A 113,938-nucleotide genomic window follows, 5' to 3' on the forward strand; every position below is an offset into this window, starting at 1 on the left:
CTCAGGAGTTACAGCAAGTTTTTTAGTGATCAGATGGATGGTGGTTTTATCTGTGACTGCTCCAGTCTGCATGCCAAACTATCCGTGGGCAAGATACTGAACCCCACGCTGCTCTCCGAAGTCTTCATTCGAGTTAGAGAGAATTTAGACATAGAAAAAAAGGTGCATTGGTGAATGAAGCATGTTGTATAAAGTGCTGTGGGTGCTTAAGAATCGTAGAAAAGGACCTATTTGGTGATAAAATTAACAAAGGTATCAGTTTTTGTTATTTTAGGCCTATAATTGCCACAAAACATGACATTGTAATAATGAAAATGAAGAGCTAAAGTATTTATAGTTAAACAGGCTGCTTTGCCTTCATCATCAGGTTCAAAGACCTTTTGTGGCTCCGTAGAGATTCGATCAAAAACCGAACCGCCCAGTTAGTTGCTTTTAATTTGATTATACGCTGCTATTGCATAACACTTCCAATGGTACAACAGATGGTAATTATTGCAAATAGTCAGTGTGCTTTCTCTTTATAGTGCAGCATTTTACACAGCATGCATGTGCATCTCCTTTTCAGACACAAAAACCTCTTCTGGAGGGAGATGTCGAAACAAAGGAATGCTGTATCATTCCAGGTGAATGAAAAAGCCCTCGGTCTCTGACCCGTGACCCCCCCTTCATTCAAACACTCCACTCTCTTATCTCTTTTTCTTATCAGCTGCACTGCCAGAGCTCATGCAGCTGTGTAAGAATGCGTGTGTATATTTCTTCTACACACGCGTAGATTTATTTGACCAGTGAGGGCAAGCAGGGTCATTCGGTCCACTTGTGTGTGTGCATTATGAGGTCTGATGTCTGCAGAGCACCAGAGTGTATACACTGAGTAAAGCTCTGTTTACTCTCTTTCATAGATCCTCCATTAGAGCTCACTCTGATCATCCACCAAGTGCTTCATCATGAGGGCAGACTGGCTAAAACGTGCGTTATTTAGACAGGATGCGGTCTTACTTAAACAGCTTGTTCTCAAATATTTTGTGTTCATTCATCCAAAGAATATTACAGTTTTATGACTGCACATACTTTGAATGACGGGTTGCATTCGGAAGCAGATAAATGTTACGTTTCGAATATGCCCCACCTTAAACAAAACGGCAAATCATTTATGTAAAAAATCCCAAATCACATGCAAAGTCTCTCTCTGGAAAAGCCTTGTTGATTAAAGGGAAAATTCATCTCCAAATCATTGTTGTTGTTGTTTTGGGTTTTTCTGTTATATTACTTTGGTGTGAGTCACTCTGTTTTGGAGAAATCAGCTACAGACGCATTAACCCCTCTCTTGAATATAAAAGAACTAAATGGCACTTTTTTTTTATGGAGATCAAAACTGTAAAAACTATACCAGCTGTGTTTATCGATCTGCAGAACAAAGCATACATCCACCTGTTACAAAAAGTAGGCGACAGCTCGGCAGGACATAAGCATTAATGGTGTCCCACACTCAGCTGAGATGTAATATCAGCTAGCTGCACTCTTTTGGTGGACATGGACAGTAGAAAGAAAATAATTCCTACAAAAAATCATTCTATGTTACGGGATTTTTTTAATCACCTAGGTCATTGATGTGGACACAACAATCTGCCCAGCACACTAAAATGTGCCATTTAGCTCCATTAATTTAGCTCTATTATATCAAAGACAGACATTTCTACAGCCTGCTTTTTCAAAACGGGGCAACTCACATCAAAACAACAATCTGGATGGATAAAACGCACTCCGGGATGGAGGTGGAAAATGGGTAAATCTGATTTTGGTTGTACTGTTCCTTTAAGTTTTTGAGTGAGAGAGGGAAGAGGGGGTGTAGATAGAAGCTAGTGGCTAAGTGGATGTGATTCTTTTTTTCTCTGCCCAAACAAAGCACTGTGCGGTGTGGGTGGCAGAGTTAAGGGGCTTTCACCTCAAACCTGACTCATTCCTGCTATTTATCCAACACTAAATCCAATCCTACCTACTAATGTGGTGCAGTGATTATGTGTCACTTTGTGCCTATGATAACAAAGGTAGCAAAAATAAAACTTTGGTAGGGATGACGGCCGTTTTTTTAACCATCGCTGCCCTTTAAACTGTTGTGGCCAAACTTACAGTAATGCAAACCACGACGCCAAACCAGCAAACACTGGGGGATATTTCGTGTGGATAGGTCTGTTTACCTTTGGGCAGAAAAACTCCTCACTCTGTGAGGTAACATAAATGTTTTTTTTATGTGTTTACGTATCAAAATTGTGCCCTCTTAAAGAGGTTATTGTTCTTTAGATTTCATAAGAGACCCAGGGAAAGAGAAACAAATGTGAGTTGAATCTGTGTTTGCACATTCTTTGCAGATGTGTGCGTGCATCTGATTTTACACAGTTGCATCAGGGAACAATTGTTAAGAAATGTGGTCATAAAACATCCCACCCTTTATAAATTGTACTTTCTGTCATGACTGCACTTCCCTTTAACTTCAGTTACAAGTTCAAGTATACAGGTTGGCAATTATCGAACTGGCTTGACACAGACTTAGAAAACACAGTGACATTTTATTCCTTCAGTAACGAACACTGGCAATGTCCTCTTGCATGATATACAACAGTCATCTGTAAAATACAAGGTTTCAGATCTTCACATTTGTTTCTATCATTTCATATCTTCCCTTGTGCTGCCTCTTTCAGCTGTGGTTCAGTTCATCGTTACCTTTTGCTTTTAAAAGTGTCAGTTTAACATTTTGGGAAATACACATGCTTTTTAATTAAAAAAATAAAAATAAACGTGTCAGCAGTCAGTCAGCTTAGCTTAGTGTATTATCACAGCTAAACCTGTTGCATGCGTATTTCAGGGAGTTCCTTTCTCAAGGCGCAAAATATAGGGAGGAGAATATTTCAATCAAGCATCCAAACTATTTTAGTAATGTTTACGACATGTCAGTAGCTGCTAATTGCGCAGCTATTTAATTCTGAAAAAAATCAGGTCTTATTTTTTGCGCTTGATATAGAAATGAACTTAGTGCTCCAGTGTTTAGAAAACAGCGTGTTTTTTGTAAATCAATAAAATAACCACACCTTGGCCTGTTTAGTAAATCTGTCCCCAAAAACCACAAACAGTATAAACGTTGCTAACTGTGGTGTCCCCCGTCAGTTTCTGAAGTCCTGTTTTAAGGCCTCACATTTCTGTCATTGTTGGAAATGGTTTAAAAAGACAAGGATGTACTGTGAGAGGCGGGTCTTACTGTGAAATCATAAGCTCATTGGCTAATGACTTATGACTGACAACTTGTTAATCAATGAGCATAGAATGGGATTCATACAACAGATAACCCTGAAAAACACTATTACCAAGATTTACAAAACACATAAAATTTTATTTCAATATGATCGAAAACAAGCAGCTGAGCCGATAAAGTCAGCAGGAAAGTGTTAACCCTAACGGTCAAGCCTTTTTCTCCAACTGTTTTTGCAACCACAGCTATCACCATCCTATGGTCTTAGAGAGAAAGCATCTTTTTTTTTTAACTCTGCAATATAACAGAACTCATTTTTTTCAAGCAGAGTTGTCACACTTTGCTGACTATTAGAAAAACTGCAGGTTAAAGGAACTTAAGCTCTGACTTCACTTCCATGTTTTATATACAGTCTTTGAGGAAGAGCTGGTCTGACTCGGTCATGGGTTAGGGGTTAATTTAATCTGTACAAAAAGTGAGACCTTTGTAAGACACTAAACTATTTTGTTTCCATTTGACCTGTTATGTACATTTTTGTATGTATTAAAGATGAGGAGACTCAAAGGTGTTAGGCTGTAATTGTTGTTAAATTAAGCTATGTTAAATTTCACTTCGTTTTATATTTTCTTTTATGTAATATACGAGTCTGGTATCAACCTTTACTCATCACTCAGCAAGAAATGTGGAATTAGCCTTACAAACCTTTGTGCTATGCTTAAGGAGAGGGTCAGAAAAAGTCAGAGCTGGGATATCCTGTTGTGACTTTATTAGCCGATATATCAAAGTGAAACTACATTCCACTGCCTGTTAACCTGCAAGCCTCCTCCAGTCTTCCCCATCTCCCTGAACAGTCAGTTGAAGTGGTAATAATCTATTCCTTCCTTCAGCTGCAAAGAATTTAGATTTTCCTCCAGGTTGCCTCCAGTCATGTCCTACGAATGAAAAGATGCCACGAGAGAAAGAACATTAACAGAAAACATCATGGCAGGCCACAGTTTCTACAACACAACTGATGTAACAAACAACATCATTTTCTTTCAAGGCTGAAATCAGCCATCAGGGTTTGTGGACTTCAGAATTCTTTTAACTTGGTATTTCTTACTTAAAGCAGCAACAAGCAAGAAGGAAAAGGAAATAAATAGTGAGAAAACAACCTTTTCCTGCAGCTTTGTCTTTAAACTGGGGGGGGGGGGGGGGGCTGTTACCTTTGATTGCATGTGAAAGTAAGGTTAACAGACTAACTATGCAAGAAAAGAATGACATGCTCGATGTGCATTTTGAAGCTGATACAGTAGAAATGTTTCTGAAATGCTGATATTAGCACATTTATTGCACTTATCAGACCATCTTTGACACTCTGGTCTTGATAGATTTGCCCCCTTTTTTTTTCTTTTGTTTTCCAGTGCAGGCAGCTGTTGCTAATGTTGGAATATCAAATTTTCCTGCAGGATTTTCTGCCACTCAATCAGGCATTCCTTTATATGAAGGAATGCCTGATTTGAACAACAGTTTTTTGGAACATCCCGTCTCTTGTGAATACCAAACTCTCCTATCAAGGGCCAAATTTTCAAAAGCCTGAACAGATCCAAGAGGAGTTGCAGAAGTCTTGTTTTTGAGGCTACTTGAATTACAAAATGCTAAAAGGTCATTATGGAATTTGACCAATGATAGAAAAACATGATAGACTCCCTCGGCTTTAAGCGAAAAGAAATACAACAATAAATGTTTGACTAAACTAAAGGAATTTAGGTTGAACCAGAGTCTTTGAGAAAAGTTGAAATCAATATATTTGCTGATAATAAATATTTGACACCTGGGTGTAAACCCAGTGTGATTGAGTCCAGGTGTTTATGTGGATGTCATAGAGAACAAGAGAGAGCATGATTGGGTCCAGGTCTCCATCTCCTCCGACTCTGATTACTTCTCCCAATTCCCATAATTGAGCAATTAGTAGACCCCTGAGGTGGGGTGGGGTGGGGGTCACCATAGATTTGAATCTGAATTCGGCTGTGTGATAAATAGATATTACGTGATTTAACTGCCACAATGGATGTGTATGTCATTACATACTGAAAACCAATGAATAAAAAAACTGCCATTGTTCTAGGTAAAGCCTATGTGTACTGCCACGATCTGGAGCATAAAATGCAAACCATGATATGTGTTATATGCAAACACAATAGTGGCAAAAACATGTAATGTTTGTACAAGCATCGTGTGATCAAAGATCAGGCTGCTGTCTCTACCCATTTCCTGACAGCCTCTCCTGTGTTTGTGTGTGTTATGTCGTGCAGTGGGCACACGCCCTTCATCATTATGTTGTTAACATAGATTACAGACCTGAGGAACAGATGGTCAGAAACAGCAAACATACAACACACAAACATGCTTTTTGCTCACCAGTTTGACACAGATGATGAAAGGAGCGGAGGCGTTTTTGTAATGCAGGACTTGAATCTTTGGCTTAGGCCTTTCCTAGAAAGATACGGGAACACGAGAGAGGTTTATAAAAAAAGATTAATCACTGGAATAAAGCCATCTTGGAGACCTGTTTAATGTAACAAATATGATCTCACCTCGGACTCCTCATATGTATAGAAGCCTTTCTGGATCTTGTTCTCATCCACATCACAGAAAGCCTTGACCTAAAATAACAGAATGACACTAATTTCAAACACGCATTTCACAACTTTTTTCATTATCTGTATCTACTGAGACACAGGAAGCAGGTTGATTTGGCTGGTTATTTCCATCTGAAGGCAACATACTTTCTTCTGATTGGCTGGGCTAAGCGATCGGTACAGCTTTCGGCCTTGTTTACCAGCGTTCCATATGGTGAAGCTCTCCCATTGGCTGAGAACTCTCTCCTGCAGGAAGTCTACTCGCAGCTTCCAAATAGTCTCTCTGTGAACAGAGTGGCCAAAGAAGTCTAAATTAATCAGACGGTCACTGGTACAACTCCGAGATTCTTTTTATTTAGTGTGGGGAAAGAAGCAGTTGAATCTAAGCAGCAGGTTGAACACTTTCAAGGAAGCTGAAGGTCTTGGGAGAAGCTCCCTTCTGAACCCATTTAACAGTTGCTGGGGTTTTTTTGTTTGTTTTTTAGAGATTTCTCTCTGGAAGTCCCACTCTGACCACTTGTACTTGCGATTTCACACTGGGGCTAAAAGAGCACCTACTGAGTCAAAATGAGCATACCTTCACGTTATGAGTCACTACTAGTGACATGAGCTGGCTCTTAGGCTATGAGCTAAGGGCCAAACAACAGCTTTCAGTAAAAGACTCTACGAGTATGTTTGCTGTGTATTTGACTTTCCTAGATTCGATTAATCTCCCACAAAAAAAACAAAGACTTCTACTGTAACTCCTTAAAGTGGCTGAGGAAGAATATTTACCATTGGTGAACTGTAACATGTGCTGTAGTCAAAATACATCAAAACCACTTTTTTCCCTCTTCTCTTATCACCTACCCTTCTCGCCAGATCTGAATCCCTTCATCCACTTCCCCAAAATTTAGATTTAAGTTGAGCAGTTGTCATTTACACTGACTGCAAAAGGTCTGGGATTAGAGGAGGAGCAAGTGTAAGGGTACAAAACAGAGCTTCCAGTGACCGATCGAAAAAAAGCAGTTGATGAAATGTTGGTCAGTTTGTTTACAACCAATCTGATTGAGACAGCCTAACTTAGTTGTGCTCTATTGTAAATTATCAGTGAATACAAATGAAAGCTAAAACTACAAATTTAAACCATCCTTTCGGTGTCATACCTCTACAAAGCGGCAAGTACTACATTTATTAAGTTGTGATCTGTTGCTTTAAGTAGATGGAAAATTTTATGTATGTAAATTAGTTGGACTTCCTGTAACCTCTGCACAACTGTGTACAGGGTTCTCTCTCTCTCTCACACACACACACAACCTCAAGATTAAATCTGTCTATGTTTACAAGCTTAACCCCCTTCTACTCACATTTTAAAACAAAGGCACTAATAATGAGAAATCAAGCAAACATTCTCAGAAAGTACTTCACTCTCATCTCTTGATGTGAACTTCTTACTTTTTTAAGCACTGGGCCTCATATGGCAAGCAAACCCGGTTCCACCATCGTCGTGGAGCTCGGGTGGTCTCCAGATTCCTTGGTTATTATGCCTTCTCTATACAGGCTTTAATTCTAAGGCAGGGCAGCAATATGGTAGAGATTAACTACACACAAACCTTTTCATCTCATTTACAAACACTGCATTTCTGTGTAAGTAAGCCTCTCAACTCAGTTACTGTTTGGCAGTATCTTTTAAAAGACTTCACACCTCACATTTAGCACATCTACAATTACATGCATGAGCAAGATAGACGTAAATAGACAAAAATAAGATAATGGTTTCATTTCACTAAAGAGAGGAAGTAAGTAGGCAGTACATGGGAAGGGGTTATAAGAAGTAGGGGAGAGTGGAAGGCAGTCTAGCTTGAAATAGATCTCCAAAAATAGATGATAGATGAAGACAGAGGAGGATGATTGGTGAAGGAGTGCGTCAACACGGGCAGATATACGAGCACTGGTTAGACGCAAGGGAGAAAGGAAGGAAAGAGGGAAGGAAGGTGGGATAACAGGAAAGAAGGGATGAAAGGTTAGGCAGTGTGAGTGGAGAGAAGGCAGGAAAGACCTTTTTCTTTGGTGTGTTTTAGATTTAGAGACAGACCCACACACCTGCAGAGACTGCATGCTGATGCAGTACAGGCAACAGCAGGAATGCACACGTGCTCACACACACGCGTGCACGCGCACACACACAACGCTACGCAATATGTCAAACATTTCTTTACACAACACGATCCGATTCCCTCCCAGCACCACTGGACAGACACTGAGCATTCCACAGAGAGAAGAAAACGCATAGAAATTCCTGATTCATACGCTGGGAAAGTGATTGAAATTCCACAAACTCAAGCTTACTAAAACATGTGTCTGTGTATGTGTGTGAGTATATCTGTGTGTGAGCTCTGAGAAAATCTGGGATGCCAGTGGGCAGCTGTGAGTAGGTGGAGGATCAACACCATGTCCAAGTATGTGTGTGTGAATGCAGCTGAAGAGGAATGATGGTTGGACTGACTCAGTTACGGAGTGAGTGGCTGCTTTCTCATGATAACGATATACCAGCAGGCACTGGTCAACCCGGAACAGACCCCCACCATGACGAAGACTCTGGTAAAAAAAGAGAAGATCCTCTGGGACTCCCTGGAGACAGAGAAGAAGAATTACGGTATGATATGACATATGCCCAAACACAGAGAGCTGCAGCTAGGCCTTACCTCCACTAATCCGAGTCACTGAACTGAACCTCCTGAATATTTGGTGCTTTTTAAACTGAATTGTCTGACAAATAAGACGACTTGGTATGCGGCTAAATAAAGACCATCTGAGAACTCTGTGCTTGAGCTTTGGGGAGTAAAATTGTTGTATTAGTCTGTTCATCTATGTCTGTGCATCCCAACCATACAGCGTATGGATTCAGTTTGCTAGTCCATGTTGGAAGTGCTAGCTGATAACTTGCCACACTACCTTCTAGTCTAAATCTTGTAAATTCTGATTCCAAAAATCCAATATAGCAACATTTAAATGCTAACATTAAGGATTCTTTTCTTATTTTAACAACAGTTCACAAATAAGGACTAGACCAGCTGTTGGATGTTTGGGAGATTAACGTGTTGCACTCTTATCTGATATAAGACTCCAGCTGGTTAAAAGTCCTGGGTGTTGTCTGTCCTGTTTGTAGTTTCATGATTTTTTAGCAACACTTACTTTTAAAGCCTTTCGTAAACCCTGTCCTAACCTTTTGTGTTGTTGTGCTCACTTTTTCATGGAACAGTAAAATGACATGATATATTTTCAGTGTTCTATAATGGATAAAATATGGATTTACGGGATTTGCAAATCATTCCCTTCTGTTTTTATTAGCATTTTCCACAGCGTCCCAGCTTTCTTGGATTTGGGCTTATATATCAGATATCAAATGTATTTTTAGTGAGAACATTTAACAATTATTTTTTTAGCAGTGTGCTAGATGTGAGAAAGGAAAACGTCAGGCAAGGTTTCAGTTGGATTTTCACAGAATTTCCTAGTTTTCATGTGTGAAAACAGCTGATATGAGTAGGAGTGAGAAATCGAATGCTTTAAAGGATGTTCTTATCAGCTGCTTGAACAGTGTCTGAAAACTCCTCCGTTTCCACACCTTTCCATCTGGGTAATTCTTTCTGACATTCACAACCAATTCATACATACAAAGAAGTGACTGGTCAGGTGTATAGAGGTGACGATCACTATTATTTCTGACATTTGGTGAGTCGACAAGAGCAACAAAGTGGGTTTGTGAACACCTCAGGCTACGTCCACACGTAACCGGGGTATTTTTGAAAACGCAGATTTTTCTATGCGTTTGCACCTTTCGTCCACACGTAAATGGTGTTTTTGGTCACTGAAAACGGAGATTTTAAAAACTCCGGCCAGGGTGGATATTTTTGAAAACTCAGTTTTTGCATTTACGTGTGGACGAGAAAAATGGAGAAAACGCAGCGTCAAAGGTGTGCACATTTTTTGACGTCACACTGTGCGCCATGTTATTGTTTCGGTGAAATGAATTTCTACAATACTGTTACTGTTACTTGTACTCTCTGCAGTGTTTAAATGCTTACATATACACACACAGTTACTGTCCCTCCACACATACGACTCGGTTCTGCTTCTATGCCCCAGCTTTGTTTACTTTTTCCCACCGAGGCTTCTAGACTTCTGATTGGCCAACATTTCTGCACGGTTAGGAATATATCGCCACCTGTTGCTTTGGCATGTTCCTAGCAGCGTTTTCCTTCATTTCTGCCTTTACGTGTGGACGGGATTATTTTTTAAAACGAAAACGGAAAATCTCCATTTTCAAAAATACCCGTGTACGTGTGGACGTAGCCTCAGAGAGTCAGTTTGAGCAATAGGAATGCTTACCTTGCCTCCCTCATCAAACGGCCCAACTTTCTGATACCATTCCCGTGAGCAGAACCATGTTGGCATGACAACACTGGGCCCATGGGAGGTGTACACCTGAAACCGACAAACTGTTAGAATTTCATAAATTTTCAGTTTGTGGCAGATTTGTAGGAGTATATTCTGGTCAATAACCTAATAAATAGATAATATACAGTGTCATATTAGCTACACACCGTTAGGGATGGGTATCGAAAACCGGTTCTTGTTGAGAACCGGTTCCCACTGTTTCAATTCCTTGGAATCATTTGCCATTTTTGCAAATGATTCCCTTATCGATTCCAGTCGCCCCGAATGACGTCACCACGTTGCGGAGCGTCATTTACCTGGCAGGAAACATGGCGGCTCAAACGCTAAAAAGTTTGGTTTTACTTGCGAAGTAGATATTTCATTTAAGGGAGGAAACACTACGAATATGCAAAAGCATTTGCTCACAAAACACGCGATAACCTTAAATGAATGTCGTGTTTTTAATTCCGCTCCGGACTCGTGAATCTCAACCCAGCAGCAGCGGTAACGTTTGCACGTCCTCTCCCGTTAATACGGCAGGTAAATAATCAACTAACAGTGCATATTATGTTAGCGCGATCTGCCTTATTACAAAACCTGCCATTACTGTGCATTTAGGTGACCATGATGAGAGAGACAGAGTCTGGCTGGCTCAGATGCTGGCAGTTCTTGCTACAGTCTACCGGTAGCGTCTCCTTTCAGGCCAGGATAGACGAATGTCACCGAGCAGTGACTAAGTTTGTGGTAAAAGGCTTGCACCCATTTGCCACAGCAGATGCCCCCGATTTTCGGTAAGTGAATGTGTTTAATTGTAGGCAGGGACATTACTGGATATTCTTGTGTAATTGCTACAGAAGAATATTTATTTTATTATTTTACATTCACAATTTTTTTTCCTGGGGACCCTGTGACACCCCATTGAAGAGCCGTAGGTTGGATCTGTTAAGATCTCACTGTTGGGTTTGTAAGGCCATGTTACTCCTAAATTTCTATCTTGTTCAAAGAGAAGATATAAAACAAAGATCTAAGCTAATTGACCTTAGTGTTCTCCTTTAAAAAAAAAAAAAAATCGATAAGAGAATCGATAAAGAATCGAATCGTTAAACAGAATCGAAAATGGAATCGGAATCGTGAAAATCTTATCAATACCCATCCCTACACACCGTCCCACTTAAATTAATTGTTTGTGTTGCTGTGCTTTGAGATTCATTTGAAAAAGGTTTCATGCACATTTTTATTCAAGAATTAATGTATCTAACGCATCTGTTTTTACACGTTTTTACCTTTAGCTCACAGGGTGCCAGGAAAAGCACAGGCAACGTCAACACATTTAAAAAAAAGTTTTTTCTTGTGCCACTTTCAGTAAATAAAGATTATTAATTACCATGTTTTTATTTTGTTATACTATTTCTGTTATTTCACATTGTGTGAACTTTACTGGATGGATTTTGAAGCTACTGGCTCTGAAATATTTCGCAATAGTATTTAAGCAACAAGCTGCACTCCGGAGAAGTTTAGTTCTATTCCTGAAAACAAAATGGGTTAGAGTGCAGCCACATGTGCTTTCTTAAAGCAGTGTGTGTGCTTCCTGAAGTGTGCAGGGGAAGGATACACATTTCCATCCTCTCGCATATGATTCTTTGACTAATGAGTTTGTTTTGGCTTCTCCTCGTTTCTCTGACCGCAAAACTCTTTCAATACATCAGGATCGGATTATGTCCACTATATTTCTTTCTCTTTTTACAGATGCAGTCCCCCAACTCATTTGTTACACCAGCACCCAGCCCCCTCTCAGTTCCCCACCCCTGCTTGTTCCTCATCTCTGTGTGTATTTTGTAACAGTAATATTTTTGCATATTGAATCTAAAGGTCATTTCAGGTGGTCCTACTTCCCTCTCCCACTACATCACTCTGTCTTACACACTGTGTGCATATGCATTTGTTATTGTGTGATTGTTCATGGTTGAAGTGGAAATACTACTGCGTAACAGAAATGCATCACAGATGAAAATAATTGTGCAAAACATCTGGATTCAGGCAGTTGAACAGCTGGACAGAATCTAGAGCGTATGAGTGTGTGTGCATGTGTGTGTGTCCGCCTACGTGCATCTCTTTGCCTTTCTGTAGTAATATTGCAACATTTTGCAGATGTAAGCTGTGGCCAAAAGCATGAATAAGAGACCAAGTTCTGGGAAAGACTGAGAGCATTAGGGTGAACGTGAATAATCAGAGGGGTAGAGAACATTTTAGACAACCATATCTAATGCCCTACAGATGAATGTTAGAGTAAAAGAAGCAGTGCTCAATGTAAATTTTAAAGTTTAATTCGATTAAGTCCAGTTTCTTTGTCAAGAAAGTAAAAGCAAAGGCAGATAGAGTCAAGAAAGAGAAGGGGAAGGAAAAGGAGCGGCTTTTAAGCCTGCAGAATCAATGTATGATCTCATTCTCATGCTCCATGAAACTTAATATCATATAAATATCCTGGAATGTCTGCTAAGGAGTTATGCAGACCTTGTGTGTGTGTGTGTGTGTGTGTGTGTGTGTGTGTGTGTGTGTGTGTGTGTGTGTGTGTGTGTTAGGGAGAGTGAGCCAGTCCAGGTTGTCTTGTATCCTTAGTGACAGCGTGTTTTGTTAAGTCAGAAACAGCAGACTTCCATCTTTTCAAAAACAGACATATTTCCAGGGGTTTTACTTTTATATCACTGTTTTTTTCATTACTTCGTGAATAATGTAACTTTTTAAAAACACACTGGGTAAAGTATTCAAATGCAAAGTTTTATGTAAATATTTTCACGTGATCACATCGTCAAAGTAATTCTAAAAAAATGTTCCAATACTTATAGTGTGAATAAGTATTGGAATTTGCCTATTTAGAGCGCTTGTATGGCAAACACAAGTGGACACAACTCTCAAATCGTGCCCACTATATTTGATTATGAGTACAAGCATAAAGTCATAAATTACAGCAAAAACGTGGCCAAGCTGGTCAAGTGACCAAATGCTTTCATGGCTTTGAGTGATTAGCAAGGTTCATGATTAGTTCATAGTTCCTCCTGCCAGGGCCAACAGCTTGTGCATCTGTTATGCATCTGTCAGGGTGTATTCACTGGTTACCTTATGGCTTCCCATCTATGACAGAAATCATAATTTCATTAATGTAGTCAGCACTTAGGTCAAGAATGTTTAACACTATTACCTTTTATGTCTTTATGGAGCCCTTTACCAATGAATTTGGAACTTATATGTTACAGTTCATCATAGGGCAATTAGAAAAAGACTGAACAAACATGGCTTATTTGGCTTATATCCCTCTAAAAAGAGCACGGTAGAAAAGTCCACAATACTAATAGAATAATGGAGATTTTGTCCATAATGCACAGTGTCAGATTTGATGAAAACCTAATATAGTATATCTGCACAAACATCTCATACCTACTGACATGCACCCTGGTGGAGGGATGATGACCTGGGCTTGTTTTGCAACCACAGGGCACGGGCACCTTGAGTAGACCATAAACTCTTTGTATACCAAAGTATTCTAGAGCTAAATGTAAGACTATCCATCCAACAGCTAAAGCTTGGCCCAAACTGGGTCACGCAACAGGACAATGATCCCAAACACAGCAGCCAAGAAGAAGCAACGTGCTGCAATGGCGCAGTCAAAGTCCCAACCTCAGCTTGATTGAAATGCTGTGGCAAGACCTCAAGAGAGCCGTGCATAAGCAAATGCCCACAAACCTCAATGAACTGAAGCAACGCTGTAATGGCAAGTGGACCAAAACTCCTCCACAATGATGTGAGAAAACGATGAAGTCATACAGAAACCAATTACTTCAAGATATTGCTTAAAAAGGTGGCTCTACAAGCTACTGAATTACAGGGTTTATATATATAAAGAGTCCTTTGGCATGACTGCAGATGCCACAATGTATGAAATATAACAAGGAGCACAGAAACAGTTTGAAGCTTGTAGGTTTATAGTAGTGTAGTGAGTAGTGAGCTACCTGTTTTCTTAGTTTTTCTTATTTTTTTAAATGATGTACTCAATTTTTCAGACAGCTTTACAGTATAATAAAACTAAAGTGCTTGTGTATGATGATTTGGATGATTTGGTAGCTGCACAAGGCTTTCTACACAAAGCTCAAAACCAGCTTCCATTACAGGCTGCCCTCAGCAGACAGCTGGCACTGGGGTCTGTTTCCTCTGCTGGGATTGTGATAGACAGAGAGGTCAGGAGTGATGCAGCATCCTCTCTCCACTCCACAAACACATTTCCGTGGAAACTGTGTACAGCAGGTATGTATCCTGTTTCAAATTGACCTAGTAGCTGCCTGTCACGTGACCTCACACATTCACATATGCATGCGAAAACACATTAGTCGGCAATCAAAACATGCTCCGCTAAGCTGCATTCATTTACCTGTGTGATGAGCTGGTCCTGACTGAGTGTGTTGATCCAGCGAGTGTAACGCTCTGTAGATCCTTCTGGTACCCGCTGGACTCTGCAGCCAATCAGCTATCATGGAAACACACATACACAACTTTGTGAGTAAAATAAAAATTTTCACTCCAAAAACCACCCAAAACATTTTCAGTCATTTTAGACAAAATTCTGTATCAGAGAGCTTCTGTGTGTGTTTGTTTTTTTTGTAAATCGAGCTGCACAAACTTCCAATGATTTGAGTAATTATCCTTCAGACTGAAGGCTGAGTTTCAAATATTAACTTGATTTTGAAGTTTAATAGAATTGTTTAACATATTTTTTTTATTTCAGATAATAAAAAAACTAAGATATTATTGGCAGAATAACTAATAATTCATCTAAAAGTTCTAATACATTTCACCCAAATATTGCAAACTACTGCTTCATATCGTGTTTCCTATGAGACATATTCAAGCAAAAAAAGGAAAGAAAGAATTACATCAGAATCAGAGGTCGTCTTACATAAAGAGAGAGGTTATAGAAAACTGAAAAACAAAATACGGGTCCCATTTTTTCACCTAAAACTATAAAAAAATTACAGTTGGAACAGAACCAGGCAGGCTGTTTATGGAGGACAGCAAGCCTGCTGTCTCTATGCTGTCGCCCTTATTTTCCACACACACATGACCTATAACCCCTGACCTGCCAGGTCAAAGAAAGCATCAACACCGGATACTCACTCTGCTCTACATGCCAACTGTACAGCAGCACGCGCACACATGCACGTGCTCACTCTCACAAACAATATCTTTTTTGTGGTTGTTGTTTTCATTTTAACACTGACAGTCAGAGGGAAAGGTAGAGAGGAGGAGGAAGAGAAGTGAAAAGAAAAGACAGGGAAGGAAGTGATTAAGCAAACGCTTAAGAGAGAACTTACAGAGTTTTTGTGCAAGACGGACGCGTCATACTGCAGACGAATTCTTTGGGGCAACATAATGTCATCCTAAAGTTAAGAAAATAATTATTTTAAATGTCTATGCCAATAACATGTGACAACAAATGCACAATACACACAATTCTTTTTCATTTGCACTTAATGAACTATATTAGAGCTTGGTCAAAATGGTTTAGGTTGGATTTTCTATTGTTAGTTTTGACAATTTTAGCATTTTAACATAAACAACAATTTTTTAATAATCTTGGAGGGGACTGTCTAACTGCAGTGATAGATAGAAAATAGGCAAAAAACTTGATGTGCACAGAATAAGAGTTTGTCTTCATAGCGTGGTTGAGATAAAGGCTGTATTTAAAGTTTAAGAGGGTAAAATATATCAGTATATCAGCATTACCAGAAAAAGAGTCACAAGAATAAACAGAACTAGTTGACTGCTTTCAGATAAACCAATCTTATAGGCACTGGGTGTTTTCTGTGAAAAGTTAGCAGAAAACAGCCAAGTTGATATGATGCAACTCCGAAAGATAAGAGCAAATATAGCCAGAGGCGATCAGAGGTTGGATGATTGTCAGATGTTTGTAGCTTTCATTTTTGGCTGTGTCAGATGAGTGTCAGATGAGTGTTTCAGATAAGCAGCTACAAAGCACTGTGTCAAAAACAGAGCTATTCTAATCCAACTTAAACTTCTCTTTCATGTTTGGAGCTCATTTAGCCCATCAGTTGGTAACTTGACTGCTGAGATCTGACTTTGCATGTATTTTCTAGATAACTGAACACCCTGATATGATTTCATTATTTTGGACACACTATTGTATGTGTTATGAAAGATATGAAGCACACTCGGTCACACCCACCGCATCCTGAAAGCACAAGTATTGCCCACGACTCTGACATATGGCCTTATTCTTTGCATATCCCACTGAAAGACAAAAGAACATTTCATGCTTATTTTTTCTTACGGTTTTAAATATGTCTTTGTGAGACAGTTAAATGTGTGCTTGGATTCTTAATGAACCGTCAAACCAGACAACATGAAAAAGCGCTGCCGGTGTGTAAGCGCTTAAGTAAAGGCTCATTTATTACATTTCTGCTAGCTTGAGGGCTTTCAAATGTACTGCAAATTGTAGTGCATTGAAATGTGTTGCACTACGTTACAATGCGCATTCTACAAATAAGTAAGAGACATGAACTTAACACATCCATCTGAAATCAGTATAAATTGCTGCAGAGTACCAGTTCCTGTTTCAGTCACGGAAAAAAAAGTCTCTTAAAGGTTGCACTGTATTTCTGCAGTTCTCCTTAATTAAGCATTCACAAGAGTAAGTCCAACACTGGAAGATTTTAAGGACCAGATCTTAAACGGCCCCTGATAAGCTGTTGCACCAATGGAAACTGACTTATTGTCTGAACTGCTTGTTTTAATACAGTGGGCTGTATACAGACCTCGCTACTAACTGTGTAACGCTTCTGACAGTCACCAAACAAAGTAAAAGTACTTCAAAGCCTGTTGGACACAATTTCAATGAAACGTTTTGTTCAACCCAGTAACCCTCATGAAATGCTGAATGTGCAGATTCAGTGCAGCTGATCCCACTACTGATCAGCTGGGCCCAGAGTATAAAGACTGTTAGAAATGGCTCATTAACTGCCAGTAGGCCAATTTGGCAGCATTCAAGCTGCCTTCTTGTTAATGAGCTCAGTAGCTTTCACTGTTCTTTGGAGATTGTGCTTGGTTGAACTTTTGCGTTTGTTTTTGGTTGTTTCAGCATAAGGGCTGCTGCATGGCTGGTCTTTATGTCAACCATGTTCATATAAACTGATTTTACATGTAAATAAATCCCCATTCTTTCACATACTTTCCATTTCCCCCCAGAAACTTGTCAGTACTCACCTCAGACATAGTTTATTCTGGGGAAGGTAACAATGGCTTTCATTTGATATCATTAGCTGCCACAAATGGTGATAGGAACAACTGGGAAGATGTTACGGGAATTATGAGCATCCACTAGCCTTAAGGCCTTCACGTTCAACTACAAAATAAAGGTCACATAATTTGATTGGGAGCGTGGACTGACTGCTGATCATATCCCAAAAGTTACTGACCTCCTTTAGGTTGTTCAGAGTTGTGACCAGAGATCACCACTGAGATGCCCTTTGCCTCTAGCCTCTCCCTCCAACCTTCCACCACTTTTTTCGAGTCATCCTAAAAGACACGCACATGCATAAGAGTTAAGTGATGTCTCAAACTATGAGACAATGTATTCTTTCACTTGTGTAAATATGCCTACAAAACCTACGGTGCTTGCGTCATCAAACACCGACAGCTCCATGGATCCAGTGAAATCTTGGACCAATATGGCCTGCAGACATTCATCCAGCCAGCATGATGCATTATACACTGGCATGACAATACTCTGAGCAAAGAAGACACAAATAGAAAGTTTACACTCAGTTCAACTGCTGCTTTGGCAACCGCAAAAACAACAATCAAGCAGGATGGTATAAACTGGAAGTGCAGGAGGGAAGTGATCTTGAAAATGAGTAAAATTGCAACTGTAGCACTTCTTTAATCAAAAGGGCATGGAAATAACAAAAGTCAAACTCCTATATAGTAAGTAAGTTGAAATTGCCAGTGTCTATATGTACAATGTTTCCAGTATATTAGGCACAACTTGGTTCAGACCAATCAAGCAGCTGTCTAATATTATACTGAACCTGTTACAGCTGCCAAAATAACTGACACATCTAAGGTATAGACTTGGGACATGTGGGGGTATTCAGTGGTACTTGGTGCTGATAATTTGGCAGTGGGTCCTGGATTTCTGGGGTAGGATCTCCATCAATCTGGCTTGTTTTACAGACTTCATGTCAATCCTTCATGGGGTAAGAAACTGGGCAAGTAATTTAGGGACTTTTTCATTTTCAATGGAACAGTTTTGTTTTGCTTTTTCCATCTTGTCATTAGGTGCCCTGTGCTGAATTGGAGGCAGTTGATGTTGGGGAGTGCTTGGTTTGCAACAACATTTGTGTGGGTGTCAAAGTGAGAGTCACATAAATACCAGCACTCAATGTTTCCGAGTGCATTACACATATGTGGTTATTTTATTCATCTGTCCATCCACTGTTTAAATACTGTGGCTGACTGGTGTAGCCCAACAGATGCCACTTTCATTATTAGGATCTGTAATGGTTTCCCTAAAATAACTATAGCGAATATTTACGTTTCAAGACCTGTATCTCTAGAAGTCAAGCCTGTTACTCTATTAGTTTGCTCTTAACAAATTAAAACCGCAAGTAAATGCCACACCACCGAAATAGAGACGAGGATAAGCCTGTATGCTCAGTAAACAAACTATTTAGGGTGGTAATACTGGCCATATCACTTTTTATAACTTTTACTCTCCTTAATGTCAATATCAACATTAAATTGAGTCATCATCACCCACCACATCCACAGTGCTCTTCTCCACCTCCCGCTCTTTGCCTCCTGTCAGTGTTTCCGTGGTGCGTAGCCGCTTAGGCGGGTTCATGTCGACCTCTGACTCCCTGACCTGCTGCTCCGTGTCCTCGCTACTTCTCATGGGGCCAATATAAAAAGTAGCCAAGCGACCGCTAGCTCGAGGGTATCGAATATAAGCTATAAGAAATGGTTGCAAATGTGTGTACATGTACAGAAAGGCAGGCAGACACGCGAAATCCACGTGGATTAAAGCAAAGCCATTTTAGGACACTTCTCAACATGAAGTGGACCCATTTCTACTACAAACATCACCTATAAGGTCTCCTGTGAATTTTAACAGCGGACATCATGATAATTTATCCTAAAGATGTAGCTCAAACCCACAGTGTTGCTAGCAGTTTAATAACTTCCGCAAATAATGACTTCCGGACGCTCATTGGCTCATGCAAAACACGGACAGACACCGGATTCGCTGCGATTCACTGTCAATCATCTATAGCGGTGACGTAGATAAAGCGTATGTGCTGCTGTTTGTTTGAAGATACCGCGTTTCTACCAGGACCCAATCCTTTAAATCGACTAATAATACATACATTATCAGGTAATTAAAATGACTTTAAATGTTTATAAAACAAATTTCATCATCGTTTTCATTTAAAGCACAACCATGCCTCATGCTTGATTTGTTCTTGGCACAATAAAAGACTAAGTCATACACTCTGCTAATGTCACCGATGCGTTGTTTGTAGTATCTTAGTATCTTAAAATTTTATTTTCAAGTAAATGGAAAAAGATTTATCCCAAAACTCACTAAAGTAAACAGCTGGGTGTGTCGTTCTGGCTTCTTTGTGTTGTTTGGTCAGACTCAGCACTGATGACATACAACTGTGCAGCTCTTAGCTCTCATGTTGAATAGGGACCAGATCAGTGTGTTTTTCATGTTAATGTTGGCAGCCATAGCATGGGATGTTTGTCTTGGTGAGCAGACAGAAAAACAGGATGGGCCATTGTTTTATATCATAGTTTTTATTTTCAAAAGTAACAGAATTACAGGGATTGTCTGTGTGTGTAGGAATTAGTGATGCTGAAGTCATGATATCTAAACTCTGTTACACATTAGCTTCACTTCCACTGTATAGATTGCTAAATCCCCTTGTTATTCTCAAAATAATCCTCATTTGTTCTTTTTGTGCACTGATAAAACCATTCATGAGCAATAAAAAGAGAAAAGCCTAGAGGAACCAAGCTGCTTAACTTGTATATTATCCACTTTATGAAGACATAAACTGCCTTCCTCTTCTGGTTAATGTCCTGAGATAATTTTTAATGAAGTTCTGAATTTTATTGCACACACACGGTCCTCCTTAATCAGGGCATTGCATGGACAGGATGTCGTTTAAAAAACTGTTTTAAGTGAATACACACTGTGTTTATGTGCACGTGCTGAGACTAATTGTTCCCATGTTACTGTAACATCTCAGTCAGGCTTAGCTTAATCTATAACTCTGAATGATCCTTTAATTGGACAGCTGCCTCACTGCAGGCCAGGAACAACAGCTAGTGTCATCAGATGAGGTCCAAACCAGGAATTATTTTTTTTAATGTATGATAAGTGGAATTTAGATAACATTTAGACTCAATGCACAGATTCATTGGCCCACACCTGCGACAATGACCGTTTGCTCTTATGGATGTGTGCCTGCATGTGTAATCAGTCTCTTATTTCTCTCTGCAAATGGCAGTCTTATTTATCTTCACTAGACTGTTGCGCTGGAGGTTTTGAAGCAAGGCAGATATTAATTTCTGACTGATAGAGATAGATAGTCGTAGTGAGCCATGCAAGATTAACTAAAACACAAATAGAGGTTCAAGCAGAGGTTATGTACTGGCTGGAAGTGAAGTTTATCTATTTCCTTGCAATGCAGGCCCACAAGGTCTCTAAGAACCTAATCGGTACTTTTGCATTAGAACACAGTCTTCACTCACACTTGCAACTGTTCCCACAATCACTCACTGCTGCCTGTTTACCCCCACCCTTGCCTTCGCCAAATCAACACCACATGGCAATGTTGTATATCAAATGTGCACACCAGTTGATTTACTGTATCAGAAGGTTGAGACTGCAGCTGTTTAGATCTGTGATCAGACTCCACTTGATTTTATTTGGACAGAAATGCCAGACATTAAAGAGAAAGGGAAGTGTGCGAGTGTTTCTGGGTGTACAGGCATGATTGAATTTTCTCGATTCATTTAGTTCCACCTTTGGAAACCCAGATATTTGACCTTTTGAGAGTTTGCAAGAAAGCCCTTTTAGTTGTTTTAATTGATCTTGTACAGGAGCCATGCAGATAGGAAGCTGACAAATACCATTATGAATGGGTAATAAATGGAAAATATCTAATGATAGCAGAACCTTAAAATGGAAATATAACTTTCCCTCTCATTTCATAACACCCCTCAGATTTTTCTCAGAGCAAAGGCAGTCCAAAGACCTGTCTGTGAAACTAAAAGTCTAATTTTCAGGGTTCTGATGTCTTGTTTTAAAAATGTTAACAAACTACAGTGTGAGGAATCGAATTTCTTTACAGTTTCTTCTTGATGCATGTGTATATTAAATTGTACATATGAAAAGATCTTTGCAAACATCATCTGAAAGCCAGATGATTAATAGAGTTAATAAGTTCCTTACATAAATTTATGTGCAACAAGTAAGATGTTTGGTTGGATTAAAAGCTTGTTTGCACATGGCTAGAGATCAGCTGCTATGGTGCAACAATCAACACGGTGATTACCGTGAAATGTTTGAACTGCTTCTTGGAACTTCAAGTGTGCTGACTACCAGACAAGTAACCCTATCTGTCTTATATCCCAGGGGTGATGTTGCCCAGACTGCATTGCTGCAAAACATGCAGGGCATTAAAACCGTCTTACACAGCACTGCCATCTAGTGGTCATAGTTCAAAAAAGGGGTTATACAACAAAAAAAAGACAATACTTTAGAAATTATAATGCAAACACCATCAATTTATTGGTATAATACTTAATAATACAGCATTATCATTCTGTTAAATACATATGTACTAAGCCTGTGTGTATCTATAGGCAGGCATTTCACATTCAAGTCCAGGTTCAGTGCAGTAATGACCAAACATCTCTGATTCATCTCAGATTCTCTTGTTCCTAACACTGACATGAACACGGAGCTGAGGAGAAGAGGAGCTACAGCTCAATAAATTGTTCTATAATCTGTAATAACTTCATTTAGATCTGTTCCGTCACGTCTCCTTTCTTCCTTGTATACATTCGCATCCTCCCATCGTTTTTTAATCAGAAAAAAATAAAATCACCTATTCTCCTGTTTATTTTTAAAGTCAAATACTTTTCTATTTAGTGAGGTTGAATCGCATTGAAAGAGGGGCAGTCTCCCTGAGGTCCTCCTAATTCAGGGTGGCCAATTCATTTTCCCAAAGGGTCACATGAGTAACTGGGACTGTTGTGAAGGGCTGCGCCCCATAAGCGTATACAGAGTTGACATTACTTCCCAGCAGAACTGAGTTTGGCTTATCGGTACAGTCCTCCAAACAGTCTCAGTTTCTCATGTGGCCTGTGGGGAAAATTAGTTGTACACCCCTCCCCTAACTGGTGCTAGCATGCACTGGTTAAGAATGCATGGTGGGTAAGATGTAGAGACAGGCACGGGGGGTGGGGGTTAAATAAGTGATCACTTTAGTGCCAGATTGTACAATTGAACTTAGGCTAGGCTAGTTTTGAATCCATCAGGATCATGTTGAGGCTTCTTATCTTGAAAGATAAATAACCAAGCTAACTTAGGATCAGATGCTATTGAGATTGCAAGGTAGCAAGGCAATGCAAAATATATATTATAATGTAAAGGTGGGAAGGAATTGATTAGTTCTTGTCTATGCTTTCTTAAATCTTACAGTACCACACTTTTGGACTTTCTCAAGTGACAGAAAGCTCTTGAAAAAATAGGATCTATTTGAAGAGCTCATCTCAGGTGCTCAGGAGAGTAGCGTAGTTTGGAATCCTGGGTGGGGAAGGCATTCATGCTTTTGTCGGTGAAGCAGCAGTGGTAAGGATCCTGGTGAAGCTTCGTAGACAATCAAAGAGTGTGGCTTCATCCCAGGCTTTTAAAGGAAAAGTTCAGGATTGAAAAGATACTTGGAGTTGTCTCTTTTGATGGGGAAAAGGCATTAGAGGGACTGTTGAGATACACCCTGTTAGTTTGGTGCAGTGTACATGTTTGTGTCTGTGCACCCTAAAGTGCGCCTGAGTGCATGTATAGGTGTGTGTGTGCGTGAGCGAGCTTTTCTTCAAGAGTTCAGGTTAAGTAGCAGCTGTTGTGTCCTTACACAGACACAAATACATCCCATCCGAGTCCACTTCAAGTGTGCACAATGACATCAGACCAGGACCCAGTTCAGGCTCGCTTAAACTAGTCTCATTGCAGTTAGCATAGATTAACCCAAAAAGAGTCAGTTCTGTCTCCCTCTGCAGACCAGAGCTTGCAAGATGTTAGAGTCTCAGAGGAAAGGGTTGTGACTGTGTGTTTGTGACTGAGTGCGGGGTGCTGGTCGTGGAGAAAGGGGAAGCAGGGGCTGCGGGAGGTTAGAGGGAAGGTCCAGGAGTCCAGCAGGAGGTTGTGTGAAAGAAGAGGGGAGGATGGGAGGCTGGTGGAGCAGTGGAAGGGGCAGCGACGGGCTGTAGGACAGCATGTGGGGGGGCAGTGGGGACGTGGAGGACGGTCGCATTTGGTTGAGGGTGAGGCGAGGCTGGTCGCAGTGAAAAGGGTTGTTAGGAGATGGTGCGCTCAGACCTGTGAAGACAGAATTATGCCACTGAAAAACATAAAAATAACAATATCACAGTAATATTTCTGTATGTGAATTTAAAGTTGTGTTTTACCTGAGAGGAAAGGGTTATTGTGCGTCTTTGTAGGGGGGTTGGGGGGTATCAGAGTGTCTAAATTCACCAGCGAGGCCCCCGTAGGTCCCAGAAAAGCCTCTGGAGTTCGACACACACGTGTAGCCGGGGCACTGAGCGGGGGTGCTAGCCGTGACAGGTCAAATATCTCCGGGCTGGCTGAATCTCGTCCGTTTACCTGGGGTTTCACTGGTGGCTCCGTTCCAAATGGGTCCTGCTTGGAGTCTAGACCAGAAAATGGGTCAGACTCTGGTTTTGTCCCAAACAACTCTGCATCTATACAAGGCAGAAAAAAGGATTTTAAAATTAGATTTTGATGAACGATAATATAACATAATGTTAAATGTTGTACAAATGAAAAAAACAACAACAAAACAAAACGAAGAGTTTCAGTGAGATTTAAACTTTCAGAGCTACAAAATTGTCACGAGAAGTTCTAAACCCGTCTCTTGTAGGTAATAAACTACAAGAGCAGAAAAAAGTGCCATGGCATTACTTTGAATGGTACCCCCCCAGTGACAAGCCATAGTACCTCTAAAAGTACAAAATATCACAGGTATCACAGGTATAACAAAGATCATGTTGTATGATGTTATTGTTACTACAACCACCAGTGGTACACCATATAAGTTGCTTCTGTCAGGTCTTACAGTAAAGCCCACAGTTCTCTCTTTTATGTACAATAGTACCTGTGGGACTTGCAGGTTGAGGTGAGGACACTGCGGGAATCTCCTGTTTAGGTTTCTCTTCTTCATGTGCAGCGAATGGATCCGTCCCATCAGCATCTGCATGGAAAAATGAGAATCGATGAAAACAGAAGAAGTGCTTATGTTTTTGGATTAAAACAATCAATATATATATGTGTGTGTGTGTGCGTGTGTGTACTAGGTTTACATATCTTTGTGGGGACCAAAACTTGGAATTTTACTATACTTGTGGGGACCAACAGCCCTTATGGGGACAAAAAACCGTCCCCACGAGTTTGAAGGCATTTGTGAGAGTGAAAATGTGGTTTTAGTGTCAGGGTTACAATTAGGTTATGGTTAGGGTAAGCGGCTAGGGAAAGCATTATGTCAATTAGATGTCCCCACAAAGATATGAAAACACGACTGTGTGTGTGTGTGTGTCCTAATGAAAGCACCTCCATCTGTTGGGCTGTCCCACGCATGATTGACAGGACTGCAGGAAGCAGGCGCTGCTTCCCATGGGTCTGTGCGTGAGTTAGTACAAGGAGCCCAAGGATTGGATGTGTTGTTGGAGGAGGGAGGGGCTGTCCAGGGGCTACCAATCACAGGAGTGCTTGAGTGGACTGCTGTTAGGGAGAGAAAAGATTCACTTTGAAGCTGCTGTTTTGAATGCACTCTTGCATCACACTGATGTTTGTGTGATGCGTCTGTGATGATCCACCTACCTACAGAGTCCCACGGGTCAGAAGAGACGTTACTGGTGGGCTTAGCAGAGTTCCAAGGGTCACTAGGTGGCAGAGGGGGCTCAGATGAGGATCCAAATATGTCCACTAGATCCAACATGGCAGACTACAAGGAAAGGAAAACATCTCAGGATCAAACATTGTCTTATTTGTTTCCAGGTTTGTGTAACTTAATGAGAAACATTCAAAGCACCCAATCCTACTGAGGACAGCCGGAGAACTCACAGAGTCAGTGTGACTGTAAAATCCACTGACAACTGTATTAACACTAATGATTTCACTTTGTATTTAAATGAAGTTAAATGAATTGTCTGAGTAAAAATGTGTTATGTGAATATCTGAGAGTCAAACTGAGTAAGAAACTATTGTACACTGAAAGTACAGAAATGTGCACTTGCTGGTGTTCCAGTTAAGAGTTATTGATCTGTTGCAATTTTCAGCTCTACTGAAATATAATGTTTTTTCTGGGAAGAGAAATCTATTCAGTGTTCCAAAAAAAGACAAACACAGATCTGCTTTTTGGTATTAACTCATGAAAAGAAAAGATCTATGGTATTCACAGAACAATGGCGACTTTCTAAAGTCAGACTGAATCTGCTGCTCTGTTTATTCCCTTACCAATAAAGAGCTTACTGTAGCTCACTTGAAAATGTTTCTTTGCAGTTAAGTTTCACTGCTGCTGCTGCTGAAAACACACATTTACAATTGCTATGATAATTTCTGGCGCCCTTCTGAGTTACACAGTCCATTGCTCTATTACTGTAGAGTATAATTTATTAATAAGATCCACCACAGCATCTGCATCTTGCATCTGGTGTTTGTGGCTTTATGTATGTTGTAATGAGCGTACATTATATAATGAAATGAAAATTGCTTGAGGTCATTCAGAAACGGTGTCATCGTTTCATAAATTTCTCAGGTTGTTCTGTTTAGAGACCACTCTGCAGCGCAGCAGTTGCAGAAGAGAATCCTACAGGACAGTAAACAGGAAGATATCTACCTACAGAGAAATTTCTATTTCTACTCACAGAAAAGCATCAAATGAAGCTTCTATGTTATCTTTCAGACCCAACCCAGGTGGTAAAACTATATCATATTGGGCTGAACCTGCATTGTAATGCCATGTTAAGTGGAAATGTGAGTTAGAACATGGAAACAAACACCTACTTTGTTTTTAATTTAAAAAACTGAAATGGCATAAAAAACACATCACTGCCATTTCACACAAATATGACGACATATGATCTACTGCTTGAACTATGATTCCTGACTTTGTAATTCAGTCAAGCTTATTTTCTCACTGCTCTTAGTTTTGATTTACCAGTTTTCAGTTTTAATTATTTCAAATATGTTCATATCAGCTTGTTGCATGTGAAAATTGAAAGGTAGCAGACAGAAATGTCAGGTTTATGTGTTTAAATTTCTGCTCCACACAAAGAAGTGAATTACGTGAATCTGTTCAATAGAGCTCAATATTCAACATAATCGGTCACAAAGTGCAGACAGGGCCCCAGTGCAATCACACTGAAAACAGGCTTAAGAGAAAACTTATGTAAGTTTTAATTTTTTTAAGGAGGTAGTTAAAACAAACTGTCTTTTCTAATAAATCTTAAGATTTTGTCAGTGAAAGAGCCATTTAGAGGTTTTTTCCCCTTTTCCCTCTATTTTTCATGTTTTATCTGGCTTTATGTGATGGCATAGCAATGATTTCGACATTACACGACCAGTTACAAGGCTTGGGAACCTTTACATAAGACTGCAGCTGACTCTGATTGGCTTGTTGACAGGCCAATGAGTAAAGGAGCTGATGTGCTACAAGATAAGAAGTATGCTTTCAGGGAAATGTCATGCTGAGCTCAAGGTTAGACACGACAGAGTCATTATCATTCAGCAAGCACCTCTTTCTCTTCTCTCAGCTTTCTATTGTCTCTCTCTCAACACTCGATCATTAGGCTGTTTTGTTGTTTATTTTATTTTATTTTTAGGCTTGTTGTCCATCCCTGCCTCGTAGTCTGCAGCCTATATTCAACTTCTTTCTCCAAATGCCTGCCAGCAACCACCTACAAATGCATCCGCCCACCTTTTCATACAAATTCACACTCATGTTCCATGCGTGTACCCACACACATGGCATCCATCGCATGCACACACATTTTTGAACTCACCTCGTGCGTCTCTGACTGGCTCTCTCTCCGGCTCTCATCCAGGGCCTTCTGTAACAGTGACTCGTCTCCTTGGCGACAGCGCTGCTCCTGCAGGGGCGGTATTGTGACATCATCAGCATTACCATCGTGGCAATGAGTGCAGACCTGCACACAAAAACTGGCATTGGTTAAACACTTTTCTGCTGCTTGGCCCAGCAGACCGAACGCGGCACTGGTGGCTGTTTTGCACTGTTGAAATATTTAGTTTACAAAGAGCAGAAGCTGGGTAAGCACAAAGCAGAGAGAAAATCTTCCAAAATTACACATGAGAGTTGAAGCAGTACTTGTATGACAAATCGTATGAGAAATCTGCACAACGGAGTTCCTGATAAGGCGACGGGTGGTAAAAGCTGGAGAAAAGGAAGTAAAGGGTTAGTGAGATCGCCATTATTCAGGACTGTAACTGCCAAAAATCCAAAATAAAGAAACGCACGAATGAATGAATGACTCAAAATACACTAAATGTGCGAAAACAGTGTTAAAAATAAATGCAAGCGTTAATTAATTTATAAAATGCAACTTAATTGCATTTCTGTTTAAATTTGCTTCCATATTTATTTACATCACAGTAATGCGTCCTAACTCTATTTTCCCTTTAAATTTCCCATTTATTAATTTCATTCCCCGCATCTTGTCAAGTCAATTACGTTCCACTTAATTTTCTGTGTTTTATTTTTGGATAATGTGCTTCTTCTTTATTCTCCAAATGAGGGAGCTGTCATGTAAAATGTAAAGTTTGTGCCTGTTGGTTCACTGGCACCAGGTGCACAGCACAAATGACAGCCTCTAGTCAAAGAGACTGGAGGTGCTTAGCTAATGTAGCTGAAAATCATGCTCTCAGTTTGTACCTTTAATGGCCAAGAAAATGTATACATTAGAACAAAGACGAATAACTAAAAAAAATGCAAACGACAAAAGAAATATCAAATTAATGTTACATTTTAAAAATACCAGGAAAATCTCAGTAAAAGCATATCAGCCATGTCATCAAATACACAAAAAGACACACAATATTTAATAATTGCTTACTTTAAGCTCTGAGGTGTGTTTCTGTGTGTACCTGCACATGCTCCGTTAGGCTAAGGCTTTGAGCAGTCTGTAGTTCTGTGTCTCCATCTGTCTCTATGGTAACAGGGGAAGGAAGGGCTAGCTGAAGGTGGGCGAATGTTCAAAATGTTTGCAACATTTTCATTTTCATTACTGGAATCATCAAGAGGCACTGAATACAGAGGACTTATTTGTGTGTATATGTGGACAGGAGCTACACCTGAGGACATCCACATTATCATACCGTGCGTGTGTGTGTATGTGTATTGTTGTGTGTTGTTTTACCTTCTGACTCTCCTCCCTGCTCATGGCTAAAGCCAGCTGGAGCTGTAACTCCTCCTCCCCGCTGGTCTGAGGTCGAGCCTGCTCCAGGTCTGAAGCGGCTCGAGGAGACGAGGACGAGGCTGCGGAGGGATTTTGGGAGAATGGAATAAGACCGAGTTAGGAGAAATGATTGATGTGGGGATGAACGAGCAGTTCCAGAAAGACATGAAGCACACAAAGTATGGGGCTCATTTGAATATTTTCAGGCCTACGCTGCAGTATTGATAATCCATGTGGTTGTCCAAAGTGCTGGGTGACAGCGCAAAAAACATTTAATTAGGGATGCGGCAATGATCCTGAATTTAAATGTGTATTTTTAAGTCTTGATTTATTTATTCACAACTTGCTATCATACAATAGAAGGCGGTCAGTGTTCCAGATAAGTTTACTCACAATACTCACAGTTAAAGGAAGACGGAGAGCCTCTGGAGCGACTGAATTCCTCCCCGTATAGCACAGCCATGCTGGGCTGACTTGTGCGTCTGCCTGGGTGATACGCTGGGGGTATACCTCCATAAACACCTCCACCCCCTCCACTGCCTCCACCAGCCATTCGCTCCTTGGTCTTAAGGGCTTGACTCCTCTCCTGGCGCAGCCGCTCCTCGTCCCGAAGGAGGCATACCAGTTGGCGTGCTTTTTCCCTTACGTTGGCCCCCTGGTCTCTGCCATCACGATCCACATACTGAAAGTCGCGCAGAGTCTGAACCACACACAAAAGACATCACAGTGAGTTTTTTTTTTTAAGTATAAAATTTAGCTAGCTGAACAGACGCAGGGTTGTGGTTAACATGATGTGATCAATAAACAATAATCAATCAGCTCTTTTTGTTGCACTCCAATACCTGAATAGTGAACGCATTCTCACGGCACTGCTGGGCCACCCTTTCTGATCCTGTCTTCAGCAAGTAATCCAACAGTGTCAGGGCCTGGAGTCAAATCACGATTAGCACATTTATTCCCAAATATTTTTGTAGTCAACATATTGTGCACATTACAACTGACATTTTCATCCAGAAGAACAAAATTTAAAGATGCATGACTGTTATTCAGTGGAGCTAGTGAGTGTCGGTGGATTGCCAACAAGTAGAGAGAAGCTACAGTTTACAAAGTCAGATTAAGCACGAGACTCAACACTCATGTCTTTTCATGAAATCACCTTGTAGACATGTCTCCAGTTCTTGCCGCTGTCATTGAGGCGCTTCCACACCATACCCATGACCTCTGCAAACGCCACCACATTGAAGGTTAAGTCAGCAATCTCTGACATGAGAGACGAGGATGGCCCCCATGGATCGTTTGAGGTGGCCTCGCGAACCTGCACGTTGGCAGCACAGGAATAACATCCATTTATGTTTTACGTCTGAGAGATCTCAAGTGCTTATCTGTATGTTGGTCAGCAGTGAAAGAAGCACAGACTTTTTGTTTTTAATCTAATATGACTAATAAACAGTGACACTCGAAGAAGCACATTTAACACAATACCTTGATCTCTGCTTCTGAATAGTTGTGTACAATATTCTTCACCTGCCTGCGCAGGGCTGAGGTTGTCATGGTGACAGATGATGGGGAAATATGGAGGGAGAGAAGGCGATAAACAAACGGTCAACGGTTTAAGAATGGGGGAGAAGAGGGAAATGTGGATGGGAGGAGGGGAAGAGTGGGGAGGTAGCTATGCCAGTGAAGGCTCCTCTTTTCTGTCGGGAGTTGTAAGATGCCCCTGTAAGAAAGAAATGAAGATGATATATAAAAAGTATGAACGGTATGACTTTTATGAAGTACTTTTATGTCTTTCTCGATCTGCCCTGGTTGATGCAGAAACATAATGCAGCCCTCGTCTTGGGCTTGTACACATCCAATCATCAAATCTCAAATATGTTATGTTATTTTAGCTGCCTTTCCACATATGCAAGCTGCTTTGCAACCCGCCAAGCTCCTCCCTTGATGCTCTCTCTAATTTACGTAATGCTCTGTTTGTTGTCACTGATGCCTGCTGTATTGTGTGTATAGTGGCGCTACCCACTCTCCTGGTGGTGTGCTTCTCTCCACACCTTCAGTGGACCTTTCATGATGATAGATGATGACTTTGAGTGATTTCCAGACCAGATCCAGTTTTATATGTTGCACACAGTGGCTGGACATTTGTAAAGCTAGTGGAGCAGTTGCTGCTATTGTTGCATTTGTGTGCTGTTTCCACTGTACTTCCATAGTCATTGATTTCACTGTTTCATATGTGCTGACTCAATCAGAAATCACCAATAATGTATCAAGAAAACCATCAACAGACTGACACTGCCCTCTAACTTGACCATCACCACTAAATCAACAAGCTAACTTAAAAGCAATTTCTTTGTTGTCTGCGTCAATTAGAGAACAGTGAAATGACAATGTAAACAATGACTGACAGAGCGGTTTCTAGTTTGTGCCCCGTTATGGAGAAGTAGGTCATACTAAAACTCAGGCACTCAGGTGTTTGATGAAGCTACTTGGTAGCTTATATTATTCAGGCCACCGTGCACGGTCTGTGTGCGCGTAGACACACACTTGCAACCCAATTTTCTCTTCCAAATTCGTATTTCACAAAGGACATGGGGGAATTGATCATTAAGGGTTCCTGTGATACATTTCCCTCTGCCAGCGACTATAAGCTTCCACTGACACAGAACGTAATTAACCTACTAAACCAAAGCTGAGCTAGGGTGACCCCCCTAAATTAAATCTCTTTTAATCTGTCTTCAACTCACTAAATTGTCAGATGACAGAAAATATACTTAAAAAAAAATCCCTCTCATGACAAGGTAAACCTTTGAGTTTCTTAGTGTTTGAATACATTGGCCAGATGTGGCAATCAAATATGTATCCTTTGTCTTTGTACCATAAAGAAACGTGCTGATCAAAGATCCATAACTGGCGGATCGAGACGAAAACTCTCCACAATACAGACGAGTGTCCTTCCCAGTTCAGTGCTGGTAAGAAGATCGCCAGAGGGTTGTCAGCAAACTTCACATATGATCACCTATTTCTGTGTTTATGATAATTATCTTAAGAATATAAGTCAGAAAAAAAACCCGCAACCTGCCTTTACCTGTGTGTGTTTTTTTTCTATTTAAATGAGTTGTCATAACAGTATGGATTGTAATACATTTCTGTCAGTGACAACTGTTGACATACATTCGTACATTACACATTTTCTTTAGAAATAATTATTAGAAAACACTACATACATTTTTATTCCTATGTAGTTGATACCCAATTATATGTATCTCTGAGGCCAGATGACTAAACTACAATAGTTAAATTAAAGGCACGTCTGAAATACATCACAATAATTTTCTTCTTTTAAATTCAAGGTTCAGACTTTAAAGGGTTGAAACCTTTATAGTCTTGAAAAATCAGAGCCCATCATATTTTAAAGACCTCATAGTATCATGTTATCCCAATGCTTTCAGACTGTAGGCTACTTGTAGTTCCTACAGTTTCTAAAAGTAGGATAGGAGGCAGAGCCTTCAGGTTTCAGGCCTCTCTCTGTTTTTAAGACTAGAATTAAAACTTTGATTAGGGGCGATCGTGGCTCAAGAGTTGGGAGTTCGCCTTGTAATCGGAAGGTTGGCGGTTCGAGCTTGGACAGTCTCGGTCGTTGTGTCCTTGGGCAAGACACTTCACCCGTTGCCTACTGGTGGTGGTCAGAGGGCCCGGTGTCCAGCAGCCTCGCCTCTGTCAGTGCACCCCAGGGTGGCTGTTGCTACAATGTAGCTTGCCATCACCAGTGTGTGAATGTGTGTGTGAATGGGTGGATGACTGGTTGTGTAAAGCTCTTTGGGGTCCTTAGGGACTAGTGAAGCGCTATACAAATACAGGCCATTTACCATTTTGGACCAAGATTATAGCTAGGGCTTGATCAGGTGAAAGGAACCATGTTAAAGGTTTTGACTGCCGTAGGACTTCAGTGGATGCACTGAGCTCTTTTTCTACACTCACCACTTTTATTATGTTTACATACCACTGAGGCATGTCATTAAATGTTTGTCTCTACTCACATTTATTCTGTATTTTGTTCTGTCTCACTATGCTCACTTTTACTTTTTTCTTTGCCGTCATCCTCCTACCGGTCACAGCAGAGGACTGCCCCTGTCTGAGCCTGGTTCTGCTGAAAAGGGACTTTTTCCTTCCCACTGTTGCAAACTGCTTGCTCATAGGAGGTCATCTGATTATTGGGGTTTTCTCCTGAATACAGCGGGGTCTTCACCTTACAATATAAAGTGTCTTATAAAAGCAGCCAAAAAAAACACAGAACACATAGCCAGATGTGTGTGCCTCCAAGTTTATTATCCCCCTTGTGGCAAATATTTAATGACTAATATTCAGGCTTCATAATTTTGTAATTTATTTAGAATATTATGTAAATTATTCTATCTATGACTGCAATCTCATCAACCCTGTTAATTGTGCTGCTATCTATATTTTGGCCTGGTAACTCTCATAAAAGAGATTATAGATCTAACCGAAATGCATTTTCTGACATAAAAGTTACATAAAAACTTACCAGAAACATATTACCATAAACACTGGTAATAAGCAATTCAGAAAAACAATTCACATTAATTTAAAAATACTCCTTTATACATTTAAGGCTATTAATTCTCTTTCCCTACCATACCTTTCTGATTTGGTACAGATCTGCATCCCATCCCGGTGCCTCAGATCCTTCTCTTCTCTTTTCCTTTCTGTTCCTTGTTCTCGTCTTATTACCACGGGGGGCAGGGCTTTTAGTCGCTCTGCCCCTCGACTTTGGAATTCCCTACCCTCTGACCTCTGAAACATCACTTCAATCCCTCTTTTTAAGTCCACCCTCAAAACCCACCTGTTCAAGATAGCATACTCTATATAACTTCTCCATGCTCTTAAACTTTCTTTTATTATTGTGTTTATTTCCTGTTTTTATGCCTGTCTTATTTGCTCTGTACAGTGTCCTTGGGTGTTTTGAAAGGCAATTTTAAATAAAATGTATTATTTATTATTTATTATTATTATTAACAATTGTCAGACTATAATGTAATATATACTAGACAAAGCACACAATTTTTCTTCTAATACTATGATGGAAAACTATTTTTTATAACAGATTGCTGAGCAATGCAATAACAAGGTGTTATATAAGTAAAACACTGTTTAAATAAATATATACACAGCTGGACGTTTTATTATTTGATTCTGAGGTAATGATAGTGAGCAATAGCACATGAGGATAATGATGTAGTGGTTAACACATTTGCTTGGCACGCCAAAGATATTTGGATTGCTTCCAAGTGAAGACACAAATCCCCTTTGGGGTTGTGACAGTAAGGGTATCCAGAGCAAAACTGTATAACTCTGCCAAATCAAAGCTTTTATATCTTCTGAGATAGGTTAGTTATTAATTAATTTATGCTATAGTTATGTTATGAAACAAAAGAGTTTCCTTAAAGCCATAAAGCCGTCGCCCTTCTTGCAATTAGACTTTTAGGGACTTCTATTTTAATACCCACATATAATATAATTTCCTATATCCTTTACATATAAATATTTGGTCTGTTAGGGTATATTAAAATGAACACCAAACAACATATATAGATATTGAAACATTTTTTAATAATAGTTGGGTGGTATTAAATATTTTTAATATTTCTAGTATCTCTTTCTGTATCATTTTGGAGGTTAAAAATATTTCAAAAATAGGGTGACACATAATTTGAAAATAAAACAAGATTATATAATTTAGATTATGTCTTCCCTAAGTAGAAATGTACTTCGATCCAACATATTCTTATATTTAATAATTCTATTAAATAAAAAAAAAATATTACATAGTAAGTTGGAACTCCCAGTACAAGGACTGATGTGGACACTGACCTACTGGGCAGCTGGACATGCACCTGTAAGTACCATTCAGTAATCCATCCACAAATCTGCTGTGTTTAATTTGAACTTTTGCTGTAGCACAGCAGTACACAAAGACTGAAACAAGTCACAGGACGCCTTTTTCTGCTGAAAAGCCAACATCAGCAGAAGCACAGAGGACATGAGATGCACACAGCAGGGACACAGAGAGCAAAACTCTGAGAGGATGATGAGTCTGAGAGGGACGTGCAAGAGGAAGAGAGGGAGTGAGTGAGAACGAAGGGCACAAAGAAGAAAGTGATGCTCAGCAACTTTACCAGTATCATCTTTCTGCACAATCATCTTCAGCTCAGATCCACAAACACACATATGCACCAACAAGCACAGGTTATTGCAGTCTGGTGCTTTCTACTTACATGAGATGTTTTAGACCACAGTTCTTTAAATCAACTTATCTGGAGATTTGAGAACAGAAACTTCACATTGTAGAAGTAATATTATATCTCTGTGTGTATTCTCAGAGCATGTAAGTAGAAGGAATCCTGGACAAAAGGATGAGCCGAGTGAGAGGAGCTTTCATGAGTCTAACAAATACATTTACCCATTTCTAACTATGCTATAACATACACCATTTGATTTATATATGAATCCCAATTTTCAAAGAGCAGGGGGTTTGTATAGTTTAGTATTTCCCAGATAAGTCTGTACAGCTCACTTCTAATGCACATATCTGATTAAGTCTCAGCACAGGGACAATCTATGAATAACAGCACTTTGGAGGTTTGGTCCATTATTAGATCCATATCCATACAGTATACACGATATCCAAATGACTCATCTGCAGGTACAACTCAAACAAAAGTTCCCTGAGCCTCTCCCTTAAGCCTCTTAAATTGGAACCAGTACCCAGAGTATTCACTTGATTACATCATAAAGTGAATTTGTGATGTTCAGCTCCTGGAGGCGAGAGCTGCATGTATCAGCGATTTTTAAAATGTCAATTAAAATGAACAATTATCTCGTGGAGAAAGAAAATCAAGTTAGGATGATTAACTTTGACCATCTGACGCGTCAAATTGCTCAGACACGAACGTCACTCCGTCGACCACGTCTGTAGATGCGCATGCGTGCTGTTGAAACAGGTGAAAACGTCTGTGTTTTTCTGGCTGAATATTAGAGTCCAAGGTTTGGGAATAAACGGCGAAAACTCCTTAAAGCAAGGCTGAGATTGGAGGTCAGATTAAGCATGATCGCGTGGATTAGGGATAAAGACAGCTTCAGATTTATGTAAGCGGAAACGGGCATCATTTCCCCCAGAAAAGTCCCGAGCACTGCAATCAACATTTTTTTTCAGGGGGCAAAGGAGAGGGGCCCGTGGTTGGTCTGCATGATGCCCCCCCCACCCACACACACACACTCAAACACACACACTCTCAAACACACCCCCTCTTGCGGTGGAAACCCTGTGCGGGCTGCCATGTGAGGCAGCTTCCTGAGGAAAGCCAACTGCTGCTGGAGTTGTCTTCCATCAGAAACGCAACATTATATATAGCATTACATATAGCATCAATTTTTGGACTCACTTAAGAGGAAAGTAATTTTCCAAGAACCTCGGGAAACTATATCCCTCTCCATCATCACCCCTACAGCATGCAGCTTACCATGCCCACTGCTCATCTCTCGCCTTGCCCACTGAGCATCCTCGCCTCTCCGCTTTTCTCCTCTCCCAAGTCCTCAGCGTCGATAATATTCCCCCGAAATAAAACTGACTGAGCAGGGCAACCACAATTATCCTCCAGCGGTGCGCGTTTTGAGGAATCTTTGAAAGGGGGTGTCTGAACGGGGGGCCTGCCCTAGATGACGCGAGCCGCTCGGCCTGACAGTCAGTGGTAAAATCCGCATAGGACAAGGATAAGCCACAGCACACGGCTCTCTCACAGTCTCTCTCACTTCAGGCAGCACCGTCCACACACTCATACGGCACCGGCAAGGCCAGGGACGCATAGCACACACAGCGGTCACGTGGGTGAGCGTAAAAAAAGAGGCGGGGACGGGGGCGCCTCGTTTGCATACTCAGTGGTACGGTTACCTTACTATCATCCACTGATGGGAGTTACAAAGAGTGAATGAGGCAGGTAAATACATACAATACATACATAAAAATACTTCAAATTCACTGTGTCAGAGGAATAAAGTGTATTAATTCCACAACAAAATATAGCATACATCCTCTATAACAGGTTTTTTATATATGTTTGCAAATATTCTCCAGAATGCTGTGAGTCCCCTCTCACTTCTTATTAATAATGTGTGTCTTTCACATCTTCCATATTAAGCTCATCCACCAGGTCACACAGGTTGTCCACTAGATCCTCCATCAGAGCATAAACCTGTCAGATAGGTAGAGACACATATTTGGTATGAGGAAGACCAAACAGATTAAAGCAATAGCATAAATTCTAACTACATTTCCTGGGTATGACTCAAGAGTGCTTAAAAATGCAGACTCACACAATTTTTAATCACACAACAGTTTAGTCTTTTCAGCAGACTCTACCTATCGAAATCCCCACTATTAAGAAACACAGGCAGTTTGTAATGCCGTCTAAAACTCCCAAAGTGTTCCAGATATATGATGATGTTATCATGGTAATTTTCTCAAACTATGGAAACTCTTGTCAAGTACTGAATTTAAACATCAGTGTGGAGTATTTGAAGTCAACTAAATTACATGCCTTGCTGTGCAGAAGCCTCGTGTAAACAGGCATCATCTTCACTACATTTGTTTGTTTAGGAGGCGGTTGAAGGATGCTCTCTGACTCATTTTCTTGGTTTTCCAAAGTTCCCTTTATCTTTGTTGTTTTTCCCTGATGCCCTTTTCCTGTTTCCTTTTCTCTTTCCCCCTTCTTGTCCTGCGGAAAGATAGAATTAAAATTAATAAGCGAAAGATATCAGTATTGCTTACAGAGAAATAATATTGTTAGCAAATAATTTAAGAATTTAAAAATTGTTTCTGTAATGTTTCTGGACATAAACTTACGAGGAATTTTCCTATCTAAGCATCATAATATATCTAGGCAGCTATCAAAATAATTCTTTACACGCAAGGCACAAGGCTTAAAACCAGCACTGCATGGGCATGTTCTTCAAGGAAGCACTGTGTTAAAAGCAAATACAATTCTATTGTGAAAATCTCTGCATGGGTTTGGGGACATCAAACTATTGCCAGTGAATACTCTTCATCCCGTTTCTACATCCACAAACATACATGTGGCACACAATTAAAAAATACAATCCACTATATATTGGGATGTTCATGCAGGCTCCACTTATGCTGAACCGAAAATGCATATTTTATACAGGCGTCTTTGTCAGGGAAAGTGCTGCAAGGCAAAACCAGACAGTAGAAGAGTCTGGATGAAACAAGAAGCACCAATGGGAAAACACTTGACAAACACAGTGACTTATCTATTTTGTTTCTGAATGCTGCAGTAAAAACGGCCACGTCCTACTTTTATGAATTGTACATATATATTAAAAAGTGACATAATAAAAGACTACATTTTCATATATATATGTTTAAGTCAAATTGCTGAATTTCAGAATCTGACATGTTGTCTTTGAAGTACTTTTAACAGAGGATTTAAACGGCTCGAGAGTCACTGCGTTCTGTTTTGCAGACCTGTGGAAATGAGGCCATGCAATGAGTTGAAACGGCTTGTCCAGTTCAGAACGACCACCTATTTCATGTCATGTTGTACACTGGATGCCCTGTCCTTTTTGAGTTAATGTATAGCTGCCACAGATGGCTTGGACTCACACCCTGGGCACACAGTTGGTGAGCAGGTGCACATTTTCACACAGTGTTCTGTTACCATGGTACCCTGCGAGTAATACGCTGCACCTTACCTATGACTCAACCGTCATACAGAGCAGAAAATCACTCAGCAAAATATGTAGTCACACAGACAAAGCCGTGCTTCTAATCTAATACTTTATTACTCAAGCTCATAATTTGTGAATAGGACTGGTTATAATGAGGTAGGATGCATTGTGGATAGATGCAAAAACAACAACAACAAAAAAAAAAAACTATCAAATGCATTAGAATTAGTACTGAATAAAATTTTTGCTGAATATATTAACCAATTTGCCAAAGCACGAATGGCCAGTACCATGTTTTGCTTATCCATTATAATAATCTCTCTAGGAAGCAAAACACTAAATAGAGCCATTTCACATTCTGTATTACTAGTTTTTTAGTGGTAAGACAGAATGTGGATGGAGACAAAATGAATGTACCATAAAGATGCTTCCAGCAGGCAACTATAGAAATGGTTAAAATGTTTTCCTTACTTAAAATAAAGCACTGTAAACCAAATACACATACTATGACACATATAAAAAGTATTTTTTAGGAAATTACCCTATAGAACAGAAAACTGCAGGTGTCTGTATTACTGACAACAAGCAGTCAGTAGTAACAACAAAACAGGCATCTGTTGAATGACTGATGAATGAATGAAGAGCTGACAGCTTGCCTGAAGTGGTGAAGGTGACTCATGTGTGTATCAGCTCAAGTAATGTGTCATATCCTACAAAATGACACTTTATTCATGATCACAAACAAAAACCTTTGAATAAAGGTTCAGCCACACACACGCACACACACACACACGCACTCCTGCACGATACCTCTCACTTTTGCATTCTCCTGCTGAAATACAATTTTTTCTCACCTCTACTTTTTTGTTAGTTGTTGGCATCTTGTCTTTTTTTTAAAATTTCCTTTAGTTTCCTCAATAGCAGCTTCACTGACCTTTATATCACTCTTGATATAAAAGTTAGTGAAATCTATGCTTAATGGCACACTAGTATGCAAAACAAAAATAAATATATACATATACATGTCTGTGGTCCTGCCAAAGTACTTGTATTTCCCCAGCATCAGTGATTATAAGTTTATCCTCTTTATCAGTCCATGCTTCTTTCTCTGGAAGGCCCAGCAGGTTCTGCAGCCACATGGCCTCAGCAGTCATTCTGTCCAGCAGTTTTCTCCACAGCTGCCGCCTGCAGGGGGCACCACACACCAACATAAGCTGAAGGGTTGTTGCACAGAGGCAGAGTATAGAACATTGGTATGTGTACAACAGAGAAACACATTAAGAAACTAGTCCTACATTACTACTCAGAAGTTAATGAATTCACCCTAAGGAGCCAGCTGTTAGGGGATGATTCAGTCCAGAAGGTTCAGAAAGCTGCAAATACAGAGAGTTGAGTTGGGCCAGGCCTTCTTCTCTTGTGAGGGAGTCCTGGGATGACTCTTCATCAGGTAGAGACAACACAGCCTTAAATATGTGGTAAGAAAAACAAACACACTAATATGATGTCTTTTATCATCAACACCATATGAAATCGCACCTATATATATTATAAAAAGACTAAATTTACTGCTTTTCGTTGTAGTGTCAGGTTTCATGTCACTACTAGATAATGTGTATACCTGTCGGAGAGTATCAACAGAGTAGTCCCAGGTGCTTCCTTGATCCAGTTTTTGCCACAGTGCCTTCAGGCCCTCCACTGGCACATCCCGGTACTGCAACTAAAACCACAGAACGTGTTCACCAGTCTGAAGCAGTTTATGTGAGGTGTATGCGCCTGTGCACACAAAAGAAATTACTGCCACAAAACCTGAAGGTTATCACCATCAACAGTCACCCTTAAAAATGATGGCTGTCATCATTTTTATTTATTCTTATGGCAAAGGAAAGAGATCAATATAAAACATGGCCATGTGAAAGGCCCTAAGAAGAACAATCACCATCTGGTAATAACTGACATGACTTAATGAGAAAAGTCTTCTAATATTTCAAATTAGAATAATCTTTAAAAGTAAACATTTTTATCCAAATGACTGCTTACAGCTTAGTGTCTGTTATTAAACATAATGTCCCATGTCCATTGAGAATTATTTTAGGAGGCCATCATGCTCTATATTTACTGGAAAGTCTAATCAGCCTCCTAATTAGCCCAGTTAAAGCTTGGTTTCTATTGTAGTGCTCGGGGAAGACAAACCATATTGCATAGTACAGAGGCAACAGTGGATGGTTCTATATATTAGTGGTTATGATATATTATTAGTTAATGACCTGCCATAAATAATGCAATTACTTGGTGCTGAATGAATAGGGACAAAGACAGAATATAGGATGAGGAGGGGAAGTCATAACAAGCTAATCATACTGTTGCACACACAGTGAATTTTCAAATAGAAGAACACATTAGCGGGTCAGCTCACACTGAATCAGGTGGCGTGACTAAGATTGAGACTGAACAATACGAACAAAAACACTCTAAAAGAAAAATGTGTCATGCATTAGTGCTACATGAAACTGGGCCACCCTGCTGCACAATGAGCAATGTTTTTCACACTATGTATCAAAAAAAGGAAAGAGTTAAAAATGTCAAAGTCATCTACTCTCTATGGCCTATGCTGAGGTCCTAATATTGATTTGAACCAAAAAAAATTATAATTAAAAAAAGTTTAACTGAGATACACTAAAAATATAGCTTCTTTCTGTGCTTATGTTCCACCTTTGGGTTTCTGCTCAGAAACAGTTGCTCTGTAGTGATGTAGAGCTCTGCAGGTGAGCTTGGTCTTTCTGGACTGTGGACCTGGTAGAGCACCTCATAGACAATCGACCGGCAGATCTTTTCCTGAACTACCTTTTCCAGTTTTGTCTGTTTGTCCACAAACAAACACAGAAAAAAGAGAAAAGATTATTTGTGTTAAGAGAAATACCAGTGCTATCTCTTTACTTGTGTTTTTATCTCACTTTTGTGGACTCAGCTGAATAGTAAAACTACCTCTATGAAAAGCCTCTCATCTGCAGTTCTGTCTTGGTACAGAGATATTCCCCTTAAGACAACTTGCATGGAGGCTCCTTGCAGCAGCACAGGATGGGTGCTGAGCTGCCAAATTTCTGTTTTGATGACTGGCTTCTCTGACTTAAATAGAAACTCCACTCGCTGGGTCTCACCTGGAAGAATGACACCTACAGGGAACAGAAAGCAACAGAGAAAACAGAAAGCTCGGTTGAGTGATGGTTCAATAGACAAGCGGTGTATGACGTACAAATGTTGGCGGCAGGTGTTCGGATCATGTTTGTGTGGTTACCAGAGGAGGCATTAAAGTAGAAGTGCACTTTCTGTGTTTGCAAACCCAGATTAGGAAAATTGTATGGCTTGGGAAGCTGCTGCCAGCTGTAGAAGATGACAGTGCTGCCCTCATTATGTAGGTCCAGGTGGGATGTGACTATTTCTCCAGTCAGGGCTTCAAAGAATATTGTAGCACTAATTCCTACTTCTCCCTGATAAGTGAGCATTGGAGAAAGAAAAGCAATTAAGTGTTAAATGTCAAAGGTATCAAACAGAATATGTCATTACATTGCGTGTTTTTATATACCTGTGCATGTGTTATTTGTGTGCTGAAGATACAATCAGATTTGTGCCAAAGTCGGCTGCAGCCCATGCATTATCATACAAACTGCATTATTAATTAAACATGGTTTTTAAAAGTCAAAACTCATGTAACAACCCATATAAAAAAGTGGTTATTAAGGGACAATTGTCAACAAAACTGCTGTTTTTCTCATTAAAGTCTAACTGTATAGGGAGGACTACAAGACCCTTAATGCAAGTACTCTACATAAACTGTTTCCATCCTATCAGTATTTGGAGAAGCAAGAAAAGTGGCTTGTTCTGTTGAATTTATCAATATAATGTACAGACTTTTCAGAAAAAACTGAATAGGCACCTGTTCCTCTCTCTCGCTCTCTCTAAGGTAAGGAATTTATTCTGTACCTGCTTTGAGAGAGAGTTTCCAGTCCAGGTAGCAACCTGACCACAGAATCTCAAGGTAGGCACATCTAAGTGAACATCTTCATGCTGTGCCAGTGGATCACTGTAGGAGACAATCACAAAGCAGAATAACTAAGACATTTAATGTAAGTCAGTTATTGCTAAAAAATATTTTGTTTGAGGACAACTTAATTCCAGACCAGCATTATGTGCATATACACTTGATATTCAGTCCCACCATTAGCCATTAAAAGGTGAAGATATTTCCTCCTTACATTGTTTGGCTATACTGTAAAATTATTTTTAGACAGAGCAAAAAAGAATTACACTTTGACAAAATAGGAAGTGTAGCAGATGTTATAAACACTGTAATTTTGTAAAAGACGCTGGCAGAGATTAAAAAAAGAAAAGAATGGTTGGATCAGAAGCGAGACGCAAAAAAAGCTCTTCTGTTCACATAATGAAAGGAGGTATGGGGGAGCTATTTAATGCAGCAATAATTACATAATTATAAAATACTGATCAATCATAAAGACCTCATAAAATTTAGTATACTAAATTATTTAGAGGGCAGTTTTTTTAAATTATACAATTTACTTCTTAATATTTGTGAACTCGTAAATATAAAATAGAGATGATACAAAATACAACCTTTGTGAAACACTGTTTTATGTTCAGTTCTGTCTTGCCTTAATAGTCACCTCACTTCACATTATGAAGACTGACTAAAAACTGTGTGGATACATAGGCTGATGTATGTATTAGCTATGCATACTCTCACAACAGATTCTTATTTCATAAACACTTTACTTCATTTTTGTGCATATCTGTGCACGATATGTCACCTGGTCCTAGGTTCTAGTGAGTGGAGAGCTGTGTATTTACAGCCAAGGATCTAAACAACATGACCTTTTTTTTTTGTCCAGCTAGCAAACAGGAAATTGCATCACAACCAAAAACTGAAAACAATATACAACATAATTACATATTACTGACAACTGTTCGGTGTAAATGTAGTCTGGCTGACACCAACTGAGTTGGGTTTCTTAATAACTTCAAATAATGTGATGCACCTTCACCGACACAGCCCTGACCTTTAGTGGGCAGCTTATGAAAGGATATACTCTCAGTCCTTGAGTCGTTCCCCGTGTAAACTATAGGGGTCATTCCCTAAGAAGCCACACGCATACTCTTCTTCTCAATCATGAAATGTAGCTTTGCAGCAAAACAAATCTGACAACATACAGTATTGAAAAGCCAATTACACAATGTGTGTTTTTAATACATGTTATGTAACTTCAACACACTCTGGACAAATGAGTCATGTTACAATACTGTATTATTGCTTTTCTGCAACACTGTGACAATAACAATACCCAGGCTGATACCAACCATGGTTCTAATGAAGGTTCTAATAATGAAGTGGTTCCATTATTTACATCAAGGCTTAACACTTCATTTAACAGTGACTCAATTACATTTTAGACACAATGAACTCTTAGTGCTCTGCACATAGGGATAGCATTTTTGCCTAATTTTGATATTAACAGTAGAAAAATCTGGCCTTTGTTTTCTAAGTATGGAAAACATTTAATTAATCATCAAGCAGCAAAAAGCAGGTATTTCTTACAGGTTCTGCTTGCTCTCCATCTCTTCTTCTTCATTCTCTAATAAAGGACTGTAGGATGGTTTGCCAGAGCCAATCACTACCAGTTCACTGATGTCCTGTAATAGACAGATAGACAACAGAGTGGTACTTTGGAAGGTAGGGGTTAATTATGTACGATAACTAACGTTCTGGTTCTTGTTACTGACACCCTAAGTTCGTTTCACTCCAACAGATATGGCCAATTATGTCCTGTCAGGCAGAAAGGTGACAGTCAGGTGGTGACAAACCCTTCAGCTTTAGAATATCAGATTTTGTGGAGCACAATGTCCGTTGTCATTGACCATACTGAAGGATATATAATTATTTTGCTATTGGTCTGCTACTTTCTGACCCACACAGAAAGGGCAGAGGACAAACAAAAATTGCTAATGTATTGTTTTCCTCCTGGTTAATTTTTTTCCATAGGCTTGGCGTTTCTTTCACTCTCTTACCCACATCTCGATTTTTTTTCATGCTTTCAGAACAAGCAGTTTCTGTTTGCCACAAGGTACTCCAGACCCTAAATCACCTGAGCATCACATTAGCCACCAGCCTGACAGAACACAGTGCAACCATTTTCTCTAATTTTATCGTTGCACAATTGGTGTGCGTGCGAAAGATGGGGGAGGACAATAAAACATAGGGGGAATGTACCAGCTGAGACCACCAATAAATAAATAAATAATTAAAAAGATGTCATTTGAATAAACCTTCCAATATTCAGCACCTGCTACTTTAAGCTAATAAGATTAAATGGGAACTGGCTGTGAAGAGAAGCACATTTTTATTTAGGTGTTTACCCCAGAACCTCCAGCCTGCACTGATGAAATAATTATAATGCAGAGAGAGAGGTAAGGCATGTTCAGTCCCTTTTCTTGGGTTCTGTTAGTTCACAGGTCTCAATAGTTCTACCCTATGACACGACACGCTTCAGATTTCATAATCGTACCTTTTCTGTGTTTGCATATATGTCAACAACTGTTAGGGTTTATGGAAGGGCCACCCAGCTTAATTAATCTTATTACACGAGTGCACTGAATATGTACTTATATAAAATGTTTCACTGTATATTTGCAATATGTGGACAGTTTTTGCGTGTAGGTGTGCTTATGCCCTCAAAGCTGCAGGCTTATGTGGATTTGAGTGGATGTATGAGTACATGTGCTTGTCAGCCTCGTCCACATACTGCAGTTTGTTCCTTGTTCAGAAAACAAGGACAGTGTGCCCGATGCTGGATGATCACAAGCTGTTTGTGAAGATAGAGACTGATTATGATGAGCTAGCAGCACCTGTAGCTTGAGACAGAGTGTCCTGAGGGAGTGAGCAGCTTTTCTGAGGATAGAGTTGTCCAATAATGAAGCTTTCTTACAAAAAAACAAAAAACAAAATGCAATGATAAACTGTACTATGCATATCAAATTAGTTTCCTACACAGCGCATAGTGATATTACTGTCCAAGTCCAACTTTTCAGCTTTTTCTTGCACAGTGTTTACTGTGACTTGGATTGTGGTTTAGATTTTAGATATAATCAGAAGTTTTCAGGAGTGGGTTCTACAACATCGGTATTGGTGCACAATATTATACTGGAAAATATGTTGGAGGCAACTAAAGGTGCTGCACAAGATCCTATATACTACATATACTATACACTATGCTACTATCATAAAGGAACTGTTTGATTTAATAAAGAAAGCTATAAGATGATGACAGAGTGATTTGTCATAAAACATTTTAATGTGGAAATGTGGTATATCTAATTAAGACTACTGGAATTTCGAGGAAATATTTATAGAGAAAAGAGTTCAACAACCAGTCAGGTTGTGTTTGTAGAGTAACTAGTCCTAAATCCACCTAAAGTGAATGAGATAGTTGCTGCCTTCAGGAGAACCAGGAAAATGACTTCTCCCCACACTATATAAATGGTGAGGGGGTAGAAAGGTTCAGTGACATCAAATGCCTGGGTCACAACATCACAAAAGATTTGGCGGGGACCATTAACACCTCCCTTCTAGCAAAGAAAGCTCAGCATAGGCTTTTCTTATCGAGAAAGCTTAAAAAGCAGAACTCCCATCTCATATATTAGTGAATTTCTACAGGTACACAACAGAGAGCACTCTGCACTACTGTGTCGCAGTGTGGTACAGCAGCTGCACTGCAGAGACAGCACTGCTGCACTGTTAGCAACATTATCAAAGACTCAGTGCACCCTGGACACAGATTGTCCTCCTCCCATCTGGTAAAAGATACAGGATCATCAGAACATACACTAAATGAGCGAGGAACAGCTTTTTCCCCATAGCTGGGGAAGTCCTCTTCCACCCTATCCTATGGAGTGTTTTGTCTTATTGGTTAAAAGATTTAATTGATATTTTTCATTACTGGTTTGTTTATGTCCATGTCCTGTAAAACCTCCTTAATTAGCTGGCGCTGATGCTGCAGGTACGTGCTCTGGCTCCAAGTTCGTGAAGCTGGCCGTAGAGTCTCAGCACAAATGATTCCTGGAACAAAAAAATGAATTTCAGTTTTACAGACTGAATTTGCTCATGCGTAGGAGTTTCCTGCTCTCCCAACTGAACGATCATTCTGCATTTACATGCTTGTTTTGTTTGTTTGTATGCGACCACTTAACAAACATTTTATGATGTGAGGGCTTTCTTTCTCTTATCCCAATCGTAATTATTACAAGAAAACTGTCCTTTCATAAATCCTTTTTTGACTTGGGAAAATGTAATTTCATGCGAATAAACAATGAGAAAAACTGCATCAAAACAGGGGCTTAGGGATAAAAATTGGAATATAGCATAGGTGTCTGTGATTACCTGATTCCTGGCATATCCTCTGTGGTTGTCCCATCTGTGTGATAGGTTTTTGTCTGCCCCACTCGGTCTGAGTCAGAGTGGCTGTAATACCGCTCATTTCATCTCCATAACGCTGTGGGAGACTCCAAAACTCACTGCCCACACGATAACCCTAGAGAAGTTAAAGAACAGCTTTAGAGATTTTAGTCACTGGAGAACTACCAAAAAAAACAAAACAAAAAAACAAACAAACCCAACAATCTGATGGATGACTAAAGACAGAGTAGACCGGCAAAAGCAAATATGTGTCATACATATCCTGAGTGGATGAGTGGCATGACTCGGTTTAGAAATTCCCTCTGCTCCTGAGTTTCTCTATAATGGTTGGCTTGATTCATCAGGAGTTTTTCGACTGGCCTATGGAGCAAATCTTGACACCATTGAAAGAGAGACAAGACATTAATGCAGACTTAGGAAATTTGCATTTGCTTCTAATGAGAGATTTGTGGGTAAAGGCTCTAATAATGATGCACAGTTTATCTCTTTTCGGTGCAGGCTGTTGTAGTCTCTAATCAGCTCACCTGATAAGACGTCCTGCTGTTGTCTCCGATGTCTCACATGTTTGTCCCAATTCTGTAAGGCATTACCCTGGATGTTTCTTTGGCTTGAAAGAGTTTCTGTTTCTACAGCATCTGAGGGACTCCTTTCTTTGGCCTCACATAGAGGATTTCCTAGGGAATTTGGTATTCGCTTCACCAACTTGTTGGCAATGGGAAAGGTTAGTAACACAGTGAAGTCAAAGAATTACAGTTGTATTTGTTCATCTACAGAAACTGGAACATTTAAAAAATACCTCTGTCTCCCCTTTAGCCTCTAGATAACTTCTGTAATCCTCTAAGCTACCCAGGATGGTGTGTGGAAGAATCATCCCATGCTCATCAAACCGAACCCCCATTGATCCTGAGTGGAAAGGACAGGGACAAAAAAAGAAAAGTTGCATATCACAAACAGGATATATTTAGTTTCATCTAATATCCAACATAATAATCTATTTGTCCATGAGAGCAAAAGAAAACAACTGACCTCTGAAGTCGAGAAGCTGGCAGTCAGAATCCAAATTCTCTTGCTTCCTAGCTCTCACTTCATCATTTGCTGATGTTTTACTTACATGTGCCATAAGCTCTTGTTTCTGATGGCTCTTTGGTATCTTCAGCATACAAAGCTGTAGTCATAATATAGCAAGTTAAACATTTAAGTGGCATCAAGGAGAATTTAGATTAAAACAAAAGTTTCGCTAATGAGCTGTTAATACTGTCTATATTGATGAAGTAAATTTACTTTATTGAGCTTCTGTGGATACATGGTAAGAGCCCCGTTGCAGCTTCTTAGTCCCTGAGAAGAGGACATTAAAAACGAGGTGTTATGACACTGTGTTTTCTGGCTAATTTAACAGGCAAATTAAAATGTGCCATGTTTTATTGTGATTCCACAATTGAAGGCTTTAAAATGTAAAAACCGATTGTACTTCACTGTACATAAAGTCCAATGCTCACATGTACACATGCTGATACAAAGAGTGCCTTGGAACACTGACATGGTTATGCAATACTGCTAATTTGTCCTTATCCAACAGTTCCTTATTATAGTTTCCATGGCCACAACAATAATTAGTTTCTGGCTTTTGTAAGTGTTTTCTTCCTTTTTTTCAATTCTTCTGATCACAGGTTCAATACAGTTTTCAAACTGCTTTTGATGAGAACCAAAAGATGGCCTTGTCCTTTGAGGAAAGAATCTGCTGCAGTGCTTTTACACATGTTTGGAAACCAAAAGTTACTGATGCTGACACATATTCTGACTGAGATTTTGTGTTTTTATCTCTCTAATTTAAAGCTTTACGTGACTTTATATTGCTCCTTTGTATTTCAAATGCATATCTTGAGCTCTCAATAGTCTAGATCCGATTAAAATCAAGTACACAAATATAAGACATAATAAAGAAATACTATGGTTTATGTTTATCCTTGCCTTTGTTTATCTGTATTATTTTTACAAAAGTAAAAAGTCTACGTATTTCCTCCGCCACAGTACAGAAAGGTACATGTAGCTATACATATGATAAACTATCCACAATCACCAGTGAAACCACTGACAGGTGGAGAAGTCAAACAGCGACACAAATTTAGCTTGACATAATAGAAAAGAGGAAGAAGCAGACAGAGGTGAATATTGATACAGAGGGGTTGGAGGTCACCCGAATAACTTCAAGTTCTTAACTCTTTCTTCGGTAACTTACCGCAGCTCATTTCCCCTTTTATACAGTAGCGCTAGAGAGGCAATGTAGCATTAGCAAAGCTAAAGCTCCAGTTTGGTGTACAGTAACCATGGCAACAGACGCCCTAACTTACGTTGCGCAACGAGTCACCACACAGACACGAGAAAGCAAACTATTAGAGTTATATTTAATATTAGTGGAGGGAATAAAAGTTTTTTTCCCTTTATCTTACTATATTATTTACTGATCTATTCAGATTTTTTTTTAATGTTTAACCTACGTATTGTTTTTAATTTCCTCTACACCTTTTATTGTATCCCCATTCCTTATTTTATTTAACTATATTTTGTGTTTTAATTAATTAAAATATTAATTGATTTAATTAAAAAATTTAATTAATTAAAATCAAATCACTGCACTGCTCTATTAGCAGCAAACAACACAAATTAGCTGCTAATTAACTCTTGTCATATTGCTGCTGCACTTTCTTTTCTTTTCTTTTCTTTTCTTTTCTTTTCTTTTCTTTTCTTTTCTTTTCTTTCTCTTTGGTAGTCTCCCATATCATGTAGAAAAGACTAATGCATTAAGTAGGTCGAGTTTTCTCTGCTTGGTTGCACATCCTATTTCATCTTCTTCTTTCTAAACAAGGTGTTCTCTTGGAGAACACAACGAGCGTTCCTGTCAATCAGCATGACGTCATCAAACCACGGGGCTGTGATATCTATATAAAGACAAGTGACATCAGCCGCCCAACCAAACACACGCTTGAGCAGCTCCATAAAACGGCAGATCGTTGATTCTATCTAGCTGCAACAGCGCGGAGTCAGCGTCCGGAACCATCCTAAAAAGATGGAAATGGGTAGCATCTCTACCGGCACATCACCCACCTCCGTCACAGTTTCCCACCAGATCAAACGCTCTACAAGAGAAAACCCTCAGTTTCGTGGTAATATGGAAGGGCAGTGCGCTGGTTCATCAAAAGTTTTACTGGCTTACAAAAACGCATCGCAGCACTTGAATTCGTCTGGTATCAAAGCGGGCTTGGGCATACTTAAAGTCGCTACCTCCCAATGGAAACAGGAAAAAAAGACGCTTTCAGGAGCAGCAGTAAGGCAAATGTCCGCTGCCAACAACAGCCACCCTTGCAAGAGATCCCCACTTGATCAGCTGGCAGCTCTGGTTCTCCATGGTCAAACCCGGCATCGCCAGATTAGTCAGGGGCACCCACAAGATCCTCTTTACTTAACCAAGCCACAGAACTCTAAGCGCATCGTAGTTCTTGGTGCTCCACGGGTCGGAAAGACCTCAATCCTAAGAAGATACATGATAGACGGATTTGTGGAGGAGTACAAGCCCACCTCCGAGGATTTCCTAAGGAAACTGTTTCGCATCCGTGGGGAAAGCTACCAAATTGACATCCTGGATGCATCCCGGGAACGGGACTTCCCAGCCAAGCGGCGGCTGTCTATCCTCACTGGTACGTATTTTCTCGGTTATAGTCTCTGTTCTGCTAAAAATAAACAATTAAAAAAAATGTCTGTATGTGTTTGTTGAATAAGAATAAAGATTTTGGATGTGAAACTGTATGCGCAATGTGTAAAACTCTGTCTAAAAAAAAACTTGTGTTTTGTTTTTCTTCTATAGGGGACATTTTTCTTCTAGTATTCAGTTTAGATGATCGGAGCTCTTTCGAAGAGGTGTGCGCACTGCGAAAGGAAATTCTGGCTGCTAAATCCAAGCTCATCAGATCCACTGTGCCAGAGCATTGCGCACAGCCACAGGTTCCTCTGGTGGTCTGCGCCAACAAGGTGGATCTCCAGGAATCCGAGAGAGAAATAACTAAGGCAGAGATTCTCCAAGCCCTCGGGGATGACTGCGCCTATTTTGAAACGTCTGCAAAGGAGAGCACTAATCTCGAACAAGTATTCGAGACTTTGGCAAAGCGAGGTGGGCTTCCGACCGAAACTGGCCCGTCGCAACACCGCAAAGTCTCTCTCCGCTCATATCAGGCAATGCGGAGCGGCCGTGTAGCGGGGAGGGGGAAGCAGGTCTCTGATAGAGATGTTCCCTGCGGCACACTGTACCCACTGGCCCGGCGACCGAGTTTTACCACTGACCTTCGTCAGGTTATTGGACCACATACGACAAGGAAGCCCGGCAAAGGACTGGAGAAATGTTATATTCAGTGAGAGACACACAAACTATGAGAAGAAACACAGAGCGAATAACACAGTTCATAAAGCACCGATATTTATTTAAAAATAATAATAATGCCTTATTGTGCGTTTACATGTACTTGAAATGTTTTTGAAATAAAATATTTTTAATATTATAGTGTGTTCTTTTTTTCTTTCTGAGTATGGACAAAGTAGGAGGAGGCTGAGTCAGTACCTTGACTATTTGATTATTGTATGACTATTTCATAATCTATGTTCAGAAATCTAGATGGCAACTCTTTTTCCTCACCCACGCTTGTTTTTGCTTCCTGTGAGTCTCTCTGTGTGTAATACTGGATTCGTGATTGCCAGCAGTCCACAATCTGAATCCCACACATCCCAAACAACCAGCTTAAAGGTTTCCAGTTGGCATACACTTTCCTCATCCTACATCATACCCTATAAATTATTTCTAATATAAGCCTACCACTCAAGGGCTTCTATGAACTCAACTATTTAGCTTTCACTTGCATGGTTGTTCTTCATTTTTTATATTTTGAAGCTGAAGACGTCTCCCTTCAAACAACAGGCTTTGAGTCACAGATTCCAAAGCTACTGAGGTGTTTTTTTAAAGAAGCGATACATGACATATTTTGCTAGCTTGATGCCAATAAGAAAGCAACCTTGCAAAGATTTATCTCTGGGTGCTTTATGTGTGCACTTGGAGAACGCTTTTCACTTGCCGGAAATATGTGTTTCCATGGGCACTGCTTTTGAGTTTATTGAGCTGCAGCTAACAGATGACTCAGGTTTTACATTCAGGTGATCCTAACGTTGCAGGAGTTTATTTTCCTGTGCGCTCAAGCAAAGTAAAACACTGCTTTTCATGTCCATTGATAAAAGCATTAATAACACCCTTCCAACAACATCATGTAAAAATAGTGATTGAAATGTGAACTCTCAAACTTCTTTTAATCTTGATAATCACACTAATGTTCTGTATGCGGTTTTCTCAAAAAAAAAAAAAAAAAAAAAGAAAAAGAAAAAGAAAATTGGGCTCCATTCTAAAATTCGTGTTGTGAGTGTGTGAGTCATGATGCCTGAAAGCCTCAGAACAATGTCTGAACCAAAGAGAGACAGACGGTTTGACACATCTGGGAGAAACACATATAGAACAGATAAAGAGAATCAGGTTATTATGGGCTAAAATGTTGATTCAGTGGGTTAATGAAATGCATAATCAAGTGACAAAAAGTTTTATTGCAATGTATGCAAGCATATTGCGTTCCCCCCCATCCACATTTTATTCACAACAGTGCATAGAAAACAGATCAAATGTTTCCAGCTGGTGAATGTTATGGTCTGCAGGTAGGCCAGTTCAGAACACGGACTCTTCTAATACAAACCCGTACTGTTGTAACAGAGGCAGTATGTGGTTTAGCGGTCAGCGGTCTTGCTAACATATAAACGGCTTGTGCTGAAAAAAAAAAATCATCTACATGTGAGCATATGTTGCTCTAAAACCTGCAAATACCTTTCAGCACCTTTCATTCTAGATGTATGAATGACCAATCTTACAGACATTAATGCCCCCCCCCCATAAATTTAGAGATGGATTTCAAATTTTGATGCATATGACCAATTTGCCTCATCTTCCACTTTGCCTCAGTCCATTTAAAATGAGTTTTGGCCGTGAGAGACTGCGGCATTCTGAATCAGATTCACATGTTGCTTCTTCTTTTCACAATTAAAGCTTTACCCTGTATTTGTGGATGGCACGTCAAACTGTCTTCACAGATGATGAAAGTGCTGCTGAGACCATGCAGCGATTACCATGACAGAATCATCCCTGTTTTTACTACATTTTTAACCGAGGGAGTGAAGATCACAGGTATCCAACAGTGATTAATGGTCTTGTCCTTAGCGCACAGAGATTTCTCCAGATTCTGAGAATCTGGAGATTCTGAGAATCTATATCTGAGAATTTGATGACATCATGTATTGTAGATGATTAAATACTGAAAGAAAGATATTAAAAGTCTTCACAATGTTACATTAAGGAAATTGTTTCACAATTTATAAACACAAATTGATGAACCACTACTCATCTTTACTTCTGTAAAACTGCCTCTTCAGTCTCCAACCTTTTCTTGACCCTCCCAATTTTTTTGTCTAAAATGTCCAAAATGAGCTAATATTTTCAGGCAATAATAAAATGTCTCAGTTTAATCATTTAATATGTTTTACTGTGAGGAAAATGTAGGTTTATGAGACATGCATGTCGTCGTTTTCACAGCTTACGAAGCTCCAAGTTAAATTCTTTAACTGCTTGCTGAAAGGTATTCATTCACAACTACAACCAGAGAATAGTGTATCCTTTTCATCACCTATATTAACAAAAAAAATGTATATTTACAAATGACTGTTTGCTTAAGACCTGACTCTTGTTTTTATTTATTTTTGTTTGTTCTTTTATTTTGCAGTTGTGAGGCTGTGGCTCAGGAGATAAAGCTGGTTGTATTGCACTGAATGGTTGGAGCCCCCGCTTTTCCAACCCACGTGTCAAAGTGTCCTTGGGCAAGATGACAGGTAAAAAGCGTAGGATAAAGCGCTGTGTGACTGGGTGGATGCAGGTTGTAGTCTAAACCTGCAGTCCACTTTTCATTTTATTTATTTTGTACTTTTTTCAGAGGTAACATTTTACTACTTGACATTCTCATTATATTTTTTAATGACGTTTCTCTGACACAAACATGTTCTTTGCCACCATTGCCCCTACACTCCTCTACTGCTGAACTGATAAGTAGTCACTGTAGATCATGTATTATGACTGCAGGACAAGATAATCCAATAGCTCCACATGTTAATTCACCTGGATTAGGCCATGGTTATCTATCAACACACACACACACACACACACACACACACACACACACACACACACACACACACACACACTCTCTCTCTCTCTCTCTCTCTCTCACTCACTCACAATATACTACACTATAGGAAATGACAACATCAACATCAAGAAGTTATCAAAAAAGTGAATTATCAGTGAAAAAATACATTGATCACAAACTCAACATTACACTATTCAACACACAATTCAAAACATCACTAGTATTTCTGCACAAGGTATATGATAGAAAATACCGTAAGCCTAATGTTTACATAAAATTACATCATATATATAATAGGGAAAAAACTCTTGTCTGTTGTTAGGAGTTGGTAAAATGTATGTGCCTTGAAAGACAACCAACATCATGATCAGCTCAAATGAAATTACTTTTATGTTCACAAATTTTAAATCTCAGTTTCTCTGCATATGCTAAACCACATGGGCATTTCAAAGATAGACTGATAATAAAAATCTTATCTTTTACTTTTGCAAGAATATCTTTGAGAGCATGTGACACCAGTGAGTCAGTGAAATAAACATTTTGTGAAAATAAATGCATTATATAGAAATTATCTTTCATTAACATTGATTGATTGCTTCTAATGTCAGGTTGTATTTTTGCAGTGAAGCAGTCACGTGCTGTGAACTTCATATTGCAAGAAACTGGCAATTTTCACTCCTGCTTGGGTCCCAGTGACTTTACTGCACGTGGAGTGATACTTTTTTGTTGTTGTATAGCCATCATTACACACATAAAGACATGCACAATCACAAACACTTATCTGAACACATGCTCCTGTCCCTACACGTGAGGAGCATTGACATATGTTCCTGTTGTTCTCTCTGTTCTCTGACACACACACATAGACACACAAATGGGCACACACACACTTAAGTTAACGGCTTGCTTAAGTGCATGGACTGCTGAAACGTGAGGCTGTTTTTCTACTCAGCCTTGTCCTCCACATTTGTTATTCTACTCAGGGCAGCTCACAATCACAAGTCCCCATTTCTACCATGTGGATCCATTTTGTTATTCTCACATTTTTACATTCCCCCCAAAAAGCTTTACAGGAAATGTATTATTATTGCAAGAATTATTTTAGGGTCTACCTTACAATATAAAGTGCCTTGATGTGACCGTTGTGTTGATTTGGTGCTGTATGAATAAAACTGAATTGAATTGAAATTGAAAAAAAGAACTGAATGTAACTCAGTAAAGGAGAGGTGTTGTTTTATTAGCATAGAGCCAATTTAAGGTTAATTTAAAACTGGAAGTGAGAAGCTTTGAGTTAGTAGCTCATGGGGAAAATGGGCTGATACTCCTTTTTGTTCAGCTTCGCAGCACAACATATGAATGTATTTTTAATCATCTTTTTCTATTTCACTGATGTTTTGCTGAGCACTTCAACACCTAAACCCTGAATAGGAATAAAAAATATGCAGGCTGCAAAGCCCATTTATGCTTTTGTAGCTTACATATATATTTTTTGTAATGTATGATTTCTGCTCTCCTTAGAATAGAATAGAATAGAATAGAATAGAATAGTCCTTTATTGTATTTTACATTTACAACGAGCTATATAGGTTCGGACCTTAAGAACCACTATTATCAGACATGAGGTGGAAATGTAAGGCTGTCTACACCTTATGCATGGGGGACTGTGTTTGTCAACAGTCTAATCAGCTGTTAATTCACAGCAGCTAAAGCAAGATCATGTCGTGGAGATAAGGATGGAGACAGCCTGGCAGCTTGTCACACAATTACATGGAAGAGAAACATAATGTTAACACTGAAACAAGCGAAAACATTCACACAGACACTCATTGCCTCTCTTCTCTGTTCAGTTCTTCTGGTTTAGCTTCTCAGATTAGTGTGCTCTGAAAGTTATTCAGCAGCTGTTGCTAACAAAATCTCTCTCTTGTTCTTTCACACACACACACACACACACACACACACACACACACACACACACACACACACACACACACACACACACACACACACAGATGTAATAATGTAGAACAATAAAAATAAATCTGGATGGGGGATCTCCACCCCCATGCTTTGTCTCCAATTCAGTTTTCAAATGACACCTAGACCTCTGGTACTATATATGTTGCAATGCTTTCTAATGCTCACTAGAGGGAGGGCTGTGCACATAGTTGCATTCTTTTTTAAAGGTCAATTTTTAATGGAATCAAAATCAGGAGAAATACCTAGCTTTTTAACCAGCCAAAAACACACAGATGAGCTACCTTTTGTTATGTTTTACAACAAGGGGCCAAAATACATTTCCAATGGTCCAGAGAGAAAGTAATGAAAGAAGACTGCAAAGAAAAGTGCTGCATGACAATAGACTACAAGAGATCAGAAGAAAATTGAAGATGAGATCACAAAGGTTGACGATGATCAGAAGAAGAAGAGATGATCTTGGTGTAAAAAACATGTGACATGTAGTGAGTTTAATGTGACATCTGCGTTAACCTTTAGTGTCTCACTATAATCCATGCAATTTTTAGATAGTTTAAGCTCATAAGATTTTTGTGCATGGACTTGGTCAATACCCAACATCATTGTTCTGTTCTGTGGATGAGAGACGATGAGAAAAGAAAGTCCAAGGGTGCATTAAACCTTCAGACTGTTGCATCCATCTCCATGAAGAATTGTTTGGAGAGTTCCGGTAAAGACAAAATGGGAGCTGAGAGAAGCGGTGTTTGAGATTATCATAGTCATCTTGTGCCATGGTGGTGCACTGGAACTGAAACCAGGGTGAGATAAGTTGGGTTAGGGGCAAGCAATTCTACTGAAGTCACAAATAAATCTGTGTTAAAAGATAACAAATCCAAGGAACCATTACAAGTGTTTGTGGTTTTCTGGAATAGGCCAGTTCATTACTGCTTGTACTTAAGACTAGTTGGAACAGAAATGTCCCATTTTGCCAAGAAAGGAGACCTTCTCTGCATGAAACTCACATTCATCAACCTTCACCAGCAGCTTGTTCTCCAGTAATCTTTGCAAAAGGGGTGACGGAGGATAACTGGTGTAACTGGTGCTTTAAACACAAATCATATTTCTTCAGTATGTTTGCTAAGAGTGTGAGTGAGACTGGTTTGGGCATTGTGCATTATATCCAGCAGTCTATTTACATCCAAGGCAGTGAATTGCAGAATCTTGGAAAGTGTTATGTGTAGCTACAGGTGGACTCAGAGAGCAGAACACACGGAGGCACGGGGGTTTGTGAAAAACGGACATAAACAGGAATTTAACGAGAGTTAGAGAACTTACTTGGTACAGTCTGACAATACAAACTCCAGGAAGTTATCAGAAGCCAGACTGGGCGGCACGGAGAGAGACTGAGAGGTATGGTGCTGGGATGTGAACTAAAACTCAAGAAAAGATGATCTCCACAGGCTCGAGTAGGCGGGCGAGCAGGTACACAGGCACTCGTGGAAAGGACAATACTCTGACACTAGACATCTGTCATGTAGCTCCTTAAGAATACTTCTGATGAAAGTGTCTGATGTGGCTCAGTATCCAGGGTGTGTTCGGGTTGTTCTGGTGACCACGCCCTCGGGTTGGGCCATCACCATCACACCTGCATTCCATTCCAGGCAGTTACTTGAGGACTACTTCTCCTAGCATGGACGGCTGCTCCACGCCAGTCCGATAGTCACCCCTTAGTGGTAACTTGGCCCCTTGAAGCTCACCTGCCTGTTTGTATGCCAGATAATACCTTCAGTCTCCGTCTCTGCCTCTTCAGATCTTATCCCACAGACACCCTCCTCTCAAAGTCCCACGGTCTGACTCTGATTGTAAGCCTTAACATTCTAACCCTTGTCTAGTTGTGACTCTCCGTTCCCCTACACACTATTAATTGTTTCTCCTTTCTGTTGCAGCTTCCCACAGTCCTGATTACGGCTTCCTAGGGCATTTCTGTTCCCGATTTCCTCGGCTTTAACTTAGATTTTTGTCTCCCCTGGTTGTTCCTGATCTTTTCTGTTAAACCAATAAACCTGTACATAGTTCCAGAAGGTTTATATTGAGTCTGCTTTTGCGTCCCCACTGTGTGCGTGAACCTTGGTTCATGACACCAGGGTTTAATAAAAGACATTTTACTCAGAACTATAATCACTGAGTGCTTGGAGGGTGAAGGGAACCAAGTTCAGAGGGGATCATTATTTGTGGTAAAGAAGACTCTTTTTCATTGCCTTTCAGTATCCCCACCGTTACTAATGAGCAGTCTCACCTGCCACTCGTCATCTGCAGCCAGCTGTAGCGGATCAGTCTTGTGACAGGCAACCTATTTAAGGGTGTGTGAAAGCCGTTAAGAACAACCTTTGACTAGTAAGTGTGAAAGACCTTACTTACTGTCTGCTGAGCGGCTTGCGTGTCACCAGGAGCTGGGGGAGGAGTGCATCTTCACTGGAGCAGAGTCATAGGTTGCAATTGGGGTTTTCAGAATTGACACCTTTCACTGTTTATGTATACTTGCACTGTGTGGGGATTCAGGGAGAATCACCACGAGAGCACGAGTGTTGAGTTTTGTAAATAATCATCTCTTCACTGTAAATACAATCCACTGTTCACCAGAAGAGTCCTGCATTTTGGGTCCTACTTTACTGCACTCAACGGTCTGCAATTGCATACCGTGACAGAGACTTTGATTTTTACTTCAAATACCAAACATCTGCAGAGTAAAACCAGTTTCATCTATACTGACCTACCGATCTAGGCTCAGACAGATCAAGATATATTTTTGACCCTCTCACGCTCCTTTAAAAAGAAAGCGCATAATTATAGAGTTATTATAAAATATATAAATTGTATATTTATAAAAAAATAGTCTTATACGATTGAGTGAGAAACCTTAATATTTTTGTTGGTTTGCTATGAAAACTTCTCAACGATGTCCAAACACCATATTTAGAGGCCTGTGGACAGCCTACACAGGCAGTTTTCACATTTCAAACTGAAGTGATACAAGGAAATGGGAAGCCCCCAGCACCTAGGCTTCCAGAAGTTTCCCAGAAAACGAATGTGAAATGTGTCGAGCCACAGTCTACGTTTGTCTTGCCTAAGTTTAGAACTCACCTGGCCACCTGGGACATATAAAGCATAGATCTGAAGTAATGGCTGAAGGTAAGATCATCTTTCTGAACTATAGAGTGCGCCATTTTATGGATACACCGTAATAACATTGGAATGGTTGGTGATATTAAACTCCTGTTTGTGGCACATTAGTATATGTGAGGGGGCAAACTCCTCAAGATGGGTGGTGGCCATTTAGAAGTCGTCCATCTTGGATACAACTTTTGTTTTTTCAATAGGAAGAGGGCCATGTGACACATCAAACTTATTGGTAATGCCACAAGAAAAACAATGGTGTGCTTGGTTTCAACATAACTTTATTCTTTCATGAGTTATATACAAGTTTCTCTTTGTTCACAGCCATTGACATGTCGAAGAGGTTAACATGTGAGGAGCGGATCGAAATTGTGTTGATATCCGGTGAACGCAGTAACCGGGTCATTGCAGCAGATTTCAATGCAAGACACCCTACGAGACCACCCATCTCCCATGCTACAGTTAGCAAACTGCTTGCTAAGTTTCGTGAAACTGGTTCAGTGTTGGATTTGCCAAAATGTGGATGCAAGAAAACTGCCACTAATGAAGAAACATCAGTGGCTGTCCTAGCTTCATTCAGCAAGAGCCCACAGCGTAGCACTCGCCGCATGTCACTGGAGAGTGGCACTAGTCAAACATCCCTTCGGCGAATATTAGCTACTCACAAATGGCACCCTTACAAACTCCAGCTACTGCAGCATCTCAACGAGGATGACCTAGATCAAAACAAAAATTGGAACAGGACCCTCAGTTCACGCAGAAGATTTTGTTCAGTGATGAGGCAAACTTTTATGTGAATGTTAACAAACAAAACCACCGCTATTGGTCTGACACTAACCCACATTGGATGGATCACTTCAAGACTGTTGGAACAACAAAAGTGATGGTTTGGTGTGGTATATGGGGAACAACGATAGTAGGTCCATTCTTCATCAATGGAAACCTCAAGGCCACTGATATTTGAAATTGCTACATGATGATGTGTTTCCCTCTTTATGCACTGAAGCTGGCATGTTCCCTGAGTTTTTCCAGCAAGATGGTGCTCCACCACATTATGGGTGCCAGGTCTGAGCATTCCTAGATGAACAGTTTCCTGGAAAGTGGATTAGTCATCGTGGGCCAGTTGAATGGCCCCCAAGATCTCCCGATCTGACCCCCTTAGACTTTTAACTTTGGGGTCATCTGAAGGCAATTGTCTATGGTGTGAAGATACGAGATGTGCAGCACCTGAAACTACGGATACTGGATGCCTGTGCTGGCATTTCTCCTGCGGTGTTACTATCAGTGTGTGAAGAGTGGGAGAAGAGGGTTACATTGACAATCCAACACAATGGGCAGCACATTGAACACATTTTATGAGTGGTCAGAAACTTGTAAATAACTCATGAAAGAATAAAGTTACGTTGAAACCAAGCACACCATTGTTTACCTTGTGACATTACCAATACGTTTGATGTGTCACATGGCCCTCTTCCTATTGAAAAAAACAAAAGTTGTATCCAAGATGGACGACTTCTAAATGGCCACCATGGTCACCACCCATCTTGATGAGTTTGCCCCCTCTCATAGACTAACGTGCCACAAACAGGACTTTAATATCACCAACCATTCCCATGTTATTACGGTGTATCCATATAAATGGCCCACCCTGTAGTTTAAAAAATGCACTAATTATTTAATTACTCTACGATGTGATATTGATACACTGAAATGGGCTATTTAGGTGGAGCCATTTTAGATACATATATTTGTAATCTCCACGTGTGTATGAAACTAGCAAGGATTTAAAATGTTATTCTATGTTTTGGTGGGGTGTGGTGTGTGCCTCAGCTGGAGGTGAAATGTGTCGCAGAGGGTTTAGGGGCAGTGCCAACAGAAAGAACAATTATTTTAAAAATATGCATATTAATGATTAAAAACTGTCAGTGGTGCTAGTTTCAGTCTTATGCAAATATATTGTTTATAACATTGGGAAAAAGTGCATTAAGCTGAGACTGAAAAAGTCACTTGCTTGAGTAATGAAACTTTTCTCACACTGAAAATGCCAGATGAGCAGAATCAACGGTTTGGAAATTGTTCACTTGTTCCTCCCCCATTTCAGTAGCGCACCTGGCAAGAGAGAAGACAAAAAGAGTGAAGAGCGATTAGCTGGAGCAAAGTAGAGACTGAAACTGAAAACACCAATGCTGAAAATAAAGAAATTTACATTCAATCACAGGCAGAAGATCTGTGTGTATGTCATGCAAGACACCCTAGTTTTTGAATGTATTTTTAGGGTTAGTGTTAATGATTATTCCCATTACCTGTATCCACCATAGCCTGGGTATAGATGGCACTTTAATAAGAGTTAAGCTGGGCATACACTGTGCGATTTTTGGCCCATTTTGAGACGATTTTTCAGTCGGCCCGATTTTGGCCTTCATCGTGCGTCGTGTAGTATACGTGGGGTAACGAGAAGCGATTAACACCTCACAACCAGCTCCCGATCATCAAACGCTTGGTGGTCATCACGATCGTCGTGAGGGTGTCACCGCAGCTTCTCACACTGCGCACGCACAAACACATAAACGTCGGTGAAAAAGACGGAGTAGCACAGCAGTGCAGCGTGTGACCTGGACACAAGCGATGGAGGCACTTGTAGAACTTTGGAAAGCTCATCCGAGCCTTTTCCATGTGGCCTCACAAAATCATCACGACCACAACAACCGTAAAAATAGTTGGATTTACGTTGCTGCTCAATCACAGCTGCCTGATCAATGTTTTTCATTAGTAATTTAGCAAAGTTGATGGTGGTGGTGTGTCTGTGGGAGTGAAAGAAAGAGAGGGAGAGTGAGCAACAGATTACCTTCATTTTTATGGATGCACAGTGTGAGCATCGGGCCGTATAGTGTGAGACCCTGCATCGTGACCTACAAACTTCTAACCCCTGCGAGTCAATCGTACAGTTTGAGCAGAAGCTGAATAACGCCACTGAAAAAAATCGCACAGTGTATGCTCAGCTTTACACCTTATTAGGAAAGTCCCTGCAAAGTCACTGTGAGATGCTTGCAAAAATATCCACAAAAATGTGTCATTTGAATGTCATATCATTACTCCTGATACCAACAAATGTCTATCTTATCAATTCTCAAACTCAGTAGATTTATATATTTTATTAAGTTAATATATCTAATTAAATCTAATATTTTTTACCTTATTTTTACCATATTGTGAATATATTTCTTGTAGTCTTTCGAAGTACATTGGACTAGGTCAGTATGCCCAGGTATACACAATAAAACAACACACCATGCGTCCTGCCACCAATGGCTGGCTGTCTTATCAATTCAGCATAAAATCATTAATATGAGTTAAATACTTGTTGCAGAATGACTGAAACACTAGTTGAGAGATGGAGAGCTCAGAAGGGAGGGTAAATATATTTTTTACTCCAGCATAATGCACTCATAATGTAATTTAAACAAGGAAGAACACTTTAAAATGAAAATGTACATTAAAAAATGGTTTTCTACTTTAACTGATGAATAAACTCCTTACAAATTCCCAGGGCCTCTGTTTCATAACATTTTATCATTATATTGTGGAGGTAAGCATCAACGACACAGTTCTCACTCCTTCTTTATTCGTCTCCAACATCAACTGAACATATCTCGCCACAAAACACAGGAACACACTTCCTCAACACTGGGTGTGAGTGGAGCCCTCTAGTGGTCCGCCACACATACACCCCCCCCCCCCCCCCCCCCAACACCCAGCAGAACTAGTCCAGGACCCGGCGCTTAAGTAAACGGCCGGAACGGCTGAACCGGGGGGGGAACTGACAGAGGGCAACCCAGCCCGGGAGCGAGGCTGGCACTGGCAGTCAGAAAAAGCTGCAGGCGACTCGGACTCCGTTGATTTTGGTTCGCTCCTGGGGGAAAAAAAACAGAATCCATCAGCCCGGTGGCAGGTGGGCAGCCGCAGCGAGGGGCCTGGGCCGGGACTACCTGATCCTCCTGCATAACATGTGCAGGCTTAAGTCTGTCAACAGAGACAACCTCCTGCCGACCGCCAAAGTCCAAAATGAAATGTTTGTTGCCTGGTTTAAGAACCCTGTATGGCCTGTCATATGGTGGACGCAGCGGAGTCCTATGAGCATCGTGCCTGACGAAAACGAAACGAGCAGAGTCCAACGAACTCGGAACAAAACTGTCAGGCAGGCAGTGGTGCACAGGACCAGGAACAGGAAATTAGTCTCTTGGGGGGCGAAAAGGCAACAAAGAGGTATCGAAACATGGGGGAGGGCTCTCAGGTAAGAATTCCCCGGGGACCCAGAGAGGCTGGCCGAGGACCAGTTCAGCCGGGGAAACCCCGAGGTCTTCTTTAACCGCGCTACGCAATCCCAGCAAAACCCACGGAAGACGGTCGACCCAGTCGCCACCTGTTAAGGAAGCCCGGAGCGTGGCCTTAAGTGACCGGTGAAACCGTTCGCACATCCCGTTGGCTTGCGGGTGGTATGCTGTGGTGCGGTGGACCTTGACCCCCAGGCCATCAGCCATAGCAGACCAAAGCTCAGAAACTGTGAGCCCCTGTCCGAGGTAATGTCAGCAGGGGGACCGAAACGTGAAACCCACGTTGACAAAAATGCCCTGGCCACCATCACCGCTGTCGTGGACGCCAGGGGTACCGCCTCCGGCCACCTGGTCGTGCGGTCCACCACAGTCAAAAGGTGCGTGAAACCCTGTGACTGCGGTAAGGGACCAACCAGGTCCACATGAACGTGATCGAAATGCCTACCTGGGACACGGAAAGGTTCGAGGGGTGCCTGTGTGTGCCGGTGGATTTTCGAGCGTTGGCATGGGATACAAACCGCCGCCCATTCTTTCACAGTCTTGCGAAGGCCCGGCCAAACGAACCTGGCACTGACCAGCTTGACCGAGGCCCGGTGTTCCAGATCTACTGGCGTTTAGATCTACTGGCGTTTAGATCAACTGGCGTTGGTCGAACAGATGTGCGGCAGTCTTGCGTTTCAGGAGCTTCTACCGACAAATCAGCAAAAACACGCCAAATGTGTCACCTGTGACACTTGTGAGGTTATCTCAAACACACTCCGTCAGTCTTGATGCTGTTGAACAACAAAATGTTTAAAAATGTGGCGAGTTTACCTGGTGATATCCTCATGCGCGACGCGATCGCGAAAACAGCAAACAATTAACACCACGCCAATGTTGTTCACAGGACAGCAAGAGTAAACGATCGAGAGACTCTTGTCGTCGTTATCGTTCCCCTCGCACGTTTTATTTCTCCGGTTTCAGCGTTTTTGCTTCACAACTAAAGCGAGCAGTTTACTTTGTGCACTAACATGGACTCGAGTCAACCAGCGCCACCTCTGGCCAAGTGCCACAGCCTACAGCCAGATCAACTTGTGACACACATCTGCAGCACGTTTGAATCTGTTTCATGCACAACACATTTGTACCTTTCAATTGTGTGTTTGTGCGTCATGCAAATAAACCTTTGACAAGAATGAAATGATATCATATATTCCTTATTGGCCTACATTTGTACAAAATTCCAAATTATATACACAAAGTCATAGAAATCACCACCCCTGTTCATCATGATTTTAATATTCTCTTTTTCCATAACAATGAAATACGCCTTGGACAAATATGACACATCAATATTTCATTAGTGTTGTCACATCACATCCTGTAAGCAGAGTCTGTCTGTGTCTTTTCTCTGGAAATGAATATTTCCAGCCAATATAGGCAATCCATCAACATGGCTGGAGAGTTGGTAGTTATATACAGTCTGTATAAGTTTGGTTAATCTAATGAACATTTGTAAGGAGATGACTGTGAATTCACAGCAGTTACACAGTGATTAGTAATAAACAGCCAGTGAGAGTGAGTGGATATAAGAAAGTCAGTGACTCAGGTGTGTCGATTGGTTTGTCATCTGTTTGTCAGACTGGAGGAGACGTAGAAATCTTTTGTTTTAAATCTAAGTTAGGAAGATTCCTGTTTTAAAACAAGCACTTTTTGTGAGAAATGCAAGAAGTACATCTGCAGAAAGCACACAGTTACATTCTGTCCATCATGTGGACAAAAATGTTGAACATTGAAAAACTGAGAACGTTGGGCAAGTTCAAAAGAAATGTGTTTGTAAGAACGAAAAACCAAATTGTTCCTAAAATAGTTATGGAAAGTCAAACTGTTGTGTGTCTGTGTTCTACATGTTTATCTCATGGAAAATAAAGTTGCTATTGTTATATTGCAGTTTCTTGACAATTCTGAGTGGATTTACACAGTACGGATCTAAATGACCCACAACAAAATCAATGTCACTTTTTTGTTTGTCAACATAATACAAAGGTTAATTTCCAAAACTGATCTTCAATTGTAGCAGATCCACTATCACATAGCAGCTGGAGCAGTCTCCAATGGAGGTCAGTCCACTGCTGCCATTAACTTGTGACACATCTACACCTGCTGCTATGATCACATTCAGTAGAGGCTGAGTGGCTGCACTAACCCCTGGTACATTCAGATCTTTGACAACTTTGATCATTTTTTTTTGTTTATTTAGCATGCACAACATTTGTAGTCGCCTTCTGCACAGGGGAAGTCCACACACACTGTGTGGTACCACTTTCCACAGGAGGTGCAATCTGCAAGATTGAATGAGATTGTCAGGGTCATTGTCTGACTGTTTATTACTAATCACCTGCTGTACATTCACAGTAACTGCCATCTCCTTACAAATGTTTATTAGATTAACCACACTTATACTGTATATAACTACCAACACTAAAATGTTTGTTCGCAGGGAAAAGACACAGGCAGACTACGCTAACGACATGTGATGTTACAACACTAGTGAAATATTAGTGTCATTTCATTCATTTCAAAGGTTTATTTGCATGACGCACAAACACACAATTGAAAGGTACAAATGTGCATGAAACGAATTCAAACGTGCTGCAGATGTGTGTCACAAGTTGATCTGGCTGTAGGCTGTGGCACTTGGCCAGAGGTGGCGCTGGTTGACTCGAGTCCATGTTAGTGCACAAAGTAAACTGCTCGCTTTAGTTGTGAAGCAAAAACGCTGAAACCGGAGAAATAAAACGTGCGAGGGGAACGATAACGTCAACAAGAGTCTCTCGATCGTTTACTCTTGCTGTCCTGTGAACAACATTGGCGTGGTGTTAATTGTTTGCTGTTTTCGCGATCGCGTCGCGCATGAGGATATCACCAGGTAAACTCACCACATTTTTAAACATTTTGTTGTTCAACAGCATCAAGACTGACGGAGTGTGTTTGAGATAACCTCACAAGTGTCACAGGTGACACATTTGGCGTGTTTTTGCTGATTTGTCGGTAGCAGCTCCTGAAACGCAAGACTGCCGCACATCTATTCGACCAACGCCAGTTGATCTAAACGCCAGTAGATCTGGAACAACGGACGCCGGGATGAGAGAGGGCATGCACCGAGTCAAAAACACGACAACGCCACGAAAGGGGAACCACCAGGCGGGGGCGGCCGGTGGAAACGTCGCAAAGAAGGTGCGGACCGCCGTTCCACACCGGGGTGTCCTCCAGCACGAGGCCCGTTTTTGCTGACTGAAGGGCAAGGACGTCCGGGTCAGCACGTTGCTCGGCGGCCATGGCAGGGTAGTCGACGCCGACATACACCGGAGAAACCAGCACACGTGAGAGACAGTCAGCGACGTGATTGGACTTACCAGCCACATGCTGAATGTCTGTGGTAAATTCTGAAATGGCCGCCAACTGGCGCTGCTGGCGTGCGCTCCATGGGTCAGAGACCTTGGACATCGCAAACGTCAAAGGTTTGTGGTCAACGTACGCAGTAAAGTTGCGACCCTCGAGGAAAAAAAACGAAAATGTCGTGTCGCGAGGTGCAGGGCCAGCAACTCCCTGTCAAAAACACTGTACTTGCGTTCAGCACGGTGGCACGGTGGTTAGCACTGTTGCCGCACAGCAAGAAGGTCCTGAGTTCAATTCCACCATCAGGCCGGGGTCTTTCTGTGTGGAGTTTGCATGTTCTCCCCGTGTTTGCGTGGGTTCTCTCCGGGTACTCCGGCTTCCTCTCACCATCCAAAGACATGCAGGATAGGTTAATTGGATAATCCAAATTGCCGCTAGGTGTGAATGTGCGAATGAATGTGAGTGCGAATGGTTGTCTGTCTCTGTGTGTTGGCCCTGTGACAGACTGGCGACCTGTCCAGGGTGTACCCCGCCTCTCGCCCTATGACAGCTGGGATAGGCTCCAGCGCCCCCCGCGACCCTGAAAAGGATAAGCGGAAGCGAATGGATGGATGGATGGCAGCATAGAGTGGCTGGGTGGGGAGAAAGCGGTTGTAAAAATTTATCATCCCCAAGAACTCCTGCAACGCTTTAACGGACGCGGAAAAGCCGAAACAGCCTGGACTCTGTCGGGCAACGGAACCACACCTTCAGCGGAAATGCGGTGCCCGAGGAAATCCAGAACAGGCCTGTTCTGGAAATCCAGAACAGGCAACCCAAACTGGCACTTGGAAGGGTTGATGATCAGGCCGTGCGCTGCCAAACGCTGGAAAACCTGGCGCAGATGGGACTCGTGCTGGCTCGCTGAGCAGCTGGCCACCAATATATCGTCCAGATAAACAAAAACGAACGGCAGCCCACGCAAAACGGAGTCCATCAGCCGCTGAAAGATCTGGGCGGCACCTTTCAGGCCAAACGGCATGCGCAAAAACTCGAACAAGCCGAAGGGGGTAATGACAGCGGTTTTAGGAACGTCTTCGTGCGCGCACGGGAACTTGGTGATACCCCAATTTTAGAAAAAAATCGACGTTCTGGCGAGATTGGCAGAAAAATCCTGAATGTGGGGGATGGGGTAACGGTCATTCTCCGTGGCATTATTTAAACGGCGGAAATCTCCGCATGGCCGCCACCGACCGTCCGATTTGGGCACCATGTGAAGTGGAGAGGCCCATGCACTGTTCGAACGCTGTACAATGCCAAGCCGCTCCATGGCTGCAAACTCTTCCCGAGCAACGGACAGTTTCGCGGGGTCGAGGCGGCGCGCGCGCGCGCGAACACCGGGGCCCCATCGCGAGCACACAGAAAATCAGCACCTAAAATAGGTACAGAGCTAGCGGCAACAACAAAGTTCCACTGGAAATCCCGGCCATGAAAACAAATAGTCACCAACCTTTCCCCAAACGTTTTGATGGGAGAGCCATTAGCTGCAATCAGCTGCGGCCCACAGTTCGCTGCTAGTCCGTCGGCAGCGGCAGGGGGAAGGAGGCTCTTCTGGGAGCCGGAGTCCACGAGAAAACGTCTCCCGGAGCGCGAGTCCTCTATGAAGAGCAGCCTTTCTGTATTGCCAGCGGTCGCGGCTGCTACGGCGCGCTGGCGGGTCCGTTTCCCTGGGGCGTGAAAGCGCAAGGTGGCAGGCAGCGACGCACTCTGTCGCCAAAACGCTGATGGTAGAAACAGATGCTCTTTCCGCGGTGCCGGCGTGTAGCAACCCCTGCCGTCAGCAAGGGGCGGATGCTCCGGGGGAGGCAGGTGGAGGCGTGGAAGGTGCCACCGGCGAGTCCGTAGCCAGGGCGTGAACGTCGAAAGTGCGGCTAGCCGGGAGAATGCGATCCGCTTCTTCAGCCAGGGAGCGATAATCCTTTGCAGGCAGAAGCGGGGAGTTTGCGAGGACAGCTCTCACGGCGGCCAGTAGTTGGCGGAGGAAGAGGTGGGCGAAGAGGAATCCACCGTTATCCGGCCCGAGCAACGATAGCATGTTCTCCATGAGCTCGAGCGCGGTACCGCCACCCAAGCCTGACAGGTTGAGGAGCTTTTCGGCTCGTTCAGCATCGGAGAGGGCATAGCGCCGAAGAAGCAGCTCTTTGAGGGCGGCGTATTTCCCTTGGGCGGGTGGGTCCCGGAGGAGTGTCATCGCGCGACGGGTGGCCAGCAGGTCGAGCGAGGCCACCACATGGTGATACTTTGTGTCGTCAACCGAGATGCCGCGAAGGGCGAACTGAGCCTCCACGTGTACGAACCATGACGGGGGTCATGGAGCCAAAAGTCCGGCAGTTTCAGCGCCACAGCGAACGTAGCTGCAACAGGAGGCGGAGGTCCGGCAGCCGCTGATGCATCCATAGCGGAGTCTGCGTTATCTGCGGCCCGTTGCATGCTCGAGTCAGGGGTCACCAATGTGGAGGTAAGCATCAACGACACAGAGCTCTCAGTTCTCACTCCTTCTTTATTCGTCTCCAACATCAACTGAACATATCGCGCCACAAAACACAGGAACACACTTCCTCAACACTGGGTGTGAGTGGAGCCCTCTAGTGGTCCGCCACCATATAATTAGTCTTATTTTGCACATTTCTGAGACATCAGACTTTTGTACTTTGTGTTTCCCTTGCTTAAGCCTTGAATAAACACAACCTCCCTACTACCACATCCACTTGATTCCTAACTATGACATCTCGCAAGACTGGCTGGTGACTGCTCACGTGGTATCTCTAAATTAGACTTGCTGAGTAAGTGGGTGTGTTCTCCCTACTCTTACTACACTATACTCTCACTCCTTACAGTTAAAGAATCTGTTAACATAACACAAACTTCTTACACCTGGGGGACCACAAAGGTATGTTTCTTTGAAGTCAGATACACTGTGTATAGACATCAAACAGTTGATTTAAAATATTTTTTCTGTTATCCTTCTCTGAAAACAATTTTGGGATTTACAGCTACAGAAATGTTCAGAACAAAGGCTTGGATCCAAGGACTCACCCTACTGCTGCTGGTTTTATTGTCTGTACACATTCGCTACTGCCGAACTCAACAAAAAGGTAAGCAGAAAATCTTGTGCAACAAGTTTGGTATGACATCATAAAGTATTTTTTACACATTTACAATCCTGCTGAACTTATTTACAATGTGGTTAATATTATACCATAAAAAGTTTATTTATGTTCATCTGGACGTAGCGTTTTCAGTGGGAGAAACTTTTCGTCACTCATCCACGTGACTTCTTCAGTCTCAGCTGACTGTAGGTTTCCCCAATCTTATAAACAGTACATTTGCATAATGAGTGAAACTAGCACCACTGAAGGAACAATGGGCTGGGAGGTCAGTTCCTTCATCATATCCAAATTGATAAACAAATCACTGATAAACAAGCGGATCCTTGGCATGGACCAATTATTGGCACAGCGTGCTTTGGGGTTTGAAAGCGACAGAGATATGGTGTTTAAGAGAAAATACGTCTCAGCTGTTCTAATACTTCTGACAAATAAGGGATCACTAATGTGTCAGGAGTATTGGAACAGGTGAGATGCATTTTCTCATTGCTATGCTTAACTTAACTAAAAAATGATAAAAGAAATCAGTAGATTAATAATTTCTGTGAAATGCGTCTGTAGCACATTTACACATTCCTAGTAGATCACACTCCCTCACAGATATCACTCAGCACAAGTTAAACCAGGCTTCTTGAGGGATTAATCGAAACTAACATTTATTCCTAAAGAAGTTCTAATTGTCCGTCTTGCAATTGTCTGTGTTTAATCCCGACAACTAAGTCTACAGCTATGTATTTTAGGACAAGTATTTGCAAATCACTTTCAGATTAAACAGCTGAAATGGACACATTAGTTCCTAAGGAACCAGTAGAGGTGTCATAGGGGGAAAATGGGACATATTACCCATAGTGGAACAAGTCATAGCAAGCCTGGAATACAGCTTCGTGTTTTAGTTTTAAAATTAGCAAGTGAACAAATGACATTTGAATGACAAGCATTTATAAAGACTCACGGGTGGTGTCATGGTATGTTTTAGTGTTATCATTTCAGTATCAAGCATAATACATCAAATTAAGTACTGTTATTAATTTTAACAGGCTTGGAAGAGCTGAGACTCATTCTGATTGGAAAAACTGGATCAGGGAAGAGCGCATCTGGAAACACCATCCTGGGGGATCCAAGTGCTTTTAAAATAAACATGTCACTTGAGTCTGTTACCAATAGCTGTCACAGAAAAGAGGTCACAATAGATGACAGAAAAATTGTAGTGATTGACACTCCAGGGCTGTATGACACAACCAAATCACAAGATGAAGTGAAATTAAACATTGAGGACTGCATTGAGGAGTCAGTTCCTGGACCCCATGCTTTTCTTTTAGTGATCAGTCTGAAGTCAAGGTTCACAAAAGAAGAGCAGAACACTGTGAAGTGGATCCAGGATAACTTTGGCGAAGAAGCTTCTATGTATACTATAGTTCTGTTTACACATGCTGACTTGCTGGAGGGAAAAGCTCTGTATGACTGTTTGAGAGAAAGCAAACCTGTACGAATGCTGATAAACCAATGTGGGGGAAGATACTATTCACTCATCAATAAGCAGAGACAGAACAGGACCCAAGTCAGAGAACTCCTAGATATAATAGAGGAAATGGTAGACTTCAATGGTGGAAATCACTACACCAATGAGATGTACGAGAAAGCCCAGAAGAAACTGAAAGACAAAGAAGGGTGGTTTTGTAGACTTGCACCTATTGTTAGTTTTGGAAAGCTAGAATGTAGCAAAGATGATCACTAAAGAACAGGAACTAACAGATTGGATAGACAAAAAGGTGTGCCAAAAAACATGTATAACAGGTTTGCCATGAGAGCATAAAGATTAAAGATTCTCACACACATTGCAGCTTTTCTCAGTCACTTTGTTGGAGTTCTTACAGAATAGTCATTCTTGCAACTTTTAATGTAGTTTTTATTTCCCCAACCACATTAGCCTTTGTCCTCATTTTTATACATGTTTCACTACTAAAGATATTTGTTACTGTGTTGATGCACTTTTCACTTGAATCTCATAGCTCGTCAAAACAATTTGTACTTTTGTAAGTCAGAGCTCTAGATGTCCTACTTTTCTGAATACTGTTTAACAGCATTAGTGTTTTCAGTTAAATTACTTCAAACTTTAAAATAATAAAAATAAAAAGATAAAAAATATGATTCTGTCTGGTAATCGCTGCATGGTCTCAGCAGCACTTACTTTCATCATCTGTGAAGACAGTTTGACGTGCCATCCACAAATACAGGGTAAAGCTTTAATTGTGAAAAGAAGAAGCAACATGTGAATCTGATTGAGAATGCCGCAGTCTCTCACGGCCAAAGCTAATTTTAAATGGACTGAGGCAAAGTGGAAGATGAGGCAAATTGGTCATATGCATCAAAATTTGAAATTCATCTCTAAATTTATGGGGGGGGCATTAATGTCTGTAAGATTGGTCATTCATACATCTATGAAAGGTGCTGAAAGGTTTTTGCAGGTTTTAGAGCAACATATGCTCACATCTAGATGACATATTTTTCAGGAAAGGCCGTTCATATTTTAGCAAGACATACTGCCTGTGTTACAACAGTATGGGTTTGTATTAGAAGAGTTCGGGTTCTGAACTGGCCTACCTGCAGACCATAACATTCACCAGCTGGAAACATTTGATCTGTTTTCTATGAACTGTTGTAAATAAAATGTGGGTTTATGAGATTTTTAAATCATTGCACCTGACCCAAACACCCCCACTATCACCATCAAATATCGATCATCTTCAAAATAATAAAACCTAGATAAAATGATTAATATTTCTGCTTTCAGTGTTTATGTTGTCTTGGATAATGTTTAGTTATCATAATAGAAACATCTCAAAGACCATAACCTCAGTATTAAATCTAACACAATTAATTAATTAATAACACTTGGTTGACAATTGCCATAAGCATTCATGACTCAAGACTTATGAACGGTGTCATGTTATTTTTTGATGGCATAGTATTATGTATACTACTTCAAATCAAATGTAATTTTCACAGGTTCTAGATATTTGGGAGGGGTTAGACTTCTTCTGGTTGGAAAACTGGATCAGGGAAGAGCGCATCTGGAAACACCATCCTGGGGGATCCAAGTGCTTTTAAAATAAACATGTCACTTGAGTCTGTTACCAATAGCTGTCAGAGAAAAGAGGTAACAGAGGGTAACAGGAACATTGTTATAATTGACACTCCAGGGCTGTTTGACACAACCAAATCACAAGATGAAGTGAAATTAAACACTGAACAACAAATTGAGCAGTCAGTTCCTGGACCACATACATACATACATATTTTTAACCATGACTTTCAACTTCATATATAAGTGGTATTGCTATTTTTTGCAGTCTAGTTTTTTCTTTCCATGTTAAGTGAAATAAATCTTGTCTAATCCAGGCTTGAACAAGTGCAATAAATTCGGGTTCGATATCTGAGGTGGAACTCTGAATGACAATCACATCAACAGCAAATGCAAAATCTGCCTCTGCCTTCCATTCATGGGGAATGGCTGCAATCACAGCATTGTAAGGCAGCGAAACATGTACCTCCTCCTCGATTCAGAGATGGTCTTTCCCTTTTCATGTAAATGGCCTCCTTGACTCCGCGCTCAAACCAGCGTTCCTCCCTGTCCAGAATGTGTACATCCTCATCATTGAAAGAGTGTCCACTGGCCTGTAGGTGTAAATAGACTGTGGAGTCCTGGCCTGACGAGGTGGCTCTTCTGTGTTGTGCCATCTGCTTAGCCAGAGGTTGTTTGGTTTCCCCGATGTATAAATCCTGGCAATCCTCCTGGCACTTAACAGCGTACACTATGTTACTCTGTTTGTGTCGGGGGACCCGATCCTTGGGGTGGACCAATTTTTGGCGCAGTGTGTTTTGGGGTTTTAAAGCCACAGAGGCGCAGTGTTTAGAAAAAATGTGTCTCAACTGTTCCAATACTCATGACACACTCCCTTTCACTGAAGGTATTGGTGCCAGATTTTAAACTCTTTCATTATCCCACTTAGAAAAATGAGTAATAGGTCTGTGTTTTGTGCATCGTAAAGGAGATCAACAAAGGTGGGGAAAAAAACAAACAAACATATTATCTCCTTTGTTTTTCAGCTGAAGTTCAAGATTTCTTGCAAAATTGATTATTATGTTGCTGGAGTGAAAAGATATATTTTCTATTCTATTCTATTCTATTATTCTAGTCATGAAAGCCTACAATATAATTTAAATTTATGAATGGCTCTTTAAGAAACAGTGGTTTTAGTTTACTTTAGAGTTTTACTTTGAACTCTGCATAGTAATCTAATTTATTAAAAAAAGAGAGAAAGCACTCAGATATACTTCTCATCAAGTTAAACCAAGCCAGCACTGGGTGTGTCCACATTTTTTTAAGTATTGCTTTCAGGGAAATGAACAAGTGGGTGTGTTCTGTTTGTTCTGCTACAAAAGAAATCAGTTGAACTGCTAGTATATCTCATACCCGAAGAAACACTTGAACAGGTAAGTTGAGAATAAAACCTATATATTTTACCTGAACAATGACAAAAAAAAGTGTCCACATTTTTTACTCATGAAGCCAAGCTGCCTGAACTATATATTTTTGAAATTTAGTAAAATATTTTATTTCTGTATAATTGTGAGTTTTGCTTTGAAAAACCTCTTTCTTTTTTTGAGGACTTACTGTTTACAGACATGTTGCAAGCAAAGGCTTGGGTCCTAGGATGCACCATGCTTGTCCTGGTCACATTATATGAACAGACTGCTCGCTGTCAAACACACCAAAAAGGTATGACAAAAAACGTGTATAACAGGTTTGCCATGAGAGCATAAAGATTAAAGACTCTCACACACATTGCAGCTTTTTTCAGTCACTTTGTTGGAGTTCTTACAAAAAAATCATTTGTTGCAACTTTTAATGTAGTTTTTATTTCCCCACCCACATTAGACTTTGTCCTCATTTTTATACATGTTTCACTACTAAAGATATTTGTTACTGTGTTGATGCACTTTTCACTTGAATCTCATAGCTCATCAAAACAATTTGTACTTTTGTGAGTCAGAGCTCTAGATGTCCTACTTTTCTGAATACTGTTCAATGGCATTAGTGTTTTCAGTTAAATTACTTCAAACTTTAAAATAAAAAAATATGTATGAAAGAGAAAATCCAGTAAAGCATATTTTGGATAATTTAAAATGAATCTGTACAGAAATATCCTACATTGGGCACCTGATCCAAACACCCCTACTATCAACCATCAAATACTGACCATCTTCAAAATAATAACAATGGAAGCATTTCAAAGACCATCACCTAAGTAATAAATCTGACACAATGAATAAATTAATAACACTTGGTTGACAAGTGCCATAAGCATGACTCAAGACTTATGAACCAACATTAACAGTGTCATGTTATTTTATGATGGCATAGTATTATGCATACTACTTCATATCAAATGTTAATTTTCACAGGTTCTACATATTTGGGAGACGTGAGACTCCTTCTGGTTGGAAAAACTGGATCAGGGAAGAGCGCATCTGGAAACACCATCCTGGGGGATCCAAGTGCTTTTAAAGCAAACATGTCACTTGAGTCTGTTACCAATGGCTGTCAGAGAAAAGAGGTAACAGAGGGTAACAGGAACATTGTTATAATTGACACTCCAGGGCTGTTTGACACAACCAAATCACCAGATGAAGTAAAAGTAAAGATTGAGGAGTGCATTGAGCAGTCAGTTCCTGGACCACATACTTTTCTTTTAGTGATCAGTCTGAAGTCAAGGTTCACAAAAGAAGAGCAGAACACTGTGAAGTGGATCCAGGATACTTTTGGCGAAGAAGCTTCCATGTATACTATAGTTCTGTTTACACATGCTGACTTGCTGGAGGGAAAATCTTTGAAAGACTATTTGAGAGAAAGCAAACCTGTACGAATGCTGATAAACCAATGTGGGGGAAGATACTATTCACTCATCAATAACCAGAGACAGAACAGGACCCAAGTCAGAGAACTCCTAGATGTAATAGAGAAATTGGTGGACTTCAATGGTGGACGTTACTACACCAATGAGATGTACCAGGAAGCCCAGAAGAAACTGGCAAAAAAGGATAAAGAGGCTAGACGGACCAGGTTTACATTTTGGAGTCTCATTGCCCTGGGAATTTTTGGTGTGGGAATATATAAAAACTTATTTATTCTCAAAACAATTGGTGTATCACTTGGACTTCTTCTTCTTCTTCTTCTTCTTCTTCTTCTTCAGGGCTTATGTCCTTGTCTAGTCTCGTGGTTTTTTTTGTATTTTCCCTGGAACATTCTCTCACAGTCTGTTCTCTAAAACCTAAAAGAGGAATTATGGATTGGATCAACTGGTCCCTAAATGCAATTGACACCCCTTTCTCAACGAGAAGTTTGGGCTTGGGTGAGCCTGAGTGCTGAAGATATCTATCTATTCGGAACGATGGTAACAGGGTTCTTGCTGATCGGAGCTGGCTTGGCCCTGACTTATCGAAGAATTAAGAAAGTGGAACCGGCTGTTCAAACCCCCACAAGGCTGCCCGCTGGGATTGGAACGATGGGAGAGGCGTGAGTTACTCAAAATGGGCTCATTGAGTCAGCACGGATAAGATCTTGGAGAGGCTACGGCTGCTGTGAATACTCAGAATAAGATCTCTGACTGCAGACTGGATACATCTCGGAAGGGCTAGCCCGGAATAACATCTCTGGGTGCAAAATTGGATGACATCTCGGGGAGGCACACTGCCGTGAGTTCTCAGAAATCGGCTCCTTGAGCACAAGAAATGACAACATCACAGAACGCAAGTGTGGCGAAGCTCGCTGCTCTCCAACGGGAGATTGAGAGATCAGTGTTGGACTGTAGAACTGTTTTGAAATTCATATGAGCTGTTCGCACTAAAGTAAAAAAAAAAAACATCACTTCATGCGGATACCCTCTCGGCGCCAGCTACAAGGCCAGAGCTGAACAAAACACCCTGATAACGACTGTGTTTAGTCTGTTCCTTCCCATTCCATGCAAGGCCACCTGGGTTGGCTGGAAGACTGTTTACTTAGCCTGGCAGGGCGAAGGACACTGTCTCAGCTGAACTATGGACACGCACACACATACATATACTGATACTGATAAGCACTCACGGACGCATCACCCTCCCTACCCCGGATCCTACGCCACCTCCAACGCTTACCTCCCCTCTGATGTGGACATCGGGTCAGTTGGAGGTGCAGTCGAAAGATTGCAGCGGTCCCAGATCAGATGTACACACTGCAACTCTTTCCCATGTTGCTTGTCTGTGTTTATTGTGCTATGGTGTGTTGATATCTGTGCATTCCTGTATTATCCTTTTGTGTTACACATTTCGATGTTTTTTTCCTCACTACCTAGCCTGACCTGTCTCCCCAATGTGATGTTTGTGTATTGTATGTACGGTCAGCAAGGTCTGTCATCTCGGTTGTGGGCAAAAGACCTGCAACTGACAAATAAAGGCTATCTCATCTCATCATTAAAATCCATGATGGACATGTTTGCTTAGGTGAAAGAGCTACAAAAAAAAGAAAGAGGTGGGAGGTTTCTTCCTGTTTAAAGGGAGTTTTTCCTTTCCACTGTCACCAAAGTCCTTACTCATAGGGGGTCATATGATTGTTGGGTTTTCCTCTGTATGTATTATTGTAGGGTCTACCTTACAATATAAGGGCCTTGAGGCGACTGTGATTTGGTGCTGTATAAATAAAATTGAACTGAATGAACTGAATTGTAAGAGTGAGTGGTGTAAGAATGTTCAATAATGTGTTCTTTGATGACTAGTCCATCCCTCCCCGGATAGACCTCTTTTTTAATTCGGGGTTGGAGATTAAGCAGTTTGTTTGTTTTTTATCTCCAACTAAAAACTGTCCAAGGTTGGACATGAAACCTTCATGTCCAAGTTTTCATGGACATGAAAATTTGTGACTGTCATGTCCATTCTTATTGCTATGTTTATCCACCTATACTGACAGTTAGTACTGTAGTTTTTTTTGTAGTGTCACAATTTAAAACAAATGAGTTCCTGTTGCATTGCAGAAATAAACAAACAAATACATTTTAAGATTTTTTTTTCATTTTTTTTTTGTTATTTAAAACTTCCTGTTTTTAAAGTGAGGAAACATCAACAATGCAAGAATGTGACACACTACATGTAATTTTAACTCCCCTTGCTCCACTCTAAGAAGAGAAAGACATCATTATGGAGTTATAGTGAAACAGTCTAATGTGATCAATTGAGCAACCTAAATATTTTTGTAGATTTGCTACAACATGTTTTAAAAGTTATAATTATGTCCACACACAAACCTGTTCACCATATTTGGAGAACTGTGGATAGACAGTTTTCAAATTTCAAACTGAAAACAATACAAGGAAATGGGAAGCCCCCCAGTGCCTAGGCTTCCAGAAGTTTCCCAGAAAACAAATCTGAAATGTGCTGAGACACGGAGCTTGTCTAAGTCTACAACCTAGGTCTGGACATTGATGTTGTTTGGTCACTTGGGACATATAAAAGGTAGATCTGAACTAATGGCTGAAGGTAAGACCATCTGTCCGAATTAATAAAAAAAAAAAAAAAACATTATTACTTTAATTACTGTAAGATGTGATACTGTTACAGAGAAAAGAGCACAAGTGACAGACTCAGAAAGATGCCAAACTTCATAAAGCTGTGAGTGACTAGTACTCTCTTATCTTTTTGTCTCAATGATTTAATTTTTATTTCACAGAAATACAACTTAGAGAAAAGAAGCAGAAAACTCTACCTCGGTCTGATGGGTGTGGTCTGAATAACTTTGATGGTAAGTGCCTTCATTTTCTCTCTAGCCAAATCTCATTAATCAAACATATGCCTTCAACCCACTTTTTACTAAAATTAAAAACTGATAAGATAAACTTTGTTAGTATTTTTAATTTATATGTAGTTTTTCCAGTTGTGAAAGAGCCACTTGTGTGTGTTCATTTGTGCTTATTCTTCTCTCTAGAAAGTCCACGGTAGTTAATTAGTAAATTAGTACATGGTCTCTAAGCTTCTTAGGTGTAAACATACCATGTGTTTTCTGGGGTGTTTCACTAATTATAAAAATATTCAAAATGAGATTTTAAAATAGCGCCCATTCATTTGAATTGCTTCCCACGGAAAAACTGAAATTGCATCTATGATTTATAAAAATCAAAATGTAAAAAGTTAGTTTTCTTCAAATGTTTGCAAAAGAAAATTTTTCAATTATTATTATTTTTTAACATCGGAAAGATGGAGGGACAGACAAAAAACATTTACTTTAGACTAAAAAAGCAGAAAAGAAAGGATCCCATTTTTGTAAATGTCAGTAATTCTGTGTCTGTTGTTTCTACCACAGGTCTGGATTTGTCTGGAGGTTTGAGGATAGTCTTAGTGGGAAAGACTGGATCAGGGAAGAGTGCAACAGGAAACACTATCCTTGGAAGAAGTGCCTTCAAAGAGGATCCCAGCCCTGTGTCTGTGACCAAACACTGTGAGATGCAGAGAGGGGAAGTGGATGGGACTTTTGTGCAGGTTATTGACACTCCGGGTCTGTTTGATACAGGCATCTCAGAGGAAGAATTAAAAGTCAGAATAGAGGAGTGTGTCAAAATGTCAGTTCCTGGCCCTCATGCTTTCCTACTGGTAATCCGGCTTGGAGTAAGGTTCACGGAAGAGGAAAGAAATGCTGTTAAGTGGATCCAAGATAACTTTGGAGACGATGCTTCCATGTACACAATCATGCTGTTTACGTGTAAAGATCAAGCTAAAGCTGACAATGCTCTGAAGGAGTGCAAGGAGCTGCGGAGACTGTCGATCACATTTGGACGCAGATATCATGCTTTCAACAACACTGACGTGGATGACCGCGTACAGGTAAAAGAGCTGATCAACATGATCAAGGAAATGGTACAGGATAACGGCGGTAAGCACTACACGAATGAAATGTATGAGAAAGCCCAGAGGAAGCTGAGAGAGGAGGAGGAGCGGAGGAAGCAAGAGGAGGAACAGAAGAAAGAGGAGGAAAGGAAAATATGGGATGCAGAGAGACAGAAGCAGGAGGAAAAGAAAATCAGGAAGAAAAAGGTTCAAAGAAAGAATATACGCGTGGCCGCAGCTTCTGCTGTTGTCTTGGTGTTTGCTGGGGTGGTCATTGCAGTGGGAGCTAACACCACAGTGGCCCTGGCTCTAGGCGCCCCTGCACTTGTCCTGGGAATCTTATGCGGTTTATCTGCCATTTTCATTTGGAAAGGCATAAAATGCAAGGCTAAAGCAAACGTCCCTGTATAACAAGATGGAGGGTAGTGGCAAGGATATTGTTCGGCTACAGCTTGTGTCACTGAATAAAAAACAGAAATATTCCATATACAGTATTAGTATCCCACACATTATGGTTTGGAACTATGCGTAAGTGACTTTTTTAGGTTTTGTTTCTGTTTCAAAACAAGTATGTGAATTTAAAGCTAATAGTAAACAAATGGTATGAAATGTACTTGTTTGTCTTTTTTATCGTTTACATCTTATATATGAATGTGAGTATCACTTCTTTTGGCTCATTAGTAGGATTCAAAATAATTAATATTAAAACCCAAATTTAAAAAGATTTTTCACCTATAGATTATACCTTGGTAACTTATAACTGTTAAAATGCACAGACACTGACACACTGCTTCCTTTACTTTTTATTAGTAGCATTCTGAGCTCATTTCCCCAAAGGAAATGAGAAACAATGGTAGACCTCCATTGACCCATCACGTCTGCGGAAACAGAGCAAGTTCTCATTGTCCTGCCACTACAACAATGTCAGTGCACACCATCAGTACAAACATGACCAGCACAGATGTTAAAATGAATGGTAGTCAGTTTCTGTCAGCCACAAAAGGATCAAAGTAAGGACACTGCTACTTGTTCTGCAATTAAGAACAAAACACACTGAAGCTTAACATTATTTATTTAAAATTACAAATGAAAGGAGGCTCAGTATCAAATAACGGGTGTGTTCAGATGTGAAAAGGTTGTAAACTGAGTTGTGGTGCTCTAAATGTACAGGTTATATTTTAAATGCCAAGTACACCTACAACCTGTATTACAGGTTAGATTGGTCTATTTTGGTCTGTTTGACTAATACCTGCAATGGAAAGAGTGTTGTGTATTATTTGCTAATGAATCTTACAAGAAAACTTGTACCAAGAATCATTTCTTGTTTCAGTTTCATTTGTCATAAGTGCGGTTTGTTTATTTATTATGCATTTTGTGTTTATTTCCATCCATTTATGCCAAGAAAACCTTATGACCTTTCATATAGTCTAAAACAGACATAGTGTAAAATCAAATTATTTTAATGTAGTTTGAATGTGATATCATAACATGGTCATTTAGCTGTCAGCCAGTGTATGATTAGTGTTGTATATCGGCAAGACTGATGAATTTCAACTTGGAGGTTTTTCCACAATCTTGGTGGTGGGGCATGAGCAAAAAAGAACTAACGACATTCTGGTGGATGACTTTATTTGAAACAATGAAAGAAGACATTAGCACAAGAAATGGCATTGATTTTAGTGGAATATGTACTTTCAAATGCCCTTTTATAGGAAAATTAAATATAAAACTGTAAATCAGATCATACATTAAATTTAAAAACAAAAAACCCAATCCTGACAAGAATTTACAGTAAATATCTATAATGAACCATAAGTATCAGATGACTTCAGGTACATAGTCCAGCTTGTCTATCATCACACAACAGATGATTTGAATAAGTCGCACCATTGTACAAGAAAAAAAAATTGAAAAAAGAAAAAGAAAAACTACTTAAAAAGTGCTGTAAATGTTGTAATATAATACAAAGATAAGAGAGTAGACAATGCAGATTAAAATATGATTAAGTGATGTTGAATCATTTTCTTTTTGCTTCACCTCTACATAACTATATGTTTTCAATAAATATTCTCTTTTTTTGATTATCTATGGAAACAAACTATTGCATGATAAAAAATTAAAAAAAAGCATTATGAAATAAACCGTACACTAAACCTGATGATCTTCATAAAGTTTAAAACAGCAGGTATAATATCAAGCGTGAATTTGTCCTTGTATACAAAAAGCCTCTTCTTCATAAAGAGCCTTCATAAAGGTCGTGGCTTGGCATAACTTAGCTGTTCTCTGTTTTAGGTCTGATCCAGCCCCCAATGCCTTTAACAATCCCTGCTCCTACAAACATTAATAGAGGCCGAACGGACGCGACTGCTGCTTCCTCTGCCATTACAGCAGCACCAACTGCAGGTGCAGCAGCTGCCGCTCCTGCCGCTCCTGCCACAAGCAAATAATTACCAGCAGAGTTCAATGTGTCTCCACATTTGCGCCACCATTTGTTCCAATTCATCTGTTTCTGGGCCTCTTCGTATTTGCTGCCGGTGTAATGGTTCCCGTTTAATTGCACTGTCTGGTCTATCTTTTCAAACAGATCAGCTACCTGAGTGCGATTTTTCTTGCATGTGTTGTCAAATACAACATACCCAGCTTTACACTCAGAGATGAGCTCCTTCAGATCAGGACTTTTCTCTAAGTAGTTTTCAATGGATTTTTCTTTGAACTGATCACCCCTTGTGAAAAGCACTGCTGTATATTTTAAGGCTTCATCCCCAAAGTTTTCTTTGATCCATTTAACAGAACTCTTCTCTTCTTTTGTGAAGCGCACATCCAATCTGATCACTAGCAGAAACATATGGGGTCCTGGGACAGACAGCATTATACATTTTTCTATTTCCTATTTCAGTTCCTCTTCTTTAATTGATGTGTCAAAGATTCCAGGGGTGTCAACAACACTCACAGTTCTTTCATCAAAATGTCCAGTCTCTTTCTTACACATCTTTGTTACAGAAGATGGAGATATTTCTTCGTCAAAAGCTTTGTAACCCAGGATAGTATTCCCTGTTGCACTCTTTCCTGAGCCAGTTTTCCCCAGCAGAACAATCCTTAAGTCACCGATCACTGGGGAGAAGGAGTCTGTGGGGATCAATTTTAAAAAGCAAAACAACTCATGGGTTCTGGATCAGGTTACATAAGCATGTTAGAAAACGCATGCATGAACAAAAGTAAAAATACCAACCTTCAGTCGTGGTTAAACCCATCTTGCTGTAGGGAAAAAGAGGAACAGGAGAAACCACAGAACCTGTCTATTATTCCGTGTAATGTTTTGCCAGTCACCCTCTATCGTTCTTTGTCCCTGCCTCTCTCTAACAGTGTTTTCCAGTGAAATGAAACTCTTGCTCACCACAGTGGGTTTCAGTGAAATGAAACTATTCACAGCACAGAGGTTTCAAAAATGAAACTAGAACTTTAGGTAAGATGTTGATAAGTAGGCTCAAAATAGCATTTTAATTTGCTTAAAAATAGACTTTACATATTCAATTTTCTGCTATTTCATTACATTTCACATCATGGTAAAGCTACTTCTTTTTTAATGTGTGCAAGTGGTTTTATGGTGTTCTTAGTATATTTTAATTATAATTTAATGTTAAGTATATCTTTACAACTTCAACTGCACCAAGCAGGAGGAACACACCTAATCCCATTGTATTCTGAATACAGTGATCACAAAGGCTTTCAGTTCTGTACTAAACACTGTTTCCCAGGCTGTGAGACAAGAAGCATAACAAAGTAAATGTTAAAAAAAACTCAGACTTTTATGTCCAGGTGTCAACAATTTGCTCTTAAATGTGGCCCTTTTTACCATTTTTCTGATATTGTGGGAATTAAGTATGAAAAAGGGCCACTTTCATAAGTAAATAATAGCTCAAATAATAGAAAAAGACAATTGTGTCCTGTAAAACCTTTACACCAACAGTGATTATTAACTGCGGGAATGGGTAATTCTTATAAGTAATTTCTGTATACTGAAAGGTGGAAATCTGTTCTGAATATGGAGTCAGATTTTCACATCTTAAATGGTCTTTTTCAACAGTGTTAGCAAACATTTCTCTGTTAACACGTTTTATTTGTATGTTTCTTTAATGCTGTGAGACATGTCAAATATGGATTTTGCTTAGTTTTTACCCTCATAACAGCCACTGCACATCGTCAGCTCATAAACAAACAACACATTACCAGACACAGCATTACTCTTAAAAGTGCATACTAAAATTAAAATTAAACAAATACAACTCCATTAAATTACCTGTTACATGGATTATTAAATTGCCTTCATTATCGCTCATTTTGTCACTTTCACACTAATTTATGTAGAGTTATAAATGGACCAAAGGTTTAGAAGCCGACTCGACTTTTAGGTAATTAATTCAGAGACAGTGTTTTTACTCTCAGAAAGTCTGGCGTTATTTAGTAGGTTAATTTTGAGCTGGAGAAGCAGTGACAGCAAACAAGGGACCTCATGTTGAAACAATGAAACCAGCTGTGTCAGAAGGAGTATAAGTGGATGCTATTCAAAACTGTTAACAGGATATCACCATCGGGAAAGCCCGTGTAGCACGGAAATAATGAAAACATAGGACTCAGAATGGACCTTATGCCAGTGTGGTAGTGTTAGCAGTGTCTCTATTGCCATCTAGTGGCTGTCTGATCACAGAACAACTTATAAAAACCAAACAAATTTTTTGTCAGCTTAAAACTTAAAACATTATATAATATATAAAGTATTATATTATATAATTTCTTATATATTATATAATATATAATTTAATATGTTACTTTTAGTTCTTATTAGAGTTTTTCCATTTCTGTAGTATCCCACTATAGTCAGTTTGGCATATGCTAATGAGCTTCAAACTACTCCCTGACTTCATCCTCCGCCTCATTCTGCCCACTCAAACTCAAAGAGATGAGAACATAGTAGCAAGCAACAATGTCTGTAACAATGTGTCCTTGTGCTGTTATTTCATTTTTTGCATAACCAGCTTTGTGTATGTGGTGTGTATTTAGTATGCACTATTACACTGGTGCCCTCCTACATCTCTGTGTTTGAGACAAACTGGTCAGTCACAACAGAAGAAAGACATCAACTACTTGCATCATATGGCTACTCTCCATCACTAGAAACACACAAATGATTAACAAACCATCACATCTGTGGATAACAGATTAAAGTAAGTGTTGAAGAAATTTGTGTAAGATATGTTATTGAAAGGACTACATTTTGACTGCTGTGTAAATTTTCTGATACTACTTTATGTCTTAGCAAATTTGAAATGTGTCTCTATGAAGTTAATTTCCTGAAGTTGATTTCATCTTTGCAGCATACCTATTGGAAGAAAAAGAAAGGACACTGAGGAGAAGAAGTGCCTTTGAGGCAACTGCTGTTGTGATTTGGAGCTATATAAATAAAATTCAGTTGAACTGAACTGAATTGAAGGGACCCATACAAACAGCTTAAAATTCCTTTAAATGACTGGAATATAGTGGAGAAGAAAAGAAAAAAACTGAACCAGGGTATTTCAAAGAAAAGGTCACTTTTGGGTATTTTTTTTTTAAAGTTTCATAAGCAACAATGGCATCAACAGGTCTTCAGCTGATGGGTTTGGTGCTGGCTCTGCTGGGTTGGGTTTGCGGGGCGCTGGTGTGTGCTGCTCCTCTGTGGCGTGTATCTGCATTCGTAGGTGGAGAGATAGTCATTGCCCAGGTGTTGTGGGAAGGACTGTGGATGAACTGTCTGTCTCAGACCACAGGACAGATCCAGTGCAAGACCTATGACTCCACCCTGGCACTGCCTATGTTTACCCAAGCAGCCCGGAGCCTCGCAGTTCTGTCTTTACTTCTCTGTCTTCTGGCCATCATCCTCGGGGTGTCAGGAGCCAAGTGTACTCACTGCATGGGAGACAATAACCAGGACTCCAAGGCAAGACTGGGAAGGATATCAGGGGTGCTCTTCATTGTGGCTGGGCTTGCCTACTTGATACCCATCTGTGGAACCGCCTATGCAATCATCAGGGACTTCTATGATCCAAATGTTGCTGCGCCTTTGAAAAGAGAACTGGGGCCGGCATTGTACCTGGGTTGGGGGGCCAGCATACTGCTCCTGGTGGGGGGAGCTCTGCTGCACATCGGCTCTCCTCCACCAGGAGCAAGAGCTCTGCCCATTATCGGAAGACCAGCAAAAGACAACCAACAAACAGTAGCAACAGGAGAGGTAAAGCAACAAGAGAAATCCTTTGTATGAAACCAGTGGGTATTTGAACAGATACAGAGGTCACAACTTCATTATTTAAGTTTCTGGAAACTGCAAGGTCATTATCTACAAGGGGATATTCAGAACATAATAGGTTTCATAGTATTATAAAGTTAAGTTTGGTTTGTTAAATTAAGTTTATTTAATAAGGTGGAAGGCTTATGACTTTTTTTACCCTCAAAAATGATATAAATTGCATGACAAATATTTAATGACTAAATTGCAAAAATATGGCTTATGTAACAAATGTGATACAAATTAAAACTCATATATGCAGATTAAAATTTGAAATAATGTTATATATATTTTGTCTAAAAGTTCAACAAACACTCCATTATCAAAAAAAGAAAAAAAAGATTTCTGGCAGTTATTTCATGATTCAGGTTTTAAAGAACTAATTAATCCTAATTTGAACAAGCTGCTAAGGAAATGGATAGAAGGGCTTTTTAAAAGAGTAGAAAGAGAAATGAGTTGTGGGTGGATTGCAGATGTTTACTAATGCATGTGACTTACATTTGTCAGATTCCAATCAGCCTCTGCTTGTGTTTGTGCGTGTGTGTGTGGGGGCTGTCTGTGTACAGAAGACCAGTGTACATATTGTAGCTGTGTGAGCTGGTGTTTGCACTGAAAATATGTGTGGGCAGTTGGAGCAATGCCATTTACTTTTAACACACACAAAGAAATGGTTAAATTTCATTTTAGTCTGCTATTATTAGATATACATTTTATAGCTTGATGACAGTTGGGACTTTTTCCACTAGTAATAATTATTGATCTAAATGTTATTTCCAGTAAACACAGTTTTTCTATTTTAGCATAATAAAACAAATACATTTTTACTTGTGTTTTTTCTGATTGTGTTTTAATACTGCATTGTTTTCTGTCAAGTCAGCGAATGCAATGAATATAATACAATATACTTTACTAAGAATTTTTTATTCCTATTGTTTTTAATTAATTATTTTATTTGGATTGTAATGACCTATGCACAACAATAAATGTGTTTGCCATCACAACAGCTGGTTGTCCTGTCTATATTTGATGTCTAATGAAACTGAGTAAACATCTATTGAATGTAACCATCCCAGAAAAAGACGTTCACAAAATTCTATTCTCAGTGCTCTTTATTGTCAAGACTTTACCACACATTGTACATTTCCTAATCTAATAAAAAAATTCCAAGCTGGGTTTGCTTTTAAAAAAAAATGGCCTCAAGAGCAACACACATTCTCGCTGAAGGACAGCTGCAATAATATGTTAATGATTACCTCACGTGTCACCGATTATGAACACAGAACAAAATTTGTCCTTTGAGGCCTTTTCAGTCTGAACTTGAAAATTATGCAGAATCTAAATTATCATTTAAGCATTTGGCTCACATTGTTCTTGTTAGCTATTTCCTGTTTACTGCATGTTTGTTCTACCACATATGTGTGTGTGTGTGTGTGTGTGTGTGTGTGTGTGTGTGTGTGTGTGTGTTTAACCATACAGAGTATGAGTAAGAGAAGAATAAGAGAAGGAGCGTAGTTAAATCACATCATTTGTAGATGTGAGGTCATTAGAAATCAGCACTGATAAAAAAAACTAAAAGACCGCAAGTTCACTTAAACACAGTTTTACTGAAATGAACAGTGAGTCAACCGCTGCTTGATCTTAAAGCACTTTGAGTAGTAATAGCACCCAAAAAACACAAGGGGCAGTAAACTGTAAGGAAACAATGCACTATTCCAACAACAACCTTTATATATTACTTTTGGGACCGGTTTAGGTGTCATTATGTGTTATGTGATCATTGTTTAATTTTACATCAGAAAGAAACAAAGCACACATCACCTGAGAAGATGTATCTCTGTGTAGTGTTTCCTTTATGCTGCCCTCACAGCAACATATTGAACTTTTGTTAAAAAGTTTTTTTTTAAGGTAGGCCTGTTTTGTGCAATTGGGCAATATATTGACGAGGAGTTCTTCCTTCTTGGAAAGGAACAAACAGTGAGTTTATTTTCAGTCACCCTTATTGCTTTTGTATTGACACAACATAATTCACAGTCTAATTATTTCCAAGCACCCTCAGCTGCAATATGATACAATTTAAAGAGTACATGGAGAAGAAAAAATACAAAAGAAACATTTAAAAAAATGCAATTCAGTTCAGTTTGGCTCAAATTACACTCATTGCACATTACTGTTTGATTTGAGGCACACTGTAAAATGTATGTATCATAAATTAGTTTCAATGCCTCTAACAATCCTCCCTCTCAGCAAACAACTCGTGTAAGAAGCTATTAGCCTCATTGCAATCACAACAGATAGTTTGGGAAAGCATGGGAACAAGGAGTTAAGGTGAAATGTAAACATAAAAAATGTTAAAGTCAGTTTAAAACTGAAAGCTACCTGAATTCTAGTCAATTTTTTCACACCTTTCTTAAGCTTCTTTTCTCTTGAGACTAGAAGAATAAGTTCTCTGCTGAACTCGGGGTCAGCTCTGGAGCCTCAGCATAAAAAGTTAAACATCTAGCTGCAAAGCTAGAATGGCCTCAGTCATGATTACCTCTCCACAGGTAATTCATTAAGAGTGTTCTCACCAGTGGATTTGACAACACACTAAATGCAAGGAAATCTTTACAATTAGTCATTAAAACTACAGCAGATTAGAATCACCAGTTAACCGTACTTACAAAGAGAGAAATGTCTTTTGAAATTTTTATATTTGTAGCATATTTATATGTAGCTATACATCACTGGTGCTCTGTAATTATAATTTTAAGCCCAGAGTGATGGCGCAGTTGGGAGTCTTGCCTCACAAGAACTTTCCTCGTTTGTACATCTTAGTCACCTGGAGCCAGTCTGTGTGAAGTCTACATGTTCTGCCTGTGCCTGCATGAGTTTCCTCTAGGTATTCTGGCTTTTTCCTGCGCTCCAAAGTTAGGTTAACTGGTGTTTCTGAATTGGCCTTGGGTGTGATTGCTGTAGCATGTGTGGTTGTCTATCTATGTTTTGGACTGTTATGGACTCAAATCATGTACAACCCTGTCATACTGTCAAAGCTCTTTCCTGTGCCTGTACAAACAAATATATTCTCAAATGGAGATTATGTTTTTAAAAATCGTGTTCATGTTCAATATATGAATATATGGGAATAATTAACAAAACCAAAGGTAATATTTATCTGTCTAGGGATTAAATATTTATGTTAAGGCCTGCTATTACCCACACTACGCCTCACTTATATTTCGTTTATTTTACAGTCCTTTAAACGTATTCTTTCTCTAAATATTAATATTTCATTGTCTGAAAAACAAACAAACACTAAACAATAATTCAGAGACACGTGTTTGGACATGCTACCCCTTCCTGCATGACTAAATTACACTTTTTAATCACCTGAAGTGGTCTCGCGTGATAAAACGCTGTCTTATATGAACACATATCCATCACCAAACACCAAACAAAAAAAAACAATTTTTTTCATGGCTCGTTACCGCTCGAGTGAGAATGTCGACAGTTGTCTCCTTAAAGGGACAGTGCGACACTTCGTCTTGTTTGCAGCTGCGCAGAGGACGCCTGTCGCTTTAAAAAGCGTGACAGTTCATAGATGTAAAAGTGGGCTATGTGAGTTTTTGCTGTGTCGGGGCTGTAGCGTTCTCATACTGCTGTCGACCTTTGGATCTCGACCCCCGGGGACAGTAGGCAGATCCGCCGTCCTCACTGACAATTGGCTGTGCTGCTCTTCTCTTGAGAACTGCTGCTTCCTATTACGCTTCAGCTCGAGACCAAAACACAGAAGAGATGTGGCGCGAGTGTGCGCGATGCTGCCAAAGTCCCCGGTCCTTAGCGCAGGCCCTTATCGCAATGTTTGAAGATTAACGAGGTTATCCGTGTCCTCTAGACCACCAGAGATACAGCAGCTGTTCCCAGCAGGCCACGAAGCCACCCTAGCAGCCGGACAGCGTGTCGAGTCGGACTGACAGGAAGGAAGTAACCGCTGTATCTGCACGGGACAAGCAGAGCCTGGTAGCATGACTGAAAAACGAATGTCGCGGTGGTATTTCGGTGGGCTGGCATCATGTGGAGCCGCCTGCTGCACACATCCTCTGGATCTCCTTAAGGTGAGCGGCGTAAGGGGCACAGTAACCTTCCGCCGCGTGTGCAGGCCTTGACACATGGGTACAGCTGTTCCCAGAGGCAGTACTGGGGAACATGACAGATTAGTTATTCGCGGATAGCTCATCACAGAGTGGTTTTCAGATATCAAACTGTGCTTTCTAAAGCTGCAGCCTTTATTAAAGACAGACAGACTTCGAGGTACCATGGTCGAAGACAGATGTGTTAAACATCCGGTCTGGGAGCCCGAACTGGGCCGTCGGATTGTTTGCCCCATCGAATGAGTCTTTAAAGTGTGAAAACTGCAGTGAAGGCATCGATTACCCCAATGTTTCATTTAAATACACTGCTAACCCTTCAGTGGTGATGTTGGGCTTAATTACAGGAGTAAAAATGGGATGAAAATTAAAGTATTACAATATTTAAACAACTTAAAAACGTACTATTGATTAGCTACAAAAACTACATGTGAAGATTTTGTTCCTGTCATCTGTAAACTGTAAGCATTGTGCAGTGACAGTAGTCTTATTAAATGTGGAAAACTGAAATATATTTTGGAAATTGTATTTATCTCAAGCTGCTAATTGTTTTGTAAATGGATAAATTATACTTTTTGTTTTATGACAAATTTTAGAAGAGTGGTGTTATTGTTCAGGCCCACTCATGACTCATATGTAACTTATGAATTAAGATAAGTTGGGACTAGACTTCCAGTCTAGGATATACAGGTCTAATTAACAAAACGTGTTGATTACTTGAGTAAAATTATAAAAAAGTGGTGTTACAACAGGGTGGCATTAAGTCCAGGGGATACTCCTGCCTCTCGCTTTATGGTAGCTGAGTTAGGCTCCAGCTGCCCCAACTGTGAAATGGATAAGTGGAAGAGAATGTATGTATGTATGGATATCAATAGATTAATTGCAATTTAAATCACACTGAGAAATAAAAAAAAACAACTTTTGCCACATACTCTCCTTGGTGGAGAATGCAGATCTGTGAGTGTTTGCAGGGACCTGCTTGTTCACTCTTGTTGATTTTGTCACATTGCTGCATAGAGAAGTAAATTTGTACATCTCTAACAGATTACTCAAATTCGTTCTTGTGTTACTCCCTTTTGATTGCACAGAAAAAAGCAGCATGTGACCCTAATAAGGACAACTGGTCCTCAGGAAGTCCTGTGGTGTGTAATTATGTAGTTAAGGCTTCCAATTACCCCACTGCAAAAAATGCCCTGAAGTGCTCTATGTGTGTTAGCTTGTGAACTGGTTGGAGATGTTTTTGAAGTGTAGCTTCATTTTCGTAGTTGGCACACAAATTATGGGAAAGATTAAAATACAAGTTTATGGCAGAGGAAAAATCAAGGCACCTTTCATGACAGTGATGAACCTTTGACCTCTAAAAGTATTATTTAAAAGATAAATTATAGACGCTTCTGTTCAGTTCAGTTCAATTGTATTTATATAGTGCTAAACCAAAACAAAAGTTGCCTCAAGGACTAGTTTTCAGGAAATTATAAAAAAGTAGTCAACATTTGTCCTCCATGGGGTTTTTGTTAGTAACCTGATTTTAGTTAGCTGAAGGTGATTTTGAGATTTATTACTGACAAGCTATTCTTGCCTAACATGATAGTCCACATTAGTGAACTACAAAGTGATTTCACTGTGAGACAATAGAGTGACTGTGCAAGTTTTTATTGTGTTGTATACAGTACTGTGGTTATTTCCATAAACTGAGGGCAAGTAAGGGCAGCTTATTTCCTTGTTGCGGAAATGAAAGGGTGTGTTCTGAAAGCTAATGGTGATGCTGTTTTGTTCATTGTTATTCTTTGTGTCAGAGTGAATTGGATCCCATGTGGGAGAATTGTTTGTTTACTTAACAAAAGGGAATTTCACTGAATCTGTTTACTTTTGATATACGGTTGAAGTGAGTCGCATTCCATGTTTGCTTGTCACTGCTTGTCTTGCTATCTTTTAGCATAAAAACAGATTTAAAGTATTCAGTCTGTTGTTCAGAGCATTGAGCAGTGTTCCACTGCAGCCTAAATATGTCATCTTTACTCCTCTGTAATAACCTTCATTCCCCCACGAGTTAAATACCATAATAACAACTTTATAGGTTTTGTAGGGAGCTGTCATTGGATAAAGAAAAGACAGGATACGCTTATAATTAGAGCTTATCATACACAAAAGAACTGGGGGTTTATTCTGTAGTTTGTAACCCAACAATATGGCAGTTTGCGACTTTGCAACTTACAAAGCCAACACATACCAACACACTGCATTTTCATAAACGTTAACAGCAGGACATCTGCATTTAGGAATGACGTGTATTTTTGTTCAAGCTAGTATCGAGCCTAAGTATCACCAAACCCACGTCAAATAAGAAAACTGCCTGGTCATGCCCTATCAGCATACTTTTTTTGTATGTGTGTTAATCAGGAGATCTATTACACCATCAGATAAACTGTTTTTTGTTTTCTGAACCTGTACTGGAGAGTTGCTAAACAAGATTTTTCTGACCTCACCTAAAAAGACAATAATTTAGCCAGACTCTTATCACCTCATCCTGGTGTAATATTTCAACACGATGAGTGTGCACAAGTGTTTCTTGGCTTGTGAATGCGTGTCGATTCACTGATAGCTTAAGTATAGTAACCACTGAGGACAAAGCACGTACAGCAGTGTTGCAATAAACAAAGAACAGAATGGAAAAGTTACTCAAGTGCAGCCATGCTTAAAATAATAAAAATAAGATTCCAGAAACATGCAAAATGTTGTCGAGTCCAGTTTAACTCAGCTTAAGTCGGGGTAGTGATTGTGCAGTTAACACTCCAATACTACACCGTATTACCAAAAGTTTTCACTTACAAGTCATTGAATTCAGGTGTTCCAATCACTTCCATGGTCACAGGTGTATAAAATCAAGCACCTAGTCAGGCAAACTGCTTCTACAAACGGTTGTGAAAGAATGGGTCGCTCTCAGGAGCTCAGAGACTTCCAGGGTGATACAGTCATAAGCTGCCACCTGTGGAACAAGTCCAGTCAAAAAATAAATAAATATTTCATGTTCAACTTTTAGTGGTATTGTAAGAAAGTGGAAGCTATTTGGAATTGCACCAACTCAGGCCACAAAGTGGTAGGTCACGTAAAACGGTAGAACGGTATTTGTCTGACTGCATTGTGTCAAGTGTAAAGTTTGGCAGAAGGGGGGTTATTGTGTGAGGTTGCCTTTCAGGAGTGGGGCTCGGCCCTTTAGTTCCAGTGAAAGAAATTGTTAATGCTTCACCATAACAAGACTATTTTGAGAATTTCATGCTCCCAACTTTGTGGGCGAGTTTAGAACAGCAAGACATGACTGCGCACCAGTGCACAAAGCAAGGTCCACAAAGACATGGATGAGAGAGTTTGGGGTGGAAGAACTTGGCTGTCTTGCAGGGAGTCCTAAGCCCAACCCAACAGAATTCAGTACAGACTGTCAGTAGTTCTCCATGTCACTGCTGATACTTTGAAAAGCTGTGATAAAGGAGATACTGAGAGCTCCAAAGTAAAACTAGGAAAGGAATATTAAATTTCCCATTTGACTTGAACTGTGCTAAAAACAGTCTGTCAGTGTAAACCAGCAGGATGGTGATTAAACAAAAAGTGACTCAAAGAATCATAACTATTTAAACATCTATTTTACTGCAGTAGACACTGACAACAGTTTCATTTGAAGGCTCAGTGACCTTCATGCTGTAATCTTGGTAATAACATAGGATTAAAGCCACATTTTGGACCATTGACCTTCTCTGATAAGAAAAATAAAACTTGGTAACACATTTGGAAAACTTCTTTATGATTGCCTAAATTGCGCACATTATCATGCCTTATCCTCCTCTTACGACTGTCTCGTTAGAGCTTGGTGAGTGTTTTAGAGCTTTACTAATACCAGAGAATTCAGATTATACAGAGTCACACCTTGTGGTACAAGTTGTTCTGTAAAACTAAAAGTTTGTGAGGTTGCTGTATCAGCCACAATAAACACACATTATATCAGTTTCTTCATTATTTGCTTTGTATTTACTGTGTGATCTTCATGACTGTCTGTCCAGGTACACTTACAGACGCAGCAGGAGGTAAAGAAGAGGATGATTGGAATGGCTGTTCATGTGGTGAAGAACGACGGAGTCCTGGCTCTATACAGTGGTCTATCTGCTTCACTATGTAGACAGGTATGGGTGCCTGTGTGCATACCATAAGATTTTGTGTTTGTGTGTGTTGTTTTCTTCATTGGTTGTTTCTCTCACTAAAACAGAGTGAGACATTTACTTTAAGCATGTAATTTGGTACCTGTAGCACATGCATAGTACTGAGATTAAAATGTTACTCTTTAAACTTACTACACTGTAGTGCTGAATATTATGTGAAGTTAACTGTGGTTGATGAATAAAATAACTGGTTTATTGCAGCAGGATATGATCAAATATGTCACTGGTGAATTGCAAGTCTATAAATGTTGCAGAGGTGTGACCGCGGTGAGAATGAACAGTTGTCAATAAAGGGTTGTTCAAGTTTGATCCTGTTAGACCGTAAATGAACTAAACTCTCCTCTCAACCACCCCGTAATTAAAGGCGCATGCACCTAAGCCATACCAAATACACCCAAATGTTTAAATGAATTAGTAATTATGAAGTTCAAGACAATTTTGAAAATGTTTTGTGTAAGTAAAATAAACTATAATATCTGTATTCATTACAAATAAAGAGAAATATTTCAAATATTTTTGTTTTAACTTTAATTATTATGGCTAGAGGCTCATAAAAATCAGAAATCCAAATTATCTCAAATTATTAGCGTGTTTTATTTAGAGTTTGTGTAAATTTAAACAGTAGTAGTACTGTGCACTCTATCACATTCAGCCACAGTCATGGGAAACCTGCTGACTTGACAGTTGTCCAGTTGACAAAGGTGACAAAGCCTGGCTGCAGAATGCTGTGTCGATGCATTGATCAATAGAAGGTCAATAGAAAGTTGACTTGAAGTGGAAAGTGTGGTATCAAAAGGTCAAACAAGCAGCCTGAATGACCATAACCGTGAGAGGATTGCCAGGAAAAGTAATTTCAGGAACTTGGAAAAGCTTCAGAAGGAGTGGACTGAGTCTGGTGTCAATGCATCAAGGGCCACCACGGACAAACATCTTCAGGAATGGAGCTACAGTTCATCCTGAACCAGAGACAGTGTCAAAAACATCTTACTTGGGATAAAGAAAAAAGAGTTGAACTTTGGTTTAACGGTCCAAAGTCCTCTTTACAGATGAAAGTGGTTTTCATTTTATTTCCTTGTTTTATGTCAAGGTCATACAGTCTGGAGAAAGTGCAGAGGGACAGAATCTAAAGTGTTTGAAGTCCAGTGTGTAGTTTCTGCAGTCTGTGGTGGTTTGGGGTGCCATGTCATCTGCTGGTGTTGCTCGTGGTTTTATCAGCAGAAGGACTTTAGAGGACTTCATGCTTCCTTCTGCTGCCAAACTTCATGGAGATGTCAGTATAATTTTCCCACAGGTCTTAGCACCTCTCTGTACTGTCAAATGGTGCTGTTAAATGGTGGTCTGACCATGTGATTACTGATTGACTCACCTGATCTCAGTCCTATGTGAATCCTGAAAATGAAAAAAACAAAACAAACTAGAGGCTTGAAATATTTTACTTGGGACATAATAAATGAAGAATATATGAAAGTTCACAAATGTAAAGGCTGCTTTTAAAACTGCTTTGCCCTAGGTAGGTAGGTAGGTCCGTCCGTACTAGTCGATTTACAAAAGAAAACAGAAAAGAAAAAGGGGGGAAAACAACCAGAATACAAAATTTTCAATAATTAAATAAAGAATTCTTTCTCTTCTTGTCTTTTTCTTTCTTTTCTTTCTCTTGTCAGATGTCATATTCCCTCACCAGATTTGCCATCTATGAAACAGTGAGGGACATGATGGGCAGCACGAACCAGGGCCCCATGCCTTTTTACCAGAAGGTCCTGCTGGGAGCCTTTGGAGGTTGGAAAACACACACACACACACACACACACACACACACACACACACACACACACACACACACACACACACACACACACACATAAATATTTTGTTACTTTTTTTTCTATAACTCGGGCTTTCACAAACACGCATTCCAACAAGGTTTCTCTGCCAACAGGTTTCACTGGTGGGTTTGTTGGGACCCCTGCAGACATGGTGAATGTCAGGTAACATACAGTTACAGTTCTGTATCCAAATTACTGCAATCACTAAATATAGAAATCAGAACATATGAAATGTACTTGCCCCTAGGATGCAGAATGACGTGAAACTACCACCAGAACTGAGGAGAAAGTGAGTGTTGTAATTCGTAGTCTAAAAAGTTCGGCTTGAATGTTTTTTATTAATTTAATGCTTTATTTTTTTTTTTCTTCCAGCTACAAACATGCCATTGATGGACTTTTCAGGGTCTTCAGAGAAGGTAAATACCAAATAGGATATACTATAGCTTCATGTTTAGCACTCACGGGTATCACGTGTGACTTCTGATTTCTATCCTGTCATGCAGAGGGTATCAGGAAACTCTTTTCAGGAGCCTCCATGGCCTCCAGCAGAGGAGCAATGGTTACTGTGGGACAGGCAAGTTACGGTAGTACAAATGTGCTTGCAGGCTACAATTTCCTATAAGGAAACATTGTCTGTATTTTTTTTTTAACAATACCAATTTTAAACAATTATCACAATGTCTGAAAATGTTAGAGACCTTAATAGTTCTCGGGTCAATGATGGGCGATTTGCACCTATTTTATTTTTTATTTTAATATTGTATGATTATTGATGTGATATTCTTATTTCCTGATAGAGGACATTATTTGTATTTAAAATCATTCAGTCAATTCATGATCTGAAGAGTGTATTATGTAAAATTCAGTTTAAATGTATTTTCAATTCAATTCAATTCAATTTTATTTATATAGCGCCAAATCACAACAAATGTCGCCTCAAGGCGCTTCATAGATACAGAGAAAAGCCCAATAATCATATGACCCCCTATGAGCAAGCACTTTGGCGACAGTGGGAAGGAAAAACTCCCTTTTAACAGGAAGAAACCTCCGGCAGAACCAGGTTCAGGGAGGGGCGGCCATCTGCTGCGACCGGTTGGGGTGAGAGAAGGAAGACAGGATAAAAGACATGCTGTGGAAGAGAGACAGAGATTAATAACAGATACGATTCAATACAGAGAGGTCTGTTAACACATAGTGAGTGAGAAAGGTGACTGGAAAGGAAAAACTCAATGCATCATTTTCACTGCATTTAATTAATATTCTTTCACAGTCAAGGGACTAAAAAACTGTTAAGATTGGTGCTTAATTGATCAAAAAATTTAAATGAATTATTCAGACATGACTTAAATTGTTGGAATAATCAAAATCGGTAACTATGAAAAGTTTGATAGTTGTTTAGATACTTGAAATAATTTTGTCCAACAATTTGCATGCATTCTAATGTCAGAGTGGCACAACCAGAAACATTTCTGAATTATTTTAATTAAAAGTAACAAGGTAAAAAGGATTTTTCTTCATACAGTGGACCCCATTTGTTCTTTTCTGGCTGAAAAGGCTTGTAACTCTCACTTAAATAACATTCAAAAAGCAATGTAGCGCTGTTCTAACTGCGCACATCTAATTATTCTAAAAGTGTAATCAGAAAAATTTAAACTGTAAGTCACAAAATGAGTATAAAGTACATTTTATGTTTGAGACAGATCATTGAAGGTCTGCAGCAGCAAAACATCAAGCAGTATTTCTGTTGTATAGAGCAGCGGTCCCCAACCCCCGGGCCTCGGACCGGTACCGGTCCGTGAGTCGTTTGGTACCGGGCCGCGAGAGTTGAGGCTCAGGTATGAAATGTATGGTTTTTATCGGTTTTCAGCATTATTTTGTTATCATTTTTATCGTTAACTTGGTTTTCCTTGGTCTTTTCACGTGTGTTATGAATAAATCTTTTTTTTTTTTTTTTTTTTTCGTACCGGTACTAGTTTTATTTTGTTGTATTTATCCGCGACACCTTAAAGGCCGGTCCGTGAAAATATTGTCGGGCATAAACCGGTCCGTGGCGCAAAAAAGGTTGGGGACCGCTGGTATAGAGTGTAAGAAGAAAGCAAGAATATTTTGACAACATGCTGTGCTTGTTACATTACATTCTCCAAGCATGACTGATCGCTGTGTAACTGTTACAGCCAGCTGTCTTAATATTTTTACTCAACACTCCCACTTGTTGACATCGTCTTTTTTTCCCTTTACTACCACTAGGGGGAGCCAAACTCAAAATGTAAATTTTTGACTGTATTTTGGACTTGTTTGTTCTTTGTAAAACTAAATTCTAGGATGTCACTCTTTTGGGCAAAAAAAGTTTTAAATAATCCAAATTGCATCCAACTATTTAATTCTATAGTTGTAGGAAATTCAGAAACAGCACATTATTTCTTTTTACCACTAACACTCATTTTCTTCCTCTTATTTTTTTCTTCTGTAGTTGGCATGTTATGACCAAGCCAAGCAGCTGGTGTTAGGAACAGGCATGATGGGAGATAACATATTCACACACTTTCTTTCCAGCTTCATTGCGGTAAGTATCTGGTTTTATTTTAGTCTAATTCAGTTGGTATAAAGTCTTGAGAGCTTTAATAAGTAAGTGGACCTTATAGGTTTTGTCAGAACGAGCCTTTATCTTAAGACGCAAAATGTCTTCATCCAAGAGGTGAAGTGTCTTCACAAAGTTAAAAAAAGTTCAGTGGCTTCCTTTTCCAAGCTCTCAAGACTACCATGACTGATCACACAGACATTTTGCAGACGTTTTGCACTTACATTTTTGTTGATTGATCTTCGCTCATATGAACTGCATCTACATCATTTGCAGGGAGGCTGTGCTACATTCCTGTGTCAGCCTCTAGACGTACTGAAGACGAGGCTGATGAATTCAAAAGGAGAGTATACAGTGAGTGGATCATTTCTTATCACTTTTTAATTTCTCATACTTTCATCCCTCAATCCTGGTATTTGCTGGTATTCAGTTTTAACTAATGTCTCTGTCTTCAGGGGGTGATACATTGCTTACGAGAAACAGCCATACTGGGTCCACTGGCATTTTACAAGGTAAAAGACACACAAAACAAAATACATTTAAAACCTAAATGTATTACTTCAGTTATTTTGCTCTCTTTTAAAACAAACATTTTAGAGGTGGTTGTATGACCTGAAACACATACTCTTACTTCCTCACAAAAAATAAAGCAATAGTCAGTTAAAAGCTGGAGCACTGTTAATAACAAAGAGGATACCGTAAAAATTCATGAAGCATAAAGTTTTAAAATGTATAATTTGCTGTAAATGATAAAATTGCATTCATATAAGAAATAAAATTAGGTGTCATAAACAGGATGTGACAAGTGATGATCATAACAGCTGTACTGCATTAAAACATTCACAGCAGGTGGGATATCCGGTCCTTAAGTGATGATGTATGAACCCTGCTTCCGGGTCAAAACCACTCTGCATTTATCAAGGCTGTTGTGTTTTTAACATGTTTTAATGCTAATGCTACCAGGTAGTCCAAATTCAGTAACCCTACAAGCATCACTGCTGTTTAGTTTTCTGTCTTCATTTATGTCAGAAGCGATAGCCAAGCTGTACGTTTTAAATTTTTCAGAAATCCCTCAGTCAGAACATGGTATATTATTTAATCTTATTTTTTGGGGGAATACTTCCCGCGTACCACTAGAGGGAGCCCACGTACAACCGGTGGTACGCATACCACAGTTTGGGAACCACTGACCTACAGCAGCTGAGGTTAACAATGGCTGCTACCAGAGGATATAGAGACATGACAGACTTTCAGGTTTCTACTTGCTGTACTTCCATCCATTTTATCATTTCAGGGCCTTGTATTGATTATGTTGCTGAGATCTGGTGGATGTGGGGGCAGATAATCTTTTACAGTACTCCTTATTCTTGTTGTTGCTGGAGATAATTGTTGATGACGTTGGCATTGTGCATAAACACAAACTGCAACATTTTTATGCATTAGTTTATTCAACAGGGCAGCAAAGATGAATAAAGATTGCTGCAAATGACTACGATCACCAAGAAGCTATTTTTCATCTACAGCCTCATCTGTACCTCTGACCTCCATGAAATTAAAATAAGAAAAAAGAAATACCCTTACAAAAATAATAAATAAAATATTAAAAGCATTGTTTAGTTTATTGCCTATTCTCATGTAGGAGCTCTAATTGAATAGATTTGTTAGAGGAAACTTGCAAATAGTAATCTCTTGGTAACTTTTGCTTACAGGGACTTGTTCCTGCAGGAATCCGCTTGATTCCCCACACAGTGCTCACCTTCATCTTCCTTGAGCAGCTCAAGAAACACTTTGGCATTCGTATCATCTCCTGATTGCCCTCTGACCAGCCGCTCTTAAGCCACCCTTACTGCCTATCACTACACCCACAGTCACTCTGCTGTTCATCAAAGGAAAGAAGGGAAGGAAGGAAGACACACACAGTTTGATATGGCTTGTGTATGCTTTCCCTCTCCTTTAGCTCTACCTCTACATTACAGCTAGTAGTTAAATTGTTTTTTTTTTTTATTTGGAGCACCAACTTCCAGTAAGGAGCTAATCCTCTTCTGATTATCCATAAATACTAATGATATGATATTAGTTAGAAATGATTTAATCAAAAAGGTCTGTAATGTGTTATTAGAATGACAGATGATAAAATTAATCGATATCCATGATCATTTTAGCTACAGATGGGTACGTGATTGTAATAATTGAGTTAATAATTGTTGCTTAAATAAGTCCTTTTCTAACCTTTGATTGTTATCATATTATACCAAGACATGTTTAGGATTTATAGAATTGTAAAATCTACTTATGAAGCTTAAAAACAAACCCAGCATGGCCTTGTCCTCAGTGTAACTCTGATAGACAGTAACAGTAAATACCAAAGCCATTACTGAAGCATGACTAAACAAGCTGTTACGTAATTCCATAATAACCATTCCAACCAATGTTAACCACGTGGGCTGTACTCTTGGTACTGATTTATTTGTTATCTTCCTTTTTGATTAATTTATATTTTAGAACTGGAAATCGACTTTTCGCAGGTTAAAGTTACATTATCGTTTACCAGATATTTTGTATTTTACTTCGTTCCTCTGTTAGCATTTCACTCTCAGATCTAGAGAAGATAAGGACCAGTCTTGCTAATGCTGCATTTTCTAAGTGAGAAGGAAATTAGTGGAGAAAGTGTGAACCAGAGGAGCAGGCTGTTAAAATCCTAATAAAGATAGAGCTGTTTTGTGCAGAAGCCCTCGTGGCAAATTGAGGGTTTTGCACATTATCTAAAGTTTTAACTCTCCTGTATTTGACTAATTGGAATTTCTTTTGCCAGAGTAATCTTTCTTAATTTGTTATTTAACAGGGGGAAAAAAGTGTTTTGCAGTTCTAATTTTGGCCACTAGAGGTATCTCTATTCCATGTTATAAATAAAACTAAAGGCCCTCATGTTAATTTCAGCATTTAGTATAAACATGAGGCACTTACATTGTGTGTTGGCACATTTCTAACATTACTTTTATGAATTTCCTTTGGATATAAATGTATCATATCTCGTTAGGGGTGTGTTGGGTTTAACTTGAAGTAAAATGGGTCTAAATCACCACCTTTTATTATCTGAGACAGTCATCAGTGTTACTGTTCTTTGCACTCATTCTCAAATAAGAGTTTATATTCCATTCAAAACACAAGGACAACCTCTTGACCAAAAATCGTACTGTACAAACACATTGTGAATTTGGGGCAGATTAAAAAAAAACAACCCAAAAAACCCAAAACAGTTTTACCTTCTAACACAGTCTGTTTTCTTTCATCTCTTCTCCCATATGAATAATATTAAATATAGAATTTTTTTTCTTTTTCCTGCCTGTTCTTAAGTCATAAATCAATGCATTCTCATTCACAGGTGTCAGATAAAACACTACTGCTAGTGCTGCAGAGATACCCATAAAGTGTCCTTTTGGCATCTGTCCCTTGATGCACTGGCTGAGACAATATTAGGTGCTGTGACATAATGGGTCCTCTTTTAAAGGGCGACAAAATACGCTTTCTGATGTTAGAGGGGATGTGAAAGAAGTTATGAGTTTGTCACCCAGGAGACTGCAGTTTGTGTCACATTTCAGAGCTTGGTGTCTTCCACTTCCTTCTTCACATTTCAAAAGAAAATACATTTCTAAGCTTTTGCTTTATTTTCTAAATGCTATCACCCACTGGTTACATCTAACCTTAAAAAACTACTTGCTTTGGAATGATCACACTTTTTACAAGATGCCCCATCACATCATTAACACTCTACATTCAAGAATAAAACTTACCAAGTTCATTCAGATGTGAAAGGAGTAGTTTGTTCATCCTTATGTGACAAGCTGGGAACGACAGCCACCAACTAATGCCATAATCAGTGTGTCAGTACATCAATGCCAACGGACGCTTTGTGCGTATTGTGTAAAATGACTGCATTTGAAGCCTTGGGAATGAGAATGAGTTGCTTTAACACAGGAGTGACAAAAAAGAAATAGACCACCCTTTTTAAAAAACCACTAGATTTTTTCTTTATTTCTGTCTGACTGGCTTCTTAGAGCTTCTGTAGTAAATTTTTCAATAACCACTTGATATCTTACAATTCTTTTTAAATCTATAAAGATGCCTGTGAAGAACTACTGTAGCATTCTTTAATCCTAGTGTTTGGTCTAATTAGATGCATGTCAGAGTTTGTCTCAGGATGCTTCTCTGTTTTATGAGATGACCCTTGAAATCTTTATGATTGACCTGCTGCTTAGAAACACATGCTGTATGTTAAAGCATGTTCTAAGAGTAAAGTTCCGGTTAGCAACGTTAATGTCTTATCGCAGTTACTGTTCTGTGACAACTTTGACTTCGGTTCAGAGAAATGATGCATCTGAAGTGCTGTGCCTGCTCTGTTAACAGAACTTGTAAAGTCATGTTGCCTTAAAGTGTCTGTCCTGCAGAGGGCAGCATAGAAACATGTGAAGCGTCATCCAAGTGTGCATCCGAGTAACCCTGCATCTTCATCCTAGGATAAACTGTGAAAAAATGAAACTGGAGGAACAGTGTGATGAGTTCTGATTTAGATTTTAACAAATGTTTTTTGGAATTAAAGTACTAATTTAAAATTGGTGTTTTGTATTTATTACATTATAGTAAAGCTTTATTTTGGAACAAAATTAGGGTGCTGTTAATCATGCCGTATTTTTTGTGATGATTATTTTTGACATTTAATAAATTACCTGCAGACCCACTGGGCTATATTAAATCTATGTCATAAAACAAACAGGGTAGTCTTTGTGTTGATGCTTTTTCTTGTGCCATAGGCTCACACTGTGAAATAACAGTGGCTGCGATTGTGAAATAACTTCATCTTCAGGGATTTGTCCTCATTAGAACAAGGACATAGTTTAATGCCTCTCAACACCCCCACCCCGAGGCTTTAGATCACTGCTTATTTTGCACAATTATGTGGTTAAGTTATTATATTCGGACATAATCATTAATGGCAACGAATGAATGTAGGTGCCCTTTACATTAATAATACCATCCTTCACAGTAGTGATTATGATCTTTAACCTCTGCGTTCTCCCTGCTCACGTACATATTCAAGAGTGTTACTTTTCCACAGCAGTGTAAGCCACCTGTGTGTACAGTGGTGACAAAAATCCTTATTTATTTTCAGGAGGCCCATCACTTCATTAGCTCTCAGTCAATAAACACTGTTCCTCACAAATGTATTTGTTCAAAAAAAAAAAAGATTCAACATTTTGACTAAAGTACATTTTGTACAGGGCGTTCAGTACTTTCAGCATCATTCAGGGATTCTAGGCTTGTTCTGTGTCCAACGGTTGTCATATTATTTATTTTTCTCTTTGGGGGACAGCAGATACTTATGATAAATGAGTCTTTCTAAACAGTCAGTTTATATTTTTTTAGCAATTCACTCATTTGTATTCTGTATTTCTGGCTTTTCATTCGTGTCCAATTTATTATACTGTTGTGTTATGTACCTTCTAGGAACATTTCCCCAATTGGAGGACATAAAGTACAGCATCTATTTTTCTAGCAACAGAGAAACTTGATGGAAGCTACACGGGGCGAGAGGCAGGGTACACCGTGAACAGGACGTCAACCTGACACGGGACTAACAGAGAAACAGGCTGACATTTACACTCACTTTCACAACTACGGGCATTTTAGAACCACCAATTAACCCAAATCTCACTAACTGCATGTCTTTGGACTGTGGGAGGAAGAGGAAGCCGGAGTACATAGATGGAGCATATAAAATGAAAATTAAAAAAGGATCTAAAATGGATCCTTGAGGGTCACCACAGTTAATGGAAGCTGAGGATGATGAGCAGGTTCCTATTTGGACAATAAAGGTTCTATCTTTAAGTTAAGTTGGAAATCGGTGTCGAGCGTAACCATCAACAGTCCAAGAGTCAGAATAAACAGTGCACAGATAGTTTCATTTAGCTAGGAGGGTTGGTTTTCTGGACTTTAAGTGGAGCTATGTTGTTGATTATAATGGAGCAAGACATGTTAAAGAGAGTCATGAGATACTGCCTGATTGTGTAAGAAGCATCTATGCTAGATTTTTGAAGGCACTACAGAAACTTAAGAGTAAAAGCAGCTGGAATAATGAAACAAGAAAGGGATTATGGCTGGAATGTGACACGAAGCGTAGACTCACATCCAATAGCCAGAGATACAGATATCAACGGTTTCAAAGTTAACAGAAATGCCAGTAAAACAAGATCTGCTGTGTGGCTCTGCTGATAGATGGGACAGATCTACTAAACATACTGTGAACCACAGTATTAGCAAATATTAAAATCCACTAAAATTAAAAGACTGAGTGAGAAATCATCCAAGATAAATGCTCTGAAAGCTCTTGAATAAAGTAACTATTCCCTTTCATTTCCATAAAAGAAAATAAGCTACGGATAAAAGACTGATTTAGATTCTGTGACAGTAAACGCATCACTTTTTTAAAAATGAAAATTTGAACAACAGTTTTGAATTTTGTTTTCATAAGATTTCAATTCACTTTGGACCAGTAAGTAAAATTATTCATATGCAAAAGACTTTGAAAGAGGTGACAAAGCTACAGAGGATTGTCACTAATTTAAGAGCTGCAGAAACTTAGTGAACAGCAGTTTTCAACAAACACATTAAATACATTCCATTCAACCATAGGCAGTATGAAAAAAGATGGACATAGCTTCTGGGACTGAAAAATGAAACCAATGCAGGACTGCCTTAAACTTGCATTCTTTCTAATGGCCTGGAGTGGTTGACTCCTCTGGTTCAAATAGAGGTCAATCTATATAGACTCTTTTGCTGTATGACCTCAGTAAATACTTTCCTGATATGATTTCATAATTTGAAATTTTATTGAATACGTCGTAGAAGTCATTTTAATTTTGTTGTGTCCAACAGAGTAAATAAAAGAGGATAAAATAGGGGATGTTTTTGAGCAGGCCTCCCTTCTGACTGAGAAGTTTCCTCCATATCATTATGAAGCACCCGCTTGAGTCTTAACGAGACTTCACTAACAAACGAGGGCAACACACATAGCAAAATTTTAACTTTAGCTAATACAAAGTTAAATGCAACTGTCAAAGGAATAAAAATCCAGTGCTACTTTTATTTACTCACCTCTGTTTATCACGTGCATCATCTGATTTCATTCAGCAGCGATTTGGCTTATGGACCATTATGATAGTTTTAGAACTCTGAGGAAGGATGAGACAATAATTACCCACTTCGCTGACCGCTATGTTGCTTTAAAGGCCAGCTGCGGTTCAGTTTAATCTCAGCATGGTCAAGAGCTCAGTGAAAAGTGATTGCGGGCTCTGGGCTGAGTCTAGATGGAGGCACAGCAGGAAATGATATTAACTCAAAGGTCACGGTGAAACTCTGGTGACAGTGAAAGCGAGCTAAGAATGAAAGTTTTTCTTCCATGTTACTTGGCACTCGGTAACTCATCTGGTAACACAGTCCACACCACAAATATTCATCCCTCAACCTTTGTGGCTCTACAGGGTTAGCGGTTCAGTAAAAGTAGATTGTAAAATGATGGTTATCTACTGATTGTTATAAATTTAATCATGTTTTCTGACTAGATCACTTGAGGATATTGCTTGTCTTCATCCTGAAAAACCTCTTTGGTTACACTGGGCTTATATTTGCAATCATTACTGATGATATCATGCAGTTTTGTTGCATTTGGTTGAGTCTGAGCACACAGAAGTCTCCTGCACCACTGCATTCGTGTTTCTTCCACCGGCACTGAAATCATCAATAAATGTCAGCGTACTGGTTCCACCAGCAAACCATACACACTCAGTAACAGAAGCACCACCATATTTGACAGATGAGGTGTTGCTTTGGGTCATGAGTTGTTCCTTTTTTCTTACTCTTTCTTCTTTCTGTCATTTTGATAGAGATTTAAAATTTTGGTTCAATCCACAGGACTTTGTTCCACAACTCTACTGCTTTCTCTCTGGTTTTTGTTATTTTCAACACCTTGGCCTTCATGTAACCTTTCATTCATCTGCATTGCACTAATGATTTTTTTTCTTTTTCCCTCAGTGTCATTCACAAGGAAACATGAATGCTTACATTCAGCATCAGGTACAGATACAGGTCTTTAATGCCCAAGTTTCTAATTGCCTTATTGAAAGATAACAAAACAAATAATTAAATAAGCAGAAACAAGAGGCAGTAACTATAGATTAATAATTACAGGTCACAGCTAAATTAATGTCAGATATGTCCCTTCTGATAACTTTCATCCTCACAAGTCCTTTCACTAACACACTGTGACCCTCCCCATAGTTATGTAATAACTTTAATTTCCATCGCAATCAAGGAAGTTCATTTAAGTCTGCAAAGACTACTCGTATAATGAACAAGAAATCCATAAACCAGTGATGCCGACTGTATAATAACACTGAGATAATAATGAACCTTTTTTTCCCTCAGTCACAGTCAGTGATGTGTTGCTTTAAGATGCTCTGATTAGACATGCCAACATCAGGATTAGCGTTCAGTAAGTCCAGTCTGTTTAGCTGTAGATACAGTGGATTTGTCTTTTTGTGAGCACATCCACAAAAGGCTTTTTAGATCTTGTTACTAAAGAGAAAGACAAGCCAAAAACCAATGGTGAAAAGCAGATTAAAGTTGTCTTCAAAGCACAGTGCTGTTCTGCTTACAGTAAGAATTGTGTTCATTTTATTTTTCTTGTTAATTTTTTTCTTACTCTGTTTTCTTTATTCTTCCATTTCAGGTTTGAAATTATAATGCATTACGCAAAGCATAACTTTATTGCTTTATTTCTGAGGTTCAGTGGTTTAGCACAGCTCCAAATGTCTACCATTTTTAATGGCCATTTACCATTTGAAAATATATCCCCTCAGTTCACATTATTTAAGTTGCAAGGTCATAACATCTTCACCACAAACACTCTGTAGGAGTACCTGATCAATAGATTGGATGACAGATGTTTCAGTTATTTGGTCATATTTCCTTTTACATTAGCAAGATGGAATGAGGTGCTTTGCACATACGAGCCGTCAGGCTCTAACAACATTCATCTCAAGACTTCTGCCACTGGCCGTTGGATACAATGAGGTCCTTGCAGCTCAGCAGCAGCTAAGATCACACACCAATTAAAATAGATAGCACACGCTATTGCGTTAGTAATATTTTTAGAGAAGGAAAACAGCACTAACCCAAGAGCTTCCTACACTTTAAACTGCACGCTAAAAGTCATGCTCTCCAGTCCAGGAGATAGCATGTATTAACTGTAACATCAGTAAGTAAAAGGTCTTACATTACTTCAGCTCTATTTTAATGCCTTAGGACATGTAAAGTACTTCCTCATATAGTAAAAAGAAATAATATTAAATCATTATAAATACAGAATATTCCTGTGAAGAACACAAATCTTGGATGGCACGTACTTATAACCTCTCTGTGATTGAAAATTATGCTACTGACCTTGGTGAAGGCAGATGGCCAAACACTCATACTTTAAGGTTCATTTAGTATGTTATGTATCACATGATGTTAAATGTACATAGTTGATCATGCAGGTTGACAGTTTTTTGAATGATGAATGTGACCTTCTCCTGGCTTTTTGCAGTTTACTAGGTTTATTTTGCTGTCTGGTTAACTTTCTCTCTCTGTCTTATAACTTGGTTTTCAGCAGTTGTAGCAGACACCTGCTTTTAAATGAAAAGCTCAAAAAACCCAGTATGCAATATCTGCACTGCTAAACAGAATTTAACAGATACTTCCCCAGGTCTTATTAGACATCAACTGAGCTAAAAGAAAAATAACATTCAGTAACACAACTTAGTGTATAATCATCAGGTATATCTATGCAGCTATTCATTTGTTTGGATCCAGACGATTTTTTTTACCTAGCTATCCAGCTCCACGGGTTCATTTGGAAAATGACATCTTTCATGGTTCTGCCTGAATTGAAAAAACATGATCATGCTGCACAGAGTCGCTCTCCACCACACCTCCTCTGTAATGTTGACCCAGACTCACTCTGCATTCCTGCCACAGATCAAAAACAGCATCAGGGGTTTCAAGACAAATTGTCTGAGTTTGGTGTTACTATGCGTCTTCTCTTACGTGACACATTTAACTCTGACTGTGTGTGTGCATAAGGAGGAACTGGTGGTGAATCATATCGATGGTGGTGAGTGAGAGCCTCAGGAAGGATTAGAGGGATTGTGAGAAAAGACAAAAAGGGAATCCATCTCTTGTGGGTGTGCTATATATGTGCATGTCTGCTGGTTGTTTAACAGAATACTGAGGATTGATCGATACATATTTCTGACTATGATTTAGAATTAAAGGTAGCTGAAACAATTTGTGTCTGTCAAAAGTCAATCATTAACTTTTTGATTTTGGATCTGTGCTTTGCTTCTTCCACAGCACATTTCCTTTATCTCTACATTTCCTACTCAGAGTTCAGGATTTTACTTTCATGTAGTCAGTGTGGCTGTAAAGTGAGCTGTGGTAAAGGAAATGTGGGCTTGCGGAATATCATAACATTCTAGGGCATTAATTCAATAAACCAGATTCCTCATTCATGCAGAAAAATATGCACAGGCAAGAAAAGAGAGCACAGACAATTTCCATATATGCATATGATGAGTTTGTTTGGGTTATATTCATCACAAGCAAATTTAATTGGAACTCCATAGTAATAATAATACCTTTAGCAACTCAATTAGTTTTTAATGTATTTCAAGAAACTTCCAGGAGAGCTGGAAGTTGGGCTCAACTTTCAGGAGGGTTGAAGCCCAATAAAATTAGTTGCAGGACTTTAAAAACATGAAATCAAGCAGCCATCTTGGTGGGAAATATGGTTCATTAATGCCTTGGAAGTTTGAAACAAAATTGAATAGAATCACTTAAAATTAAAATGCAAAAGATATATGGAGCATTTTATATGCTTATATTGGCTTTAACACTTTGATATATTTCATCAGTATAATTTCTTTGATAAACCATTTGATAAATGGGGCAAAGCGTAGAAGGGCAGAATACAACTTAAAGTCATGTGCCAAACACAAGAAAATAACTGTGCCAGTCACAAGATCCTCACTGTCTACGACTGAAGGAAAGTTTTATCAACACTTCAAAACACAGCAAAAAAGAAAACCAGCTGACTCGACACCTCTGGCTGTCGCAGTTTATGTTAATTAATGTGGTACTGTATGACATTAAAGTCATGAAGACCCAAAGTCTTTTTTTTCTTTTCTTTTTTAATTTGACATTAGGTGCTCATAAAAAGCACAAACCCATAATCCATAATCCATAACAGCAATCCCATACTGAGGATGTGTTTTAGTAGGATGCTATTAGATAAGCTGTAATATATCACAGACATTATTAATTTATATCTTCTTTAGCTTTTCAAAAGAAAATGTTTTCATTGCTACAAACACATCGACTTAAGGGGCAGCATGATGGTCTGGTAGGTAGTGTAACTGCCTTACAGTAAGACGGACCTGGGTTCAACTCCACCATCTTCCTTGGCTTTTCTGTGTGGAGTTTGTGTGGGTTCTCTCAGGGTGCTCTGGCTTCCTCCCACAGTCCAAAGACATGCAGTTAGTGTGGTTAATCTGTGGTTTTAAATTGACCATAGGTGTGAAATTCAGTATGAATGATTGTCACTTTCTCTGTGTTGAGCCCTGTGACAGCCTGGAGACCTCTTCAGGGTGTACCCTGCCTCTTACCTAAGGCAGCTGGGTTAGGTGGCCTTTAGAAAAGAAAATGGATGGATGGATGGATGGATGGATGAACAGCAACATAGTGGTGTAGTGGTTAGGACTATTGCCTCACAGCAAAAAGGCCAGGGTTGAGTGGAGCCTTTCTGTGTGGACATGTTCTCCCCATGTGTGTCTAAATTGGAGAAGAAGATCGAAATTATTCTTTTCCCCCAAGCTAATTAAAATTTTAAAAAAGAAAAAGAAAAAGATAATCGGGTAGGGAAATGGGGAAACCTTGGTCAAGTGCTAATCAATGAAGAAAGTCCAGAGGCTTCACTGAGTTAGAATTGTGGTGAGATGTTAGTCTTAAATGGACAGTTTAGTTTAGCCAAGACCTGAGTTACTGAAGTATGATGATGAGAGCTCGCAATGAAGTTAATCACTTTAGAATTTTAAGATAGCTTAAAGAACTACATCCAACAATAACGTAATCAAAAAATACCAGCAGCTTAATTTTTACATAAGCACAGTCTCTCCTTGTTAAAACATGCATGTCTTTTGCAGGATGTTCAATGAGACGACTTTCATTTCAACCTGCTTTGCAGCTTTTATTTGAAAACCAATGGCCAGTCAAACAGCAGTCTCATGCTCCATCACTATTCCATAACAGCCCACAGGTCATATACTGATGCAGTATAGTCTGATGTGAGCAGGATAATAGTTACAAGTGAGTTTGGAGTAAAGTGGTCTTCATTTTCTGCAAAGGCCCAAACTTTTAAGGTCTCTCCAATAAAAAATATATTTTCACACTTTATAAGTATTGCAATTAAATTGCAATTAAATTTTCTGTCATCCTTAATCCAAGCGCTTTCAGAGTTTTTCAGCGCCTTGTGGTCCTAACACTGGTTTGGAAGCCAATTAGTTACTAATAGTTAAGTGGAAATTTGACTTTTCCGCACCACATACATAGAGAATGGATTACCTAAGTGACCTCAAATAGTGGTTTCCACAAATTGGTTAAACTTTTGAAAGTCATAATATTTGCCTAGTAACTGAATAAGGAAGGGGGGAAAGAAAAGTTATCCTTTTGTTATGTTCTCTCTTATAACTTAACTGGTGAAGTAACAACACCGTTTTGGTTGTTAGTAACTTACTTTAATAACCATGTTGTGGGAAGGCACAGGCATATCAATGCGCACATACACCACACTTGGTGTTCTCTACTTTACACAGAAAGTAGTACCACAAAACTATAAACTGATTTTACTAAATACATAACACCTTTTTTGTGGAAAAAGTGTATGAGACAAATTTTGATTCAACACAGAGCATGTCTGGAAGGGGGGGGGGGGGGGGGGGGGGGGGGCAGAGCAGAGAGAGAGACCGATGTCATAAATAAATGATTCTTTGTTCATTGATTAAACTGCTCTCAGCTGACTGGAAACTCGATGTTTCTGGGAAATATTTTTACACGTTAATCATTCAGCCTCCAACTCTCTGTGAACCTAAACATTCAATTCAATTTCACAGCCTGAATAACAGTTTTTTAAATCGTTCGTATTGGAAAAAATAAAACGTAAAACACTGCTGACATTCGCTCGTATGCTATCAGTATTCGTCCTTGCCCAGCATACGTTTGAGAATCGTGCTTTAAGATGAAGCTTTAGCAGCTCAAGGTCAGAGGCAACACTTACTGATTTGCACCACCTACAATACGAGGAAAGAGGAGGCAGACTGAGGAAGGCAGAGGAGAAAGACAATAATGTCTAACATGAAATAAGTCAGAATAATAACTCAGAAAAAAAAAATTCAGACATATCTGACAGATTTATGAAGCTTTTTTGTGACTTTCATGCAAAGGCTGTGGCAGCTGACGGCAGGCTTCTCAGCTCAAGGTGCTGCCATGTGATTTAAAAAATAAGCCTCATCACTCAAACTCATTCCAGAATAATGAATCGTGATGTGACTGGGCTGGATTTCATTCCTTAGCTCTTATCATGGTTAATTAATTACCACGAGGGATTAAAGTGACAATCATCAGAAAACAAACGCTTTTAATGGCATAATGTGGAAAAGAAAAGTCAGGGAGTAGATTAAACTGCCAGATAGTCAGACATTTTTAAAATTTCTGTGTTTAAACCACTCATTTGGTTTGAAGAAATGCGCTTCAGTGCACTGTAAATGCTTTTGTATGGTTCGATATGTCTTCCTTCTGACGTACTTATTACTCTGCCAAGCAATGTTTTCGCTGCTGTCTGTTTCTCTTGAAAATTGATAGGTAGTACTCAAGCCTTCTACAGCAGACCCCTCACTGGTCAGCTAAGTTTTGGCACATTTTACTTCTTACTGCTTCATTCTCTGTACCATATTGTTTCATTCATTACTCCAGTCTAGCCGTGCCTCATGGTTCCATTCATTTTTTCCCCTGAATCATTGTGCTATCCGTTTAAATTTCACATGGCGGCTCTCTCCTGACCAGCATCACCGATGCCAACGTACAGCACTCACCTCCTCTCTTTACTTTCTGTTTATCACTGTCTGTATAAAAATAAAGGGCTGCAAATGTTCAAGTGAAATGAGCAAAATTTAATGCTAATTTGTCATTTTTATGAGCACCAACTGTGACAAAAATCTCAGCAGTTGAATCTGTATGTCCTTTTTGACACAGAAAAGGCAAATTTTCTTTTAAAATG

General features: G+C 39.7%; 9 protein-coding genes, 1 long non-coding RNA gene and 1 pseudogene across 20 annotated transcripts; 7 read left to right on the top strand and 4 right to left on the bottom strand.

Moving 5' to 3' along the window:
• Positions 1 to 1,250: 1,250 nt before the first annotated feature.
• qtgal (queuosine-tRNA galactosyltransferase) lies at positions 1,251 to 19,542 on the bottom strand. Of its 2 annotated transcripts, XM_085163304.1 has the most exons (12): positions 19,103 to 19,541; positions 17,954 to 18,070; positions 17,760 to 17,859; positions 16,511 to 16,575; positions 15,639 to 15,704; positions 14,699 to 14,794; positions 10,231 to 10,326; positions 8,348 to 8,472; positions 6,010 to 6,145; positions 5,818 to 5,886; positions 5,642 to 5,716; positions 1,251 to 4,173 (listed from the first exon to the last, which is right to left on the bottom strand). In XM_085163304.1, the coding sequence occupies exons 1-12, from the start codon at positions 19,322 to 19,324 to the stop codon at positions 4,093 to 4,095; spliced, it is 1,248 nt and encodes a 415-aa protein (XP_085019430.1). In that variant the 5' UTR covers positions 19,325 to 19,541; the 3' UTR covers positions 1,251 to 4,092. The 2 variants fall into 2 exon arrangements, 1 of the variants encoding a protein (XP_085019430.1); XR_014874624.1 differs by lacking the exons at positions 1,251 to 4,173; positions 5,642 to 5,716; positions 5,818 to 5,886 and having other exon boundaries at positions 6,031 to 6,145; positions 7,297 to 8,472; positions 19,103 to 19,542.
• Positions 19,543 to 20,620: 1,078 nt separating this feature from the next.
• epn3b (epsin 3b) lies at positions 20,621 to 36,728 on the bottom strand. 2 transcript variants are annotated; one of them, XM_085162713.1, is made up of 12 exons: positions 36,600 to 36,728; positions 30,547 to 30,781; positions 30,221 to 30,379; positions 29,907 to 29,990; positions 29,467 to 29,764; positions 29,026 to 29,144; positions 27,655 to 27,798; positions 25,472 to 25,595; positions 25,202 to 25,372; positions 24,750 to 24,845; positions 24,043 to 24,336; positions 20,621 to 23,953 (listed from the first exon to the last, which is right to left on the bottom strand). In XM_085162713.1, the coding sequence occupies exons 2-12, from the start codon at positions 30,613 to 30,615 to the stop codon at positions 23,661 to 23,663; spliced, it is 1,851 nt and encodes a 616-aa protein (XP_085018839.1). In that variant the 5' UTR covers positions 30,616 to 30,781; positions 36,600 to 36,728; the 3' UTR covers positions 20,621 to 23,660. The 2 variants fall into 2 exon arrangements, with proteins under 2 accessions (XP_085018839.1, XP_085018840.1); XM_085162714.1 differs by having other exon boundaries at positions 20,622 to 23,953; positions 27,655 to 27,741.
• Positions 36,729 to 37,204: 476 nt separating this feature from the next.
• On the bottom strand, positions 37,205 to 49,658 carry mycbpap (mycbp associated protein). Of its 6 annotated transcripts, none has more exons than XM_085162712.1 (18): positions 49,539 to 49,658; positions 48,584 to 48,637; positions 48,329 to 48,467; positions 48,099 to 48,205; positions 47,827 to 48,004; positions 47,560 to 47,675; positions 47,267 to 47,417; positions 46,827 to 46,945; positions 44,429 to 44,523; positions 42,802 to 42,901; positions 42,116 to 42,308; positions 41,806 to 41,993; positions 41,533 to 41,679; positions 40,442 to 40,540; positions 40,147 to 40,196; positions 39,840 to 40,008; positions 37,674 to 37,850; positions 37,205 to 37,328 (listed from the first exon to the last, which is right to left on the bottom strand). In XM_085162712.1, the coding sequence occupies exons 2-18, from the start codon at positions 48,605 to 48,607 to the stop codon at positions 37,239 to 37,241; spliced, it is 2,142 nt and encodes a 713-aa protein (XP_085018838.1). In that variant the 5' UTR covers positions 48,608 to 48,637; positions 49,539 to 49,658; the 3' UTR covers positions 37,205 to 37,238. The 6 variants fall into 6 exon arrangements, with proteins under 6 accessions (XP_085018838.1, XP_085018835.1, XP_085018834.1 ...); XM_085162709.1 differs by having other exon boundaries at positions 39,870 to 40,008; positions 40,147 to 40,286; positions 49,539 to 49,657; XM_085162708.1 differs by having other exon boundaries at positions 39,846 to 40,008; positions 40,147 to 40,286; positions 49,539 to 49,657.
• Positions 49,659 to 50,062: 404 nt separating this feature from the next.
• On the top strand, positions 50,063 to 52,694 carry rasd2b (RASD family member 2b). Its single transcript, XM_085162715.1, has 2 exons — positions 50,063 to 50,994; positions 51,162 to 52,694. The coding sequence occupies exons 1-2, from the start codon at positions 50,367 to 50,369 to the stop codon at positions 51,704 to 51,706; spliced, it is 1,173 nt and encodes a 390-aa protein (XP_085018841.1). The 5' UTR covers positions 50,063 to 50,366; the 3' UTR covers positions 51,707 to 52,694.
• Positions 52,695 to 59,484: 6,790 nt separating this feature from the next.
• Positions 59,485 to 81,076, top strand: LOC146516477 (GTPase IMAP family member 9-like). 2 transcript variants are annotated; one of them, XM_085162717.1, is made up of 3 exons: positions 59,485 to 59,718; positions 79,317 to 79,388; positions 79,947 to 81,076. In XM_085162717.1, the coding sequence occupies exons 1-3, from the start codon at positions 59,709 to 59,711 to the stop codon at positions 80,876 to 80,878; spliced, it is 1,014 nt and encodes a 337-aa protein (XP_085018843.1). In that variant the 5' UTR covers positions 59,485 to 59,708; the 3' UTR covers positions 80,879 to 81,076. The 2 variants fall into 2 exon arrangements, with proteins under 2 accessions (XP_085018843.1, XP_085018842.1); XM_085162716.1 differs by lacking the exon at positions 59,485 to 59,718 and adding an exon at positions 78,744 to 79,126.
• On the top strand, positions 70,200 to 74,661 carry LOC146516478 (GTPase IMAP family member 7-like). Its single transcript, XM_085161671.1, has 3 exons — positions 70,200 to 70,341; positions 70,445 to 70,546; positions 71,596 to 74,661. Exons 2-3 carry the CDS (start codon positions 70,453 to 70,455, stop codon positions 72,291 to 72,293), a joined length of 792 nt encoding a protein of 263 aa, XP_085017797.1. The 5' UTR covers positions 70,200 to 70,341; positions 70,445 to 70,452; the 3' UTR covers positions 72,294 to 74,661.
• On the top strand, positions 75,207 to 77,393 carry LOC146516479 (GTPase IMAP family member 7-like). The gene is made up of 2 exons (XM_085162718.1): positions 75,207 to 75,338; positions 76,025 to 77,393. Exons 1-2 carry the CDS (start codon positions 75,245 to 75,247, stop codon positions 76,885 to 76,887), a joined length of 957 nt encoding a protein of 318 aa, XP_085018844.1. The 5' UTR covers positions 75,207 to 75,244; the 3' UTR covers positions 76,888 to 77,393.
• On the bottom strand, positions 79,902 to 83,891 carry LOC146516480 (GTPase IMAP family member 9-like; annotated as a pseudogene). Its single transcript, XR_014874542.1, has 2 exons — positions 83,697 to 83,891; positions 79,902 to 83,593 (listed from the first exon to the last, which is right to left on the bottom strand). The product of XR_014874542.1 is annotated as a GTPase IMAP family member 9-like (transcript).
• Positions 83,892 to 85,288: 1,397 nt separating this feature from the next.
• On the top strand, positions 85,289 to 90,246 carry LOC146516481 (claudin-4-like). The gene is made up of 2 exons (XM_085162721.1): positions 85,289 to 85,689; positions 85,840 to 90,246. The coding sequence occupies exon 2, from the start codon at positions 86,091 to 86,093 to the stop codon at positions 86,757 to 86,759; it is 669 nt and encodes a 222-aa protein (XP_085018847.1). The 5' UTR covers positions 85,289 to 85,689; positions 85,840 to 86,090; the 3' UTR covers positions 86,760 to 90,246.
• Positions 90,247 to 90,400: 154 nt separating this feature from the next.
• slc25a10b (solute carrier family 25 member 10b) lies at positions 90,401 to 104,126 on the top strand. 2 transcript variants are annotated; one of them, XM_085162720.1, is made up of 11 exons: positions 90,401 to 90,874; positions 94,960 to 95,079; positions 96,777 to 96,891; positions 97,052 to 97,100; positions 97,186 to 97,227; positions 97,311 to 97,354; positions 97,442 to 97,512; positions 99,409 to 99,501; positions 99,793 to 99,870; positions 99,972 to 100,028; positions 100,972 to 101,199. In XM_085162720.1, the coding sequence occupies exons 1-11, from the start codon at positions 90,785 to 90,787 to the stop codon at positions 100,987 to 100,989; spliced, it is 777 nt and encodes a 258-aa protein (XP_085018846.1). In that variant the 5' UTR covers positions 90,401 to 90,784; the 3' UTR covers positions 100,990 to 101,199. The 2 variants fall into 2 exon arrangements, with proteins under 2 accessions (XP_085018846.1, XP_085018845.1); XM_085162719.1 differs by lacking the exon at positions 100,972 to 101,199 and adding an exon at positions 101,226 to 104,126 and having other exon boundaries at positions 90,406 to 90,874.
• On the top strand, positions 90,881 to 93,989 carry LOC146516483 (uncharacterized). Its single transcript, XR_014874544.1, has 2 exons — positions 90,881 to 91,766; positions 91,854 to 93,989. It is a non-coding gene; the product is annotated as an uncharacterized LOC146516483 (long non-coding RNA).
• Positions 104,127 to 113,938: the final 9,812 nt, after the last annotated feature.

This window comes from Neolamprologus multifasciatus, chromosome 6 (assembly GCF_963576455.1).
Source record: "Neolamprologus multifasciatus chromosome 6, fNeoMul1.2, whole genome shotgun sequence".
Lineage (NCBI taxonomy): Eukaryota > Metazoa > Chordata > Actinopteri > Cichliformes > Cichlidae > Neolamprologus > Neolamprologus multifasciatus.

Bases quoted from the DNA above. Each gene is read 5' to 3' on its own strand.
- LOC146516479 (XM_085162718.1), top strand. From the start codon at position 75,245: ATGTTGCAAGCAAAGGCTTGGGTCCTAGGATGCACCATGCTTGTCCTG. The intron at 75,339-76,024 runs GTATGACAAAAA...TAATTTTCACAG, and splicing joins CTGTCAAACACACCAAAAAG to GTTCTACATATTTGGGAGAC.
- qtgal (XM_085163304.1), bottom strand. From the start codon at position 19,324: ATGTACACACATTTGCAACCATTTCTTATAGCTTATATTCGATACCCT. The intron at 16,576-17,759 runs GTCAGTAACTTT...TTTGTCTTTCAG, and splicing joins CTCTGAACAACCTAAAGGAG to TGGGATATGCAAAGAATAAG. The intron at 6,146-8,347 runs GTCAGTCCAACC...CTCTGTTCACAG, and splicing joins GCCACTCACTCCGTAACTGA to AGAGACTATTTGGAAGCTGC.
- epn3b (XM_085162713.1), bottom strand. From the start codon at position 30,615: ATGACAACCTCAGCCCTGCGCAGGCAGGTGAAGAATATTGTACACAAC. The intron at 29,991-30,220 runs GTGATTTCATGA...ATTTGACTCCAG, and splicing joins ACTGGAGACATGTCTACAAG to GCCCTGACACTGTTGGATTA. The intron at 25,596-27,654 runs GTGAGTTCAAAA...CTTTCCTTGTAG, and splicing joins GCCAGTCAGAGACGCACGAG to TCTGCCATGTTGGATCTAGT.
- LOC146516477 (XM_085162716.1), top strand. From the start codon at position 79,072: ATGTTGTTTGGTCACTTGGGACATATAAAAGGTAGATCTGAACTAATG. The intron at 79,127-79,316 runs GTAAGACCATCT...TTTATTTCACAG, and splicing joins ATCTGAACTAATGGCTGAAG to AAATACAACTTAGAGAAAAG. The intron at 79,389-79,946 runs GTAAGTGCCTTC...TTTCTACCACAG, and splicing joins TGGTCTGAATAACTTTGATG to GTCTGGATTTGTCTGGAGGT.
- mycbpap (XM_085162707.1), bottom strand. From the start codon at position 48,607: ATGTATCCACAGAAGCTCAATAAA. The intron at 48,005-48,098 runs GTATTTTTTAAA...ATTGCCAACAAG, and splicing joins AGGCTAAAGGGGAGACAGAG to TTGGTGAAGCGAATACCAAA. The intron at 47,418-47,559 runs GTATGACACATA...TAACTTCTCTAG, and splicing joins CACTCATCCACTCAGGATAT to GGTTATCGTGTGGGCAGTGA.
- slc25a10b (XM_085162719.1), top strand. From the start codon at position 90,785: ATGACTGAAAAACGAATGTCGCGGTGGTATTTCGGTGGGCTGGCATCA. The intron at 97,101-97,185 runs GTAACATACAGT...ACTTGCCCCTAG, and splicing joins GCAGACATGGTGAATGTCAG to GATGCAGAATGACGTGAAAC. The intron at 100,029-101,225 runs GTAAAAGACACA...TTTTGCTTACAG, and splicing joins GTCCACTGGCATTTTACAAG to GGACTTGTTCCTGCAGGAAT.
- LOC146516478 (XM_085161671.1), top strand. From the start codon at position 70,453: ATGTTCAGAACAAAGGCTTGGATCCAAGGACTCACCCTACTGCTGCTG. The intron at 70,547-71,595 runs GTAAGCAGAAAA...TAATTTTAACAG, and splicing joins CTGCCGAACTCAACAAAAAG to GCTTGGAAGAGCTGAGACTC.
- rasd2b (XM_085162715.1), top strand. From the start codon at position 50,367: ATGGAAATGGGTAGCATCTCTACCGGCACATCACCCACCTCCGTCACA. The intron at 50,995-51,161 runs GTACGTATTTTC...TTTCTTCTATAG, and splicing joins GCGGCTGTCTATCCTCACTG to GGGACATTTTTCTTCTAGTA.
- LOC146516481 (XM_085162721.1), top strand. From the start codon at position 86,091: ATGGCATCAACAGGTCTTCAGCTGATGGGTTTGGTGCTGGCTCTGCTG.